Source organism: Chiroxiphia lanceolata, chromosome 18 (genome assembly GCF_009829145.1).
Source record: "Chiroxiphia lanceolata isolate bChiLan1 chromosome 18, bChiLan1.pri, whole genome shotgun sequence".
NCBI lineage: Eukaryota > Metazoa > Chordata > Aves > Passeriformes > Pipridae > Chiroxiphia > Chiroxiphia lanceolata.
Window position 1 is genome coordinate 12,227,019 of NC_045654.1, and position 102,379 is coordinate 12,329,397.

The 102,379-nt window shown below is 48.7% G+C and overlaps 1 protein-coding gene across 1 annotated transcript; it reads left to right on the plus strand.

The window, feature by feature from the left end:
- Nucleotides 1-40,308: 40,308 nt before the first annotated feature.
- On the plus strand, nucleotides 40,309-101,748 carry MMP17 (matrix metallopeptidase 17). The gene is made up of 10 exons (XM_032706166.1): nucleotides 40,309-40,456; nucleotides 78,716-78,848; nucleotides 80,719-80,845; nucleotides 87,555-87,838; nucleotides 90,708-90,884; nucleotides 91,021-91,120; nucleotides 92,763-92,845; nucleotides 96,709-96,861; nucleotides 99,137-99,394; nucleotides 100,735-101,748. The coding sequence occupies exons 1-10, from the start codon at nucleotides 40,328-40,330 to the stop codon at nucleotides 101,061-101,063; spliced, it is 1,773 nt and encodes a 590-aa protein (XP_032562057.1). The 5' UTR covers nucleotides 40,309-40,327; the 3' UTR covers nucleotides 101,064-101,748.
- The last annotated feature ends 631 nt before the right edge of the window (nucleotides 101,749-102,379 follow it).

A 102,379-nucleotide genomic window follows, 5' to 3' on the forward strand; every position in this document is an offset into this window, starting at 1 on the left:
TGAAAAAGATATTCACTACCTTGTGTTTTACTGACACAGAGCTATTAACAGTGTTCAGAAAGCTTGTGGCCTCAGTAAAGTGGCACATTTGTTTATTATGCACCCTTGTTGCATATGCTGAGGCTGTTTAATTTTTTAACTTAAATGTTCATAAAATGAGTACAAAAAGATGTGTGGATTTTACCCAAGCCTGCTTTAACAATGAAGAGGTTTTGTAATAGTTGGTGTATTCAAAAGGTGCCCTTATTGGCAATTACCTGATTCTGTAAAGAGTGGGATCAAGGCTTTTACTTATCCCTGAAAAAGTCTGAGATCTGTGGTTTTAGTGACTCATGGTCCTAATTTTCTCAAATTTCATAAAGAGTAGGTGGAGGTTGGAGACAGATTAGAGAAATTAGTGTAAAGTTCACACTTACTCATACAGGAGTTCATAACTTACCTACATAGAACAACACAGATTAATAACCCCAATGCAAAAATCTTGTTCAAAGGAAGGGGAAGAGAAAGTGTTGATGTAATTTAAACTGAAGTAACATGATGGTTAAAATGGTCATTGGCATGCTACTGGCTCACTTGGAATGCAAGCACAGTATTCAAGCCATGGGAGACATTAATCAATCAGATTTCTTTTCAATTTTTGGTCAGTAATTAGAGTTTACAGTACAAACAATTCAAAATGCTGTGTCTGCTGCAGAGAAATTTCATTGTGAGCATAAGTGGTGATGAAGCAGAGCCACCTAAATGGCAGTGCAGAATCATGTTATCCACCATTTACCTAATTATTTCCAAGTTACTTGTAATGCTTTGACTAGGACAAAAATAACTTCCTACCAGTACTAGGCAGGCACCATTTCCTCTGCACTTATTGATGAAACAGTACTAGTAGAGACAGATAAAAAAGGACATAAAGTAAATTTCGTAGGCAGCTGTTGTAGATTGTTGTACAGCGTTGAATTTACAGCAGCTATATTTTTCCCTCTTAAATGGAGTTAAAAGTCTCACCATGGTTAAATAATTGGCAGCTTGGATGCCAGTTGTTTGTCAAGCAATAGGAAAACAGCCCAGCTCTTTGATAAAATAGACTGGGCAGCTTGTTTCGCTGCTGCTTTGCAGATTTATTCTCTTTGGGAAGGTTGTTGCTTTAATGACTTCTTAAAATATTTTCTCTCCCTTTGAGCAAGTCTTTTTCTCTCTTTTCCTTACTCCCTTTTGTGGTATGCAGTGAGATGGAGCATTTAGCTACAGGAAAATTTAGATTAAACTGCATTTTTATACAGTCTTCATTGTTTACCAAGGTTTGTTTGCATTCAGCACTCTCTCATGGGGAGTTGTATTCTCTGGAATTTAAAAAGTAGCAGTGTTTTTATTACGTTATTACTTCTCTTTCCAACCAGAACGGACGTTTTTACCGTACTAAGGGGGCATGAACTGCTTTACCAGAATAATTCCTTTGTGTGATTTCACATTTAAAAAACGATGCAGCTTTTTTTGGTCAGTCTTCACAGGCACTGGCTGTGTTGTAACTGCTTGGAAATCCAGCACAGAGCTCGTGATCCAGTGAGTACAATTCCTGGGACACCAGGAGGATGTGTGACCAGTATCAGGAAAGTGTCTTAAAAACTTCAAAGTGGAAAATTTTCAAATTTCTATTTTCCAGGGATGGATTTGCAGCACAACCCCTGGAAGAGATATCTCTGTGTACCCGTTATAGGACCCTGCCAAGCATCTGGGACCACAGCTCTGGGATTTGCAGCCACCTCCATCCATGGAAACCGTATGTACTCAATTCCTTGCAATTTTTCCTGTACCAAGGGGCCTAAAAAGGCCTTCCATCACTTGGCTGTATTGCCAGAATTTTGTTTCTGGTGGGAAATACGTGAGGTTGCTACAACAGGGAGTTAAAAACTGAGAGCACTTCAGCTGGAAGAAAGCAGGCTCCGAGTAGCCCTGAGGAAGGAAGGCACTGTGGCAGCTCTGAGTTTTCAGCAAGTGGTTTTAGTTTTTCAAATTTCTCAGTTGTGTGAAAACAATATAAAGTGAGATTGCTTTGCTTTAAATTCAGTCAAATAGAGAAATTCAGGCAACTCTCTATCTGTAGGTACTTCGACTTATTTCCTCTGCATGTGTGTAACAAACCCAGAAGGACTTGGAATGTTAATGTTGGATTTCCAAAGCACTTTGGAATACACTTTGTAATGTGCTAGCCAGTCTTTCCTCCTTGTTTTGGGAGTTCCAGATTATAGTTACGAAGATTAAAAAAAAAAATTACGAATTGTCAGGTTATACAGCAGAACTTTATTCTCTCTGTATTAATGCAGAGCAGCCTCTCAAAAATAAAAAAAGCCAACAACAGAAAGACAGTAGGGGCTGCCCAAGAGATACCAGTTTTTTCCTCTGGAGGTTCAGGTTCAAAAAGTACTTCCAACTTCAAGTTTTGAATCACTAAATCATTTGCAGACACAAGTATTTGTAGGTGGTACAGACAGACATTCTCAGGGATGGATGGCTTTATGAAGCAAAACTAATAGCACAAAGGCATTGCTGCAGCAAAGGTCGTGTGTAGCCTTAGGTTCTGCATTTTTCTTTGTCAAATGGAAGTGAAGTAGGTGAGTGTTAGGTGCTCATATACATCTGTGCTCCAATCCCTGGTACCAGTTTCCTTCGGAGTGTTTCTCAGTGCAGAATTCCAATTCCTCAGCCTTGCCCAATGTGCCCATCCAGGTACAATCTTCATAGTTCAAGAGGTGAATTCATAACAACTCTTATGAAGATGTTCTAATTTAAATTTATTAGATGTGTTTGACAGCTTCCCACTTGTCTCTTCAGTCAGCTGGTGGGTAACCCCTTGGGAATAAAAAAGGCCATCTCAGTATATACTTCTTGGTTTTCTACAGCTGAAGAGACTTGGTTTCCTCTTAATGGTTTGGCTTTCAACAGTTTGGCTCTGTTGAGATGGATCTGTGGTCTCATGGCATTGATCATGATTTCACATCTATTGTCACTTGTAACTCTTTGTATCACAGCATTTTTTTTGACCAATATTTTTGGAACATACACGTTCTCTCTTGTGAACTTCATGCATTAGAGACGATCAAAGTTATATTCTTTATTTTTCAATGGGACAAAAAAAGCATTTGGAATTAATGTTTTTTTGGATTTAAGGCAATGACTGTTATCTTTTGTGAAGACATTTGGTTGGGAGATCCTATTTAGTTAAATTTCTACTTAATTCAATTGCATTTATCATCTATTCCTCTTCTCTCATCCCTACCCAGCAAGTAATTATATGAAGAAAAGAAGTAAAAGACCTGTGGATTGAGGTTAGTAAACTGCTAAAGCATCTTCTTTACTAATTTTCCTTTTGCTTCATGATCTGAAAGCATGAAATACAGCATTGAATTGATCTAACATTGTTAATTTTAAGATGACAATAACTTGGCTATAACATTATGAAAATTTCTTTGAAATTCTGATAAATGCAGCTCTTAAAAGTTGAAAGCTCAGTGTTTTATTTTTTTTTTTCCGGTTGTGATTAAATACAAACATGTTCTGAATATCTTGTTTTGCTTTCAGGCAGATCCTTCCAGCACCAAAATTGTAGTTCTCTGAAGTGTTACATAAAAAAGGAAAGGCTTTATTGGAGCATTTGGTTGGAAACTAAAACCTGCCTGCGCGCTTAATGAGGTTTCAGTCTTTCTGGTGGCAGCTGGTGTGGTATTGCTGTTGTTACTCTGTTTGAACCATGGAAGGATTCTTGATAAATCTTGATGCAGAGCATGTCTTCGCTTTTTGCCTTAATTTTCCCTGCTCTGGATTACACAGGAGGTGAATATACCCCTAAGTGTAATCCTAAAGCAAGTCGTGACTGTTTATAACAAATCCACTTTTACCTTCCAGTGAACTTGAAACTTCCACGGTATTAATTTAATATCTTTAATTTGAATGAAGATGATAATCTCTTGGCAACAATTAATCCTGAGCATGTAGCATGACAAACCTTATAAAAAGCTCTGCCAGACCATTTTCAAAGTGCTGGTGATAATCTGCCATCTCTGGACTGCTGCCACGCTCTCCTCGGGACACGGGCTAGGACTTGTTTTTTCTGATAAGGACAAAATGCACTGGATATCCACATGCAATGGATACGAGCTGACAAACTCATTTTCCTCTTTAGGCTGAGTATTAAACTGATGATCTCAACATAGGGAGCGTGCTGACTTCTTGTTGATATTTGGCAGTGTTATAGGTACAGCTGCCTGCTCGGCGAAGAGAAATCCCAGTGTGCAAGACTGGAGGAGGGCAGGTTCTGACTTCCCCAGACAGCACAGAGTGGTAGATGTGGTACCTTACTGCACTGAAACTGGCATTATTTGAGCATCTCAGATTTTTCTTGTCCTGTTTGCTGTAAAGTAAATTCTAAGGATGTATTCTTCCAGGGAGAATTCCCATACATGCTCGTATTTCCTCTGTTAAAAAGTAGGAGGATTTGGGGTTTCTCATTAAAATGCAATGCAAAGATGTGAATCTGCAACATTCTTTATTAGGATAGCTGTGGTGATTGTGGCACTCCGTTAAATCACTGCTCTGGCTTGTTATAACAGCTTTATTTCTCCAGAAATGCTAAAGCTTGAAAAAAAATACCCTTAACTAATCAAGAAACAGGTCAGAGGGTTTGGTATAACAAGGAAGGAAACAAAATCCGTAATCTTAGCTCTTCCTTTCTGAAACTCTCATAGTCTCATTCATTCCAAAGAAAAATTCATTTCGTAAGGACTGATGAAAAGATGAGTGTTTTTCCACCTTGAGTAGGGTAAGCAAGAGATGATATTTCAGCCTTAAACTATTGAGACATTCAAAAGCACACTTCCACGGGACTTTGAGTGTCCTAGTTTATGCACAATGAAGGTTATAAATCACCAAGTGAAATGATTAAAAGATTTTTATCAAAATCATAAATTGCTTTAAAAAAGTGATGGGATGGGTGAAGCCTGTGTTACAATGGCATTACTGCAGTCCTTTCTCAGTAAGCTCTCTATGCTGCAAAAGAAGTTGTGACCTTGACCTTACCTAGAAACTGCTCCCAGTGGATACTCAACACAGTGAAAAGACAGCTCTTCCAGAGGTATATTTGTTGCTGGAAACCTCTTATTGCCTTGGATTCTTGTGGTAAACTATGTGGGATTTAAGTGTAATGCTGTCATAATGACAGACAGAGGAATAAAGGTTTTTTTAGATGCCCCAATCTATTGTTTTATATTCCCAGAACAAAACACTTAATGCATTTGCATAATAAGAAGGCACCAGTTTACTCAGTTGAATCATGAATTGTGAAAGCCTTTGAGTTTGTAAGTTAATAGTTTTCTCGAAATTGCCATTGCAGAGAACAGATGATCATTATCCTTTTGTGTCCCTTATCTGTTTGGGCTCACACTGTCCCTGTGAGTTGTGCTGCCGTTTATCAGTGGGGAGATTTTTCCAGCTCGTCTGTGTTCTCTCTGTCAGGGCCCTGAATGCAGTAATAGACCTTAATGGTCCTGAGCAGCCTCCGGTGGGACCTTCACCCACTGACCCCAGCTGCTGTTCCTGGGCCTGGGAGTAGCTACTCCTGTTTGCAAACACCCCAAGAACTGCCCATCCTAATCAGGGTGGAAATGATGGGTTTGCCTCTGCTTGCACATTGCAGGGGAAGCTGTCCCCTGTGTGTCTGGACTAACTTTGCAGAGGTATCTTAAGTGCAAAGGAGAATGCTCTCCGTCTTACCACAACAGGCAGTAGAAATTGCCTGGAAAAAAGACAGTAAACTAAAGTAGCTTTTATTGAACTCCTTCCCCTTCATAAAATATACATTTAAAATATGATAATATCCTATGTAATCTGGGAAATCTCTTAGCTGAACACTGGCAGCTTCGTGATCCAATTAAAACACTCCCCGAACACATCCCATTGCCAAAGACCTCTAATGCTTTAAACCTTTGTGCATCACGTAACAATTTGTCTTCAGTTGCATCTTCTGTTTGTACTTCTTGAATGGGTATAAGCTTGCCTGATGTTTTTTAATCAGGAAATGGTATAAATTGACAGCCTCAAGCTGTCATTGCACGCAGCAACAGTGAGACGTGGATCTATTAATTCTGCCGAAGGAGCGCGTTAAATTCCCGCTGTTCATAATCTCCCCTTGGAACCAATACTGGCTAATGACTTTAATGGTATCGCACTTGGCAAAAATTAAACACATCTTTCATCCTTTCCTAAAGCTATTCCCGTTTTGAAGCACTGTAGGTAAGCAGGCAAAGTGGACAAAGAATGATATTATCTGTTGAATTTCAGAGAATGCTGCGAAAATGAGTGAGCTGTGCTGGCAGATCTGATGGCGTTTGCCCAGAGTTTCTTCCCTGGCAAAGAGACTTTCACTCACTTCTGACAACCTAATGATTTTGATGACACCGTGATAGTTTTTTGAGCTTGGGTGCAATAAGTGGTGTTGAAAAGCTGTTGTTCACATACTGTGACAGGGAGAATTTGCTGGATTTTAAGGCCAGTGCAACTTTGCCAACAAAATGAAGCCTTACATCTTCAGAGGCAGAAGCAATTCTGTGTTTCCTTCCCAGGATAATGACTACTTTACATGGAGCTGTGGATAACAGGCAGTGTGCAATCAGACTTGCTTCACAGAAGTGGTTGAACTGCTGGCCTTCAGAGTCATTGAACTTGCTTCCACTTTTGAAAACCTTCCCAGCCCGAGGCAGAGGTTATGATTTAGGAAAGCTGGGGGTGTGCTTTCTGTAACATCTAAGTAGGTAGGTCCTTTTCTGTGGAGGGCAAATCGGTTGGATGCCGTTTTGTAAGCAGGGGTTTGGTTTAATTGCCTGTGTCTCTATTTGAAGCAAGGAGCAGTTCACTCTTGCTACGGGTAAGTGGGTGACACCTCACAGAGAGACAGAAATAGAAGCAGCTATTGAGGACGTGCATGGGTGAGAGACCTCTGCTCTCTGCACTGGCTGCTTGCCATGAGGCAGGGGAGTACTTAGATTCCCCAGATGCCCAGTTCTAATTTGCTCTCTTGCTGCTTCAGTGTGCTGAAATGTCCCTGAAAGTTAGGGTTTATGTCTTGCTAATCTCTCAGTATTTTCCTGGGACAGTGCAGAAGAGCACTAATGTGGTGGTCTTATTCAAGCCACAAGCAAACACAAGATATCAACTATTCAATAAAGAAAGACTGTTCTTTGCCCTTATGCTTTAAGAATATGCACACAGTAAATATTATTATTTATCTTTAAAGAACAGTTATGTTGTGGAAAATCTCCATAAGTGGCCTGTCTACATGAGAAGAGAGAATAGAATATATTCTAAATATAAATTGAAGTAGTGTACAGTTAAAAATGGGAAGAACAGATTTAAATGGGTGTTACATATTGCATGTGGAGACTTGTTCAGGCTCAGGCAAACACAGCTGCCATCATTTGGGAAGTCATACCGTAGGTAAAGTTCAACCAAGTAGGGTGATGTCCAGTTTCAACTCAGTCCAACATTATTCCACTAATGGGCACTCTTTTTTTTTAATACTCTAAAAGCAAGGTCAGTATCTAGCAATAGAAGACAAAATTCTGTATTTCCTGGTGTTTGGCTCAGACTTACTGATGTGCTTTCTCCTTTGGGAATGAAGAAGGGGGACCAGGATTACGATTCAGTGTTCACAGGTTTGAGAACCAAGCTGTAAGAAATTATCAACTTGGCACTTTCCCTCCTTTGCCAGTGGTCTGTAGCTGTGCCTGAAGGTGCTGCACTTGGCTGCTGTTCCTCATGCTTTGAAGTTACCTCTGCCCATTTCACCTGGCTGGAGAGCTCAAGAACATCTTGTGAAGTCTGAAAAAAGCAACAAGTTTGGGCAGCCATCAATTGATTTGATCCTCTCAGGGAAATACGTTCTTGGCCCTTTAAAAGGCTGGTGGCCAAGTATCTCCGTACAGTCTCTAATCTGCTGTTCTATTTGTGAGTGAATCTCTGCTGGATGAAAGCAGATAGTTCCCACAGCCTTCTAAGTGCTTTTTTCCTTGTGGTATGTGCCTTCTGCTGGACTAGTGACTGACTCACTGATGACTGGTCCAGCTTCTTGCATTTGAAGTTGTACCCTGTGCTGAATTCTTGTGTTTCTAATGCTGAATACCTCAAAGCTCAGTCCTAACTCTGAACTTGACAGCCCATTCAAAATGCATTTTTTCAAGGTCTCTCATCGTCTGAACACTGCAACTTTTACACTGCAAGTTTTACAGCTTTTAGCCCTTTGCTAGTAATGAGTTTTACTCCTTAATAAAAGCTTCAGCAAAGTAGGATCTATCTGCAATTTCTGTTAAGTCACTGAAGAGTCTCTGATTTCATTCAGGCATTGTCAGCAGTACAAAAGCAGCTTCACCACAGTCTTCTATAAATTAACTGTTGCCTTAAGAAACAGCTTCCCATTACTTGTTCTTGTATAGTTACTTTTCTAGCCCTATCACATAGTTTGAGTTCAGCCTTGTTCACTCTGTTATAAAAAGCTCTTGATACACTGTCTATTGCCTCCACAGAAATTAGCAGTGGGGAGGTTTTGCAAAACCTCACTGAAAATGCCTGATCTTTGCAGAATGGGCTGTTTCTAAAAAGCCTTCCAAATCCTCCTGTTGTTTATACCACAGAGGCCAGGACTGAGAATGATCTGGCAATAAAAAAAAAAATGACATGTCAATCACACTTCCTTTTCTCCACCTTCTTAGAGGGGTATTTCAGTGTTCAGCACGTAGCTGAACCCTCTGAAAAGCATTCCAGATGATCACTGGCTGTGTCAAATGATGCTGCCTTCTGTGGAGAGGTGGCTGTTTGCAGGACACAGCTGGAATTTGAGTTGCGTGGGTGGGTTTGTTAGATGTGGCTTCAGGAGAAGAGGGAAATGTTCCATATTTACCAGTCAAAGACATATGAAAATAAAGGTTAAGAAGCTCCCTTTGGGGACAGGACCACTCACTGCCCTCCCACAGGGCTGGGAGGAGGGGATGGGGTGTGAAAAGATGCTCTGTGCAAGGTCTTACCTCTGTTTGCTGCACTGCTCGAGCACTTCTGCTGCTTCACGCTGGCACTGAGCTCTTACATGACTGATGGGACAAATAACTTCAGGACTGCTTTGAGAAAGCAGTGCTGACAACCAAACGATTCAGGGGACTTTAATTCTTTTAGGAGAGGAGGGAGAGGTGTGGGTTAAATCTTCAAGTACTTAGGCCTGGTTTGAAACTGTGACTGTAACCACAGCTACCTGGAACCCTGGTTTTATGAAGAGAATGAAACATTGACATTGCAATGTAAAAATGTTCCTTTCAAAAAAGTCAGCAGCCTGTAAATGCAGAGGAAGTGAGCCCCATGAACAGCAAATCAAATTGGTTTTATTCTGCCAACTGTTGATGTCCTGAAATAACAAGAAAAAATGCTGTAAACAGTGCTGTATTGAATCACTGAATCACCAAATCTAACTCTCCTTTTAATTGGACTGTCTGGAGGATGAGCCTCTGCAGTGTCTAGAAGTGCCCATGAAAACTCAACAGGGAGAAAAGGAATATATTAAAGCAGCTAATTTGTAGCATGGTGCCAGTCTGCCCTTTCCATTCTCCCTATCAACAGGAATCATAACAAGCTAATTCCTTGCTGTAAAATGCGCTTTGTTATTTTGACTTGGGAAGATATTGGCCCCCTGCACGGAGTGGGAAACAGGGAGAGGGGCTGGTGCTATCAGAGAAAATAATCATCTCATTCCCTTGGAGCAGCACCAAAAGTTTTTCTGCAGAAATGCTCAGAGGGCAAAAGCTCTTTGCTGCCACACGAAAAGCAAAGGGATTTTCCTTTTCTATTTAATACTTTAAATCACATTGCGTAGAGTTTTAGTAAGAAAACTTGGTGAGAAAGAGGAGCTCCAAATTTCAGAATCTTCTGTTGTCTTTATCCACCCATATTCACAGCAAAAATGCAGGAGCTGTATTGAAGAGGGACCCAGGCTCACAGCAGCTACCCGAGGACTGGAGAGGTCTGTGAGTGCTTCCCACTCCTGCAGGCTGTCCTGCCTTGTTGGCTTGCAGTAAATTACCAGTAAAGACACAAAGAAGGATTGTTTGGAGGTATTCTGTTGGTCATGTGTTGGCTGCTACAAAATTTAGAATTATTTCCGGTTTTGAGTTCAAGCAAAAAGAAAAATAACAAAGCAATCCTTCCACAACCAAATTAGAACCCGAAACCCTGGCAGCACACAGCTCTGCTGTCCTCAAATGCTGCTGGTCAGAGAGATCTGCAAGTGCCTTTAAAAGTCTGTGTTATAGCTTAAGTTTTAATGTTTATTCATTACAGTTTTTATTTGGGCACAATTTAGCCTAGCATTGTAAATCTTATTAGCTGCTGGCTTTAATTGTCAGGAATTGTACAAAGATGTTGCTATTTTGCTAATTAAAGTCTCTCCAAGTGCACAGCATCAGGCCTTGGGCTCTTCTGCTAATTGCACTGAGCTTTCTACCTGTTAGTTTATTTGGATAAATATTATCAAAAGGCTTTGATAATTAACAATTATTCATGAAAAGTGCTTGTAATCTGTCACTACCCTCTCGGATTGCATGTTTCCGGACCAGGAGGCTGAAGTGTTATTCCCTAAAACAGCATATTAACATGCCAAGCAGGACAACTGAAAGAGAGAAGAACGAAGGTGAAGATTTTCTAGAAGTAAGGCAGAACCTTGGTTTTGTCAGAGCACTGGGCTGGCACTGGGTGGGAGCACATTCAGATCTCAGCTCTCCAGCAGTCTCCTTACGTGATGTTGTACAGATCGCTTCGGTTCTGTGCAAGAAAAATCGAGGTAATTTTAGTTCTTTACTTTGTTCAGTGGTGTGGAACCATGGGCTTAAGGGCAGTGTGTTGTTTCTGAGACCTTTGAGCATAGCTCAGAGGTGACAAGAAAGAAAAGCTTAAACTGAGCCCAAGGGGGAGAGCAGAGCGTGATGCTCAGGTGCAATGGATGGTTGCAGATTGCTGCTCTTGACTCTGAGCCCATAGATTTGTTTTACTGTGCAATGAGGCTAAAATTTTCTGGAGGCCACATTGCAATGCAGGTGGCAATCCTGCACTGAGGGGTCTGTACCCCTGCTCTGTGAGCACAATGTTCTGTGTGCACATTGTTTGATAAATGCACTTCCCATAGTGCTCAGATGGACGGAGCTTTCCTCGTGCCAGAGATGCTGTACGAGACTTCTCTAAGTTTTTAAACTGTATTTTTCCCCCCTTCTCTAGATATTAGAGCTTATGCAATTTTCAGCTGTATCCTACCATTAAAACTGGCTTTGGAGTTAATTTTAAATAGATTAAATTCTTGACTGTTGAAATCCGAACGGTAAATGCACATAATCTGGTATAGCAGTTTTCTTTGGCTCTGCATCTTAAACACCTTCGCATAGATAAGGAAATAAGTTTGTACTTTTGTTTAAGAAAACAAGCTCGGTGATGATGGATGAAGAAACTTCTCCTGCCTGGTTCCTTCTGATGTGTTTGCCTTTTCTTCTTCCCAGCAGCAAGAGCGCTGAAGGCTTTCCTGACTGATGGGTTCATTCAGGACGTCTTGGAGGTAGGTAGGGAAGATAACTATTGACTTAACAGATGATGGTGGTTGATGTGAACCAAAAAGATGAATGCACAGCTAAAAATGACATCTCAGATCTTGAAACATGATGCTTTCTGGGGCTGTAAATAGTGTCTGTTTAATACCAAAAAAAAAAGTGAAGCTGAACCTTAGTAATCATTCTTTCTTCAGCAGCAATCGGTCTGTGCCGGGATATTTTTATAATCCTACCTATTGATCTTCTGAAGAGCTGTTGTGTTTGAAATAATTATTTCAAAGAAAGATGGAAGAAAAAGCAAGATCATCTTTGCACAAGAGCTTTTTTCATCACCTAAATATATTCACTGTAGAAACATCTCCCTCAAAAGAGGTGAAGATCATTCCCAGCATCCCGGGCTGCTGTTTTTCTGCTCCATCTGCCAGAAGTTTTGCAGCTGGCACAATTCATTAATTCTGTTCAATCTGTGTTCTCTCAAACCAGCAGTGAATTTGATAATCAGCGTGCTGGGTTTTAAACATACGGTTTTCTTTTTACTCTGAGCTACTCGCTGAGTATTAACGTGCAACACAGCAGCTTTTTCCAGGGCTTTCTCTGGAGAGACACAGCAGCATATGGATGCTGTGATGGAATCTCCATCTCCTTGGTAGGAAACTGCTTAGTGCTGGTATTGGAGCCTGTTAACATCCAGAGAGCTGATGCTGGGAGGGACTGGCCCAGCAGTGATGGAAGGAGATGGTGCTGTGCTTCAGACACCTGTTGAGCAATGAATTTTTGTGGCCCGGCTCAGTTCTTGGCTACTTGGCTTGAATGTTGTTGATCAAACAGCACTAAGAAGGAGCCAGTTCTATCATCTTCTTGAAGGGAAAACCCCACACTTGCCAGGATGGCCCAGGGCATCAGAGTAGACTGGGAAAGAAACTGAGAGGAGGGAAGAATTTGGAACAGGGAACAGGGACAGGAGTGCAGGGATGAGGAAAAGTTACAGGGGCAGTGGGAATGATCAGTGATAGGGAAACCTGAGAAGTCCAAAGAGAAAAAAGCACATGCCAGGGAAAAGCCTATATAAATTTGCATAGATGCAAATGTGGATAGGTATAAACAGGGAAATACAGGCATTTATGACCATCTCCATAACACTTTATACCATTGTTACAACCTTCAAAAGCATACTGCCTACCTGTTCTTACTCTTCTGAAAATTACCATTTTCTGGCAAAAGCTCCTTATACATAATTCATGTACGCACAGGATTCTGTGCTTATTTTACTCTTGCAAATCTTCCCGGAGTACTCCAGGGAGATCCGTTTATCAGGTCCAAAGCAAAGCTTTGTTTTTCCCCTCTCCTCCTTGGCAAAAAGCTCTCAGTGGGTGCTGCTGTTCAGAACCTGACGTGCTCAGGACCCCACGGTGCCACGTTCCCGTCAGCTTCCCGTGAGTGACAAACGGCTGCCGCCCTCATCTTTGCACGTGTGCGAGATCAGCAGCTGATTTGGTGACCCCCGGGTCTCCTTTCAATGTGTCTCTGTAGAACTGAGGCAATACACACAATTTTTTCCAGGAGAGAGATAACAGATGGGTGACTGAATGGAGAAATCCACCCACTCCTTTGACTGCCCTGTGCTAATGTTGCTGTGGCTGCTGCTGAACTGAGAGCAGCGTGCTGGGACAGGAGCTGATCCCAAGATCTTCAGCAAACCAGGGCTTCCCTCGGGGTTGGGGTTGTCTGGGTGAGCACTGAGGGTTAGGGTTGTCTGGGTGAGCAGTGGGGACAGCAGAGATGCCCCTGTCAGTGCACAGCCACGCTGCTGCCTCCGTGTCATCCTTCCGCCCTCCTCTGCCCCATCCTCACTTGCTCACAGCACCGTGCACTCCCCAGGGAAGCAGTCTGGAGTGTGGTCAAACTGGAGGGAAATCCTTGCCTCAGTTCACTGCAGGCATTTCAGGGATCCTTGCCTTACACAAAAAGCCAACAGGGCACCTCATCCACAGTGCTCCACACAGCCCTGATCCATGCTCCGTGTTGTGCCCTCCATTGCTGCAGAAGGAGCCTGCTACGCACAGAAAATTTTATTACATTTATTTTCCCCGTGCCCTCTTCACATACCCACATTATTTAGTGTGAAAAATGGAAAACGTGGATTAGCTTTTTCTGATGGTTATTGTTAAAAGTCATGCTACTGATACTCATGCTACTCTTACTGTCAATATAGTTAAAAAATGACTGTGTGTTAGTTCAGAAGCCAGTCTTACTGAGTTCAATCTGCAGCCAGCAGGTGCCATTCTGTTGCTTTCATTAGCATTTCAGCAGCTCTTCAGCAGCCAGTTAAACCCATGTGCTGTTGGTGATGGCCTTGTTCCTACAGAACTGAGGGAGGATTCAGGAAATCTAGATTCAGTCCTGAGGTTCCACCTCAATATATTTCCTAAGTACCTTGGGCAAAGTGACCTCTTTGACCTGTTCCTGTTTGCAAAAAGGTGAGTTGGGACTCCTGTCCCGTGGCCTGAGCTCAAAGGACTGTGGTGGGTTGACCCTGGCCAGTAGCAGAGTGAATTCTTTCTGTTGCTGGCTGTTGAGCTGTGTGTCATGTTTCCACTTTAAAATCCCAGATAATTAGTTAAATATACCCAAGGAAACACTAATTCCTACAAGCTCACTGAATAATTGGTACATTCTCTCAAAATTAGCTAGATTGGAGCATTTTCTGTTCAGCCTTTGCCAATACCCTCTGGAAGTGGTGGAGAATCTGTTTTGCTGAAGACAAGGACCTCTGAGACAGGTAAAACATGACCTTTATGCTGCTGGGGCGTGTCCTCTCGCCTCAAAACACTGGCAGTATCTGCACAGGGGAGTAGGGAGCTGGGGATGGAATATGAGAAGTTTTTTGATCACATAATTGACTTCTTTCTCTTCCCCTCCCCCCTTGTGCACTGAAACACCTGTAAAAGTGCCTTACCTTCTGCTAAAAATAAATACAGCAGAAGCCTCTAACACCCAATTATCTCAGACTGGCAGGAACAGTTATGATTAAGGTTTAAGGCAGCCTTCAAACAGGCATCTGAAAATATGTCCAAACTGCAAACGTCGGCAGATGTGGGGCAGAAGGGAATGTGGATGGCAGTCATTGACTGGAGAGGTGCACGGGATAATAAAAGAGGTGTTAGTAGGTGGGAGATAAAAAGACAGGGATGTGGGAAGAGCACAGCCTGTGAATTAGCTGTTGATGGAAGAAGAAAAGTGAGAAACTGTGCTTGAGTGGAGCTGTTTGGAGGAGTGGTCCAAGGCCACCAGCACTCGGGCGGGAGAGCTGGCACTGCTGGCTGTGAGAGTGGGTTTGCCTTCTCTTGAGAAGGGAGAGCAGGGAACAGGGTGTTTTATGGAGAAAAATCCGTTTTCCAAATGTGTTTTTGTTCTTTCCTAGAGCAAAACCAAACCCTTTTTTGTAGTCCCTGTGCTGTGCTGCCCTGGCTGCACCAGGGCTGGGCTGGGCTCCATCCTGGGGCACAGTGCTGTGCTGTGCCTGCCAGGGCTGGGTCCCACGGTGAAGCTTGAGCTGCTTGGTGTAATTAATATACATTTGATCAGGGAAGGGCTGGCAGGTTGCTAAAAGTTCTCTTCTGACAGGCAATAAACCTACCCTGAGCAGAGCTGGGGCTCCTAAACCTCCATGTCCTCCCTTGCTGCCATCCCTGCCCACAGCAGCCCCCATGGATAGTCTGCCAAGGCACAAATGGTTTTGTCAAAAATGCCCCAGGCAGCCCTTGCAGTGCTGCAGCAGAAGTGTCTTTGATGCCTCCCCACTGTGTGCTGGGCTCTGAACCCAAGCCTGGGCTTTCTCTCAGCTGCTCTGTGTACCAACTTTCTAACAGTCCCTTCCACAAAATGCCCTGAAACTCTTGAGTTCTGTCTGAATCCAAGAGCCAGTATTATTTCCTCCCAACACCTCCCAGGTTCTGGCTGAGCAGGTGGAAAGATAAAACCAGTGCCCCTCTCAGTGCTTGCAGTGACCTGGCACATTCCTGGCTGCTGGAGGCAACCTGAGCAGCTCCAGGGCCCGCCCGTTCATGACACTTCCTTTTCTTGTGAAGGAAATGACATTTGACTCTTTCTCAGGAACAAAACACCCTCCAGAACTCGAGGGATTCACTGCAATTGCCAACAGGCTTTCCTGAGCACGGAAATGCTCGGAGAGGGGCAGCCAGGGAGCGGCGTGGCTGCGGTGCCTGCCGGGCTCAGAGCTGGTGCTCCCCCCTGACATCCATCCCAACACACGTGTGGAGGCCCAGAGGGAGGCACTGAGCGAGGGCAGGGAGGGAGCAAAGCTCCCATCTCCTTTTCTCCAGGTATTCTGCAGCAGGAACAGTTGGGTTTCTTTTTGCGTTACGAGATTTCAGATGTGTAGGAGAGATTTGGGCGAGGGATGGTGATGCTTGTAGGGGACTCTGCTGCTTGTGCCAGCACTCAGAGCTGAGTTAAGGGACTTGATGTGGCAAGGGGATGAGGACACAGAGTCACTGTGCAATCTAGCCCAGTCTGTGAGGGCAGAGAGGGGGACTTTGGTCGTGCCTAATGGACTGTCCTTCAGAAATGCAGCGTTTGCCTCTGGGAATGATGCACTCACCCGGCTGAGCCCGGAGTGCTTGGAGTGAATTAGGCTGTATAATTTCAGGTTGCCTTTGAGCCAAAAGAAAGTTTTTGGAGATTCGTTCTTTATTTATTGATGTGTTTTCTTTTGCTTCAGAGAAAGAAAAGGAAATTTCCCACAAGAGGAAAAAAAAAAATATAAACCGCTTTCCATCTTGTCTGTAAAAAGTGCCTCAGGATTTTTATGAATTCCTTGATAGAGATTGCCAGCAAAGTTAATTGGAAGACTGGACAAAAACCCAGATTATTTTTTTGCTTTATGTGAATTCTTGCCTGTGCTTTGCCTAAGAGCACTCAGTGCCTGCGATATTGAATCTGTCCATGTGCAGAATGAAAATGGATTGCAAAAAAAAAAGACAACAAAACCCAACCTAGAATTGCTCAAAATAATTCTTGCATTATACCTCGTTGGCTTAAGGCTGACAGTACCTCAGATGCACAAAGACACAGCCCTTCTTCCTCAATAAAGCAAATTGGAGCAGTAAGTGAAGAGAAGCTTTTGTTGTGCCCTCTGAACGTGCCCAATGTTTTGTGCTTCCCTTTGGCTAATTGGGGTGGCCTTTCCTGGTGCTGGGGATGTGTTCTGCACCAGCAAAGGAAAGCCCTGGGGCCTTTCAGAGCCTCCCATGCCTGTTTGTGTCCACATCTCCTCACAGCAGAGCGATGAATTTATGGAACAGCTCTGCTGGGAGACCACTGGCTTTTCTTCTGGTCCGGCTCTCGCAGCGGTGGAAGAAGCAATGATCCATGCTGAGAACAAACAGGAGGGAACGGGTTTCAACAAGCTTTACTGCACGGGAATTACAGTGTCACGGCAGCTCTTATCACTCACCGGGGGCACGGAGGCTGCTCCGCGCGGGAGCGCCCCAAGGTGAGACCCCCTCCGTTATTTTCAACGAGAGGTGTGCAGAGCATAAACAGGTCGGTATCTTCAACCTGAGCAGCAAAACGGTGCTGGATTAACTGCTGTGTAATGCCCTGCTTTATCTCCAGCAGCTCTGGGGGTGTGCCCCTGAAACAGCTGTCCCCACGTTTAACAAGTGTCCCGACCCGCTCCTGTTGTGGGTACAGCCCTAAACGGGCTTCGCTCCTTGGGCTCCTCTCTTGGCTCTCAGCACAAGGCTTGGTGCAATTCATGTCATCCTTTGTCAAGCAGCTTCCACACCAATAAGCAAAAATAACTCCTGTCTCCTTCCTGATTAAGGTTTTTAGGCTCAGGATTCTCTCTTAGTAGCTGTGTTCTGTATCCCCTACGGGATGGTCCGGTCTCAGTCGAGCCCTTTCACAGCTGTTTTTGTACCGGTGAATACAATCATATCCAGATTGTTTGGGGGCTGGATGCTACCGTTATATCCCAGTCACATTCCTGAATGGCAGCCAAGGTTCTCTGCCTGGTAAAGAAAATATATAGCAGCAAGTTTTATGGCTTTACTGAGAGTACAGACAGAATGCAAGGTGGAAAGTCTTTCTTAAGGCACGTTCATTTTCATCAGAATGCACTGCATTTTAAAATAAAAAGGTTATCCATTTTCCATATGTGCTGGAAAGCACAGAGAATCATAGAATATATGCTGATTTGGAAGGGAACCACCAGAATCATTGAGTCCAGCTCCTGGACCTGCTCAGGGCACCCCAAGAATCCCACCATGTGCCTAAGGGTGTTGTCCAAATACTTCTTGCACTCAGACAAGCCTGGTGCTGTGACCACTTCCCTGGGCAGCCTGTTCCAGAGGCTTCACCTTCCAGAGAGGGTGTGTTTTCTAGCACAAGGGACTCTTTCTCACCTGCTGCTGTGAGTGTCACTGCCTGGGCTCACAGCTCACTGGCTCATACACCAGTTCAGCAGCCAGACCCTGCTCATGCTCCCAGCACACCCCAAGGTGCTCCTGCTCCCCCCCGACAGCAGCAGTGCTGCTGGCGGGTCCCAGGTGGGAGCCTGGCACCCCTCTGGTGCATTTAGAGTGAGAGGGAGAAGAGGAGCAGGACACGTGAGGGAGGAGAGCTCAGTGTCACAGTCCAGCAGCAACAGGATTAATGCTCAGCTGCTTTTTGTCTTGCATGAAATACCCAAGAGATGGGGAGTGAAAGGAGCCGAGTGGTGACTGAGTGAGTGCCTGGTACTGGGGTAGTGAAGTCAGTCGTGTCAGTGGTTTTTGAGCACGACTGGAGCCATCAGCCAGGGAAGGAATGTGGGTCTGGTTCTGCCCCTAGAGACGCTGCCCTGAGCCCTGCACTGATGTGCAGGGGGAGAGGGAGCCAGGGGGACTGGCACAGCCTGCCAGCACAGCACCTTTAGAGCGTGGGGACACTCCTGCCCAGGGGCTGGAAGCCTCATGGGGGGGAGTGAACCAACCTGGATCCCTGGTCTTGGGGAGAGCAGATACCAGTGTCCTCTGTTACGGATCTGCTCCTTTACCACTGGGCTCATGGATCTGAGACAGCTTGGCCTGGACTGGACACACCACGTGAGCTGAAGTGCCTCATTTGACATTAGCATAGTTGGTTTTTGGAATAACTTCTGCCAAGCCTTTATCATCCACTGCTGATTGCTGATATTCACCTTCCTTAGACCCAAGCGAGGTGCAAGAGCCTGGTAATCCTTTTCTCTCAGCACATTAGTGTAAAGCCTCATGAATCTCTATTAAATTTGAGAGAGAACATGAAGATAGTTTGCAGCTGCCTTGTTGACTTTATATTTCCTCTCATTGCAGCGCCTCGCCATGAAGCTGAGAATTAAATGGCTAATAAGGCATCTGCTCCAAGCAGGAGTCTCAAGATTGTGACAAAAACAGCTTACATCAGGGTTTGGGTTATTGGTTTTTCTTGCCATCATATAATCATGTTATTAAAATCTTTAGGGATACCTGATTAGAGGTAGTGACTGTCAAAGGCAGCTCAGCTGGCAGAGCAAATAAGTAGGAGGTATGTCCTGGTCTTAGCTGGGTGCTGCAGCTCTGCCTGGAGATGATGGGGTTCCTCTGAGCCCCAAGTGCCTGTGCATGGGGGCTTGGGTGGGATGGATCTGTCTCAGGAAGAGAGATGAACAGGCATCTTGGGTTGGGTGCATATAACTAATACAATTTTTTTTTTATTTTCAAAAAAGCTATTAAAAAATATATTGTCAGACCTGTCATTTGCATGTTAACTTGAACTCCAAGTTCATACTAATTCAGTTAATTAAAGCTGTATCTTGATGGAATGTGTTTTATCCATTGTGACTCTGGTCTTCAGTGCTGTGATTAGCAATCCTTGAAGATAAATTACATTTTCAGTTGTGCTGGGCATTGCTTCTGTTGCTTCCAATTAGAAAGTGTTGCTTATTGCAAAGTCACTGAGACTGCTACAGTGATGGGCCTAGGAAAAATAAAATCTGGTTTTTAATGGTGAAATACTGAATATTTGGTTAATGGAAATTTGTTGTTGGCCATTTTTAAAGATGAGGTGCAGGTTCTGATGCACTGAACTGCCACTACAGGCTGAATGGAGCTCGACCCATGGCTTCCAGAACTAGAGACACTTTGGCTTTCCATGTTGAAAAATAAACATTAGCAGTGGAATAATGATCATCCCGTGTGTGAAGCGGAGCTGATTCTGCATTGTGGGTGGCCTTGTACAAAAACCTGTCTGCTGGGGACTTCTGAACTTGGATGTTCCTTGTGGTGTTCAGTTCTTTCTTCCCAGTGTCTGGGCTGTGGTACCCAGAGCAGAGGTGTCCCTGCAGCTCCTGCTGCTGCAGAGGGCACTCAGACCAAAGTACTTCACGGTCATTCTGGTGATTAAACCTTCATTAAAGTTTACCTTTACCATCTTCAGCTCCTACGTGTTTCAGCACAGTTATAATTAACTTTTAAATGAAGACTTATCTCTAATAAGCAACTGTGTTTGCTGGGTCTTTGGCTGCGTTGAAATCAAACTGAAGCATATGGATGTTTTTATTCTTTGCTTTCCCACCTCCTCAGGCTTAACGGGCAGGCTCATCTCAAGTGTAATGTCACCAATTTCAGGGATTAATTAGCCCCACATTTTGTGGCATAGTTAAAATAACATAAAGAAAAAAAACTCTTGCAAGAGATTTTCTGCTCTGCTCTAAACCTCTAGCACTGTGTGAATGAGGGAGGCACGTTTGTACCAGCAAAGACAATTTTGACAGTTCCTGATGAATTGGTGTGATTTGGCACCTCTTTCCGTTGTGGGTTTTTTTTTTCTTCCCTGCAGATGAAAATTCGCTGTTAAAATTGGAATTTGCTGTGTTAGAAATCATTCCAGTGCACCACCTTAGCCCCTGCTTTTGAATTTCTCACATGAACACCGAGAGGAGGAGGCTGGTGGTGACTGATTTTGGGGAGGACTTGCCTGCATTCTGGGTCCTGCAAAAGGGGTCAATCCCTTCTGTTCTGTAGGTTCCTATTCCTCCCTCTCCCCTCCAGTAGTGACCACAGATGCCTTCAGGCTGATTTAAGTGCTGTCAGGCCTTGTGTGGACTATACAGATAAATCTTACCCCTATAAAACTCTGAGGATGCAAAGAGCAGTGTGCCTTCCTCATTCAGCTGCTCAAACTCTCCTGTCTCTGCTTGCTGCAGGCTGAAACTCTTCCTCTGGGTTTTCTTCCCATGTCTTCTTGAAAGGGGAGAGCTACTAAAGCTTATAGGATTGTTTCCAGGATGCAGGACATTGTAGGATCATTTCCAGGCCACCTCAGAGCAGGGGTTTCAGGTGAGTTTGTTTGGCATCAGCACCAGGCTGGGATCTGTGTGCAGGGCTGGTCCTCCCTCATCCTCACTTGAGACAGTCCTGCTGCAACCTGACCCTCAAATGCTGCTCATGCAAATCGTCCTTTGCATAACTAATGGCTGTTTATTGATGCTAATCTCACCAAAATAAATCACTGCTTGTTAAAACCCCATTGTCTTCCCCTGACCTTGGACTTATTCTTGAAGTCTAACTTAAAAGAAAAGGATGTTACATTGAAAGAGTCCCTGAGTGACTGTTGTCTTGGCTCATGGTTTTCAAAGCAGCTACAGAGAGTTTTCCCAGTGAGCTGCCAATACTGTGCAAGCTGCTTTTGCTGGTTTTTTTACTCTGGATCTCCCAGTTTTAACCATGTGAACATGTATCCATGTTTCTCACACTGCTGTTAACTGCACCACACCAGGGGTTGCCTCTCTCTTAGTCAAGAGTCTTCGTGCTGTGTTTGTGTCCCTGGTGATGGAGGCAGGTCCCGCATGTTCAAGACAGGTAGTCACTTCACTTCCATTTTAAACATCAAATGTTACCTTCAACAAGGTTGGTCTTCACCCTTTCCCCTTTGCTCCCATCAAGTTAGTGTTAAACACCTTCCACGTCTTGTCCCTTTTGGTTTTAACATGCTCAGATTAACAATGACCATGTTCAGTGGGTAGGAAAGAATATATATATTCCACTTGACTTTGCTAGTGCTGTTCAGGTCAATGGGAAGAAATTTCTCTGGTGATAAAGGGAAAGGCCATTTAAAAATAAAGCTGTGACAGTCTGTGCTGATAGCACATGAACTGAAAGGATGAGTTCATTTGGGGAATGTTACCTCCCCTCCTGAAATACTTCACTGCCCGTTTCTAGTCACAGCAGGTACGTGTTTGGCCCCAGCCACTCTCAAAGAACAGGATGGTGTTGGTGGCCCAGATGAGGAGCCATGGAGAGGCTGATGGCTGGTCAGGCTCTAAAGCTCAGGAGAACCCAGTTTCCAGCTCTGCCACCAAACCCTGGCTGATACCTCAGTTTGGGTATCACTCAAAGTGAGTCTTTCTTGTGGTCTGCAGGCAATGGCCTCAGGCAGGGAGCCCCTGGCTCGGGGGAACATGAGGCTCCCACAGCTGATCCTGCTGTGTGGGCAGCCAGGCCAGGTCTGGGGCTGCAAAGGACGCCTGTGATGGGGCACAGAGCTGAGCTGCTTTGCCCTGGTAAGGATGTAGCTTGTTCTTCTAGTGTCATAAAGACAGGTGACAGATGATCTCCTCCCAGACTTTAGGATCTCCTCCCAGACTTTGGGATCTCCTCCTTGCTGCCCATTGTAGACATTTCTCCTTCGTCTTCCCCTCCCCACCCTTACATTTTTATGGCGCAGGATGTTAAATTATGGAGTAGGAAATCATGAGGTGGATAGACCTGGGGCAACAATTCCAGGACCCACGAAGGGCTGGAAGTAGTACAGTGCTGTCTGCTGGTCTGATGAGAACAGCATCGATCCTGACAGCATCAGGTGAGGGGAGAGAATGGAGTGGGGCATGAAATCCATGTCAGGGAAGGCCAAGGGCCAGAGATGAGGCTGGCTTGAACTGGGACAAAATGCCCTGTGACTGTCTGGGGGGGGTAAAATCAGGATCCCTCTGCTGTGCTGCATCCCTGTCATCTGCCCTCAGGTGTGCTGGGGAAGGGAGGCACGATTCCACCCTGCTCGGTATCGCAGGAACAATGATAAAATGCACGTCAGGAGCACTTGCCGGCGGCACCGGGCTCGGGAGAGCAGCGGGATGCTGCGGGATGCTGCAGTCTGCTGGCGTGCCGGGGGACTGACTGGGGGACTGACCGGGGGACTGACTAGGGGACTGATGGGCTCACTGCTCCCCCTGCACTGAGGTTGGTTTGCTCAGGCTCTGCAAGGTGGCAGCTGCTGGAGCTCAGGGGTTTTGTGGCAGCTTGTAAAGGTCAAGAGGAAAACTCTCAGCTCTGTGTCTGGTTTCCTTGTCAACACCTGGGCTGACAGGGCTGCCCTGCAGCACAGGGGCCACTGTGTCCCTCCCAGGGTGATGCCCTGGCTTGTGTGGGATCAGCTTTGCTTTTCAACACGGCAGAGACCAAAACCTTTCGTTAAGAGCTACAAAACCCAGCTCTTAAAGCCCACACAGGCACCCAAAATCCCTACAAAGCCCATAGGGCAATGGACTAGAAGAACCTCCAGCACAACTGACGATTAAGCTCCACTTTGACCTCACTACCAGTGCTCCAGTTTATCACAGTCATTTCCCACAACTCCACATCTGTTGCTCTCACTGGGAGCAGAGATGTCACAGTACCTGGAGAATGGTCAGGAAAACTGAGGATACAAGAAGATACTTCAGTCTGGGATCAGCTGAGGGTCCTGGAGTGGTCACACAATTAAATGAGACTTGTACCTTAAGCACCTGAAAGTCTTATCAAACAGAACCTGCTCATGAAGGATTTGCAATTTATGTTAAAGTCCCTGAATTTAGCCCTTAAACTTTTGGGTTTCGGCCTGATGTGCCCACTCTGAGGATGTCTCAACAACATGTCACATACCAGCTTTACTTACTGCATTACAATAGCATTCAACGGGATTTAAATTAGCTCCAGCACTCTAATCGTGTTGCTTTTATAACAGCAGCGAGATAACTCCCAGGCATTGGTTATGTAGCCTCTGAGGGAAAGAGATTTCAGATGTGTTCAGCAGAAATGCACCGTGTGAGCCATGGTTATAATTTCATTAACAGGATGCTACTCAGCTCCTACTGGGAGTCGGAGGAGATTAGCATTATAATGGGGATCAGGCGCCTCTCCTTGTGTTCGAACCACTCTCCAGCCTGCAGGAGGATGAGCTGTCGAAAGATGTGAATCCTCAGACCTCCAGCCCAGTATTTGACCCCAGCCTGGGGCTTCTCCGAACAGGCTCAGCTCTGCACAGCCCCGCCTGGGGGAGGCAGTGCTGCCATCGGCTGGGGGTTGGGACATTTGCTGGTGTCCTTTGCAGCGGGACCCGCCGGGCTCCGGCATCCCGTGCTCAGGAAAGGGCTGCTCCCATCCTCAGGAACCTCCTCCGGCAGCAGGGCCTGACCCACAGTGGTGTTCGGGGCAGCCGGGGCTCGTTTCAGAGGGGTGGTGGGATGCTGCGTGGGAGGGGAGGAGCCCAGTACCAGTGGGATGTGCCTGCCACCCCTCACTTCCCTGGCACTGTCCCATGGCAGGATTTTGCTCTGCAATGCCCAAGGCACAGTGCTTGCTGGATAAACCTTCACTAGACACTCAGACATGCTCCAGCTGGATTGGGGCAGCTTACAGAGCCAAGAAGCCTTGATTTACTGTCCAGGCACAATCCAGGACCCTGGAAACCTTCAGGTCATGTCCAGCCACCCCTTCCCCAAGCATGGGGACTGGCTGCAGTGTCCTGCTCTGGGGAAGGGCAGGTGAGTATCCACCAGTGGAAGCCCTGGATGCTTGCCAAGGGAGACTCACAAATACTGACATTTAACTCCCTGCCTGCTCTGCAGACAGGGAAATGCAGCCCCAGCACACCAAAGCTGTACAAGGCTGACATTTCCAAGAGCCCTGGACACCCTTGCTTAGATTATTGTGCTGTCCCTGGCTGTGAACCCTGTGCCAAGCACTCACAGTGGGCATCCTTTGGGAAACCCAAACTTTGCATTAGTGTCCACAGTCCAGGCAGTGCCAGCAGCCAGGTCCCAGCCCTGCCACCAGCCTGGGGATGCTGGGAACAGCAGTGGGAAGAACAGGCATAGATATCTCCTCAAAGAGAACTGCACCAGCACTGGCACACCCCATCAACAGCAATTTCCACGGGTGCATTTAACCTTTTGTGTCACAGCAGTGACAGGCATCGACCACACAACCACAGGCAGGCAGGTGGCAGGAGCTTTCCAGGAGCTTTCAAGCAGTTCCTCAGCATTTTTAGAGGAGATCCTCAGTCCTGGTGCAGACTGTGCACGTGCCTGCACACTCATAACCCCCGTGGGAGCAGCAGGACCCCAGGAGGGGACAGGGACACTCGAGAGTGGCAGCAGGCCCAGGGCACGAAGCTCTCTGTGCCACTTTTCCTATTGCTTTTCTACAAGTTTAAACAAAGTTTCTCTGGGATTTCTTCTGGGACTCCACTGTATCTCCATTGCTATGGCACCATCTCGAGTCCTTTCATGTGCAGAAGGCCCCGAGGCAATTGGTTTTGCTGAGCAGATTTCTCACCTTATCACTTACTCCCATGGTTCATTTTCCTCAGCTCCTCTTATGCATTTCAGCTCAAAACATAAGATTTAACTCAACCTGTCAGTGCCAGGATCGGACCCAGCAGGTTCACCCCAGCTGGGGACTCTCACTGAGGGCTATTCCCCCCAGGAAGGAGCTGGCCCAGCCCTGCACCAACTGGAAAACCAGGGCTGAGATGTGCCTGGAGGCATTTTCTCCCTTTCAGCAGTGCTGGGCATGTGGTGGTTGAATTCTCCAATGCAAAGAGAATATGTCCCAGAGAGGATCAGGTTTTGGCCCTATGTGAGCTGCTCAACCACACATATGAGCAGGAGCTTCATATTTTTGAATAATGAAACTGTACATTTGTGGTAGAAAACTCCAAGCAGTTCACAAACTTTTATATTATTATTATTTTTAATTAACAGATCAAAGCGTGTTAAAAATCGGAAGGGAAAAAAAATAGTGCCCCTTAACATCTATATAAAGGTGTCAGCATTTTTGTTTGAGTGCAATGTGGGTCTCCTAACACTCTGCAGGTGTAAGACTCTTCTCAAGCCACAGCTGCTCGTCTGAGTAGGTGGGGGACATAGATTTTTAAGGTCTGGCATGTCTGATTGCTTAATAGGTAGAAGCTGGGAGGCAGCCTGGGGAGGGTAGTGGAGCCCAGCTGCTCAGGGGCAGAAAGAAAAGCCCCTGAGAATTCCCAAGAAATGGCTGAAAGCAGGCTGTGTGCTTGATGCTCTTGCCTCTTGCTTGGGGATGTGGGAGAGCATGTCTGAGGAAAATGGTTCAGGTAAGACTAAACTTGTGTGTTGTGTAATTTCTACAGTTGTACTGAGTGTGAAGATCAGATGGCAAAGAGGAAAAGTGATCTGGGAGTGCAGTTAGTCAGGGACCAAAAAGTGAAGTGGCTCTGCTTTCTCAGTGTGGAATTTTTCTTTTCTAGTTATGTGGAGTCATCCTTTATAGAAAACTCTTAAGACAACGGCATATGTTTAAAAAAAAAAAAAAAGATCTTTTTTGCAAAAGAAGTTCCTCAAGTATCTGATTCTCTCAGATAAGAGAAAACCTTTAAACTAGCTTAGTTCAGGCAGCATGCTGGGTTTCAGTGCTGTTGTTTTGTTGTCACTGGGTCCTTTCTGGTGTTAGTCACTGTCTGCTGTGGTGGTGACACACTTGACTGCTGCTCCTTCACTGGAGCACTCCAGAGCAGTGAAACCTCTTCCCCTGCAGGGGTTTGTGGTGCTTGAAGGGAGGTGTATCTTGCTTGGGAACTGAGCAGAATTGTGCCTGGGCTGGGGTGACAGTGCCACAGCTCTGCTCAAGCAAAGGGGCGCCCAGGTGCTGAGAAGTTCCAGAAACCTCAATATTTCACCACAACCTCCTCATTCAGCTTTTTATAAATAAGAAAAAAAATCCTATCAGGGCAGCTTTTCTGTAGCTGGGTGCCCAGGGCACTGCTGCTGTGGGCTCTGCCTGGGTGTGTAACACGCTGCCTCCCTGACACCGCTCCGGAGCAGCCAGAGCCGTGTCCCATCCCCAGCCTGGTATTTGCTGGGGGATTTTTGGCTGCCTTAGGTTTGCAGGCTGCTGGGAGATGCTGAGGGGGGAAGCCTGGTGCTGGGCTTTGTGCTGCAGGCTCCGGGAGAGCCCTGCTGGGAGCTGCAGAACAGCAGGAAGCCTCTTCAGGCTATTCCCTGTGCAGAGCTGAACAAGGGCTGAGTGATGCTTTTGCTGTGTTTCTGTGCAATTTATGTACATAAATGTTCTATAAAACAGTGGGATTGCTTCCCTTCTCTTGGTTACCGGTGCCAATAAAAGGAGATTTCTCTCTGCTACCTTTGGAAGAAATTCCAGTGCTTATATGACAGCAAAACTTTTCTGTCGCCTTGATTGTGGCTGTAAAGGTCCTGAGGGCTGTGAGGAAAAGTTTTATGGGAGGGGGAGAGGAAGCAGGAAAACACCCAACAAGAGCAGCAGTGAAAAAGCACTGCAGTTATGGGTGGAGAGCAGGACCTTGGCAGGGACAAGCTGTCCTGGGATGGGGGCTGTTCCTGTGCCCCTGGCTGAGTGGCTCTGGCCGTGGAGATGTGGAGGCTGAGGGGGTGCAGTGCCCTGGCATCCCAATGTGGCTTTCTGGGTGAGCAATGGAAGGTGCTGTAAATCTGTGGCATTGTAAATCTGCGAGCAAGGAGCTGCTGTTTGGCTCCTGACTCTCATAAAGTGCACACAGCTGCCTTGGGGCCTCACTTGTGGAGTTTAAACACTGCCAGGCTCTCAAGAGGCACTGCAGTGAGCTGGTTTGGAGAGTCTCTCCTTTTTATGGCTTCCACAAGCATTGGAGCTGCATCTCCCTCTCCTTCTGGTCACTGTCTGAGGAGAGGCTCTGGTTTTCCTTTGGCTCCATCTCCCCACCAAGAACAGCCCCAACCTTGGGCATGTCCACAGCCACGAGCTCAGTGCTGGGACTAACACCAAACAACCAGGGTGCACCTGAGCAGAGCAGAGGTGTGTAGGGCATCATTCCCTGTCCCCAAGCCACAGGAGCCATGGGGTGTCTTGGGGGGTATCATCTGATGAAATTAGCCCTGCTGGCATTTGGCAAGGCACAAAACCTCTGCTCCAAGTGCCTGGGAGTGACTGGCTATAAGTCAGCCCCACTCCTACCACTGGGACAGGCTGTCCCTTCCCTTTCCTCCCCAACACTGCCCATCCTGCCTTCGGGTGGTGGACTGGCTAAAGGCACAACACTAATGCTGAGATGCAACAATGCTCCTGATCCTAGTTCCTTGTGTGAGCTTTTTCCAAGTGTTTCACTTGCTGTGCAGCTGGAACAGGCTGATGAGACTAAGCCAAGCCCCTGGGAGCTCCTTGGCTCAGGTGGGCACCAGGAACCCTGCAGATCAGCTGGTCTGGTGTATCCAGACAACCCGTCTTTGCTGGGGAGTGATTTAAGAGGGACAAGGGGAATATGATGGTCCGTGGTTAGTATTTGGGTAGACTGGGGTTTTGGTGCTGGAGAGCTCAGTTTATCAGCCCAGCACTGCCTAAGGAGGCCAGCACTCGTGCTGGGGTGAGTTCCCATTATGGGCTAATCACAGTGACTGGGGGGTGTGGTAACTGTGCTGCTCCTCTAAAGCCTCCCCAGGGCTCCAGTGAGCCTCCTGCTTCTTATTTTGCTACACAGTGGAAATATCCTTGCTTTTTAGTTGGCTGCAGTCAGTCGCTTGTGTTTATGGCCCATTTGGGAAGGTGAATGCCTTCTCCCAGCTCCCCTCCTTAACCTCTCTTCAATCTCTCTGCTGATGGCACATTCAGCAGCTCTTGCCACTGCCCATCGGCAACTACTGATGAAATTATATATCTGTTACTACAACCTTTCGAAATAAATGGCCCTATTGTAACTGTTAAATCTTCATGGCTGTCCTTTAAAAATCAGAGTGAAGGAAAAGTGTTTTGTTTTGGCAAGACAATTTAAAAGAAGGTGGAAACATAATTTATTATCTTAATTTCTCTACTTATTGTAGATGGTGGGTTGTTTGGTTTTTTTTTTTTTTTGCTAGTTTCTGTAAATAAAACACTATCTTATTCCCTGTAGATACAATGCTGTGCTTTTCTCCCTCTAAGGGACCACTTCCCTCTCTTGACACCAAAGGGGTCTTTTCTATCTTTAAAGTCTCTGCAGCAGCCCCTGTGATCCTCAGCTCTTGAAGCAAATATCAGAGCAAAACAGGCAGGACATGGCCAAGTTTGAAAATATTTTTTTGTATGTTCTGAAGTATCTGTCCTTAGGCATGTCTCTGAAGCAGGAGATGTGATGCTGTGATGAATTTCAAATCAGCCCTCCGTAGGTCTCCTATTTTCCAAACAGGTTTTATTTTTGAAGCCTAAGGAAATAGTCTATTTTTTTTTCCATGGGAAAAGCTTGTCAGAGGGATACAATAGCTTTTGCACATTTAGCATCTGTGTGCAAGAGCAAAGGATGTGAGAGATATATGTCAGGAGACTTTATTTAGTCAAAAACTGGTACCTAAGATGTTCCTGATCCTGTAAGAAATATATAAAGGTCAGTGAAACCTCATGGGCACCAGCAAATACCGATTTGCACTAATTGTATTCTAATTTCTTGGGTGTTTCCCCCTTCCCTTTCCCTCAGTTAAGCACAGCATCTGAGAACACAGGGCTGGTGTTCTGGGTGAAGCACGAGCCCTGTGCTCCTTTTGGAGCCACCCAAGTCTCATGGGAAGGGGGCCCTGGGCTGGCTGTGTATGTCAGGCTTCCTTTGGCAAATCTTGGTTGCTTTTTTTTTTATTATTTATTCCTTCTACTTTTCTCCCACCTCTGTTATCACCCATCTCTACCTGTCCCTTAACTGTAGCTGACCTTGGTGCAGGAGCAACCAGAGGGCTCCTGGCTGGTGACCTCTGATGCCATGCAGGGTCATGGCAGAACAGGCTCATCCCAAATGTCCTGCTTTGCCCCAGCAGATCCCCCCAGGGGCACGTCCTTGCCCCAGTCCCACCAGCCCTGTGCCCTCTGCCCTCTGAGCATCGTTCCAGGAGGGACAGGACAGAGCCCTTCACTGCCATTGTCTGGTGACTACAAAGTGCCACTAATAGAAGGAGCTACAAACACAGGTGAGCTCCTGTGCTGAGCCAGCGTTCCTGCACAATTAAATTACATGTAGGACTAAGCCTAATTGTACCAGACAGCAATTAGTATGGCTTCACCGTCAGGAGACAGCTTGTCCTGGGCAGGGAAAGTTGCTCCTGGGAGAAGACTTGTGTTCACTGAGAGCTCCTGAGGGGTGGCTCTGGTGGGATGAGGGGCTGCATCTGGGACAGTGTGCTTTGCTGTGGGGCAGGAGGTGGGTATTGAGGTGCTCTGCAGCAGCACACCCCTCACAGAGCCCCCACAGCCCTGTCCATGCCCACACTGACTGCTCCCACACACAAGCACAGCTGAGCAGAGCGTGAGCATCCCCTGGGGTGGGTCAGGACAAGGGGATTTCTTGGAAGCCACTGGATCTGGGATCCTGGACCTTTGCTGTAGCAGCCTCCTTCCTTCCCACAGACACACGACCACAATAACTGAGCATTTTGTGCTCTGTCCTGTGTCTTCCTCGGGGAGCCTCTGAGAGACACAGTGCTGCTGCCAGATTGGGGTGTCCTGGGGGCTGCTGGTTGTGCCCAATCTCACATGGCATCTCCGGGCCAAGGTGTCACCTGCTCACCCACCTCCACGTAGCTGCCCCTTCTCAGGACAAAGCAGGGACAATAATGAGCAGAGCAGGACAGTTTTGAGCCTCCTGCCCACTGGATTCTCTTCTGACTGCTCAGATAAGATGAGTTCAGGTCTGAATCACTCAGCAGAGAGGCTTTAGAACCCCCAAATTCAATTGACTGAGGATTTGCAGGCACTAGACCTTAGTCTCCTCGTTCAAGCTTTAATAACATTGGGAATTAGTGATAAAGTACTGGATGATTTAAAAATAATAAAACGTTTCTCTGGTGAAGCTTAAAAAAAAAAGGCTTTTGATTGTGCTTTGATTAATCACAGAGAGAGGCTGTGTATAAACCATCCCTTTGGACACCTCACTGCTATCAGCAACATAATGAAAGTTTGGTTTATGTAACAGCTTGTAATGTATATGATGCACTTTAGTCTGCACTGTGGACACAGAGATGAGCTGTGCTGTGATTGCCAGGAGCTGTGGTAATCTGTTATTCTGAGGGGGTAAATAAGAGCTTTTCTGTAAAACAGGGTGACTTTTCAGTAAGACCTTTAATAGAACAGTGAGATTTTGTGCCATATATACCTGGGCATCACTGCAAACAGGGAGATTTACTGGTAGCTTCAAGCCAGAAGGTTCATGAGCAATTTATTTCTAAAGCACTGTGCTAACGCATATGTTTGTTCTTTGGAAAACTGTTCAGGGTTTTGGTTTTTTTTTTACTCATGTCCAGGTCTGATGCTGTTCTGCCTGCTGCAGCTTCAGCTTCTAATGCAACATGACATCACTGGCTGCTTAGGATCCACGGAGTAGAGAGGAGTCATTAAAGTTGAATCCTGAGAAATAATTAAGTTCCCAGTGTTACTCCACAAATTATGCTACTGTTTATTTCACATGACTCTGACATACAGGAGCATAATCCTCCCAGTCCAAATGGGGCTTTCGTTCCTTCCTCAATCCAGGGGAGGGCAAAGTAAGAGAAGGATATTCCTCCTGGGACCAGGCCTTGACTTTCCAGTAGTGAAGCCTTCCCCTTCCAGCTTCCTCTTCCAACAGAAGCTCCTTACTTTCCATCTTGATGTAAACTCTCATGGATGAGAACAGCTGCAAAGGCAAAATGAGTTTTGCCACCAAGAGCAGGTTTCCCAGTAAGGATCTGCCCTATTTAACTGATGTTCTTCCTTCAGGATTCAAGCAGGGAGGACTCATCAGGCAGAGGAAACTTTCCTTTGGTCGTTGCTTTGCTGAGAAGGTCCAGAGGAAGCTGTGGAGCACAAATGCAGGCAATGGTTGGTCTGGATTGAATGCACTGAAATAGCTGTGCTTGAGAGGTGCAGGGTTTTCCTGTTGGGGCATTAGCAGGGAGGCTGAGCAGCACTGACAGCTGTCCTTAGGTTGTGCTTAGCTCTGCTAAGGGCCACGTTAGTTTTGTGGGTGGTGTATTTCAAACAGATGAATTGTTTATAGTAAGAAAAAGCCCTGAATTTGCAATGCTGGCTCCAAAAATGTCCCTGGGTTTTGCTGATGTTTTAAAACAGGTTCTGTGGTTGCCAGCTGGGCTTTGTAACCAGCTGGGCTGGAGAAAACTCCAGGACATGTAATCTGTTAAGTGCTCAGCTCTGAATCCAAACCTGTGGCTCAAACATGTCTTAAAGGTTGTTTGCTTACTGAAGAGAAAGTTGAATTTGAAAATTCGGGCTCTTAAATCCCATTATGTAGGGGAAGCAGCTTGGGCTGATCTCTGTGAGTGCAGCAATGGCTTCAGGCTAATGGCTGATTTTCCTCACCTTTTGAACTCGTTCATGAAGATCTTAAGGCAAGAAGATCAAGGTCAGATGAGGAGCACAAGAAATAAAATGTGAAACAAGATTAGGAAGACCATGAGGAGACTGTTCTCCATCCTCCTGTACCAGCCATTCCCCAGCTGGTCTTGAGAGCTTCTTGGTCTGGTGGTGGGGACCCCACAGCCCTTCCAGGCAATGGGGTTAAATACTTCACTGTTTTTACAGTTTTCCGTACATTTCTCACATTTTCTATTTTAATCTCCTTTCTGGTTGTCCCATCTTCATGAATGGTTTCTTTCCTGCCCCTTTTCTGGTGATGTTTTCCCAAGGAAAGCTGGGTAGGGTCAATCCGAAGTCCTTTCCCATAAAACATCTGAATGCTTTTTGTTGCTGGGTTGTGGAACATCAAGTAGAGAGATTCGTAGAACTGGACAGTGAAGGACACCAGGATTTATCCAGAGTTCAAACCCAGGGCTCTTAGCACCTTAAATAACCACTGCCCTCCAAGAGTAGCAGTCAGGGATGAGAGGGGAAAACTGAACTCAGTGGGGAGCAGGGTATAGTCAAAACCCATTTATCAGGGATTTCACAGAACTGGAAGGATGTATGTAAGAAGGGTTGGGCAGAGGAAGAATTTGGGGGTAAAACAGGAAGAGCAGACCCAGGACCAAAGTTCAGAGGTGTGCTGTTTGCAGGTGGGGGCTGTTATCCCACCACCCCTGGCTCTGTGACAGAAAGCATTGCAGCAGGAGCTTTACTGACCTTGCCAGCAAAATCCCCCAGTTGTCTGAGCCAGGTGTCTGAAAAGGCTGTCAATCAACATGTCAATGCTGAAAGAAGATATATGGCTACATTTAATTGAAGAGATGCTCTGCCATTACTACAGTGTGTATCAGTCTCTGCAGGGTACAGTGTACGTGTGCATATAACAGATTGCTGGCTTTTGATGTAGGCCACAGAATTTGCTGCCTTCCTGGCTGACAGAAAGCACAAACATGTATTAAAACCTTATAAAAGCAGGTCAGAGGGCTTGTGGTTTTCCCTGGCCAAAGGACAGTCTGTTGCATCTAAGTAGTGTTAAAATTACTACTGTTTTCCACTGGAAAATTCCATCAAGTGCTACTTTATGGTTTTTAAATTTGGTTGGTTGGTTGGTTTTGCTGGACTTTTTTTTTTTTTTTTTAGTAAAGTGACTGTGTTCTAATTCTCATGAATTAACCTCTGAACTTCTTGTCATTGCTTAAACAAGACATCAACATCTTTTCATGTGCTGTTATTAAAAAGCAATGGGAACAAGGATGGGAATGCTGCTAGTGAAGAGAAAATTACACTTTAGTTTGCTTTAACGTGGCAGTCTAGCCCATCTTTCTGCCTGGCTTGTTATTACAAGATCTTGATGGAGGCTCTGCTATATTGGGGCCACTGCAGAAAAGCTAAGCCTGGAGAACACGAGCTCCTTTTGTATTGTTTTATAATTCATAGGTATTAAAGCCTCAAACACTGCTCTGTGAGAAGCACATGATGCAGCAGGGAGGCAGAAGTGGCCAGAGCTGTGCTAGATGGTGTGTGCTTGTGTCTGCTCAGTGCCAACATGGCCTTGAGCTGAGTTTTTGGGTGTTGTAGCCATCACTGGTGTCACTGCAGTGCCAGGGCAGTCCAGCAGCAGGCTGGGATGACCTCGTGTTAGGTGCCTCCCTCTTGGAACAAAGAGCTTACCCAGGAGAAGATGGAAAATGAGGCGTGCCTGCGAGCAAGGGAGAGGAAGGAAATTACAAAATAATATCACCCAACTTCTTGGAGTGCAGTTGTATTGGAAAAAAATATACTGGGATGGAGGGGTGGTGTCCTGATCTTACAGGGTGTATATAAGAGCCAAAGGGAGGATGGCATGGCTGCCTTGGCTTTTCTTAGAAGGAAGAATTCCCAGGCAGAAGGGGCAGCATAGAAGGAAGTGTGAGATTGTTGTTTAAGAGCCCAGTAAAGGAAGGGAGAGGAGGATTTCACAGCCAGGTGGAGGAAGGAGCTGATTTCTTGGTGCTAAACCAGCAATAAAAGACAAAGCTGGGCTGCCTGTGAAAAATCTTTGAAATAAAAGGAGCACTTTATGTTTGATCTGATAGAATTCCACAGAGAGAGCTGCCCAAGAGGAGTGCTGAGAGATGGTCAGCATGTTAGGCTTGGAAAAAGACCTCTGAAACAGAATTTGCTGCAGATACCTGCAGGAATGTGGTTGGCAGGGGGATAAAAGGTGTTTCCAGCAGAGAAGGTAGCTGGGGAGAGCTGCAGCTGTGAGGGAAGCCAAGAGGGCTGCGTTTTTCAGGCGTTACCTGAGAGAAATCTGCAAGGTTTAGACCTGAGAGTGAGTTAGAGAGGACTAAACTCTGTTGTTAGTGAACTCCAGTGGGATGATAGTTAGTGCTGTCTCAGCCTGTGGAGCTGGCAGATGGACATCCATGAGATGCTGGAGGTCCTTTGTGCCAGTGTGTGATTAAGCAGAGAAGAAGAGCCCTGTGGCCAAGAGCACTGTGAGCATCTCTGCAGCGTCTCTCTGCTCCAGAGCCCTGGCCTGCAGGAAAATACTGATTCCCCTGCCCCTTCCAACTTTGGTTTCCATCCTTTATTTTTAAGCTACGAAAAAATGTCTATAGGTTGATTTTTTTTTTTTTTTCAATCAGAAAACAAGGAAGCAAAAAAGTGGTATCCTCCTGAGCCATCTGCAAATGCCCTGATCCACTTTAGAAATTTTTCTTTTCCAGGATTAAACCCAAACTTCCCATGAGTAATACTTAACATACGTGTAACTAGGTGTCTGCTACTGGTCTTGGAAAAATAATTGCCTTTTTTCATTACTATTGGTCACTCATCAGTCCTAAGAGTAGGAAAGCAAATAAATAGTTTCTGGATGATCTTAATTACAAGCGAGCAAATTATATTCCAGCGACCAATTTTGTGGAGGTTTGTTGTTTTGGGTTTTTTTCCCCCGTGGCTACCAAAGCTTCTAGAAAACAGGAGGATAATATCACAAATATCCTCATTCTCAGACTTTGCAGCATAAACTGATTCACCACTTGGGCTCAGCGAGAAGTCCGTGGAGCAGGGATCCCCCTGGGAATGCCGTGTGTGCTGTCGGAGCGGCTGCTCCTGGCCAGGGGCCACGGCAGCCCCAGCCCCCCTCCTCTGCAGCACTGCAATTTCTGTCTCCCTGCCTGAGAGGGCAGAAAAATTTCATTTCTAAACTCGCCAAAACACGAGCATCCACAGCAATATAACAGGGCAGGAGAAGTTGTGGAATGTCTGCTGATAGGAACTGCTGCATGTTTAATGCAAGGGATAGTCTCAGCGTAGCTGTGTAATTGGGAAATTAAATCTTCTGGATGTTGTCACACATGCTAATTGTGCTAAAGACACCGAGGAAAAAAAAAATCTTCAGCTTGCACTTAGCATATATAGTTAGAAGATAATGACACTTTAAATTCATGCTCGCCATCCTGGTGCACAAAGGTGAAAATAATTTCAGGTCGTGCATTTGGCTGGAATGTATGCGGAATGAAAATAAATTGTGTCTTTGTTTACAGGTTTTTTTCCCAAACACTGACAATTACGGGCAGATCAGGGAAATGTGAACTTGCAAATCAGCTTCACCAGCATTTCTTGTTTAGCATAGAAGTTTTGTGCTAAAACAGACCATAGGTATCACCATAAATAGCTATCTGCTCCTTCCGATTTGCTTGCTCTTACTTACAGCTGCTTACAGTTATCTCTGTTCTGTTGTTGTGCAAAGCAAATATTTTTGGCTAAAACGTGTTGAAATGCTGCTTTAACTGAGTCATTCATTTGCAATAAATGAAGCATAAAGAATGCATTTTGGAAGCTACACTTAACAGAATTAAAATCATCACTCTGCTCCTTCCTTACATAAATTCTATTCAGCAACTTGCCTGGGTAATGAATGGCATGAAAACTCCATCTACCCTCGCTTGGTTCTCATGACATGACCACAGGGTTAAACCTGTGCCATTGAGGTGGGGTTTTTATTGACTGAAAAGGGAAAAGAGAAAAAATATTCATAGTTCAGTTTGTTCTAACCAGGTTCTTCTTATTGCCCAGCTCTGCTCTCTGTAGCTGTAAGGAGCTGATGGCATCCATACAATCTGCCTTGTTATTTTGGGCACAGCTTCCACCTTCCCAGGGAGAGCTGCTCTTTTATTGCCTTCATTTGGTTAAAGTGAAGTCAGTGTGATTACTCATATGCTTAACTTTGAGTATATATCCTATATATATATATACACATAAACATAGGGTTTAGACTTTCTCTGAGATTTCTTTCGGTCTTAATGATCAAGCAGTGTTTCATTGGAGGAGGAAGTCTCATGCTATAAAATTAAACTATGAAAGAATCTCTCCCAGCTGTTTGTACGTGGCATGGTTGTAGATTCTTTTGGTTTTGTAATTTGTGACTGGTTTTGATTAATGTATGGAAATCTATCTTGTGTCTTGTAAGTGCTTATAAATATGTTGGAAATTACTTTGAAAGTCGTAAGGGTATGAACAAAGCATCTACTCATCCAGTGTAAATAACCATTCACATTGCAGGTCCTTGTGGGGCAAGACTGGCTCTGAGGTGCCAGCACAGCACAGGTGCTAATAACTGATATCTGGGCAGATGGTGAAACAGGGTAGGTATTAACAACTGCAGAGGTCAGAGGATGGGAAATCTGTTGGGATTTGGCCACTTAAAACTGAGGTTTCTGTGGGATGAGTTGTTTGTTTTCTTTGAAAATCTCAGCCTGATTTGCAAAACTGTTCAGTTCCTACTGTGCACGTGGCTCTGCTCCAGTCCCAGTCAGAGGAAGGATCACAGCCCTGGAAGTGAGCCCACACCAAAGCAGTTGGGATGTGAGCAGGGATCCTCAGCTGAGGTGCTTCACTGAGCAGAACCAGGGAGGCTGCCCATCCAAGCAGGGATGTTACCAGGAGAGAGGGTACTGCCCATGGCTTGGGGCCATGTCTCCATCTGCTCCACCAAAAGCCAGTCTATGCCCTCAGGGTGAAAGCCCTTCCTGCTCTGCTGGGGGCAGGAGGCTGTGTAAGGGACAGCTGATGGGAAGCCCCTCAGTGGGAGGGTGGGGTTGGCAGCTTGGGTTGAGTCTGCTGCAGCGAGATGTTTTACAAATACCCCGAACTCTGCAATTACAACCTGTACCTGTGTGTAATACATGCATGTGAGAAACAGCTGTGGGGAAAGTATTCTCTTGCAATATGCAAATTTCGTATATTCCACATTCGGTGAAAATGGGTATTTAATGCCACAGGAAGGAATCTGAAAGGATTAAAGCACATTTGACATGGAGCAGCATCTTCCATTTGCCCTGCTGTCAATCTGCCTAAAACACCTGCTCTGACAGAAATTGTGAAGATTTTTGTCCCCGATGTGCTGCTGTGAGAGGATGACCTATGAGGGGAACATAAAATGGTAGCATGTGCCATAAAATCTTGACCCCTTGAAGTTAAGAGCAAAACTCTTTCAGCTGGAGTGGGTTCAAATCTTTATCTTTGCTCCAACAGCTCACAGGCTGCCCACGATGAACCTTTATCCTTCACTGACCAGTTCTGAAAAATGGGATTAAAGGTCAGTGTGGAGAGTGCAGCACCTTCTAGAAATGCAAGGAAGGCAGCTGAGGATTCCTTGCTGCTACAGGATGATGTGGCCAGCATGGGAGAGGGGGTACTATGGATGCGGGGTAGGACCAAGCCCTGGAGCTCCAGTCTGCCCAGCACAGGGACAAGGCTGGCATGCAAACTGTGCCATGCAGAGGGACAGAGGCTTTTTGTGTGTGTGCTGACCAACTCTCAGAGAGCCCAAAGACCCCAAGAAAGCTTTCCAGGTGCTGCTGAAGCATTTGCCAATGGTAACCCCAAGCCCATGGCATGTCAGTGAACTCGGGCTGGCAGTTTTCACCCTGAGGGCTGCAGGTTTGTCCCAAACTCTGTGATTTTGAGACACGGCTGCACACTCCTCCCAGCCCTGTGTGCCTGTGTCCCCTCTGCCTTCCTCAGAGGGTGGCTCTGATCTGCCCCCAGTCATGTCAGCTGTCAGGAGAAATGATCCCTAATAAGAAGAGATTCTGGAACTGCTTAGCAGGAAATTACTACGTGTGATGTTGCTAAGCAATGTCAGGCTGGCCTGACTGCCCAGAATAACACTTCTCTGTTGGAAAACCCGGAAAAGGTTGTGGGGTGGTGGGTGGCTGCTGCTTTCTGCTCAGAGCAGTGGAGTCTGGAATACAGCAAATAACAGTCCTTGTCTCCTCGGGGCTGGTGTGACACTTATTGAAAGTGAGAAGGAGCTCTCCCTCGAGGGCAGTGGCAGCTGTGGGATGGACGGGACAGGGCAGGAGCAGCAGGAGATGCACCGAGGTGGAGTTGAGTCCTGCAGAGTGGAGAGGGGTGTACAGAGAGGGGGAACCACTCCCCAGAGACAGGGGCTCACACCTGGGCACAGGAAGAGTGTGCCCTTTGGAAACCCCCTCTCTGCACCTGTGGAACCAGAGGCTGGGCTGTGCTGGTCTGTTTAAGAAGCTGAACTTCACTTTAGTATGGAGCAAAACTCTTGACATAACAGCTCTTGAGCTACAACAAGTAGCTCTAGTTGGTGAGGCTCTGAGCCCTGTAATCCAGTGGGTTTCCCTCTAATTTCTCTGGTGTTGGAGCAGTAAATTCAGTCCAGCTCACAGGGACACAGGGCAATGCAAAATTGCTTGTGGGAAGTGAGGTCTCCCTGTTAATTCCCTTTAACCTTCTTTTTGACAAAGATTTCTTCTTTCTTCCTCCACTGCCCTGCTCTAGTCCTGTCTGATATTAAATATCTCCAGAAGTAGCTATGGTTCATTGCCAAATCCATCTACTTGTGCAGAAGATGGTGTGTCAATGTCCATTACAATTTTGCCCCAGTACCACCTAGAAGCAACTTTTCATCTTTGCCCATTCTTCATTATTTCCACTACTTATTTATCATAAAACAGAAACTGTGTAAATATATTTTAAAAACCAAAACCAAAACAGAAAAAAAGCACGAACAAAAAACCAAAACAAACCCACACTACTTTAAAGATCGTTTGCAAAGCTGTTGAGTGTATTAACGCGCCAGTAGGAACTGGAGAAGGCAGATGCTGAGTAGGAAGTACATGTTCCTCCTGAACTGGCAGGAGCTGGAGCTGTCAGGGTGTCCCCTGCCATCTGGCCTGTCGGAGCATGTGGCAGATTCACAGCTCTCCGGGGAGGACGCGCTGCAGAGGCCATAGGATCCCATTATGCTGTTTATGGGGACAAGCCAGACATTTGTCTCGCTGAGACGGGATGTCAATCGGGGATGCTCCAACCACACGCTCATTTCCACAGCTCCTCAAAAAACTCGGAGGTGCGGCTGGTACGCAAAGAAATGTTGATGCTTAAAAAGAACCGTGTCGGAACCCCGATGCATTTCAGCCAGACGCAGATACCGGAGCGGGAGCGCACTGAGCCCTCCCCACGGGGAGCAGGGCCGGGGTCGGTGCTGGTTCTTGGTGCGGGCGCTCAGCGCAGCGCTGTGCCGAACCCCCCCGCACCGCCAGAGCCCTGACACCGCCTCCCTCATTAGCATCCCTTCCTCCTCCTCCTCCTCCGCTGCCCGGCCGCAGAGGGGTGCATGGCAGCAGCGACGGAGCCGCGGCAGCCCCCGGCAGCAGCAGCAGCAGCCGAGCCGCTCTCCGCTCCGCGCCAGCGCCCGCAGCAACTTTGCCGCTCCGCGGGGTGCGGGAGCGGAGCGATGTGACCGCGCACCCGGCAGCGGAGCATCCCCGGCAGCGCGGAGCGGAGTCCCCCCTGCTTCCCTCCCCGGCGGGGCGGAGCGGAGCCCCCACCAACCCCCCCGCCTCCATCCTCGGCGGAGCAGCGCGGATCGGAGCGGAGCCCCTCCGCCTCCCTCCTTCCCTCCCTCCCTCCCCGGCGGCGGCCGCAGCCCGGGGCGGGAGCGCGGATGCGGCGCGGAGCCCGGCGGAGCCCAGCGCGGGGCCGGGGCCGGGCGGCGCGGAGCGCGGGGGGATGCTGAGCCCCGCCGCCCGGCACCGCGCCCGCCGCCGGGAGATGCTCCTCGTGCTCGCCCTGTGGCTGGCGTGGCAAGAAGCGCCCGCGGCGCCGACCCCCGCGGCGGAGGACATCACCCGGGGAGTTGTGAGTAACCCGTGGCACCCCCCGCTCCTCTCCGCTGCCCCTTCCCCCGGTACTCCCCCACCTCCGGGCATCGCCGGCCCCCAAGGCGCTGGGCCAGCGTCGGCGGCTGGAAGCGCTCCCTGGCGCGCCCCGGTGCCCCCTTTGCCGCCAGTGTCCTCCACCCTGCACCCGCTGATCGGGCCCCTTTACACCGGTGCCCCCTCCAGCCTTATCCACGCTGTGCCTCTCGTTGCACCTGGTGCCCTGCCGTGCTCACGGAAGGGTTCGTTTATCCCCCCCCGCACCCAGTGCCCCCCACCCCGTGCTCTGCATCGAGCCTTTTGGAAGCCAGAGTCCCCCTCCGTTAAACCCGCTGTGTCCCCTTGCACGCCCCGCACCCCCAGCACGGTGACCCAACTTTCCCCCAGCCCAGCATCGCGGGGTGACGGCCCCACCAGCTTTCGCACACGGATGGTGATTTCCCAGGCGCTGGGAAAGGGCCGGCCTGTCTCGAGGGCTCTCTGCCTGCCTTGGAGCCGCACAAACTCCAGCGGCAAGCCGGGTGAAATGGCACGTTTGGAGTCAGAGCGATCCCTGGGGACTGGGACGCGCTCGGGGATGCGTTTAGGGGCTGCTCTGTGCCGGCAGCAGGTGGAGGGTTGGCTTCATTGCGGTGGTCTGCACATTGCGGGCATCCTTGTGGTCCTGCTGCTCCTCTCACAGGTGCCTGCTCAGTTTGCAGGGAGGTGACAGGTTTTAGCAGCCGTTGAGAGCTCAGGTCATGTCCCAGCCAGGTCACGGTGCCAGCAGGTCTGTACGGCTTCACGCCACCTCCTCTGAGAGGGGAGAAATGGGGGCTTTTCTGCTGGAGGAGGAAAAGTTTCTTATATCTCGTGCCAGCCGTAGCTCAGAGAAGCCCTGCGACTACGTCAAAGCTGGGTGTCAGAAAGCCATCTGTGGCTGGGTGTGGGCGGGCAGTCCTGGGGCTGGACCCGCCAATTTGGAGAAATTCCCTGAAATTCAGCGAATTTCAAAATGCTGCCTGTGCAGTGCTGGGAGAGAGGGAGGGAGGGAGGGTTTGCAGCACGGCAGGGTTATCTAATGAGCAGGGCTCGCACAGAGCAGTGCGCCAGGACGCTGCTTCCCCCGCCGAGGCTCGGCCACCAACGCGTGCTCCGGCTCGCAGGCTCCGGCTCAGGCACCTGCCGGGAAGGACGGAGCGTGTCGTTCCCCATCAGTTCCTAGCAGAAGAAAAAATGTGGTGAATATGAGGTACATCTGCATCATTATGGTGCAATTACTTCCCCCTGTAACCAAATGTTAAAGCTGGAATTAATATTTCATGCAAACAGCACGCGAATTCATGTATTCTGCCCCAATCAATTTGACTCAAACTTTGTCTTTGACCTGCTTTTATCCTTGCTGCCGTATCCACTCTGCGCTCAGCTTTTACAGGGTAAATGTTAATAGTCAAGGGGCTGATTAGTTACTGCTGACAACTTTCAGGCACTAGGGAACACGTTTTGTCCTGGACTGGATTTGAGCAGTAGCTCCAAACCCTGCTGAAGAGCTGGGGCCATCTCGCAAAGCAGAAGGTACCAGGGATGGTGGTTACACAGCAGGAGTAAACTGCAGGAGAAGGGAATTACATCAAAAGAAGTCTTATTTAGGCTGGGAAGCCTAAATTTAGGATGTCAGATGGGTGTCTCTGTGTTATCTCCCATCCAGTGGGTGTGCTTGCTGGGGGCAAATAATCTCTCCAGCTTGAGACAGCACTGGTGGGATTCTGAAGGGGTTGAATGTAAATCATGATTGTGCTTATGCCCTCTAATGAGCAGCAGGGAGCACAAGATGCCAGGTATTTTCAGAGGTGTTTGTCAGGAAACTACCACTGTGTGTGGGAAGTGAGAGCCTTGAGAAGAATTATTTGACATCCGCTTTATGAAGCAACTAAGAAATTAAAGATCTGTGAGGCATTTAAATCAAATATTTGAAAACTAGGAAGCATGAAACCATGGCAATAGGAAGCTCTGCTAACCTTGGAAAATTATATCCAGCAGTTCTCTGCAGTAAGCAGAGCACAATATCAACAAGAGCTTTTACATCCCCCCTTGCACCTGAGAGGCTTTCAGTGGTGAGCAGGACCGTGCCTCTGAGCTGTGTCCTCTGCTCCACTCCTGCTCTAAGTTTGTTTTAAATGAAACAGTGGTGCTGGGCCAAATTAAAGTTCAGCGAAATGAAAGAGGGCTATAACTCAAAGGCAGTGCTTGTTAGATTGCTGCCCAAAGCAATATAACATGGAATGATTCTCCAGATTTCATTACTAGTGGAATATCCTGCCCAGTTTATAAATCTAACTTGATTATTAATGCTTTTATTGTTCTCCATTAGCTGCCCTAACAAAGAGGGCATAAAATAGCAGATGGAACAGAGCTTGACTTGAGTGATTCCACTGAATTTTTAGTACGCCACTTTTGAGATTTACAACTTCGCATTTCGCACTGCTGCCTTTACAGTACACCCCAACCTCTCCTTCCACAGCATTCACAAATTGCATCTTTTTATGGCTGTTGAGCTTGGGCGTCTCAGGGGTGCAGGCAGCAAAACCTCTCTATACCTTGGTAGTAACTGAGTAATGAGAGCTCTCACCTCAGTGGGCTTTGAACCACGTCTGGGGGGAGGTCTCCCTTCAAGTTGTACTTTTCAGAAGAGCCGGCGTGTGGAGTTTGAACAGCGAAGGTGTTGACCCGGAGACTGGCTGGTTTGGAACGGAGCCGGCTGTTAAACAGGCAGCTCCTGCCCGTTCCTGCCTGCTGCAGGTGCACAGCTGTACAGCTGTGGCAGGGCAAAAGCTCTGGCTTGGGGATGGACTGATGCTCGGGGCTGAGCAAGCGTGGCTTGAGGGAGGCACTTTGCCCTGGGGCGTTGCTTGGCCCTGGCGCTGGGGTTGCAGGACAGGAGGTGGTGGTGGTGGCCTCACTGAGATCATCCCGTGTGGACATGGGCTCTGGTGTCACCACCCAGGGATGCAGGAGTGCCAGGAAAGTTTTAGTTTGGTTGCAAGAGCATGGGTGGGGAAAAAAAAAAAAGACTGTGAGCGGCTTTTTCTTGACTTTGTGGCCAGGGGTGAGAGGGGGGATCTGTTCGTGCCCCCAAGGCGTTTCTCCAGCTGGGGATTGCTGGGCATTCCTGGGGGCTTGCGTGTGACCAATGCCTCTCTCAGCCTCCTGCTCACAAAGCCCTGTCTGTGTTGTTCCCAGAGAAGTTGCTCCCAGGGGATGGAGGCATTTGCATTCATCGGTGGAGACCAGGGACCCGCGTCCCCCTCTGCCATCGTCCCAAGCGGCTCTTTGTTCAGGGCAGGGCCCTCGCCTTTGTGGCAGCTTCTCATTTGAATGACAAGGATGCACTTGTGGGGAGAGCGGGGTGGCACAGAGCCCTACCAGGCTGTGCCCCCCCGGCTGGCTGTGGTGGGCTGGGGGATAGACAGAGGTTCCTCTGTGTGCCCACGTCAGGGAGAGGAGGGGCAGGAGTAGCAGCAGTTTCCTATTAGTCTGTGCCCCGTGTCTCACAGGTGCCAGATTTCAGACTAGAGGCCAGCCCATGACTGGGGTATGGGTTTATCCTTGCTGTTTCTGGGGTGCTGCCCCGGGAAGGGTAGGAGCATCCTGCTGCTGTTGCTGCCAGATGCCCAGTGCAGCTGCACATCCTGCTCCCACCTGCCAGGAGTCAGCCAGGAACTCCCCTGAATTGCTGCATTTAAGCACCCAGTGTCGGGCATGTCCCTGAGACATGGCTTAGCTCCCATTTCAAGGCTTGGGATAATCAGCTTCTTAAAGTACAATCCTTGTAAGAATATAGGCTGTTCCCTCTATCAGGAGAAAGTACCAGGCTTCTTCTGTTTCTGCTAATGGGGAAATTAAAAATTGATAATTCCAGTTGGAGCTTCATTCAGCCTCCTAAAATGGCGAGTCTTTAAGGACAAAATGCTCAATAGATTCCCTAAACAATAATGCATTCAGGCCAACAGCGTTGGGGAGAGGAGCTTTGCTTGGCCCCCCTGCCACTAAAACACTTCATGCCTTCCCATATGGAGCAACAACCATCCCAGGTCCATGAATTCCCTCCAAGAAAGCTAAGCTACCATATTAAAAAAAAATGATAAAATGAAGTGCTGTTGGTTACATTTTAAGGTACCTCTTGAAGCCAAAGTACAATGCAAACTAAATTGACAAAAGGCTGGCTGGAAGCTTTCAAACAGCCGGGCTGCTGTGAAAGCATTTAATCTGGTATTAAAGCCCTGGCTGGTGTGAACTGCTCCTTCCCTTTCAGATTTGAGACTTCCACATACAGTAATGCAATTTACTCCTGGGCTTGGCTGCTATTGTGGGCCCAGCCGTGGGAATTACCCGGGCCAGTCACTCCAAATTACCCACTTTAATGAGGCTCTGCCTTCGAGAAGGGTTCAGAGCCAGTGGGTGAAACCCTGCTGTCACCAGGGACTGCCCCACAGTTGGTGCTGGGGATGGAGTATTGAGCTCCCACCTTGGCCTTGCTCTTCACCCTTGACACTGTGTTGGGTATAGAAGCAGCTCCTGGCTGGCAGGACCCGCTGTCTGGACCCTGCCATCCCTGGGGGCAGCATGTAGTGGAGCTGTACGTCCATACCCTCCTTTTGCCCCTAAAAACTCCTCAGAAGGGAGACCTCTGCCTGCGTGACTCAGCTTGCAGTGTTTCGTTATTCTCCCTCATTAAATCAAACGTGCAAAGAGGGAACACGAAATGCAACATGTGCCCATCCCTGCCCGGCACCGGACGGGGCTCTCCTGGTCCAGGGCCTGGGGGTGACTCACCAGTGGGACCATGTGGGTCACGGGGTGACATAAGTGATGTCATCATGAAACTGGGGGGCTTGGATGTGTGTGACACCCTGTTTGTCCTGGCAGGTTCGGTGGTGCCAGCGGCGGCTCACTCTGACTCATCGCCGGGGCCGCACACTAATTTCTCATTATTTACTCATTGGCAAAAGTGCTGCAGGAATGGGCTGTGTGGCTCCGGGAAAGGTCGTGCTGTGGCTCAGGGAACCTTTATTTCTGGATGCTGTGGGGGCAGGCGTGTACCCTGTGTGGGTCTGGGGTCCTGGCGGGCCCTGTGGAGGTCACAACGTGGGAGGAAAAAGCCCTCACATCTCGAGTGATGGTGAACCTGGGCCACCACTTTGTCACTCATTAAAGTATCTTGCTCAGAGTAGAGCAGCACTTGAAAGCTAAGGGTTTGATTTCTAAATAACCTGAGATCTGACAGCAACAGTTCTCAAAATGCTTTCTTTAATCAAAATCACTTTAAATGGGTAGATTTGGGAGTTTCGCAATCACTTGCTGCTGCGCCACGTGCAAGCTGCATCTTCTTTGTCCCAGATTTTTATGAGGATTGTCTCTGTTTTCTGGGTCAGAGAATTAAGAGATTTGATGTTATATTAAAAAAAACCCCACACCAAACCACACATGCAAAGTTAAATCCAGTGCAAAACAAAGCAGACGTGCGGGGGCGAGGGGAAGGAGCTGCTGAAGGACCGGCGAGTTTTAGATCAGCGTAATGAGAAACTGCCTTTGACCACGGGTTTGTTCCGAGGGAAGTCCTGACGTGGAGTAAATGCCGATGCTCACCGAGGAGTGTGGTCTTCAGCTGGGAATCTGGCTGTTTGATTAGCCAGGATGATTTAATAGAAAGGAACCCAATTAAATCTGAGGAATTTCCTGCGTCAGAATACACCATGTGCACAGGAAAATTGGTTCTTCCAAGAAATCTGGAGATGATCTACAGCTCCTGGCAAGAACAGTCCAAATACGGTGACTTGGGAAGTGGAAGTATATTCAGGAGTTTTTTTTCCTATTATTTTTACAAGAGGGAGTTTCTGCCCATTGACTGTCAGTGGTCAGGCGGAGTTCTTCATGCTGGCTGACATATTATTTCATCCTGACAATATTGATCTTTTGAGTGAACAAAAGCAATTTTACCTGTGTCACAGAGCCCTTGCTTGAAGGTGATGGACACGTTTGGATTACATCGTCTTGTCACTTAACAAACTCCAACAGGCACCTGCTGTGGTTCAGCTCCCAGTGCTGCCGCTACGTCCTGGTTCTGCTCTGCAATTCAGGTGTGTCCTACAGAGCCCACTGCACATGTCCTTCCTTAAGGATGCAGGACAAAAGGTTCCCTCATCCAAGATACAAGTGGGAGATAAGAGATCCGGACTGCTTCACCCACAGGTTTGTCTTCATTTGTCATGCACCGTGTGGGGGCATTTAACCCGGGGCTCACATCCCAAACCACCTGGCTCTGGATTTTTCTAGTTCCCACCAAATGCCCCTTGCTGGAGATGGCAGGCTATAGAGAGATCAAAAGGAAACTTCACAGGCTGTTGCCAGACTTTGGGGATTTCACTGTCCAAGGCTTTTCTGAGGCTGAGGAAGCAGATCTGAGGGCGGTGTCGGGATCAAGGGAGCAGCTGAACCCTGGAGGGCACCCAAATGGGATAAAAAGATGGAAAAGACCAGGAAGGGGTTTCTATGGGATCCCTTTTGAGAAGAAAACCTGGAAACACTCATCTGAGAAAGCATCCACTTGATTGGCAGCTGTAGACTTTCCAAAATACTGCGAGTTCTAGGCTGTAGAGCTTGTTCTCAGGCTTTGACTGTCTAAGTATCAGTCAACCCTTCATTAAGATTTGCTTTTCTCAGTGAGATGTTGTCACATGCAGAAGTGCTACTGCTGATACTGTGGTTGGAGTACATCTCAGGAGATGATTTTCCTGTTTCCCTCTGTGGAAGCTGCGACTTCTGGTGCCCTGAGCTGCTGGGTGGCTCTGCTGGGCTCCTCCACGGCCATAATTACCAAAAACTTGGATGGCTGTTGGGCTGAAGGGTGTAACACAAGAAAATGCTCCTTTTGTTTTACTATTGCTCCTGGGGAGTTTGATTACAGGACCCGAAGGGAAGCACAAGGCGCAAAATGATACTATGACTGCTAGAGACAGTCCCACCACGACTCCAGATCTAATTACCTGTAAGCTCTGGAGCTGATGAATTCAGCCTTTGGGAAAGGGTGTCAGGTCTCATTTATCACTGAGCAAGAGAAGAACAAAGCAGTCTCTCCTGTTTTTCTTGAGCCCACCACGTGCAATCTCCTCCGGAGATATTACATCCACTCCACATTAGTTAATGTCCTGGCTGGTGCTTGGTCGAGGTTGCACCTTTGACAAGGCTCGTGGTGGGGAGCATGGGGAGCTCCCCCCAGCCCATAGTCTTGTTCCTACCTTGTTGCTTGTGTTTACTTCCTTGTTGCTGTTCCTTTCTCACGCTCACAGTGTCCCTCTGGCACGTCCACCACAGAAGGGCAATCAGTGATGCTGCTCAAGAAGCGTTTTTCTCCTTTGATAAATTCTCTGCATTAAATTGGCTTTTATTTTTCTTGTTTGTTCTCCATTTTGATGCTGCTTGGCAAATTCCCCGTTGCTCTGTACCGAGCCATGCTGTCTCTACCTTTGCATCCTTCACGTCAGAGATGCATTTTTGTTCAAAAGTGAGAGGAAATTGGATTCACAAAAGGGAAATTCCTCACAGACGTGCCTGTGAAATGGCAACGTGTTTTATATAAAGGCACAGCTAAAGAGAGGTAGGTGGTTTGGGACTTTTGCCACATTTTTTTTTTATGTTGCAGAAATGTATCCTCCAGGTCTGATCAACGAGACTCCGAAATGAGGAATAATCTTACCTGGCCTCAGCTGGCACTGAAGTGTGTAGCAATCCAGTCCTTCCTCCCAGGCGGGATGCATGTCATATTTCATGACAGAATGACAGCCCTGACAGACAGTCTGTTGCTGTTTTGGCATTTCTGATACACCTTGTGCTTTGGTACCCACTCAGTGTCCAGCAGGATCAAGATAATCTAGAGGAAATGAGCTGACACACTCCAGAGTCCCATATGGGCAGGGCAACAGGGCAACAGTGATTTGAGCAGTCTTCTACATGCTCATCCGGGTTAAAAAACTCACCCAAGATGATACGAAAATTTTCTTTCCCTGCCTAAAGCCCACAGCATCAAGTGTATGATCACATGCCAGGCTCTGAGGCACCAGATAGATGTGCTTGTTGACCAAGCAGTCTCACTGAAAGGTGACCTGAGCTCCAAGCAGCAGATCTGAGAGTCAAAGGCTTCCCTTTGTGAAGGGCATCCAGTCCAGGCTGGAGTGGGTGGCTTTTCTTTGCTTCTTCTTCACGTTTCTGTTACTAGGGAGTTACTTTCACTGGTTTATCTCTTCCCTGCAAGGTCTTTCCCTGCATCAGGGTTTGCCAGGAGCCCAATGGGCCCTTCAGGCAAAGCCCTTTCCCCAGAGGAACAGCTCCTGAGGGTTCATGCTCCCTGCCTGGGATGTGGAGGCTGGAGGAAATGGGCGACAGTGGGAGCCCCTCCATTCCCCTCCCTGCAGCCCCTCGGTGTCGGCAAGAGCTATTCCAGAAAATCGCCTTTTTCAGCAAAAGGCGTTTATTTCTGCAATAACAAACGTCGTGGTGAGACAGGGCTCCGGAGCAGAGATCTCCGGGGAGATGCGCATCAACCGCTTTCCTTCTGCAGACCAAACCCCGGGCGAGCCCCCGGCCCCAGCTCCCACCGGAGAGGGACGGGACCGGGCGGCGCTGCTCGGGGACCCCGGAGCGTCCCGTCGGTGTCGTGCCGGTGCCCTCTTGTGGAAACTGGGAAAATATCCGAGAAAAACTCGGTGGTGCTGGGCTGGGAGCGGAAGCTGGAAACCCACCCGGCGGGGTGGAGTGGAGCAGGGTGCTGGGTGCTCCCCGGGGGCTGCGCTGTGTCCTCTCCAGCCCGAGAGCCTTTGCCATTGCTGGAAATGGTGTTATTGTCATTGAGGGAGATTGTATTAACTGAGCCTGGGGGCAGGGACTCGCAGCTCTCAAATCCTGCCCCTTGGTGCACATCCCTGTGTGGTGACAAATGTCCGGGCTTTAAGTGGATAATGCTCCCAAAGCACCTCTGCACCTCCTTGCTCTTGTTCTGCAATAACTCCCATTTCCCTTGTAGCAAACCTTTACCAACAGTGGCACACACAAACTCCGAATTTCTTCCTGAACCAGTGTGCCCTGGCCCTGAGCCTGCTGGGTGTTCCCTGTAGCCAGAGAGCAGGCACAGACCCACTCTGCCACCCTCCTTGGGAAGACGTCACACAGCTTTGGTCACCTCCCAAAAATGTCAGCAGGTCAGCATGCCCAGGGGACGGCAGGGCCATCGTGCTGGCTCTCCCCTTCACAGCCCACCACCCCTCTGGCAGCTCTGGCTGCAGAGGGTGATGAATAGCTGCCCTGGAGCAGCGCCTTCTGACCCCACCACCCGCCTTGCTCTCTGTAATAGCTGGCAGAAATAGCACTGTGCTGTGTAGGAAATGCCAGCCTGGCACCGTCAGTCTGTTTTCCATCCTCTGTTCTGGTTTCCCAGCCCTGTGGGACCCTGGTGAGCCGTGGGTCCATCTCCCACATCCACCATGGGAGCAGCCCAGGCAGTGGATCTCGCCCTGCTGCTCAGGAGCCCCATTCCTGCAGCTTCCCTGAGTTCAAGTTCTTGCCTTCTCCATGTTTCCCTCCCATCTAATTTATTAATATCCTGAAAAAGCAGCCCCTTTTAAATTTCTAAAGAATTTTAACTATTAAAACCAACGTGTCTCCTCCTGCATTTCCCAGACTTGGCAGCTCTTCTCCCTTTAATGCTTTCCTGGAAAGCAGTGTCTATAAAAGCCCAGCTGTGTCAGGGAGATCACGAGGGCCAGCCCAGGCAGGGGCTGTGCATCGTTGGAGGTGAAAGGGAGCTGCAGATGTGGGAGGTTTGTGCCGAATTCATCCAGAGTCCATGGGGTGACTCTCTGTCCCTCCTGCATCCTGCCTGTCTGTGTGATCAGAGATAATCATTTTTGCTTGTCTATTTAGAGGAATAGATTCTTTGAGCAAGGACATCTGCTTTTATTTTTTTTGTTTGTTTTGCAGCTCTGGGATCATCTCTCAGCCTCCAGGTTATCTAGACCCGTACTGTGTCTGAACCCTGCCACTCCTGCATTCGCTTCCTTTTGTCGAGGAACAATATTGTATTTCTGATGTTCTGTACAGGGAATTCAGTCTTGGGAGCCAGACTTGTTCAGAGCCAGGCTTGTGCAGGGACGAGGAGCTGAGCTCACACGCTCAGAGAGGCTCGGATCTTATTCAGAGCCAAGAGATACAACTGCAGAAATTTAATTAACGTTGCAAACTCCTTCAAAGCAGAGTTTCTGGCAAAATTGCCATCTCCACTGTGCAGCAGGTAGGATGCCTGAGAGGCCTCCACAGGGATCTGTCACAGAATAACAAATGTTTCTTTACCCGGATAGTTGCAAGGACAACAGAGAAAATCAATATGATACGCTCCCCTTCTCCAGGGTAGCCTTGAACCCTAACGAGAAAACTAATTGGCAGCCAGGCCCCCAGCACATCACCAGCTGGGAGTGGGGTGATGTGCAGGCTTGGACGACCTGGGGAAGGGCACAGGGTCTGACTATCACCTGTGGCTGATGAAGCAGGGCTGGTGGGGAGCCCTGAGCAGGGGCTGGTGCAGAGGAGGGCGTCTTAGTTTGCAAATTGGCCATGGATTGTTTATAGTAAAAAAAAAAAAGTGATCCCTGCAGCCACGACTGAGCCTGGAGAAATCATAGTAATAAAGGCAGTGGCACCTGGAGTAAAATATCACCCAGCTGGTTCCCTACAAGGATGAGAGGGCAGGGGGAATTGCTCTTTTAAGATAATCCAAATACCTGCATTTTTCAAGGGCTTCCAGGTCTCCAACCCCATTGTCCTGGAAGAAGGAACTCATCCCTGGAGGGGAGTCTATTCTGGGAGCAACAGCCTTTTTGCTGTGATTGCATTATCACACTCCAGAAAGCACATGCTCAAACCATCCAAGAAGGTGGTGAGCAGAACTGGCCCATCTGTGGGGACTCTGCAGAAACAGAGGTGTTCAGCTGAGGAATCACTGCTGGTTCTCAGCTTACCCTAGTTTTGTGGGGCACGAGGGCCTATTGGCCAGGAAAAAGGATGATTCTGCTCCTAATCAAGAAGCATAAAGGAAATTAGTTGTTTCCACAGCTGAGGGAAGCTCGGGTCTCCCAGGCCTGACTTGCTGGCATGTGGCAGAGCGGGCGGTAACCTCAGTACGAGCAGCAACCAAAGCAGCTGCAAACAAATCCTTTAAGGACTCTCCTGACATAAATAAACATGGAAAATAAATGATGTCCCCAGCGCTCTGCCCTCAACTGATGAGAAACAAGCTGCATTAACACAGTAGTTCAATAACCTGGAAGAGCTTCAGAAGAGACCTGCTTGGCAGCCCGAGGAGAAGGGGGAGCGCTGCCTGTGAGTGTGCAAACAAGGTTATGAAATGTGGCAGAGCACGAAATGATACAGTGAGAAAGTACTCACAACTTGAATTATGAGTGATGATGGTTTTCCTGCAAGGAAGAGCAGAAAGGAAAAGAGTTGTCTGTAGCTGGTGGTGGATACGCAAAGCAAGGGCAAAGGGTGCCAGGTTTGTGTCCTGAACTTTGGAGCTGCAGCCCGTGCTTTCAGTCACACAAGCAGAGATCATGTTTTCTGCAGGGGAATATGCTGTGAGTTAAGAGGAGGGCACATAAAGCCTCCTGGGGGACTTGGTGATGTAAATGCCATCCCCAAAGGTGCAGCAGCAGGTGTCTTGGCAGAGGGGGTGTTGAGGGGGCTGCTCCTGCCATCAGGGGTGGCTGTCCTGGCTCTTCCTGGCACAGAAAACCTTAAACTTTACCCCCAGCCCGCTCTGCTCCTTCCTGCTTCCCACTGGTCCAGCACATCTCCTGCTTCATCCTTTAATGAGAGGGGACGGGGCATTACCCGCTATTCAGCGCTCCCTGAAAGCTTCTCCCTGACGGCCGCCCCGGGATGGATCGGAGCGGTTACCGCTTCTTTTATTCACTGTTGCATTTCTCCGGCTCCTCTAGAAAATTCCCTTTGTTCATTAAACGACCTGTCTGTTTAGAGGCCCAGATGGCTGCTTTTCTCTGGCTTTAGAAATCGCCTGCTTAATTTCCCTGGTGCCCTGCCAGCCCCGCTCCGGGGGCGGGGGAAGGAGAGGGGGAAGGAGGGTGAGCACGGGAGGCTGAGAGGCTCTTGCTGGGCTTCCCCGGCACAGTCCCTGCCCGCAGGGACAGCTCTGAGCAGACGGGCAGGACCGAAAACTGCCACAGTCTGGTGGAGCAATGGCTGGAGGACACTTCCCACCCGCTCAGGGTCTCCTGGTGATCCTGTTTCTCCCCCCTGCCCTACTAAAACAGCCCCCAGGGAGGGGCTCAGTCCCAACACTCACATCTCTGACAGCCTTGTCCTATTTCCAGCCTCCTGCTAGTGCTGCTTCCCTGTGATTTGAATTTAACTCTTAACGTTAACTCTTGATTTCAGTGTGCAGTGCTGGTGATGCCAGTGAGCTGTGCCTGCAGCAGGCTCTGACTGCCCAAGGCATCCCTGACCACCACCCATGTGTGTCAGCAAAGGGCTGGGCACCCCAAAAACCCCCACACCACTGGAGTCCAGGACAAGAAAACTGGACCGGTTGGAAGCGGCGCAGGTGGTTTAGGCGGGGGGAGGGTGCTGTGACCATGGCTGGGTTTGGGGTGATGGGGAAGGCTTTGCAGGAACATGCCCAGCTCTGCTGTGGATTCATCAGCAGGAAAGCCAGGCTGGCTGAGAATTGCCTCAGCACTCAAGGGAAGGCGTGTTACGACCAGGCAAGGCATAAATATGTTTGATATACTGACTTTCAACATGCAGCTCCATTCCAGAGGAAATGTTGTCTGGGAGGAGGCTGCTGTGTGAGAGCAGCACCCCATCAGGGCAGCCAAGAGCAATGCCCTGCCACAGGGGCAGCCGTGGGGCTTCCCTCACTCGTGCGTCCTGTAGCCCTTTCTACTCTCCTAGTAAAGCCCCTGTCACAGGAGAGGTCCCTCCAGGAAGGCCAGCCTGAAAAATGGATTTGGTGACAACCAACGCTTTCCAGGGTTAGTCTGAATGGCAGAAGAAGGCTTAAAACCTGCTAAAAGAAACCACATCTTGGCTTCATCCCAGCTGTGTATTCCTTTGCTGCAGTGGCCTCTCTGCTGAGGGGCTCGGAGCAGCTTTTCTGGAATCAACTGTTGCTGGTTTTCACTGCCTCCTTTCACAGACTCCCAGTACCACGGGTTTAGAGATTCCAGGTGCATTTAGAGATTCCATGGCATTTATGTGGGAAGATGAGCTTGGGCCTGAGCTGGTTGAGGGCTGTGCCTGTGGGGGTCCAATATGCCATTGAGGTGCTGGATGCCATTTCTTACTGGAGGATGAGACTCAGCAGGGATCTGATGTTCCTGAACCCCTTCAGTTCACCTCTGTCATGGCTGCCCTTCCTGAGGGTACCACCTCTCCTTCACAGTTCAGAAATAATGCAGAAAATTATCTTGTCTTGATGCAATCCTGATAAATTTAAAGCTCACCTTGGCAGGGTGGCCCAAGGCATGAGTTCGCTAGTCCATTCTGTGTCTCAGCATCCCCTAGTCACATCGAAGTTTGGATTAGCCTCCTTCATCTCTCACTCCATCCTTTTGGACTGATTCAGCGATCTGTGCCATTTTTCCTAGGAGAGGAAAGGAGGTCTCACTGACTGCCCCAAAAGGACCCTTGACAGTGACATTTCATTGCCAGGTGATGAGAGAGCTTAATTGAATTCCTTTGCCCTTATTCTAAGGCAATTGCAGAGTAAAAGCCTCTCGTGAGAGCGCTTGGCCGCAGCATGGGCGGGCTCTGACATGCCACTGGGCCATCTCCCTGCTGCTGGAGCTGCTAATTCAGGAGCCTGGGGGGCTGATGGCCTCATGGCAGCACTGGAATGTAATTGCTGCCACATTTGAAATATGGTGGGATGTTATTTGCAATGTATTAAATTATGTTAAGTGCCTGAGTAAATGCCTGAATAAGTATTCGTGTAAATCCATGCACATGCCCTGGTGTTAGCTCTCATCCATCCCCATCCCACCTCTGTGCTCACCAAGGGAGAAGTGTGGTTTTCACCTTCTCAGTGTCCATTTTTGCTGAGGAGCACCTTCACCTTCATAAAACCAAACCCAATGGGATGGCCCAGCAGTGTCACACTGCCGGCTCTCAGAAGCTGGCAGGCAAAATTCAACCACTGCACGAACTAAACCTGCTTTCTTTCCTTCCTTCCTTCCTCCAAACATAAGGCTGGAGACTGGTGGCTTCCTCCTGCTCTGCTGTGTGTGGGAGGCAAGCGGCTTCCCCTGGGGGATGCTTCTGCTCAGTTCCATTTAGCACAGTGCTCCCTAAAGGATGCACAATGATGGGGTTTGCATTGGCTTTTCGTGGATTTTAAGAAAGTTCTTTACCTGCTCAGGTCTTCGGCTTCCCACCCGTTGTGACGGGCTTGCAGTAGCCTTCCACCTTTAGCAAAAGGCTTTGAAATCCTCTGATTTTGTAGAAAAATGAGTTCTGTGGGTTACTTAAAAGGGATGTCAGAAGCCAGGTGGGTTTTGTTGGCGTGGCTCGGTTTGCTGTGCCCCTCTGCAAGGCAGGGGCAGAGCCAGAGGTGCCTGGACCAGTGGCTAAGCCTGTGCTGGGCAAACCTGGCTGTTGCCACCCGGATGAGGGAGGTGACCTCAGCCCCATCAGCAGAAGCCCTGTCAGGTCTGCAGTAACCAGCCATCAGCAGCCGTGCGACGTTCCCGGGAGGTGAGCGGCGGAACAGCTCACAGCTTCTTCCACTTGACAAATGTTTCCTGACACTGCCGGGGAGGTCATCCTATTTCCCCCAGAGCCATTTGTCTTCTTGTCCCCAGCCTGTTTGCATTCCAACCACATCCAGCCCTCCCTGGCTCTGCACAGCCCCAGGCTGTGCCTGGGAGATGCCGCCCGTCCCAGGGTGCCGAGAGCGAGGGCTCAGTTCAGCTCTGGGCGGGCTGTGTTTGGCAGGAGAAGGTGTCCACAGGACTGATGCTGCTGCCTGCACCCTCAGAAACAACAGGCTGTGCTGGAGCAGAGCCCAAGGGATGGTGGGATGTGAGAGAAAATCCCTGTTGGTGCATATCCAGGTCCTCTTGCTGCCATCGCTGGAAACCTCCACCTTATTTTCCGAGTTGCTCCATGGGTCCAGCATCCTGGGTGATGGATCTGGCAGCTCTGTAGGCGATGCAGCCATTGTTCAAGAGCTCTCCCTGCTGTCGTGGAGCCATGCTCCTGCTCCTGCCAGTGTTTCCTCTGCTCCTGGCAACTGCTGCCTCTCTGAATAATTTACCACATAACTGGCTTAGAGGAGCTGCTGCTGCCCAGTGCCCCGTGCAGGGCTGGCTGGCACAGGTCCTGCAGGGCAGGGCATGTGCTAGGAAGCTTTTGCCTGCTGCTGATGGTAGGGCAGGAGGACAGGCAGCAAGCCAGCAGCCCGGGAAGGTCAGCACCAGGGAATCAGTCACCCTGTGCCTGGGGAAGAAGCCAGGTCTGGGACCTGCTGCTGTTCCCGGGAGCAGTGGAAGTGCCCAGGTGGGATCCAGCATTGCTGGGGTTTTACAGGCATGAGCTGAACGCTTGGATGCCTGGTGTGGGTCTCCCATCCTGAGAAAAATCTTGGCTTTGAGTAAAGCATCCAGAGCTGCTTCATGGTGGCATGTAGAAGGAGAATTAGCTTTTGGAGCTCTTCTGGTGACCATTGTCTGCCCACTCACGGGGCCTGAGGGAGGGTGGCAGCTGAAGAAATTTTCACAGAAGCAAATATCCAGATCCAGTGAGCAGCTTCCTCACTAACACCAGCACAACATGGCCTTGCTCTGCTGGTGCCCCCTGCTCCAAGCCAGTGACCCACACTGGAAGGAGCATTCGGTGTGTGATGCCATATCTTTAACAAAAGATGGAAGCCACAGCCAGCCCCAGACAGTTTTGCCTGGGAATCAATATTTTTTGCCTCATTCTCTGTTAAAACTGTAACTTCAACCATTTAAAACAAAAGAAAAACAAAGCAATAAACAAAGTCTCCAAAGGACTGAATAGCAAGACCTCGCAAATGAGATCAAGTAAGTCAGAGGAGCCTGGAATTTTAATGCTGGAGGAAATGCCTTTTCCTGGATTTATTTCCCCTGGAAAGGGTGAATTTGCTTCCAGCCAGCGTGGTGGCTGCTTGCCTGGGGAGTGGAACCTGTGGTGCTGTACCCATGCAGAGGGCAGCAGGGAAAGGCAGGAGGTAGCCAAAGCATCTGGGAAGAGGGAAGAAAGGGCTGGATCCAGCCCCGCTGCAGCAGAGGCAGCACAGGGTGGGTGTGGAACCCAAAAGCACTGCTCCCAGTTTCCCTGGACCTCACCACTGAAGGAGCAGAGTGTGGGGATGACAAAAAGGCTAGTGGAGGTGGAAGTCTCACAAGACAGGGAAGCTCTGCAAGGGAGAGCATCGCTGCTTGGGAAGCCATTGTGTGTTGGAAACCATTCTCTTTCTCGTTGTTTCCCTCTCTCCTCGCTGTGCCGTGAGATGGTTGGGCTTCTTCCAAATCACTCCCATGCGGGTGGAGAGCTGGGGGGGGGGGGGGATGTGTTTCACATTTCATAATCTGTGTGACTTGATTAATTCAGCCGTATGTTCAAACCTCACGAAATTGGCCAATTTTGCCGAGGTTTAAAATAGATTATATCCATCTCCTACCGTCAGTTTTGCAAATAACCACTTGGCGGCTTCTTAAAATGTTAAAGATAGGGAATAGGCTGCACACTGCCAAGGAGAAGTCATATTTAAAAGAGATAATATGTCTTCTGTGTGAGCTCAAATGAGGAAATGGATGTTTGTGAAGCTCTTTAAAGCATGGTTATGTCAAGAGCAAGAAGATCACATTTGTTTTTCATTTGTATGCAAGGTGAAGAAAGGACAAGCCATTTTTTCCTCCTCCTCTGAACTCTTACAGTCTTCCACCGTAGAAACTGGTGATAATTGCTGCAAAATGACCCAACTGGGTCAAGGTGTAATTTTGAACCTTGAGTATCTTTCACCTGGCGAGCAATTCAAATGATTTGACTTTGACACCTTGGCAACCCATCACTGGAACAAATAGAAATCTGGAGAGTGGATGGCAGCCACAGAGCAGCATCGATCCAGGCTGTGAGCAGCCCTGGGAAAGGCCAGCTGCTGCCTTTCCCCACAGCCAAGAGCCTTTTCCATCAATTCACCTCTGTTTTGGGTAATTGGCTTTTGCATATCAGGCTGGAAAGTGCTCTAGAAGCTGCTCTTTTCTCCCTCCCCTTTCTTCTTCCTGGAAGATTTTCTTAGCTTTGAACAAAGAAAGGGTAAGTTTTGAGTTGTGGGGTGAAGATGAGCTTGGAACAGCAGGATGAGGGTCCTCAGGCTGAACCAGTGCATGGAAGTGGGACACAGCTCAGCAGCTTTGTGACACTGCTGCCAGCACCAGCCACAGCCCTGGGGCTGGCACAGCTTGCTGTGGAGTGGGATGAGATTTTTGCCTTGTGTGTGTGAGTTCCCTCATGTCCCTGCTCACAACTGCTCCTCTGCCAACCACGTCCCTGGGACAGCAGAAACGCCTGTTTAATTACAGCAGCTTTGATTTTGACAGCACTAATTTCCCTCGCCGCCTTCTGAACCTTCAAGGTTCTCTGCCAGCAAAGATAAAGCCCCTTTGCAAAGGCTGTTTGCTCCTGGGAGGGTGCTGGTGCTCCCACACCAGATGAAAGCATGGGGAGGAGCGGAGGGTGATGGGGCCACAGCCATGGGACCGTGGCCTGACGATCTTGAGGATGCCAAAAACGGGAGTTAACCCAGCCTGCACAGACCCCTCCTGGTCATGTGTAAATGGGGCTGGAGAGATGGGGGCTGTGGTTTGGGAAGTGCTTGGCAGACAGCTGCCCCTTTGGTTTTTGGGGCTGGGACGTAGCCAGCAGGTAGGGGCAGAGCCTGCCCACAGCAGCTCGGGCAAGATCCTGCCTGCAGGATGCAGGATTGGGCCATTGCAGAACGGGTGGGCACCATCAGCTGCAAATGTTTTGCCACCCTGTTGTAGCACCAATTTAGACTGTTTTCAGCACCTAAAACCTCTCTCAGTTTAATGCCAGATGCAGTTTCATTTTAGGGCTACTGGCAAAACCAGATGTCACCTTGGAACATGTCTTAGTCTCCCATCTTACTGTGGAGCTGAAGGCTGGCCCGTGCTCCTTCCACCTCGCACATGGAAAAGCAGCAAATGCCGAGTGTGACCCCCCAGCAGGTGGATGCAGTCACCCCACCTTTGCAATGCCACAGCTGTCTCAGCAGCCACTCCTACACCTGACCTGAGCCAAAGACAGAGCACAGGTGCCCCGTGGGAAGGGTTGGTGGGAGCAGGGACTCAGGGAAGCTCCCCACATCTCTCCCCTTCCATTGAGTAATGCAAAAATAATCAGTTTAAGGAGGTCTTGCCTCAGTGGTGGGGAAGCAAAAAGGTTCTGTGTGATGGCAATCGGGCTGATCCAATCTGATGGCTTAAAAGCACTGATTCAGCAATTAGTAAAATATGCACATGTGTAGTCTCTTCAGTAACGACTAATTTAGTCACATGCATAAAAGTTAAGCACCTGCTTATTCCCATAGACCTCACTGGGACTTAGGCACGAATGCTCATTGTAGCAGGACCAGGAGAGAAGGGGAAAACAACCAACCCAACTTCCATCTGCAGGTATCTGTTGTTTTAACCTATACATTTTTAATGCATCTTCACTGGAGGAATAAATGGCGGTGAAAAAATGTAAGGTAAAAGCCTGGCTGCGTGGATACCTGTGGTGAAAGTCTTACTTCCACTGGGAAGGAGGCTGCATGAGTGGATTTGGTTTTAATTTCATTTTATTGGAAGGAGAAAGGCAGGCAGATATATGAAAAATTAAGGTGTTATGCTGCATATCTCGTGTAATTAGAGAAGCTGACAAACATAATTAGAAAAATTTGTCTGCTAAGCAAACACTGACTGTAGATGAGGGTAACTAGCAGCGTTTCCTCCAAGTACAGCTGGGAGGTGAGGGTCTCTCTTCAGCTCTCCTGGGTTTATTTTGCAGGGATGCTGGTGTTCAGCAGCTGCTATCAGACCTTCATTGCTCTGTATGTTTTGATGTGCTGGAACAACTTCTCCACCCTAAGTGTGATGGTGTGGTGCCAAAGGACTTTGACAGGGGAGTGTTCTTGCCCAGCCCAATCTGTGTAGCTGGTTATGGGTCTCCAGGGCAGAGAGGACCGTGCAGCTGAAGGTTTCTCTTCTTTCTGTGCAGCTTGCAAGCTGGTGTCACAAACTCCCTGGCAGTCTCTCCTGCCTTGGTGCAAACCAAAGACCTCTCTTGTATACTGATGATCACCTAGAGATGCTTTTCTTGCACAAGTTTCTCAGCTACAGCTCCTAAATGAGCGTGTGTAGCTTGGAGGAGCCGTATATTGCTGCCTTCTGGGTGCAGTACAGCCAGTAGGACATTAAAGTGTCAGATGCTGAGAGAGTTTCTAGTGGCCTCATTCCAGGATTGCTGCTTTTGGAGGAATTGGTGCCTTGTTGTGTATTAAATTATTTATAAGTAGTTCGGTTGGTGGCTGGATTTGAGAATTAAAACGTACACGTGAAAAAAGGTTTTCAATAATGAAATAAGGTAGCAAAAAGATAAAGCCATTATATGCATAATTAAAATGATACATAACTATATGTTCTTTATGTAGCTGCTTCAGCATCTCAAGTAACTTATTAGGCTGAGTAATCAGCCCCTGAAGCCTCTCCCTGGCTGGGTTTGGCTCCTGCTCTTGCTAAAGACGTTTCAGAGCTGCCTGGAGCAGGGCCCTGGCTGGTCTCTTGGGGATAGTGGTCCCATCTTCCCCCTTCTACCCCAATTCCTGGGCATGGAGAGTGGGACATCATATGACAAGGTAGAAAAACAAAGTCTTCAAATTGCTTAATAGTCTGTTTTTATTGTATCCCTTCATTAGTTTCTTCCTGTTTCCAGGTTTCAGGATGCTCACAGCCTTTTGAGGGTGCACTGAGGGGTTCAGACACCCTTAGGAGAAGCAGTAAATATTTTCTCCCTAATGTATTTATTGTGATGGTGTAGAGCTCAGACACTGGACTGCAAGAGGCCAGACTGGGAATAATTTCCACAGGATAGGAAGCTCTCCCTGCAGGCATGTGGCTGGTGGGCAGTGGCTGTTGAGAGAAGCTGGACCAAAACTTCCTTAAACACTACTCTGGAGCATCCTGCATCTGTGACAGAAAATGCCATGTCCTGTTCCTGCTGTGAGGGGTGCTGGATGAGGGAGGGATCACGGCCCCACAGGTGCCCCAGGGAGTGTTGGCCGCACTGGACCTGCTCTGTCCCTCTAATTAACCAAGGGGATGGGGAAGGGCAGTGTCTCAGGATGCTGCTTTGGTTTACCCTGGGGTGCCCTGGAGACTCCCAGTCAAAAAAGCCACAAAATGAGTTTGAATGAGAACATACTCAGCCAGCTCTTTAATTAAAAAAATGTGGTTTCACCACTTCTCTAGCTAGTCCCAGCTGGAGCCCTCACTGTGGTGAGTGTGCAAATGAAAAGAAATGTCATCTCCTGCAAACTCTCTATTTTCCCTCGAAGCCCTGAGTCCTGCTGCAGCCAGACCCCACGTGGGGCTGCACTTCCAGCTTCCAGGACCTCAAGCAACATGAAAGACTTCTGAGCCTCCGATTTCAGAGAGAATAATTTAAGCTTTAACCTTTCCTCACAAGATGCAGTTCCAAGGGAGCCTTGCTGTAAAGTCCACCCTTATGTAACATTAAAATGCACTTACACGTTGGGGCTCCGGGGAGGGCTCCCATCCCTGCCTGCTCCCCACTTACCCACTGCCTCTTACTCCCCACTCATCTGCACAGGTAGGAGGGAATTTTGGCTTTACCTCTGCTGTCCTTGTGTGACTGGACAGCTGGCATCTGCCTGGTGTGTGCCCAGGTCCTACCTGTGCTGGCCAAGTGGGTACTCAACCCTGCTCATGTGGGGAACCAGTGGAGCCTCCAGCAACAGGGGGAGGCCTGAGCCCCACACTCATGTGACTTTTCTTGCTGTTCAGGTCAAATATGTCTTGAAATTACTCTGCCTGTAGTTGTTTGATGGAAGTTTTCTTGTCCAACGAGCTTGCTTGCCTTCTCCGAATAGTTTTGCTGTGGTGGTGGATTTATTGTTGGGAATGCTCTCATCAGGCTGCTCAAGGTGTCAGGGATCATCTCCAGGGCGCTGGGCACAGGCAGGAGGATGAGGCAGTGGGTGCAAAGGCAGGGGAGCAAGGGGCCACCTGGCTGTCTGTCAGTACCTAACCCCCGGGGGGAATCCTGATGGTTTTGTGGGCAGCACTGCCCTGGAGTGCTTGGCAAACCAGGCAGGATGCAGATGCTGCACATGGGGCATGCTGGGGTGTGTGTGAATAACTGCATGAGTGATGCTCCTGGCTGGCACAGCGTGCTGTGGAAAGCCCCCTGCCTCTTGCAATGTGCCTGTCCCCCAACCTGGGGGGTTGGAAGGCAGCAGGAGGTGGTGGGCTTGTGCAGACTTGGCAGCATCCATGGGGGTCAGGCTTATCCCAGCACCAGTTCCTTCTGGAACCTGCCTTTGCTTTGGTAATCCCTGGAATGCAGGTCACTGCTGCAATTTTCTGTTTAGCCAGATCTTCACCGGGGTCTGTCTGCTCTCGGCTGACACTTGCCTCCTCTTACCAAGCAGTCTGTGATGTCTTTATCAGAGTGTGCAATGCTTGCCTCTTGCCTTCTCCTTGCGCTTCCTAACCTGCCTCACGTGCTGCTTTTCCACGTGCCAGGCTTTGGGTGTGACCTGGTGGTGCCTGCCCACCCTGGCACCCCACCGTGTGGGCCCCCAGGCTGAGTTATCAGCCCCTTGTGCCCTGAGAGCCAGGAAGCTGCTTTAATGCTGCTTATAGTCCAAGATGATGGCATTCAGTGTGCTCACTTATACACGGAGCAAACAAAAAGTCCATTAAAGTGGGGTTACTGTGGGCACTCGCCTGCTGCTGCCTTTGTGGTGGTGGCTTTTAGTCAGATTAAATTGTGTCAGAGCAACCCAAATAGATTTCCTTCTGTTCCTCCCTCTCCATCCATCCATCGAAGGACGCCTTCTGCTGACATGTTTGTACTCCCACGTGGTGTGAGCTGTGGCCGTGGCTGAGGCTGGGTCTGACTGGGGAGGTGGGGAAGGGAGAAGGAAAGGGACTCCTCAGACCTGGGTGGGGGAGAAATCCTGGCTCCTTCTGAGCTGTGGGAGTTTTGCACTGGTCTTGGAGGAGCTGAGGTTTCACCCTTTCTTTGCCTGCCCCAAAACCTGCCAGCCCATGAAGTGAAGTGCCAGATTCTGCTCAGTGGTGGCCCTCCAGAGAAAGGCACTTTTTAGCCATGGAATTGAGAGAAAAATACAGTCTTCTACCTTCTGTACTCCTCACCATGACAAGGACTTGGTGTTCAGCTGTCCCTCTGCAGGGGTGAGTGGGGAGGAGCACTCAGCTCCATCCCTGCCCAGTGCAGTGCTCCTCCTCCAATTAATCTGATATATTTGGGCTCCTGTTTGATTCTTTAGCTTCTCCACCCAATTATCTTTTTTCCTGAGTTGGTTGCAGAGAAACTGTCTCCTGCGTGTTGTCTCCCAGTTTTCCTCTGGAGCTCTGGTGTAAGCTCCATACTGGTGCCTTGCCCTCTTTATTTGGGCAGTTTATGGGGAGAAACATGTCTTTGCACCCCGGTATGCAGCTGGACTCATGAGTCCAGTGTGGTGGTGGAGAGGAGGGTTGCCAGTGAAGGACACTGGCTCCAGGAGCTCTGGTGGGAGCACAGTTCTCACTGCCCCAGCTCTGAGCCCGGCCCATGAAGGGCAGATGTGCTCTTGGCTCCTGCCAGCCCTGTCCATAACAGTGTATGAAATGCTGCTTCTGAAAGGAAAGATTCCTTCCTGGCTGTTGTCAGTCAGTAATTAAAACCTGATATATATGAACTGATTTGATTTCTTTCTTCCCCCTCCCTCCCCGCCCATTGCCATTATGTGGCTTTGTATAGCTTGAAATATTCCTGATGGTCATAAAATTATCTTGGCCTTTTTCAAAGTCAATACTTGCTTCTCAGTGAAGCCACGAGCCTGTGGGCTGGAAAAGATTCAAGTCTTACTAGCTGAGCTAAAAGGCATTAATTCACAGAATATATACATCACAATGCTGTCCTGCCTTGCGGCGAGTCCTGCCTGCAAGATTTCTTCCCTTGTCTGCTAGATGGACTTTGGACATCTTCTTTTATTGCTTTGAAAGCTCAGCCTGATGGGTGGATTGGCCAAAGTCAAGCGAGGACTTTGTGTTAAAGCAAGGAAAGAGACAGGTCAAAATGAAGTGTTGGGATGACTGAGATCAGCACAGGCTGGGAGAAGCCACCTCCCTCTGGGCTGTCAGTCCAAGAGCAGTGGCAGAGGAAGGGGCTTTGGCTGATGTGGAGTAACTTCACCTTTGCAGCAGCTCAGTTATTTCTTCTCCTGTGCTTGTTCTGCTCCTGCTGTACCTGGTCAGTGGAGAAGCCCTGTGCTGCTCATGGTGGGGCTAATCCAGGGGAGCAAGGAGAAGGCAAAGATGCAGCAGATGCCTGTTTCATTTTTAACTGGATGTGCAGGGGAAGGGGAGCCATGCACCACCTCAATTTCTTTGCCACATAAGTAAAATTCACCCTGCCAAGCCCCTGCTGCATCTAAGCACCCTGCCATGGCTCTGCCTTAACGGTAACACAGCTGACAAAGGTTTCTGCTGGCTTTGTCCCTCTCCTTGTCAGACTTGGCTGGTCTTTGTCCCCCTGAGCTGGCTGGGATGTCCCCACATTGACAGAGAATTGGGCAACACAGCCCCCAATAGCAAAATCCAATCGACTTTCCCACCCAGGGAGTTTTGTTTCATTGGGACCACAAGTGCTTTTATTTGGGGGTCCTTGGGGAGCCCTGCATGCCTCAGGTTCTCTGCCTGCAGCCACCCACTGTGCCAGGCCACGGTCCCTGAGCCACACTAATGGCTTGTTTGCAAAGCAGAAAGGAGAGGCAAAGAATGGCCGAAGGCATTCACTTAATGAAACAAAGGAGAGAAAATAGAAAGAAAGGCTCTTGCAAACCCTTCTCTCTTCCCACACAGCCAGCTGACATAACCTCATTAAATGCAGGCACTTGCCTGTGTCCCTGTTCACAGAAACCTGTGGAAAATTCACAGGACACTCACATGCAAACCCAGCTTTTCCCAAGGGACTTAAAAATGATAGCATTAAATGAAGAAAAGGAGATGAAACAAAGGTTATGGGGGGTTCTAGGGGTTTGTTAACCATTCTGGCCTGATGTGTGCTGATGAGCAGCCAGCTGATAGCATCACTGCCACCTCCCCAGTCTTTCAGCTGCAGGTACTGCCCAAAAGATAAAAAATAATAATTAAAAAAAAATTTAAAAGCCAAATTTAAAAAACAAACAAACAAAACCCAAACCAACCCATTGGTCTATTTTTAACCTGAGGCTTTAAGCAGGAAAAAGGCCAGTCAATAATGCAGACCATAAAGCACTGCTGTGGATGATTGCTGAGAGGCACCGAGGTTTGGTGGCCAGGGCATCTTCCCCAGGAGTTAGGGGACATGCTCCCTGCAGTGTGACTCCAGCCCACCCCTCCTCCTCCTCCTCCCTGCTTCCCTTTTGCCATTGCTCTTCCTGACACAGAGAGATCCCTCTGGGGGAAGGATGGGCTCTGTGTATCCCTGTGGGACAGCAGCCTCAGAGCCAGAGATGCTATCACTCACTGAGGATTATCATTTTTACCATTGCTAGAAGAATGTTCCTTTTGGTGCTGCTAGATTTAGCAGTGACATGAATATGCTTAAATTTGCATTAACTTAGGGGTGTGTGTTTTGATTTCATTGGTTATTTTACCAAGAACAAGGTTAACTTGGTTTAATGGCTTGATTGTTGAAATTGCCCTAATTATGCTTTGGAAGTTGCATCCCTCTGAGGAAGGAGCCATGTCCTACCTTGGTGGCTGCTGCTGTGGCCCTGCTCAGGGACAGCTGTCTGACAAAGTGGGTTAATTGCACCACAGCAGCAGATCTGTTCACACTGAAGTGCCTGTGTCCTTGCTATGGAAGAAAATAAAGGATAAAATCTACGCCAGCAGCTGTGGCATACAGGGAAAAAAGGAAACAAAAACTGAGAAAAAACAGAGCTAGTTTATTATCACAGCTAGACGGGTCCCATCATCAAACCTGCTTAATGCTGCTTGAAAGCTCTCTGTGCTATCCTTGCTGGATGTACCCCAAAACATCTCCTGAAAGGCAGGGCTGGAGCTGTAGAAAGAGGCAGGTGTCTGGAAAGGTCAAATTGTCTCGCTCCTGTGGTAAAGAGGGAATAAGACTTACTGATATTTTTATGGCTCTCCTGTGCCAGCTGCCATTTGAGCAGAGCAACATCTTTCCTTTCACAAGCAAAGCAACTGGCACATTGGTAAGGAGGAACAGGATTCACCCTGCTCTTTAGGAATAAGAAAATAATCACCTGCATGAACAAGCTCATTGGTGGTCGAGGCAAAACCCTCTGCCAGGCAGTCAGCAGAACCTGGTGCTTTGCCTTGGTCCCTCCAAGGATATGCTCATTCTGTCTTCTTCAACCTCTCTGGTGGGTTTTCTTGGCCTCTCTCCATAGCAGTGTCTGTTGTGGCATCACTGCTCCAAGCCCTTGAGCCCCAGGGTGCTGCAGCCACGGCCACATGCAGGTCCTAATCCCTGTGTATTGCCCAGCTTTGTGAGCTTTGGAAATAGATGTGTCAGCAAACTGTGGGCAGTTTTAGTCCAACTGGCAGCACCTACAGACTCTGCAGTTGCAGGATGGTGCTGATTACATTTCTGAACAAGGTTCAGCAGGAGATGAAATCGTTCTTGTGGTATTTAGGGCAGGAGACAGCAGGTCTGGATGGTTGGCTTCCATATAGTTAACAAATGGGACTTGATATATATGGCCAGAGAGAGCGGTGGCCCGTTCAACATGCCAGGGCATGTCTCTGCTCCTGATGAAGAGCTGTCCTGGTGTCACAAGGAGAGCAAGTCTGCTCATGACATGATACAAATGGTCACTTTGACATTTTCGATCAAACGTGTTGACAGACCTCGTGTCGTGATGCTGAAGAAGTAAAAATATATGGGGCTTTAAAAAAAAAAAAAAAGGGCAAAACAAACCTGGCGTGATTAAATGTATCCAATTTACCAGATGGATTTCTGCTCTGCTGTGCAGGATGCTCTGTTCCAGGAGTTTCTCTGCATTTCATATTCTGCTTATGTAGAAATGCGAGACCTCTCCATTTAATGAGTTTGATTTGTATCAAAAGATAGTCTGCATCGTTCCTGCTGGAATAGATCTCTGGAAGGGAACAGGGGATGAATTTCTGCATAAATCTCGTGAGCATGGAGCAGTGGCTGCCCAGAGATGGAGCCATCTGCCTTGTCCTGCCTTGACAGCCCTCACAGAGGGGAAGTGTACTTTTAGCAAAGAGTCAGCAAGATAGAAACATCCATCTTCCTTTATTGCTTATGCTGTATGGGTTATGATGCAAAAGGCAAACCAGCCCAGTGGTGCTGGGGCAGCCGGATGGGATCCTTTCACCTTGCTGTCAGCATAGGCTGCACTGCTGGGAAGCTGAAACCCCTTAATCTCAATATCTGTCTGCACTGCAAATAGCTCTAACAGGTATGTAAAGTCTGGCTGTTTACACTTAAAAAGGTGAGGGATGCCTCCAGCTGTGTCAGGCTGTATCAGCACCATGGAGAGGCCACAGAAGATTGGGGACATTTTCCCATTAGAGCTTTTTCAAATACGTAAGTTTTATAATCTTTTTACTTCATCATTTTCTACCCAGTGGGGGAGAGATGATCCTTGTGCATAACTGTGCCTGTTGCAGCTGTGCTGGGAGGGGACATGCAGAGACACAGGCTGGGGTTTGGTGGGGACAGCCTGTGCCTTTATCACCACCCTGGAGAGGCTTTTGATGTGTAAAATCACAAGCATTACCTTTCATTTTCACATCCCATGTTTGTGTGATCAGGACTGCAGTGACTGAGGATACACTGTTGTAATTAAGGTCAGGGTTGGATCCAAGGTGCTGCACATGGTTGGGGTCAGGCAGGTGCCCATCATGCTGGGAAAGGCTCCTCCCTGCACAATGGATTTGGGGCACTGCTGCCCCCCACCCGTCCAAGGTCATGTGAAAAATCACACAGAGTTTGGAGGTCTGCAGGCTGGTGAGAAGAAGACAGTGGCAGCAGGGTGACCCTGTGGCCATGGGCATGTGGCACTGAGGCAGCTGGCAGGAACTGCAGGGTTGGTGCCCCAGGGATGCTGGTGCCCGTGGGGGACCAGCCTCCCAAAGGGGTTGTTTGAAGCTCTGTGGGGGCACATCAGGACAGTCTGTCCTTCAGTGCCTGCCTACCCAGCCCCCTGTCCTTTCAGATAGACATGAGTCACAACAACACTCTGTACCAGTGTTCTTCAAGGGAACATTCAAAGCCATGGAAATATTATTTATTGTCTGCAGCCTGTGCATAATGTGTCACCTCTGACCGAGTGGCTGCTGTGGCCAGTGCCATCAGTCACAACAGGCATCTCTGAGGCTTCTTGCTGCTAGCAATCAGAGCTGGGAAGGAGGACTCCTAATTAGGGATGTTGTTGCTCATAGATGATGCTCAGCTAAGCCTGCTCTCCCCCACCAAGCCTCAGTTTTGGGGGACACTGTGTGGTATGAGGGCTTCCCTGAAGCCCCAGGCTTCAACCCCCCCCCCCCTTACATGACCCTGGAGATGATCTTGAGCACCTAAAATGCCTGTGCTTAAAGAAGTGCCCTAACTGCAGGCTGCTGGGTCACTGTGTAGCTTCCCTCTTCCTCCAGTAAACGGTGCCAAGCTGCCCTGAGCACAGCTGGTTTTTGCTGTTTGCCCAGCTGTGGGGGTCTGGTACATACATGGGTGGTGCTGTGTAACTCAGCATGGCTTGTAATACCTAAATAACAGGGTATAAAGACAGGCAGATTTATTACTCCTTAAATTAGCATTTGGGGTGAGGGAAGTGCTGGTAAAAGCCAGCTCTGTGTTGTGTGGTTCAGCTTGTTTGCCGAAGTCAGTCACTGTATATTCGAGTCCCTCTGGGGAGGAGTGTAATCTGTGGGTTTGTTTGCTCTCTGTTTCTGTTCTGGTTGTTTTCTGCAAAGCTGCTTTGGTCCTGGGTCATGATTAACACCGGTTCTCACTGAGAGCAGAGTCATCTGGTAGCCACAGGAAAATGCCCTGGACTAGTCATAGCAGGTTAAATTATTCATTTTGGTTAGTTTGTTTTAATAATTAAAGATTTTTTTGTCATGTTTTGCAAGTTGTCCAACACACTGTGGTGATGCAGGGCTCTTTTTTCCATCTGCCACTGTTCTGTGGGTGATTTCTTCCAGCCCATCCAGCCCGTGGGCTGCTCCTGAAGTACTTCTGCAAAGTTCCTGGGGTTTGCACCTGAGGGCTGGTCGCCTGAGAACTGTGATATTATTACTTCCTTTGGTTTAATAGCCCTGCTCGTGAACAGAAGGCTCCTTTTTTTTCTGTTCACCAGTTGCCCAGAGCATCAATAATTGTTCAAGACACTTGTAGAGCTAATAGAAAGAGCCTGTCAACAAGAAAAGCTCATTGTAATACCACTGCTTTAAAGAGACTGGGGGAAGCAGCAAAGCCAACCAGGTATTAAATGTGTTGTTCCTGTAGTCACATAGATCTAGGGACAGGAGACATAAGTAGGGCTTAATTCTCTCCCAAATGGATGTTCTATTTCACACCCCAGCACAGCTTCTGATTTATGGATTTCTTAACATCACAGTATTTTCATTGCTAGGAACTAAGTGGGAAGATGCAGCTAAGTCCTGATCTAAAAGCTGCTGAGGCACATTTTCAGGGACTGCAGCTTCTGTTAGCAGCCCTTGGACCAGTCCTGGCACAGAGCATGGTGATAACAGCATTTGAATTCCCACTTTGCAGAGGACTGGAGAATTTCTGCCATCTCTTGAAAGGGATATGGAGCCATGCTGCAAGCATATTTAAACAGGCAGCCTGTGTCCTGAGGTTATCTTGGAAACCAAGCCTGGTTAGCTGGAGCATGATGCTTTGAGGGGGAGGAAGGAATCCACTCATCTGAGAGCTCATGAGTTGGAAGAGAGATGTGCAGCTGAGCTGGTTCATCGAGGTGAAATGTTGTTGGCTGCTGTAACTGAGGAATCAGTTAAGCCATGCTGGAGGTTCAACTCTGAAGCCTGGGATGGAGGCTGAGAGAACAAAGACATGAATGGGCCAGTCGAGTCTGGGGTCCATCCTGGAGAAGACATGTCCTAACAAAGGATGTGGCAAATGGAGTTAGCAAGGATTTGTTTTGATGTATGGCAGTCTGTTCAGTTCACTGCCAGATGTGGTTTGTTTGATGATTGAAAGTGAAGGAGTAGGAGCTCATATGGCGAGACCAGGAGAGAATATAGATTACAGATTAGCACCATTGTGCTCTCAGTGTGTCACTGACTTCCCCCATGTACTGTGAGCAATGTGCTGTTCGGGTCTGATGAGCTGGACAGGCTCATTAAACAAAACCAGGACCTCTCATGTCCCCCCCTTGGAGAACTTCACTGTGTATTCTCACTTTGGTGAAGAGCATTTTGTACTTTTTTGAAAAGAATTCATCATTTTCTTGCTCATCTTGGTCCCAATCCAGCTGGAAGATAGGAGTGTTTGGAAGTTCTCTGTGCGGTCTGCTTGGGTGATGTGAGATACTTGGGAGGCTTGGAGATTTTAATTAAAAGTCCAAACATCTGTGTGCTGACAGAGCCTCCCCACTGCGTGCGGGGCAGGCGTCCTTGTCCCAGTGTTTGAGAGGGCTCAGGGAGCCTCCTGATGCTGGAATCCCCTTGGATGGAGGCCACAGCAGCTGCCCTCCCTGCTGTATGGATGGGATATGGTGGAGGAATGTGGGGAGAGGAGGGTCAAGGCACGTTCAGTTCCCTCTGTCCATCCAGCAGATGTTTCCTGAGGAGCACTGTGCAGCTGGCTCTGCTTACAGCACCCCCCAGCAGCTTGGGACTCCAACGAGCCTTGCACAAAATCCTCCAGGAAAACACAGGTAGTCCTGTGCCCAGAAAACCCTGAATTCACAAAGTCTTGGCTTTGGTTTTCCTTCATGCAGAGAGGATGTGACTTCAGGGATGAGGCAACCTCTCACTGTGATTTACTGCGCTGTGTTGAGCAGGGAAACCTCTTCCCTGGCTCCGTGTGGATGGCAGCTGGGTACGTGGGGAGAGGAGTTCTGGGCTTACAAATGCTGTAGGAATTGTGTCTGGTGACACTTCATGTAACCTGTCACCAGGACATAGTGCTGTCAGGTGAGAGATTCCTGCACCCACCGCCAGCAGCCTCCAACTACATCTGTGTGGAAGGAGCAGGGCTGTTTTAACAAACCATGCTAAGTGATGAGTTACATGGTTTAGAGCTATTTCTGTAGCAAAAGGATGCTGATTCAATCATTTACCTAACTTCCCATCATACTTCAACAGACACCAGGAATTTCTACTTTTCCCTCCTAGATAACTCGTTGATGACAAAGGATTCTTCACCACAACAGGCAGCATAGTGCAAAACTAGGACTGATTTAAAACAAAAAACTGTTCCTGTTGAGACTGCTTTTTGATGGTCATGTGGAACTTCAATTACACACTTTTTTTTTTTTTTTTTTGCATCGTTCTTTGCCATAGAGTGGAAGTTTTGAGAACATGCTGGAAAACATCCAGCGATTGAAGGACTCCCTAAAGCCCTGATGTATTAAATCTCCACCAAGAAAAATACACATTTATGTTGAAAATGTATCTTGTTTATATGTTTTGTCTCTTTTTCGTCCTCTGAAAAGAAACCTAAAGCAGCTGTAGTAAACATTGTGCTGCACTGCGCTGCTCTGCTGCCTTCTATGGGTGGGAATTGGTTCTTTGATCTTCAGTTCAAAGGGGTTGAAAAGGCTGTTTCTGTGGTCTGCAGAGAATTTCCTTCTGCTTCTGCAACATCACTTGATTAACTCTGTGTTTCTGGGAAGGCTCTGGGTATCCATCCAACCAAAGAGATGCTTACACCTTGTGTAACATCCACTGCAGAGTGGATGAAGCTCGCCTTCAGATCACCACAGCCTCTTCTGCACCCACCTTGCCCATGAGGTCATCCTCCCCCAGCACCCAGGAGAGTGGTAAGGTGAGCAGAGTCGTGCAAACAAGCATTTGAGGCAACATGCAAGACCTGACCATGTCTGACAGGATGTGCCAAGTTGGCATCCAGTTGCTGGCTGGGAAGAGCTGTGCTGGAGGAGAGGTGCTCTGTCCACTGGATCTTTATTGACCTGGATATCCCAGATCCAGCGTCATCCCATGGTCTGATCTGTCCCTTGCCAGGTGACCTGCTGTCTTCAGAACTTGTAGGTGGCGGCCTTTTCCAAAGCCACTGCTGTTAACCTAATGGAACATTTAGCAAGGAGTAGGGAGAGGAAATCATTAGCTGCATTAACTTCCACCCTGGATTCCGTGCACAGCGCTGGCTCAAATTAAAGAGCTGTTTGCATTCAAGCAGCTCCTCTGGCGTGAGCCAACGAAACCGGTTCAGCGGCGGCATCACCCAAAATCCTGGTTGTAATCCAGAACTGCAGGTGTTTTTTCTCTTAATGAATTAATCAGCTGATTGCGTGCGTGCGATAGCTCATTAGAGGGGTGCGTGGCAAGCTTTGGAAGGGAAGTGCTGGCTCCGTGGGGCCCGGGGGCTGCTCCGTGGCGGAGCGAGCTCCTCCGAGGATTGCGGCACCATATGTGTTGCTCTAATTAACGGGTGTAGTTCCTGGGGTCTTTTGATCTCAGGAAAATGACTGTAAAAATTGTAATACTGTAAACCTTCGATAACTTGGAAGAAAAACCCTCAAACAGCCCAAAGCAGTTTCCTTTAATCTGGCATGTGGTGTTGGTGATTTTTTTTTTTTAAGATTTCTTTTTTTTATTATTATTTTAAAAGCTTCCACCCTATTTAATGGTAGCTGTAGAGATAAAGCAAAGTGTAATTTAGAAATTAGTTCCGGATGTTTGAGTTGTAGCTTTATTTTAGTAATCTGGGTCATTAATTTTGTTGAATAGCATGTTTGGATTTTCTTTCCCTGCGTGTGTGAAGCGTGGCTGAGCCTGGGGTGTAACGGGACTTCCAGCAGGAAAGGGAACTTTCAAAGTTGTCTCGCCCCTCGGTGACCTCACCAAAACAAAGCTCGTTTTTCTGTGGTCATCTGGCATGGAAGGCAAGGAGATGAGCCGTGGAGATGAGTGCTGGGGTGGTTTGTGCTCCTGCAGTCAGGGATGTGGGGAGAGGAGGGACCAGGGTGCTCCTGCTGGAAAGCCAAGGGCCAGGTTCAGGTCAGGGTGAGGGTTCAACCTCTCAACCGTGACAAGACCCTTTTAAAATGAATGAAACCAACTTGTTGCTTGATTATGAGGAAAAGGTGCAGTTTGGTAAAGCTTTTCAAGGAGTATTAATGAAAGGGATCCTTTGAGTGGAAGAAAACCTGCTTCTGCCAAAGCCTTGGACTGCCCTAAAAATTTGGAAATTGGGACATACCAGCATGCTCTCAGTGCATGTTGCACATCCAAAGAGTCTCTGGAGGTGTGTTAGTCACTGGCTGCAAAGAGGTGTCTGGAGCAGCACCAGTGGCCGTGGCACAGGCCAGGGAGAGCTGCCCATGGGTGTCACCACTGCCAGCCCCCAGGGAGAGCACTGTGGGTGTCCCTTGCACCCCTGCCAACAGCGGCTGGAATTTAAACCCAGTTTCTTCCTTTGGCAAGGATGGGATGGGGTGGAGCCGGCCTGGGAGTCTGGCAGGCTGGTGCAAAGCTCAGTGTCCTGTCTCAGATACATTGAGGGTAAGGATCTCCACCCCTGAGCAAAGGGAATGTTACAGCCTCTGCAGCATTTAAGGCTGTTTTCCCCCTCTGAGTTTATGCAACGTCAAGAGAAAAAGAAAAACAACTCGATTTTTTGAGGCTAAGCTTTAAAAACATGGTCATTTTAGCGCTACAAGAGCAGGCAGAAGTGTGGAGCTGGCTTGGGTAGAATTTTTCTGCTTATCCTGATTTCTGTTTTATTGTTTATCCTGTTTATCCTCTCCTTGTTATCCTGAACTAGTTTGTGTTCTTGTAAACGCCAACCTACGACCCTTAGAAAGAAATCATCAGGAAGAAAACTTGCTGACTGAGTCTTTTCTTTGCCTGTGGCAGTCGAATAAGCCCATCAGCTTATATAATATTAATATTTGTAAAAGCCAACCTACAGAGCTCATAAATCTTCCATAAAAGAGGGACAGTATCTATGTCTATTTTAAAATGAAGCAGGTAAGTAGGTTCTGGGACAAAAGGGTATTGATACAAAGGAATTGGAGAGATGAAAGAAATGAAATTGCCATTTTAATCTGAAAATTGTCTCTGAATAAGTAATACCAGAGGTCTCACTGCTGCTGGAGCCAATGTTTTTCTCTGGGTCATCATTTGGCCATGGAAAGCCCCAGTCTCTGGCTGCTCCCTGGTATTCCATTCAAGTGGGTTAAGGAGTAAAAAAAATAAAGTCCAAAACTGAAGAAGGTCTTGTTTGTTGAAGAGAGGACTGCATTACCATCTTTCTTAGCTTTGTGCCTCTCCAAAGGAAAAAAATAAAACTGCAAAAAATCTGCAGGTTTGGATTCTGTTAAACATTTTTAAAGGCAAGAAGCAGGCATTTCCCCATTATGTATGGGAACCCAGACGAGGAAAAGAACAATACAGTCTATTTTTAGCCAACCCAGTGGGCAGTCTGTCTCCAGCCACACACAAGGAGCAGCTCCGTGGAGGAACAACACTGTGTCACCACTAACACAGTCCCTTTTTTAAAAGAAAACTCTGCTTTGGAGCAGTTGCTTTAAGACTTTCTTAGTCTTTTATTGAGTACTGCCCATGGTGGGATGGGAAGGGCAAAATCAAACCATTTGGAGATTATAGAGATTTTTTTTTTTTTTTCTGTTCCCGTTTTCTTCATCTCTTGAGTTGTGATGTCTGTGGGTGGCTGGTCCCACGAGGCTGCAGGGGATGGGGCACAGGCAGCACCCAGGGTGTCCCCATTCCTGGTGCCGCACGAGTTTAAGATGTTGTGATGGCTTTTCCCCACTCCCAAGGACACAGCACAAGTCCCACCAGTCACAGTGGGGTAGGGAGGACCTCCAGCCCCATGCAGGGACAGTGTTTTGTCCATAAGCATCCCAGCTGTGGTTTGTTAGGGGCCTGTGCTGCAGCTCAGAGTTCTGACTGGCAGCTGTGTTTATCCACCGTGATGGAGAGGAGGGGCAGAGGAGTGGGTGGGTTTGGATGTCTCTGCCAGGCATGCAGTTCTTCCTTTTTGCTTTTTTTATTTCTTCTTTTTTTTTTTTTTTCCCCTCCCTGGACCTGAGCCAACAGGAAACCTTTAATTCTGCATTGTTCAGAATACAGGACAATGGAGCTTGATCAGAAGATTCATTGTGTGGACTTGGCTTGGTCTGTCCAGCTCCCAGCCCCATCTTTGCTAACTCCAGCACTGCACAAGTCCACCACGTGTGCCCACTCTTGGCAGTGTCTGTGAAAAGGCTTGGCTGGATCCAGCCCAGCAGCCCCCCACGATCAGGGTAAAGCAGAGGTGGGTGTGAACTGCTCCAAAGAGTTCCCAGTGGAAGGAGACAGAACCAGTAGGTGGGAGCCCAGGAAATACCATTACATCCATTTTAGAGATGAGGAGCCTCAAAGAGGTGATTCCCACAAAAACTGAGCTGGGATCCTGTGAGCCCCAGACCAATGGCATGACTCATGTGGTGCAGCCACGCTCGTTCCCAGCTCCTCTTGGAGCTGGAAGATGGTCAGACATTGGCTTAATCTGAATTCTCTGATGAAGCAATTTTTTTACTTTTTGAAATAGAGAGTTGTTGAAGCTGAATCTTCTCATGGGATTAGGTCAATTCATTTAGTGCAGCACACTTTGAAGGAAAAGTTTTTATCGTGCCAGCTCAGGCAAGAAATATGTTCATAGAATTTTAGTATTCAGCTGAAAACACTGTTTCATTTAAACATTTTAAGCTAATGAGAGTTGGCAAAAAAAAAGCTTGTTTTGTTGAGAAAAGGTAGAAATAAGACAGGAATGTGTTGAAGCTATCTCAGTGGAAGATGTTTTCATATTTTTTCATTTATGGAAGTTTATAAATTTAGCTTTTACATTATTAAGGACAAGAGAATATCTGAGAAGCTTTCACAAGGTACACAGATAATTAGTCAGACAATTCCTGCTGGTGTTTCTCATCTTCAAGTCAGCTGCATTTTCCCTCCTGAAATTTTCTGCCACAGCAGAGGTGGAACAGGAAAGTTCAGCGTTACAGATCAGCTTTGCTTACAGGGAGAGAGGAAACCAGCCAGAACCCCTACACTGGGCACGAGATGAATGAGAGCAATTTCACAGAGGTTTATAAAAATTATGGAGAACCTGAGCAAGGCAGGATAAACATGACGGTCTAGATGAAAAATCACATGCAGGGAAACCAGTGCTTGCAAGGTAGATCAGGCAAAGGACTTGTGATATCTGTCTGCTCATTCCATCTTTTCTGTAGAGAGCCCCCAGTTTGCTCTGGGGAGTCCACTTGTGTTTGTGCTTTCTCTGTGAAGGAGAGAAGGCCCACAGGCCCTTTGCTGGGTGTCCCCTGTGCCATTGCTTTCCCCAGCCTTTTGCTGCTGCCTCCGTCTCCAGGAGGGGCTGAGGACAGCCCAGTTGTGCATATCTCTGGTGTGGCAGTGTCTCCACTGTCATTAGAGGATAAATGACACCGTCTCCATGGCCAGGGAAGAAACCAAATTAAACTCCACCATCCTCAGCGATTGATGGGCCGGCTGCCGACCTCCGTGTCACAGCCAATTTCTCACGAAGAATCAAGGGTGAATTGCATCTCTAATTTCTGTCACAAATGTTTTTTTGCTATGCAAAGGGACAAACAGCAGCAGGGAGAAGAGGAGAGAGCGCTGGGCTGGCCTTCAGCCCAACGGCAAGAGGAGGCTGTGATGATGCTGAGATGTTCCCAGGGAGGGGGTGGCTAATGGAGTTGCATCAAACAACAAGAAGTGGCCAGATAAGCTGTTTCCTGGGCACACCATCCCCCTTAGAATAAAGCAACTGTGAAGGAGGGTGAGGAGGGAAGGGAATTGCTGGTGAGAAACCCGGCACAGCAGTCTGTGCTCCCTGACGGGGAGTCACACCAAGCGTGGGGAGATCTGTCCTAAAGCTCTGTAAAGTGTGAATCTGTTCATCTGGGCTTGCCAGAGAGGGGCTGGGGATGCTGTGGCATTCAGGGTGGGCGCTGCAGGTGACACCAAGCTATGAGACATTCAGAGTGTAGCAATAAGCAGGCACTGACTTCTGGCACTAATCTGACCACAGTACATTTGTGGCGTATTGACTGCGGTGGAAGTCTGGATCAATATCAGTCTTCAAGAGTCTCGACAGATCAATGTTTGATACAGATAAAGAAAATAGAGGGCAGGTGTTTATGGCATTCCCTGCGTGCAGTATGATTATTCCTTGCTCATCCTTCTGCTGAGGGAGGGGAGGGAGCGAGAAGGAAGGTAAGAAGGGATTTAGAAAGATAATTCACGAGACATTTAAAAAGCAGTTGGAAGAAGGAGATTTATGGCTTCTTTTTTTTTTTTTTTTTTTTTTTTTTTTGCATCAGTTTTAGGCTGAAAAGAGGAAGAGAAAAATCTATTGTCCTTTGAGAGACAAATTCCTATCAAAGAGTGGGTTTGGGTTTAATGAGGTGCCCACGGCAGGGGGATCACTGGCACACGGCTGTGCTTGCCAGAGCTTTGGGAAAGAGGGATGTGCAGGGATTCCACTGGTCCTCACTGCTTTCTGGTGGTAGGGAGACCCATACCTGGCTCTAAATACTTTAGGGCAACTGGCAGGGAGATGATTAAAGCAGAGGATGTGGAAATGATGGAGAAGAGGGCTCAGTTTTGTGTCAATGCTCGGGTCTTGGACAACTGTGTGGCTCAGAAGGGCTTGGAGACTTTATGGTTGGGTTTATTTCCAAACAAAATCCTGGTGTTGTGAAGGTTGAAGTAAAACAAGCCATCTCCATAGAATCATTTAAGTTGGAAAAGACTCTTAAGATCAAGCCCAACCCTCATGTCCTTAGACCATTGGGATGCATTGAAGGGACTTGGTCTGCAAGGATGTCCTTGTCCCTGTGTCCCTTCTCATCTCCACTGGGTGAAGGAAGACTCTGGCAAGCTGTTTGTACCCTTAATGCCCTGCAATCCCAGTGAGAAGGTGCTAGTGTGGGGACATGGGCAAACTTGCAAAGGACTCTTGGCCATGGAGGTGTCTCCTGTGCCAACAGGGAGGAGGAAAGGTCCCCTCCTCTCACTCCTGAGGAGAAGCTGTGATCTCACTGTAGCACCCACAGGGGAGAGCAGAAAGTTTGAAGCCCAGCAGAGACAGTCAGAGAGGTCCAACTGATGCAAAGCTGGGCAAAACATGGCAAAACCCAGCTGCTCTGCAAAACCTCAGCCACAGGTCAGGGAGGTTCCTCCATCAGAGCCAGGAATCCTCCCCAGGGAGGCTCCCTCAGGAAGTGAGGTCCCGAGGGAGGTGGAATTGCCTGTCCCCTGTGATGGGCAGTTTTCCTGCCCTTGCTGTGTTCAGCCCTGCAGCAAGTTCCAGTAAGAGCTGCCAGTGTCCGTGGGGAGAACCAGGGGTGCCTGTGTGACCTCCAGCTGGGGCTGAACTGCCACTGCTATCAAAGGGTAGGAAAATCAGATGTCACCCTTGGAGTACATGAAGGTCATGGATCCCATTACTGGAGAGTTGTGTACAGATCCATCCTGGCACATCCGTTTATTAGCAGAGACCACAGGGTCCTGAGAAGCTGGGAATAAACATGTAAATGTGAAAGTATTTCCAAGCAGAACAGAGAGGACCTTCAGAGCATCTTTTCCTGTGTCTATATTTCTTTCTTTTCCTTTTCTCATCCCCCCCCCTTCTCCTTGTTTCACAGGACTGGCTGACAAAATTTGGGTATCTGCCTCCTCCAGACCCTGTCACGGGGAAGCTGCAGACGCAGGAGATGCTCACCAAGGCCATCACTGCCATGCAGAGGTTCGGGGGGCTCAAGGCGACAGGGGTCCTAGGTCAGTGGCTCATGATCCCTCCTCTCTTCAGTGCAAAGGGAGGCAGGGATGGCTCCTTGCAGGTCCGTGGAGGAGAAGGGATTTTGGCACCTTGTCGTGGAGCAGCAGCAGCAGCATCCCCAGGAAAAGCTCACGCGGGTGTAACACACGGCCCAGTTTGCAGCTCTAGGAGTAATTACATGGCTCAGGTGCTCTGTTGCCTCGTGCTTTCAAGATCCTGAGGCAAGCAATTATTTCAGCAGACCCACAGACCCTTGGGGTTCCCGGTGTGCTTAAAATAGCTCTTGGTGTGTTCCGAAAAAAAAAAAGAAAGAAAAAAAAAAGCAGCAAAAAAAAGAAAGTTGTCCTGTTCAAAGCCTTACTTGCAGCATCAAATTGAATTGAACAAAAGTCCTGATTTAAGCTTCCCAATTTGTGTATGTAGATATTTTGGGTTCTTTGCTGCTGGGGCACAGGCAGGGAAAGGAGGAAGATGGTGTTGCATCATCCCAGCGCTGCTTGTTCTTGCTCAGGAGTCAGGGGGTGCCTGTGGAACTGGCAGGGCTCCCTGGGGCTCTCCTTGGATCTCACCCAACCACAGAGGCTGTGGGTGCTCTGCAGTCACCCCCAGCCAGCTCAGAGCCCATCTCCTGCCCCAGCAGCTCCAGTGCCCAGCAGGAGCAGGGCGATGAGTGGCTTCCCTGTGGCACATCTGGCTGGGAGGGAGCAGTCCAAGGCCAGGCTGGAGCAGCTCGAGTTGCCCAGCGTGGCCGGGGTCATTCCTTTCAATGTCTTCATTGAGGGAAGGAGAAAGCCAGCATTATCCCAGCCCAGGGAAGGGAGCCTCTCTGCTCTCCTCCCCTCCCTGACACACGCTGTGACCTCCTGTCATGGGGGCAGCTTGCTTCCTCTGCTCAGGACAGGATTAAGGAGAAGCTGCTAATTAGCAGGCAGGTCTCCATCCATCCCAACATCCTGGAGCAGCGGGTGTATCCCATCATTGGGACTTGCTCTCTCCACTCTTAATTGAACACGTGCAATTGTTTCTGTTCCACCTCACCACAAGCTGCAGGAGACCCAGGAACAAGGATGGCCTTTTGAATGGACTTACATTTGCATTTTTGGAGGGAGTGTTGGAAACAGGCTGGGGGGCAGCTGCCCTGGGCAGGTCATAGATGTGGGTTTGTTCATGAACACAGGGTTTAAGAGGTAAAGTCAGCAGGAAAAGGGGTGAATGAATCAACATGTCTGTGTTTCGGCTTTTGAGAATAGACACTTCAAGCTTTCATTCATTTTTAAAAATAAATAAGAAGGAATAAGAACATTCTCCAAATGAGCTCCTAGCTGAACAGAGAAGGAGTTTATTTAGATGTGAATGTTTCTCCTTGTCAGAGGAATAATGGGAAATTCAGCAAGAGAGAACAAAACAGAATAATTTAAAATATACATTCTAAAATATCTTCAAAACTGGCCACAGGTGGTTTTTTACATAAGTTTTTGAGAGCTGTAAAAGTGTAAGGCAAGGGGTGACCTGCTGCATTTTCTCCTGAAATCAGTAAAACTGCCCACTGACCCCAACAGCAGAGCTGGTGCCTGACCCCCAGCCAGGGGCTGGCATTTCCCCTTCCCTCTGGCAGCCCCAGCTCAGGGGTGCTTTGAAGAGATGGGCTCCCAGCAGGAATTATTGCCAGTGGTGGGACATAGTGGGCTCAGTGACCTGTGGGTGTCACCACGAGTGATGCTGGGGCCGGTGCCCTGCCCCAGCGAGCTCCTGGGCATGGATTCTGCTCCTCTGCTTCATTCTTAGCACTTCACTTTCCATCTCTTTGCCCCCCCTGGGATTTCTTAGCCCCCCCCTTCCCATGATTTCTCATTTTTTCCCTAACCCTAGATGAAGCCACACTGGAGCTGATGAAGACCCCTCGCTGCTCTCTGCCCGACCTCGGCACTACGGAGACCAGGAGGAAGCGATTCATCCAGGCTGTCACCAAGTGGGGCAAAAGGAACCTGTCCTGGAGGTAGGAATTCATCTACCCCTGCTGAAAGCTTGCAGCAAAGGACCAATTCCACACATAGACCTGTGCTAAATATGGCTTTAGGATGAGTTTCAGGGTGGTGGTTAAAACGTGTCCCTGCGTGCTCCCAGGACCCCACAGACTGTTTATCTGAACTCTTTTCCTGACAGTCCCAGCTTTGACTTCTTGAACCCACATGGCAGTGACTGTGAATTGTGCATTTTTGGCTGGTGGATTAGCTAGAAGCTTTTTGCTGGGTTGCAATGATTGTTAGAGCAACCTTCTTCTTGAGTTCATCAGGACTTTGTGCTTTCTCAAGCAGCTGCCATGGCTGGAGCTTCTTCTTTTGCCTCACCTGAGCACAAGGGTTGGGAGTATTTTCTGGGTAATGGATTTGCTTTTTTTCTCTTTGCCACAGGGGAGTATTTCTCCCTCCATGTCAGGGAGTGATATGTGTGGGTCACTGAGCCTGTGACACGTGGAAGCTCAGGTCCAACTTTCAGAAATGCTACAGGTCAGGGTTGGCAAGCAAACTGATCCCTGTCCCACCAGGATTTGTCCTTCTTCGGACTCATTTTTCCTCCCTCAAAGACCACGTGCTGCAGTGTTTTTTTTCCTCTAAGTAAGGTCAGCACCACAGGATGCTCATACTGTCCTAAAAACACATGTGGATGCTATGGAGAGTTTTATTTTTTAATTATAAGCTTCTCTTTGATCCTGACATAGCCCTAGAGTGAGTTCTCTTCCCACTGCAGTAACAAATCTCATCTTGGCTGTCGCTGTTGACACGTGTTGAAACTGTGGCATTACCAGGGATTTGGTCCTTGTTCCAGCAGATCCCTTTGAGACATTATTCTGAGAAAAGATAAACATAATTCAGCTTCAGTAAGAAGCAGTTTTGGCTCACGGATGGATTCATGTAGTGAAGTGACCCGTTATAAAAACTCAGCCTGGCTCCCTGTTGCCCAGCCCTGTCTGGGTAAGAGGAATAAACTTCACGTTTCAGAGAGGGGAAAATCCTTTGGGTGAAACAAGAAAACCTGCCCTGATGTTCTGTGAGCTGCCAGAGCCAGGTTAGGGGCATGGCCTGTGCACAGCCTGACTCCAGCAGCTTCTGACAAACCTGAGTGTCATCCCGTGGCAGGGCAGGTGTGGTGGCTGGGTAGCAGGGTCAGGGCAGGGGTTCTGTAGGTACCACCAGGACTCCAGCCATGCTGGCACAGTATGCACAGTGTCAGGCTGCAGCAAAGCGTGGAGGTGAAATGGGGTCAGGCTGTTGTGGTGGATGCAGCCCTGAGATACCCCCACCTCCCATGCCCTTGGAAATTGTGATGCTGCAGCAAAGATTGCCATAAAAAGGGGTTTAGGTCTGAGACAATATTATATGTAAGACATAAAAAAAAAAAAATCCATCTCCTGACAAAGTAATTTCTGCTTTTTATTCTTTGGCCCTTTCCAAAATCCTGGCTTTTGTCCAAGAAAGGGCTGTATTTTATAACTGTATGTTGTATAAGCCAGCAGAAGACTAAAGCGTTACAGAAACTCCAATGTAGTATTTACATCCAGCACTTTAGATTAAACTGGCTCTTTGGAAACTGCCATGAAAATCGGCAATGGAGACATAAAGTTTTACACTCTTATCTTTTACACATTGATTAAAGATTTTGAAAGAGGAAAACAAAACTAAATTCTACCGTGCCACGGATTTAAAAGTCAGAGAGAAACCTGAACAACTGCAAGGCTGGAATAAATGGGTGAGCAAATCTATATGAAAGGAGGGTCGCAGGACAGGCACCTGCAGGGATGGAGAAGGCAGCATTTGACAAAAAAAAAAAAAATAAAGCTATAGGCATGCAGATTGCTCAGGTTTCTTCTTTTTACCCTTGAGTGCAGCCAGCCCGTGGGACTGGGAGGGCTCGGGGAGCTCAGGCTGCTCAGGGTGCAGCCTCAGAGCATCCCAGCAGAGCATCAGACACAGCCTGTTTTCTGCGCCTCATCTCCGCGGGAAGTTCCCAGGATATTACAGCACGTAAATCTTCTTTTCACGGGGTTGGTTTTATTTTTTCTCCTTTTATTTTCCCGGCGCTGTCCCTCCCCGGGTTGCCGAGGCGCTCAGCAGCCGGTGTGCTGTGGATGCCCTCTGCCGGCATCTGCACCGCAGCCGCTTCCCCGCACCCCCCCCCCCCCCCGGCGTTTGCAGCCTGGTTTTTCCTTTTGCTGATTTTGCTCTATTGCTTCTGGCTATGCCCTGCAGAAGGGGAGTTCACAGCCGGCACCTCCGTCTCCTCCCAGCACTCGCTGTCTCCCTGCGGCGCTGGGAAGTGCAGCAGCAGGGCCGTGCCCCTTCTCCCCGCATGCTTTGAGCTCCCTGGGGCAGGGGAAGCTGTTGAAGCCAAGCTTTCTAAATTTCCTATTTTTTTTTTTCTCGCTGAAGTGTCAGCCCAGTGCCGAATCGAGCTGACTTTCATCCGCCTTTAGTTAAGGATGAGTCCCTTGTGCCGCTTCATCAGAGCTGCAGCCTTTAGAAACTGTGATGCTCAGGCCATGGGATGCCAGAGCTGCAGCAGACACTGCTGGCAGAGGAGCAGTGATGCCTATCAGTCACTGCCCACCATCGCTGTGAGGGTCCTGAGCCCACCCAAGGGGAGATGTGTCACTGCCTGAGCCCAGAGATGGATTTACTGAGGCACAGAGGGGTGGCAGCCAGGCAGAAATGCCTGGGTGAGGGTGTGCAACCCCCAGTGCTGCAGGGAGGACCTGATCCTCCTGCTTTCATCCTTTAATCACTGGCATCCCACCACGGGGACCTCCCAGCCCAAGCCCAGCTGGGCACAGACCGCCTTGTCCCCCGTGTTTGGGTGTGACAGATGCTCGAGGGGGACAGTGTCACCTCTCAGTGTGGAGCTGCTCCAGGATTGTTATAGCACCCCCATCCCATCACAGGCAACTGGGGCCCTCACAGGAAAAGCCCTGAGCAGCTGGAGCAGAGAGGAGGCAGCTGCCAGGCTGGCATCCATTGCCAGTGCAGGGCCGTGATGGCTGGGGGGTGACTGGCATTCTGTGCATGTTACAGGCCAGGAGAAAGGCTACCACCCAAAAATGTTCAGCTTTTGCAAAGTGCTGGGAGAGGCCTGATGGAGGGTGCAAACACACCCACTGCTTTCTCCCGTGGCAATGGGGTGTTACAGCAGTGCCAGGGTAGCACTGGATCGGGGCTGCTGTGCCATGGGTGGCTCTGGGAAGCTGGAAAAGCACCTTTGCCATGGCAGCAAGTGCCCACCCCTTCAACCCTCTTCCCTCCCTTTCCAAAAAAATCAGAGTGGGTTTGTCAGGCAGTCCTTAGCCTGCTGTGTTTGGTAGTTCTCAGCATTTATTGTATTTGTCTGTGGTTTCAGGGCTGGGAAGGTGCAGGAGTGTTTTCATTAACCAGCTATTGATTTCTCATCCATCACTCTTCCACTTTCGGAGGACAAAACCCAAAAAGGACCCCAGAAATCGAATTAAACGTTGGTGTGGGTGCCCCTCAATAGCAAGAGGAGGCAGATCAGTCCTCTCTGGTCTCTACTTATTAACAATCCTGGACACAAAGTCCCTTTGGGGTGGGACAAGCAGAGGAGGGATTTGCAGAGGGATGTGACCGACCCTGAGGCTCGAGGCAGTGTTGGTGGGGTGGCTGGAGGGGACTGAGCAGCCCAGTGTTTGTCACCTTCCTGCTGCTTGGCAGGAGCTGTCTGGAGCAGAGGGATTTCTCTCCAATCACATCAGGGTTTTGCCCAAAATTGGAGCTCTGTAAGGGGAGTCTCAGGAGGTATTAACAGCCAAGGAGTGGTGCTCTCCGCTGGGGACCTAAGCACCATTTACTACAAATAATAATAATAATAATAATAATAATCATAATCAAGGTAGGAGGAAGGTTATTAATCTGCATGATGTTAGAAATGTGCCTCCTTTTCAGTGGAACTGGGTAATGCAACGCTGACAAAAGTCCTATCAGTATAATAGTCTTTTTCTAATCTCATTGAAAACAATTAGCAGAGCTCCAGCAATCAAATCAGATGCTGAATTGAAAAACCCTGATGGGATTCTCCTGAAAAATGATGGTGATAATGAATAAAGGATGGAGGACTTTTCACTTACACCTGCAGCACGTTAATAAAATGTGGGTCAGCTCAGAGGTGCAGGACCTTTTATAAGAAGCAAAATAGGTATTGATACTGTTTCTGCCTTAATCTAATGTTTCTGGAGTCAGGGCTTGGGATGAATATCAATAATGTTTGTCTCTTTAGACAGGGCTTTTTATCCCCCATCCTTTTACAAGAGAGGTCTGATTTATTATCCTCATTCTACAGCTGGAAAAAGAAGGAAAGAAAAGCTCACGTGGCTTGCGAAGGAAAGAGCAGATAGTGTCTCTGAATGTGAGTCTGTGCCCTAGGCACCGTGATCTTGGAGAAAGTTCATAATTCCTGGGCTAAACATGGTGTCTTTTACATGTATAATGACTTATTCAGCAGAAATTAAAGCAGCAAAGGCTTTACCTAAATCCAGAGGAGTGTTGTCGAAGATGAAGACACCCAGTTAAAGAATATCTGGAAACCAGGTGACCTTTCTGTAGAGGATTACATCCAGCCACAGTCTCTTCTATAAATTATAAATTGCCTGAAAATTGTATTTCTAATCCTGTGTTCATACTGTTTGTACCTCTGTGCTGTCTTCTTTACAAATGTGTTTTCTTTAAAGTCCTAGATTATCTGATGTTACATGTATGTTAACACATTTAGAGTAGTTGATAAGGTCTTTCTTTACCCCAAGACTTTAGGGATAGCAAAGGCAAAGATATGAATGACTTTTGCTCATTTGGTTGTGATGTGTTTTGCCTGATTCACCCATCCCATTCCCACCATGTCTAGGATGAGCTTCCCAAGCTCTTCAGAGAAACTGTTTGTGAGATTTCTGCTTGTTCCCATGAGTCCCTTTTTGTTCTGTCCTAGATTTAACCCTGGCTAGTTTTGCCCAGGCTTGGGCTGCCTGTCTCTGAGGGCACGGGATATATGCAAATATTTGTGAAAGGAAGAGCTCCCAACCTCAGCCAGCAAGTCATTCCTACTCCCCATCTCTGATCCATGGTGTCTCCTGCCACCCAAATCACTACGTGTAGGAAGAGCTTGAGCGATGTGACATCCCTTTCTGACACCTGTAATTACCTCTTGAAGTGTAGTCAGGTCATTACTGCACACTGATGCTGGGGAGTGGTGTGGAGCTGAGTGATGCTCTCCCAGCTGTATTATGTGGGAGGGCAGGCAAGGTGATCATAATTGTTGCTTCAGCCTTTAAAAATCTCTCAAGCCATGAATATTTCATGAACACTTTGGTTGGTGTGCTGGTGCACAAGAAATAAAGTATCTGTTATTACTGGGGTAGAGCTGGCCAGAAATTTTCCAGCAGAATTGGTTTCTGTCAATAATTACTCAGTCAACAGTACATTTGCTTGGAAAGTGTGTATATTTTTGTCAGAATAGTCAATGAAAGATTATCTAAACATATTCCTTTAGAAGCCAGCGTGCCTTGTTTCATCTTTGTCTTTTCATCTCCTCTATTAAATCAACAATATTAGGAATTCTTTTTCAAAGTTGGCTTACACAGGAAACATTGACTTTTTTCCATTCCAGCCCAAGAGGGAGGGCGGAACTGTGCAGCTGAAGGACAGATTCCAGCACACAGGTTGTCCCACCTGGCTTCTCTCCCAGGGCAAGGCAGAGCTGGGGACCATGGGAGGCAGTGCTGATACAGAGAGACAGGAATAGCCCTGAGATGAATGCAGAAGTGTTACAAGCCCCTGCTCATCGATGCTTTTTTCTACCAAGAAGCAAGTCAAGAGGTTCTCAACTGCAGTGCTCCATCAGGTCACCCGTCTCCTTCAGGCAATAGGCTTGAGGCATCCTGAATTTACATAAAATGCATCCTTTCCTCTTCCTCCTCGTTATGGATTGCAGTCTGTGAGATTGCTGGCAGTGCACTGGTTTCAAAGTATATTTTATAACTCCAGCAGACATACTGGGAAATATATGGAGGCAGCAAATCCGTCCTGGATTTCTGTGTGTGTGCAATAAGAATGAGCAATGACCTGCTGGGTTTTTTTGCAAGAAAACTGATGGGCCTGCGTGTGATGCAAAGGCTTCAGACGTCAACAGCATTTGTATATTTGGGTTGCACTTGGACGAATAAGTGGTGAGAAAATAATTATCAATAGGTCTGAAAGGGAGCTTTGGAAAAAAAAATGGGCAAGCTCTGGAAAGGGAGTCATGATGTTGGCATTTCCAAGGCTGGACAAGGGTTGTAGTCCTGGGGTCCTGGGCATTAACAAGAGTTTGTGCACGAAGTGTGGCTCTGAGGCTGACTGCCCCCTGGCACAGCAGGGTTGGGAGGTGTCAGGATTCAGATGTTGGCTGTATTTCACACTCTGGTGGGCAAGACTGGCTTGGTATTTCTGGAAGATCCAAACTCAGTCTCTGAAATCCTCACAGCCCTGGAACTGATGTGATTCCAAGATTTAAGGACACACCACCTGTGTTAGGGTGTTTGGGGGAGCACCAAGAGCTCTCAAGGCCTTGCTGAGGCTCTGTGATGCACCAGCCAGCTGCAGAGCCAATTCCTGTGGCCCGTCGAGCTCCTTGGTGCTACTGACCTGTCCTCTTCTTTGCCCTCTTTATTTCAGAGTTCGCACCTTCCCAAAAGAATCCCACCTGGGCCACGACACGGTCCGAGCCCTGATGTACTATGCCCTGAAGGTCTGGAGCGACATCACCCCGCTGAATTTCCACGAGGTGGCAGGAAACAATGCTGACATCCAGATAGACTTCTCCAAGGCAGACCACAACGATGGCTATCCCTTTGATGGGCCTGGTGGGACGGTGGCACACGCTTTCTTCCCTGGAGACCACCACACAGCAGGAGACACTCATTTCGACGACGACGAATACTGGACCTTCCGATCATCAGGTAGGTCAGGGTGGGAGAGCTGCAGCCAGACACAAGGGCTCCCAGTTTCCATCTTCTGCTCTGGTGGTTAGAGTGGTTTAGCCTCTGCTACACATTGACCCCAGGCTTCAGGATCCCATCACTTTCTTCTGATCCCCCTCTCAGCCCTGCTAGCAAAATCACCCCAGGCAGAGTTGAGGGTATTCTGTGTTCCTGCAAGCCTCAGTGGTATCTCTGTGGTCCTCCCCATCATGCCAGCAGTTGTAGAGCTCCCCACTGCCCACTCCCAGTTCCCATCTCTCCTGGGCCTGGAAGGCTGCAGGTTGGGTGTGTGGCTGCTTGGTGCTCTTGAATGGGGACTGCATTCTCTGACTTTGATATCTTTTGGGTGGCTTCACTGCCACACATCCCACTCTCCTGTTTTTAAAGTATATTATTATAAGGTGACCTGCTTGGAAAGGGCTCTGTGTTCTGCAGGTAAAAAGCCCCCTGTGATGTGAGCACTGGGATTTTCCTGCCATCTCGTGTACGTTACCTTACACCAGGATGGTTACAAGTTACAGTTTTATTCCTTTTTATTTTTTGTTTCATCTCCTCTGGTTAGAGCAGAGTTTTAATAAGCAGAGGGACTTTCAGAAGCGAGTGTTCTTAAGCTGCAAAGCCATCTGTGGGGATCAGATCCCCAACCTTTGTGGCGCGTTTTGACAGAGTCACCAGCTGCTAATTTACTTGTCACGCCACCTCCTTTGCCAGCCTCCCCGGTGGGATCCTGCTGCCTCAGCTTAATGACTTTGTTTAGACCTAATCGTCTTCTCTGAAAGCAGCTAATACCTTCTTCCTCCCCCCCCTCTCCTCCTGCCCACCAGTTGACCTCCGTCCATCCCCCTTGAGTGTTCACAGGCAGGAGCGTTCACCAGACGTGCTGGAGGAGGTCTTGAGGTGAAGGCTAAAGGTCTGGACAGGCTGATCCTTCGGGATTACACCTGCTCCTTGGTTCACGCTGCTGTGCTTTTGCTTTATTGGCTCTTATGGGGAAGGAAAAAAAGCAGCAGCTGTGCTCTGTGGACACACAGGGCAGGGGGAAGCGCTGCAGTCAGCAGCTTGCCACAGCAGATGCGTCAGTGATGGGGTCAGGATGGTGCCCCTTGTGTAGCTGGTGGTTGGGACACTCATTGTGAAACAAATCCATGCGAAGGAGTGAGCTCAGAGCCAGCATTCCTGCAGGGAGTGTCCCTCCAAGCACCGCTGAGGGATGAGGGGATGAGCCCGACAGTGAGAAAGCTGCCCTCTATTTTGAAGCTCTCGGAGCTATCTGAGCTTCATCTTTTATTTATTTTGTTCTCCCTACTGATTCAAAAACAACAACTTGGTAGGTGATATAAAAATATCCCCAAGGTTGTCGGTTTGGCATTAAAATGTCAGAGAGCATATGTCTTTTTCTCCCCTAGTGCTGGGGAAAACAGCACAGGTTATAAAAATCCCAGCTCTTCACAGACACTGTAAATAATAGTCATGAAGGAAAAGGCAAAATTCAGCAAAAAATATCCCCCCTCCAACACCCCAGGAGTGGTGGGGAGCACTAAGGACTGTGCAGGATTAGCCATGGCTGCTTCTGTGCAACATCTCCTTTAGCTCCAACCACACTCAGGGAACGTGACACTCCCCTGAGCTCCACTGCCTGTTTATTACAATACTTGAAATCATGATCTTTGTAAGAACCCCACTTCAAATCATTGCTACCCTCTGGTACTGCTCTGCAGGGCATTGCTGTGCAGTGAAGGGCAGAAATTCCACGGGCACTTGGCCCAGCAGTGGTCTGGGAGCTTGGCCTGGGGCTGGGCAGTGGGAGGGCACTGAGCAGGATCAATCCCATACAGCTCCTGGGAGCATCTCCTCCTTTGCTTTGGCAGGAGTGGTGTATGTTTGGAAGCAGGCATTAACCCCTGACCTGAGTGTCTGAGGCATGGGAGAGGATGGGATGGGTCTGTGTGTGGGTGTGGTGTGAGGCACTAGGGCTTGGATTGCAAATAAGGAATCTTGAGGAAAAGAATATAGTGGACATAGCCCAGACGGAGGGGAAAAAGTCATCCAAGGAGGAGGTATTGATGTCCAGCAAAGTCTCTCTGATGCCCAGTATGGTGTGTGAGGATCAAAGTGTTTGCCCAAGGGAGCAGATGCCAGAACTGCAGCCCCACCAGCACAAAGTGTGGAACAGGAGAAGATGGGTAAATCCTCTAAAAACGAGCTGGACATGGTCACCTGCCCCTGTCAGGGCAGCAGTCACACAAGCAGGTTGGTGGCTGACGAGCAGGTGACCACCCCTGTGTTTGTGTGCGTGCAGGAAGGTGTGAGTGGGGGGTTTGGCACACGGTGCCAGGCAGGGAAAGCCCCGCAGAGCGCCACGGGCAGGCGGGCACTGCCAGCACTCACCGGCTCCCTGGCACATGGCTCGGCTCATCTTCACAGGCTTCCACGAGCTCCTGGCTAGTGGCTGCTGAAATCTGGTATTTGGGCAACAGCAGGGCTGTGTCAGCAGCTGCACAGGCAGGTGTGAGGTACAGGGGGTGATGCTGTGGCCCCGCTGTGCCGGTCAGCCGGGAGGGCAGATGGTTGTGACCTGGATGCTCTCTCAGCCATTTGTCCGGCTCTTCCTCAGGTGCCAACAGTGATCTGGGTGTAAGAGGCTGGTGTGGGCTGATGTCTGGCTTGCTTTCTATTTTTGTATGATACACTTCAGTCTCCAGCTGGAGAAAAAAAACTTCACCTGTTCCAAAGCTTTTCTTTCCCATTCATCCAACATACACCTGCACTTTTTCCCACAGCCCACCCAAATCCCCCAAATACAATCGTCATGCAGTGACTTTTATTTCAATTGGGTCTTTATCTCCAGACGCCCACGGGATGGACCTGTTTGCTGTAGCTGTCCACGAGTTTGGCCATGCCATTGGCTTGACCCACATCTCTGCCATAGAGTCTATCATGAGACCCTACTACCAAGGTCCAGTGGGGGACCCTCTGAAGTATGACCTGCCTTACGAGGACAAAGTCAGGATCTGGCAACTCTATGGTAAGTTTGTGTCCCTCACCCGGCTACAGCCCGTGTCTGCTGTGGGAGGACACACTGGAGTAGCTGTTTTCTGGAGCGAGTGGAGCTGGTGGGGAGGACGGTGTTCCCCTCTACCGCTTCTTGTCTTTCCACACAGGAGTCAGGGAATCCGTGTCCCCCACAGCCAAGCCTGAAGTGAGCAAAACAGATGACCACCCCATCCTGCCAGAGCTGCCAGAGAACCGTTCCACTGTCCTGTAAGTCAGATTTGTTCCTTTCCTGCACAGGATGTGTGGTAGTGAAGCTCTGCTTCGTCAGCCTGATCGCTCTGGCTTTGGTATTTCTCTCTGGACCTCTGGATGATTCCCTAAGACTCAAAATTTTACTCATACTAAGGGAAATTTGTCCTCATCACCCTCAGGTAAATTCATCCTTGCTGAAATTTTAATCAGACTTCCTCAGCAGTATCCTGAATTGCCCAAGCATAACTGACCTAAATCTTTCCACGATGAGCAACTCCCCGATGTACCTGTGGGGGTGAATATTGGAACAAATGGAGCGATAGCCTGACTCCAACACAGGTTTGCCTTGGCAAAGGACTGCTTACACTGATGTCATCAAGCAACCAGCATATCCTCATTAAGTTCTGAATCTAGCTCATTAATAAACGTTGGAGTTACCAAATTGCTTTACTGCCAGGACAACAGGACAGTTAAGAGAAGAAGGAACACGGAACAAAAAGGCAGGAGGTGATGGTCACACACATTTTTGCCAGATACCAGGAGCGCCCCAAGTGAGAGTGGCAGAGATGGAGCAGGTCACCTTCACCTATTGGTTCTTTTTTTTTTTTTTTGGAATGTGCTGAATGCCATTAATTATCTTTCTCCCCGCGTAGCTTCTAACAGCGCTTGTCCACAGGGCTCTCTGTGGCTGTGTTTTGACCTAGAAAGGTGAGAGCCTTTCTCCCTGCTGCTGACTCCTGACCATCATCTCACACCAGCAGCAGGAGGAGCAGAAAACTTGTTCATGCCAACCCCCTTGTTCCTGCCCCATGTGCTGGGGAGGGTGGGTGGGGTTCACCTCCACATCTGTCATTTCGTGGCCAAGGAGGGCAGTGAAGCTGGTGCTGGCAGCCTGCACAACTTTTCCATCAGCAGATTAGATTTATGCTTCCCTGTCACCCACAGCAGCTTTTCCATGTGTGTTCCCAGCATTCTCTCCTTGTTCCTCCATCAATCATCATTTGTTACATGGGCTTTGTGGCTCTCTGTCCTTCATATTCTCTGCCTTCCCCACCCACCTTGTTAAAGGAGCTTAGTATCTCCACTGCCACTTGCTGGGTGCCTTTCACCAGGTGTTTTTCAGCAGGTATCTTCCCTAGGTATCTCGTGGCACCATTGCTCCTCCAGGTCCCTCTGTTTTGGCTCAGCTGCTTTCTGCTTTGCAGCTCTGTCACTTCTCACTGGCGTTTTGGAGCTCAGCCTTGGAGCAGCCACGTCCTGAGCTGCTGGAGCGAGATGCTGCTTGGCTGCTATCCACGTGTCTTGCTGCCCTGGGGCAGCCACGCTGTGCCAGGGGGACTGGGAGGCCAGCTCAGCCCTCACCAGCTACACTGCCTGGTAGATGCAGAGCATGTCCTCGCTCGACTCCCAGCCTCTGGTGCCCAGGGGTGTGTGCCACGAACTGTCTTCAGGCTGAGGGTTGCCTGAACTCGCCTCGGAAATCCCCGGACACGTGGCTGGGTTTGAGCATCTGGAATGTCAGGCAGGCACAGCCTGCAGTCTTCTGCCAGGGGCTCCAGAGCAGGGGTGACGCAGTCCATGGGATGGGGGAGGCACTGGGGGGACATAGCCCCTCACTGTCCACCCGGGCTGTGCTCACCCAGGCACCTTTCCACAGGCTCCAGCGGGATGTGCCCAACAGATGCAACACACACTTCGATGCCGTGGCCCAGATCCGGGGAGAGGCTTTCTTCTTCAAAGGTGAGCACTCACCAGGGCTCTGTGCCTCTGTCAGCCTGTGGTGGCAGTGCTGTGACAGCACCAAAGTGTGGGGTGGGTGGTGAGGATGAGCTGCCTTGGGGTTTGCGGTCCCTGGGGCTGCAGACCCAGGGAGGCACCTCCCACACCCCGGGGACTGAGAGGGAGGAGGAGGAGAAGGGATGGGGGAGAGGTATCCAAAAGATGGAGCAGTAAATCAAGCATTTCTTTTATCCAAAAAGAAGAAAAAGAAGGGAAAAGCCAGTGAAACTAAACCACAATTTATTTTGAAATTATCAAAATTGATGTTGTTTAACCCAGAGCATAGTGAATCTGTGGGATCTGTGGCCAAGAGTAGTTCCATGGCACAAGCAGGGGGCTTCTGGTGGGTGGTCAGGGAGGAGAGACCGCTGGAGGCAAACCCACCTGCCCAAGTCCCCACGGTGTGCAGCTGGTGTGGTCCTCGTGGGGGATGTGTGTTCTAACTCCAGACAGAGCAGGTGTGTGTCCATGTGCCAATCCTGGGATTTAACACTTCCCCCTGAAGCAGCCGGACTGGTGACAATCCAGCACAGCGATTTGTACTCTCATCCATCCCACTGGACTGCCCAGGTGAAGAACTAAAATCTGATGTCTGCACTATCAAAGTCAAAATCGAGGCTGAACCAGGGATGAGCGGAACAGCAACAACACTCCACTGTTTTTCTGAGATACTACCAACCTTCCTTTCCTTCCAAGCTTCACCTTCCCTAATGCTGCTCGCTGTGCATCACTCAAAGACAGCGTGTGTGCAATTGCAAACCATCTGGTTTCATGCCAGCAAACACTTGCTGTCAGGGTGTCCCCAGGGTGCCCGGCTGTTGACAAGGATCCCATTGGTGCCTCCTCAGCTGTACAGAGCCCGTGTAGGCTGGACTCTGTGGGGTTTCTTTCTCATCTTTCCGAGATGTAAAAATGCTCACTGGGCACTTCTTTCCATCCCTGGCCACCCCAAAGCCATCCAGCAGGGAAACAGAAGCCCCAGGGATGAGCAGCAGTGTCCAGGCTTGTGTAACCCATGCGGGTATCACAGTGTGAGCCTTGGGTCACACACGGTCTCCAGAGATCTCGGTGCTGCCTCTGCTCTGTGGGGAGCACAATAGAGAGGCTGTTCCACAATGTTCTTTGTTCAGATGCCAGCTCCAAAAGGCCACAGTGAAGAAGGGGAAATCAGAGACATGGACTGGTGTTGGGATAAATGGCTGTCTGTCTTTTAGAGCGGAAAAAATGATGAAGCAGAGATAAATCCATCTCGATGTCTATTTTGGATATATTTATTCTGTGCCGAAATGCAAATGTAAAGAGCACAGGGTCGGTGGATGCCAGCTGCACATCTGCCTGCAGAGCCCAGCACCTCCTTCAGAGCCCCCATCACTGCCCCTGAACCACCCTGGGCACCAAGGAATGGGGATGTCACCTCTGGGGCAGGATTTTAATGACCTCTAGTGCTGAGCTCCCTCCATTGATGGACATTTTGTTCTGAGCTGGTCCAGCTGGTTCCCTGGCTGGAGAGCAGCAGGACTGGAGCTCCTCAGAGCTCCCAGGATTGTCATATTGAAGGCAATGCTGGGTTCTCCACACTTTGAAATCGCTGCTGGCTTTGATGTAGGGGCCTCACTACAGACTTCTGAAGTTTTAAACACCGTTGACCTGCGTGTGTGTCTGCACGGTGTGTGCAGCAGTCTTGCCAGAGGCATCCAAAATCTGGACAGCGTGGTGCACAGCTGGGATCAGAATTACCTGGGATTAAAGAAAGCAATTGCCTGAACCCACCATCCACATACTGGGACAGCAGGAATTGCACTTGGCTTTTATCGTGCCTAGTTTGCCAGCTCAGAGAGGGGTTTAAATGGCGCTTTTTAAACAAACATGAGGTTGGGGGGTTGTTTTTTGAATTGTTTCTGCATGCTAATGGCAGCAATTCCCCTGTGGATCTCGCTTTGGCTGATGATCATCCATGCAACAGCAGCACTTCGACGAGCAGGCCGGGCCGTCACATTCACAATTCCTTGCTACTTAACTGCCTTATTTCCTTTCTTTTTCCCCGACAGCTTATCAAAAACCCAACCAAAGCAACCAACAACTCAGGCTATGCCTGACTTTTTGAGGGTAGATTTAAGGTTTGCTTGCTGCAGCTGCTCACCCACTGAGCCCATCTCTTACAGAGGGTTGAATGTCAAAAGCACCGGGGCTTCCCTTCATGTCTCTGATGAGCCCAGGGCACTTCAACATTCAGATACTGGTCTGCTAAGGAAGGAATTATGTTGAGCTCTATTTCTTGCTAAAAAAAAAGTGAAAATCTGGCTGAAAATCTAGTGCCTTGCTAATTAGAGATGCAGAGATCATCTTTATTTAATTCCATATGTTTCCATCAATGTAAAATGGCCACCAAATTTGAATCCTCGGGTTTTTTTACATTCTTATAAAGAATCCGTAATTATGGCACTTCCTACCACACTGGGATGTATTATTCATTTGTGTGTTTCAGTCAGATAGAGCAAATAGGCAAACTGGAGTAGAAGAATAAGAATATGATATAAATCCATATAATTAGAATAAAACTCCCTCTCTGCAGATGTTTAAGTGTTAGGGTTTTGCCTCCTCCATTATTAGGCTAAGATCCAATTTCCATAAAATTTTAAAAGCCGGTGTCACAATCTGCCAGCTCTGGAGAAAGGGCTGAGTGTCATGAATACAAATCTGAAAATGCCTCTTTGGTTTCTGTTGCTTATCTCCCCTTGGGAATCCATGCAAGAGCAGATGTAAATAACATGCAATAATTTCTAACAGGCAATAACAAATATGAGACAAAGTCGAGAGTTGCCTCTTAGACATCTTACTCCGGCTCACATCACTTTGTGGAGCTCTCCAAGGAAAACACAGCATGGAGAGTGCTGCAAAAACTCAGGCTGAGAATCCCAAAGCCAGTGCAGAGTTGCTCTTTGAGTTGCCCCTAAAAAGCATTAAGACTCCTCGGGAAATCCCACATAAGGCTCTGTTAGCAGGAAAAGGTTTGTCATCCTTCCCACAGAGGAACCCAAATTACCCAAAATATTCCAGAAATACCCCAAATATTCCAGAAATACTCTTTCCAAGCTGAGGCAGTGCTGCTGCAGGTGCTGAAGTGTGTTTGTTGGCACCACCAGCACATTCATCCCAGGAGCTCCACAGGACTGCAGTCCCTGCTTATCCTGCACCTCTAGATGGTACCAAAGTCCTTAATTGTGCCTCCTTCCCAACCTCAGACCTTCCAGATTTATTCATATGGTTTCCTCCCCCTCTATTTTCTTACTCCCTTTCTTCATTTAAAAAAACCCTCTTATATTTTTCATCGTAGCATCCTAGACATTTCCAAATATGAAAGCAGCTGGGCATTTGTGTGCAGGAAGCTGAGGCTGCTCTGGGACAGGAGGAAAAGGGATGTTTTTTGGAGACTCTCATTAAAGGTTGTTGGTACCTGGTGCAGCCTCAGCTGCTGCCTGCTCCCACCTGCTCCCAGGAGGTCCCGTGCAGAGAGAGAGGGAGGAGATGAAAGTCTCCTCTTGCCTGCCCTGGCTCAGTGGCACAGCTTCACACCATGGCCAGGAGCGTAACAACTCCAGTGCAATGTCCAGAGGATTATTTTAATCCAGAAAAAAAAAAGGGATTTCTTCTAATGGCTGCCAGAAATAGAAAGCAGTCACAGCTGCTGCTGGAGAGCAGGACGGCTCTAATTCCCGGCTCCCATCTCACACGCTTTGCTTCCTGCCACTGCCACCCGCCCAGCGCTCATCCCCTGGTGACGGTGGGTTGGGTGTGGTTCAGTAATGTCCAGTCTGTCCCTCCAGGCAAGTACTTCTGGAGACTGACTCGCAATAAGCACTTGGTCTCCCTCCAGCCGGCTCAGATCCACCGTTTCTGGCGGGGTTTGCCGCTCAACCTGGACAGCCTGGACGCGGTCTACGAGAGAACCAGCGACCACAAGATCGTCTTCTTCAAAGGTGAGAGCAAACACAGTGCTGGAGGGAGCATGTGTGTGCCCTCGGTGTAGAGCCTGGTGCCAGGGTACCTTGGCAGCATTTTGACCTCTCCTGCAGGCAGGAGATACCAGTGCCAGCCACTGAGCATCTCCCGGGGCAGGTCCAAGATCTGATGTCCATGAGCAAGGCAGGAGAAAGCAGCTGGCAAGGAGGGCAGGCAAAAGGTAGCAGTCACGTTCCCCAGAAAAGGAGGGAAATGTTATTGAAGATCAAGTTCTGCCAAATGTATCTGAAATATGAGCTTTTCAAGAATGAAACACAAGCAGAAACCACCACCACCCCACACTCCACAGGTGCTGTGTCCCTCCTTTGGCCTTTTCTCTTTTTAGTATTTGTTGCTGAGAAGAGAAGAAGTCATAGAGGGGACAAAAATGAAACTGAAGAGCTTGGTTTTGCTTATTATATTTCTGTTACTACATTTTTTCTTAAAATAAGTGGCGTCATCCTCTCTTTTTGTTTTAAAAATCTCACTTGTTTCTTTCAGAAGAGCTGGAGGAACAGATTAGCTCCTGGTTCCTATACAAACATCTGAATCCCCCAACCATCCACCCATGCTCTCAGTGTCACCCAGGCTCCTGGCAGGCACTGACTCTTGTTTTGGAAAGGTTGTGCACTTGAAGTGCTAAATACATCCCAGCCCTCCGTGCTTCCTGGCTGGAAATTGCTTTTTGCCTCTGGACCGTTCTGCTCCAAATGTGGTGCAGTTATCAGTTTCAGAAGTGCTGAACCAAGCCCTTCCGGAAGCAATAATTTGGTTTCAGTTCCTCCAGCCAGGCTGGAGGGATGGCTTATGCCCTGTGCAAGCCCCTGTGCTTGCAGAAGTCTTTCCAAGCACAGGCAAAGCCCTCCCGGACCGCTGGCATGCCAGGCTCTGCAGAGATGTGCCAAGCCCTGCATCTCCCCACGGAGCAGCACATGGAAGGCTCTGTGTGTGTGTCCAGCTGCCTCAGGCAGCCTGCCCCGCTCTGCTTTCCCAGAGGGAATGGGGCCAGCTGGAGCATGGCAGCCCCTATGCCTGGCACCAGACACTCCCAGTCTGGTCTGCAGACCACAGCAGCACTCGCTTCCTTCCCTTCCTCCCTGCCCTGCCTGCTGGGGATGGACAGACAGACAGCAGCTCAGGTCCAAGGGCTCCTCCTGGCTGGAATTCCAGATGTGCCACAGTTGGTGTCTTGCCCCTGCAAGGCAGAGGAGTCTGTGGTCACTGCATGCTCTGTGTGTGTTAGTCCTGCCTAGCTCCTACCATGAACTCAAGATTTTCCATCCAGCTATAAAATACTGTCTCATTCTCTCCCTCCAGCGCTGTTTCATTGATCCCTGGACAGAAACCAAAGCACACAAATTACCTTGGCCTCTAAGGTCCTGCTGCTGACACATGGGCATGCATTTAAGGGCCTCTTCAGATATTCTAGAAAACTGAGGGAGGAAAAAGTCTGCTCCTTAAAATAGGTTGTGTAATACCTAAAAGGACATTGCAGGTTCCCAAAGAGATGTTGTAAAAAAGACTTCCCCAGTGGTTAGAGGATTATGAAGGACATCTGGGTTCATTTCCTTGTTCTGACACAGACCCAGGCCCAGTCACGTCATGCTTCATTTTTACTGGGGGGAAAAAAAAACATATTGATGGTTCTCTACTGCCCAAGGTAGGGCTGAGGAGGTGGCTGTGTAGACACTTGAAGAGCAGTGAGCTGCTCAGCTGGGATTTGTCCAGCCCTTGTACATCCTCGTTACATCCCTTAAAACCCACAGGTCCTTCAGCTTGTCTGGCTCTAGAAGTGTGATTTCTCTTCCAGAGCGGGACTACACTTGGCTTCTCAGGAGCTCAATACCAGGCAGAAGGTGCCTGTTTTGCCCACTAAAAGTGCATGGAACTTTGTTTCTTGCAGCTGGATATCAGGCAGAAATCCAGGGGGCAGAAAACCAAATGCCTCCACCAAATGCATAAAAGTGCAACTGTAGTAACGCCCTCAACATGTTCATGTCCTGGGACCATCACGCTTTCAGAAGCAGAGCAGGGCTATGTCCATGGAAAGCCTGACACTAAAAAGCAACTATTCAAAGCCAGAGGTTCCCCAGTGGGCTGAACCCTTCCCATTCCCATTCTTACATGCCAAGAGCTGAGTCCTGAGGCTTGTCACCACAACAGACAATGAAACATCAGCTCGTCTGTGAGGGAATGCTGGTTTTGGCCATGAAACAAATGTGACTTTGCTCTCTGCTTCTTTCCTTTCCACAGGAGACAGATACTGGGTCTTCAAGGACAATAACGTGGAGGAGGGATACCCACGTCCCATTTCAGACTTCGGTCTGCCGCTGGGAGGAATCGACGCCGCTTTCTCCTGGGCCCACAATGACAAGACTTATTTCTTTAAGGACAATCTCTACTGGCGCTACGACGACCACGAGCGGAGGATGGATCCCGGGTACCCTTCAGAGACCATCCTGTGGAAGGGAATACCAAGCCCTTTAGATGATGCCATGAGGTGGTCAGATGGTGAGTCCACATGCCAGGTCAAAAAAACACAAGAAAGAAAGCAGTGCTGTATTGAGCTGTAGCCCTTTCTACCCTCCTGCTGGTATAATTGCTGAGCCCCTGACAGGATGGCAGTTCCCAGTGTCTGGCAGATGAAGAGGGAGGTGTGCTTCCAGCCAGAGCTCCCCACACTGCTCACTAAAAGACTTTGTAATTCAAACAGGCAACAAAAATATCCTGGGGGGCTAATAATTTCATTTTATTAAAAGAACACAGTTGATGCTGCTTTGCAGTGATTTTTATCCTGGTATGGGCTGATTTGCTCCTCACTGGTTTTGTTGTTGTTGGATTTTTAGCTGGTTATATGAGGATGCAGACAGAGAATACTTTCCAAGGAGATGTTTTCCCTAGAGTTATGACTTATTTTCTGGGGATGAGATTTCTCAGTGGTTTCTTCCTGCTGAAAAGACCACAAAAATTTTGTCACAGGAGACATTTACAACCAGCCATTCACTCACAACAAAGTGGCACTTCCAGGGTTTATTTACTGGCAACCTAACGGTGTAATAGCAGTCATTAAACCAGGCAGAGGGGAAAAGCTGAATTTTCAAAGCTACTGAGAGTGATAGGCCATTCCCACAGGCAGGAGTCCTCCTGAGCATGGGACCTGCTTAGAGAGTTCCCAGCCTCCAGTTCAAAATGGAAAAAATGCACTTGAGAGCTGAAGGTTCCCAGGGCCCTGCGAGGTTCAGGTTATTTTTCTGAGCCCAGGGATGGCAGCACATACCCCAGGTCATTAACAGGTAGGTGAGGTCTCCAGCCTCACCATGCCCTGTTACAAGACAGTCCACTGATGGCCATGGAGAGGTGTGTATGGTGTGTCCAGCTGGGAATTCATAAGGCCTTGACCCCACACACCCACAGTACTAGGAGGTGCATCTCCTCTAGGACCCACCACAGAAGAGGCAAAAATCTCACCATCCACCTCCAACTGTCTGGTGGCTCCTGTCTGCTGTGAGAGATCCCAGCCAGGCACAGCATCAAGAGGGAGTACTCCCAGCAAGAGGGAGTACTGGCAACAAGCAGTGGTGTCTCATGTGCCTCCACTCCCCAGGTGGGGTGGGAATGCTCCTCTGCTGCTCCAAGTGACCCTGAGGTTAGCTCAGCTGGCTAGAGCACGGTGCTAATAACACCAAAGTCATGGGTTTGATCCCTGTATGGGTCGTTTACTTAAGAGCTGGACTCAATGACCCTTGTGGGTCCCCTCCAACTCAGAACATTCTGTGACTCTGACTCAAGTGTTCCAGCGGGAGGGCGCCCATCGCCGCTCACCTTGCCTTTGGCTTTTGGTCTCTTTGCAGGTGCAAGTTACTTCTTCAGGGGCAAGGAGTACTGGAAGGTGCTGGACAGCGAGCTGGAGGCCCAGCCCGGTTACCCCCAGTCCATCGCCAGAGACTGGCTGGTGTGCAGTGACATGCAGGCCGACGCCCCGCAGGCAGCCGGGAGCAGCAGGACTGGGGCTCGCTCCAGGCTGGGGCAGCACGACGAGAGCCGCTCCGAGAACGGCTACGAGGTCTGCTCCTGCACCTCAGGCACGCCGCCCCTGAGGGCCCTGCCCGTGCTCAGACTGACAGCCAGCCTGGGGCTGACAGCTCTGTGGACAGCAGCACTGCTGTGTGCAGCCCTATGACAGCTCACCCCACCGGTGGGACAACACCATGGTGCTCCAGGATGCGATTCCATGATGCTCACTGTTGCAAGCAGAAAAAAAAAAAAAACCAAAAACACATTCCTAGGAACATGCCAGTGAAGGGTTTGAATTCTCCATGAGAAATGAACAGTGGGTTTTGGTTGTTTGTTTGTTCTTTTTTTTTTTTCCTTTTTAGTTTTAAGGTCTAATAACAGATTTTGAGTTCTGCACCTTCTTATTCCCCCATCCAGTTAAAGATGAGAGCAGCCTAACGTTGAATTTAGAAATGTTCCATAGAGATGTGTTGCTCTGGATGTTCAAACACGGCAGACGTGGGAGGGGAGAGCTGCTGGGATGGAGTGGGGGGACAGAAGAGGTGCTGCTGAGGCAGACGGCGACATCCCGGCAGAAAGGCAGCGAGGCTGCGGGCGGGAGGTGGTGGTGATGTGCTGACACGGTGTTCACATCCCATTGGATGTACTGGGCAGAGGGAAACTGTGACTCCCCTGAGATTGACGGCAAGGTGATCATTTCACTGTCAAACCTGCTGTGGTCACTGGTGTCTGGGTAACCTCTGTCAGTGTCTACAGGTCAGAAACACCTTTGCCTTCCAGAAGGCAGCGCCGCTTCTCTTTGTGTCCGACTCGTTGGAATTTACAATTTCTCTAATAAATCTTGGCTGCCTTCACAGAGATCTCCCGGTCCTGTGCCAGACCAAGCCTGCCACCTGCAGTGAGGTGCTGGCTGCTGAGGCTCTGAGCAGCCTCACCTCTAGGGGAGCAGCAACCTTGCTGCGTGCAGCTAAATGAGATGCGGTCACACCCCCTACCCCAGGCTGACTCGTGCACACGAACTCCTGCTCTTGGAATTCCTCTGTCAGGTTGGATTATGTTTTGGGAGGGATCAAGATGTATTGCATTCATTTGTGACTCTTCCATACCTGGCTGTGCTGAAAAGGATGAGCTGGAGGGGGAGGGATCCTGCACAGTCAGCCTCAAACTCCTCTTGGTGCCTCTGCTGGGAGTTTGGAGCGGCAGAAGCAAGGTCAGGCACTGCATTAGGATGTTCCTGTTTGGGTTTTTTCCTCACTGCTAATCAATTTTTCTGCTGTATAATTTCGGTATCAGAGAGTCCTTGAAAATGGTGAGCGAGAACTTGTGCTAAGAGCTGTGACAGAGATGTCAGAGAGGTCAGGGCCCTTCAGACTGCTTTTGTCAGGGGGTGCTACAGGAGTGCCATGGGCAGCAGCTGCTGGGACACACTGTTCTTCTCTGCCCTGCTTCTGGAAAGCTCCTGCAGAAATGTCTCTGGCTGCC

What these genes read in the sequence shown, in the direction of transcription:
- MMP17 (XM_032706166.1), top strand. Translation starts at nt 40,328, where the DNA reads ATGCTGAGCCCCGCCGCCCGGCACCGCGCCCGCCGCCGGGAGATGCTC. An exon ending in AGGACATCACCCGGGGAGTT is followed by an intron (nt 40,457 to 78,715) that starts GTGAGTAACCCG and finishes CTTGTTTCACAG; the next exon opens with GACTGGCTGACAAAATTTGG. An exon ending in GAGAACCGTTCCACTGTCCT is followed by an intron (nt 91,121 to 92,762) that starts GTAAGTCAGATT and finishes ACCTTTCCACAG; the next exon opens with GCTCCAGCGGGATGTGCCCA.